Source organism: Ascaphus truei, chromosome 17 (assembly GCF_040206685.1).
Source record: "Ascaphus truei isolate aAscTru1 chromosome 17, aAscTru1.hap1, whole genome shotgun sequence".
Lineage (NCBI taxonomy): Eukaryota > Metazoa > Chordata > Amphibia > Anura > Ascaphidae > Ascaphus > Ascaphus truei.
In genome coordinates, this window is record NC_134499.1 from 12,195,444 (window position 1) to 12,339,622 (window position 144,179).

At 40.4% G+C, this 144,179-nt stretch overlaps 1 protein-coding gene across 7 annotated transcripts; it reads right to left on the minus strand.

Moving 5' to 3' along the window:
• Nucleotides 1-17,079: 17,079 nt before the first annotated feature.
• ATF7IP (activating transcription factor 7 interacting protein) lies at nt 17,080-104,783 on the minus strand. Of its 7 annotated transcripts, XM_075573971.1 has the most exons (16): nt 104,106-104,314; nt 40,964-42,390; nt 39,167-39,256; nt 38,740-38,882; nt 38,300-38,434; nt 37,133-37,198; nt 36,502-36,581; nt 35,262-35,347; nt 34,579-34,734; nt 33,600-34,223; nt 32,925-32,995; nt 24,359-24,425; nt 21,457-21,612; nt 20,018-20,209; nt 19,490-19,593; nt 17,080-19,121 (listed from the first exon to the last, which is right to left on the minus strand). In XM_075573971.1, the coding sequence occupies exons 1-16, from the start codon at nt 104,159-104,161 to the stop codon at nt 18,705-18,707; spliced, it is 3,870 nt and encodes a 1,289-aa protein (XP_075430086.1). In that variant the 5' UTR covers nt 104,162-104,314; the 3' UTR covers nt 17,080-18,704. The 7 variants fall into 7 exon arrangements, with proteins under 7 accessions (XP_075430086.1, XP_075430084.1, XP_075430080.1 ...); XM_075573969.1 differs by lacking the exons at nt 17,080-19,121; nt 19,490-19,593; nt 20,018-20,209; nt 21,457-21,612; nt 24,359-24,425 and adding an exon at nt 29,756-31,800 and having other exon boundaries at nt 33,600-33,996; nt 34,087-34,223; nt 104,106-104,389; XM_075573965.1 differs by lacking the exons at nt 17,080-19,121; nt 19,490-19,593; nt 20,018-20,209; ... (1 more) ...; nt 24,359-24,425; nt 104,106-104,314 and adding exons at nt 29,756-31,800; nt 104,495-104,783.
• Nucleotides 104,784-144,179: the final 39,396 nt, after the last annotated feature.

Genomic DNA, 144,179 nt, shown 5'->3' on the forward strand with positions numbered 1-144,179 from the left:
CTGTAACACATACCCGCTTCCTACCTCTGTAACACATACCCGTTTCCTACCTCTGTAACACATACCCGTTTCCTACCTCTGTAACACATACCCGTTTCCTACCTCTGTAACACATACCCGCTTCCTACCTCTGTAACACATACCCCTTTCCTACCTCTGTAACACATACCCGTTTCCTACCTCTGTAACACATACCCGTTTCCTACCTCTGTAACACATACCCGTTTCCTACCTCTGTAACACATACCCATTTCCTACCTCTGTAACACATACCCGTTTCCAACCTGTATCACATACCCGTTTCCTACCTCTGTAACACATACCCGTTTCCAACCTGTAACACATACCCGTTTCCTACCTCTGTAACACATACCCGTTTCCTACCTCTGCAACATATACCTGTTTCCTACCTCTGTAACACATACCTGTTTCCTACCTCTGTAACACATACCCGTTTCTTACCTCTGTAACACATACCCATTTCCTACCTCTGTAACACATACCCATTTCCTACCTCTGTAACACATACCCATTTCATACCTCTGTAACACCTACCCGTTTCCTACCTCTGTAACACATACCCGTTTTCTACCTCTGTAACACATACCCGTTTCCTACCTCTGTAACACATACCCATTTACTACCTCTGTAACACATACCCATTTTCTACCTCTGTAACACATACCCGTTTCCTACCTCTGTAACGCATACCCGTTTCCTACCTCTGTAACACATACCTGTTTCCTACCTCTGTAACACATACCTGTTTCCTACCTCTGTAACACATACCCGTTTCCTACCTCTGTAACACATACCCGTTTCCTACCTCTGTAACACATACCCGTTTCCTACCTCTGTAACACATACCCGTTTCCTACCTCTGTAACACATACCCGTTTCCTACCTCTGTAACACATACCCGTTTCCAACCTGTAACACATACCCATTTCCTACCTCTGTAACACATACCCGTTACCTACCTGTAACACATACCCGTTTCCTACCTCTGTAACACATACCTGTTTCCTACCTCTGTAACACATACCCGTTTCCAACCTGTATCACATACCCGTTTCCTACCTCTGTAACACATACCCGTTTCCAACCTGTAACACATACCCGTTTCCTACCTCTGTAACACATACCCTTTTCCTACATCTGCAACATATACCTGTTTCCTACCTCTGTAACACATACCTGTTTCCTACCTCTGTAACACATACCCGTTTCTTACCTCTGTAACACATACCCATTTCCTACCTCTGTAACACATACCCATTTCCTACCTCTGTAACACATACCCATTTCTTACCTCTGTAACACCTACCTGTTTCCTACCTCTGTAACACATACCTGTTTTCTACCTCTGTAACACATACCCGTTTCCTACCTCTGTAACACATACCCATTTACTACCTCTGTAACACATACCCATTTTCTACCTCTGTAACACATACCCGTTTCCTACCTCTGTAACACATACCCATTTCCTACCTCTGTAACACATACCTGTTTCCTACCTCTGTAACACATACCTGTTTCCTACCTCTGTAACACATACTCGTTTCCTACCTCTGTAACACATACCCGTTTCCTACCTCTGTAACACATACCCGTTTCCTACCTCTGTAACACATACCCGTTTCCTACCTCTGTAACACATACCCGTTTCCTACCTCTGTAACACATACCCGTTTCCAACCTGTAACACATACCCATTTCCTACCTCTGTAACACATACCCGTTACCTACCTGTAACACATACCCATTTCCTACCTCTGTAACACATACCTGTTTCCTACCTCTGTAACACATACCCGTTTCCTACCTCTGTAACACATACCCGTTTTCTACCTCTGTAACACATACCCGTTTCCTACCTTTGTAACACATACCCGTTTCCTACCTCTGTAACACATACCCATTTTCTACCTCTGTAACACATACCCGTTTCCTACCTCTGTAACACATACCCGTTTCCTACCTCTGTAACACATACCCGTTTCCTACCTCTGTAACACATACCCGTTTCCTACTTCTGTAACACATACCCTTTTCCTACCTTTGTAACACATACCCATTTCCTACCTCTGTAACACATACCCATTTCTTACCTCTGTAATGCATACCCGTTTCCTACCTCTGTAACATATACCCATTACCTACCTCTGTAACACATACCTGTTTCCTACTTCTGTAACATATACCCATTACCTACCTCTGTAACACATACCTGTTTCCTACCTTTGTAACGCATACCCGTTTCCTACCTCTGTAACACATAACCGTTTCCTACCTCTGCAACCCATACCCATTTCCTACCTCTGTAACACATACCCATTTCCTACCTCAGTAACACATACCCATTTCCTACCTTTGTAACACATACGTGTTTCTTACAATTCTCCACCTCGTCACTATTCCCATACCTTCCATCACCATTCCATAACGTCACCTTTTTCTCACATAGCTCAGTGCGCTGTTCCTATCCTGCACACCAATCATCTCTCAGTGCGTCAGCATATTACTTTATCTCTTGTCGCTCAGTAATGTTAACATCACTCTGACTTCCCTCATGAAACACTGAAATGTGTGGTTCTTTTAACAGTTCCACAGTGATACTGGCAGCGAGCAATGTAACCATCCATCTCATTACGCTCTAATATCTGACATTACCTAGAGCCACATAATATTTACTTGGCAGTAAGAAGGGATTGTAATGTGATCTTACTAGACTGTAGACATAACCTCCCTTTTGGCAGGAGTCCAATAAAATCATTGTGTATAGATTCCCATGGTCCCTTTGTAATGGGTACCCATTTTAACAGTGGTTTATGTCCCTTGGGTCTGGGGTTAATCTGCGCACATGCCAAGCATTGGTTTAACACTTGCTCACATGTGGTATTCAAATTGGGACCATAGTATTTACTACTAATTACCTTCTTTAATACATTCTGTGCTTATATATACACCAAAATATCATGATTGTAGATCCCATAACTCTGCTCCAGCTGTGTGGGCACACAATAGCTTCCTTACACAGAGCACTGATCTCAATTACTTGGTCTTTTGGGTAACTTCTGTCCTTCCCCAGCTGCTGCTTTTGGCAAGGAATCTGCTGCAGCATTATCCATGACTTTACCACACAATTGTAACACAATTTTTAACTAATATCCTGTACCCCTAGTAGGTATGTTGTACGCTATGTAGGATGCAAGCACCATTTTTTTTACGACTGCCAAAGTGCAAACATTCTCTTTAATACATGACATTAATTAACGTCTTAACCATTATTATTATTTAATCCTAAATCATGAAGTGCTATAGAGTGATATGATATTTCACATCCACAAATTGGAATGATTTTGTTCACACAGTTTACAGTGAGCTCTCTAAAACAAATAACAGATGACTTGATAAGGGAGCGGGAAGCCCCCCCCCCCCCCCGGCATTAAGCACCAATGCAGTCAATTGCTGAATACTGAATTACAAGACCAGTATAGAAGTTATTTTCCTTCTGATATTAGCCAAATAATTAAATGTGATCACAACCCAAAAAGAATGATACCTTCTTTGTCATTGATAACAACATCTATACTGCAGCACAGTGATTATCCACGCATTCGGTGAAGAATAATTATTAACAAAGCAGCATAAGATTCACATTTCTGCAAGAACAACGACAACTTCATAGGAGTTTTCAGATGAGATCATTTGTTGCTCATAGATCAATACCATTTTGGCTAAGAGCTGAAATGTATTTTTCTCTTGATACAGATCTAGTTTCTTTCCATTAATTTCCTTAATTGCACCCATAACCTGTTTCCATAAGGAACCCCATTGTATCCACACACCCTGAATCATTGGGCAGTATCAGAGGGACCTTACATTCATTAGCCTGTTTCTGGATACAATCCATAATAGATTACATAATCAGATCACCCGTATCCAAAAGAATTGGCAGATTTTGGTACTTACGCAGTCAAAAGCTTTAGGGTGGGTGCCGTCAGGAGGGGAAAACCTGCACACACTGGTACAGGATATCTCCTCCGTCAGGTACCTTTCTGGCTCTGCGGAAACCCTGCACAGGAGCTGCACCATTGCATCCTAGACTTGGAGTGCCTCTTGGATTACTTTAGTCAGCTGTGGACATGGTTATTTCTTCCGGAAGCTGCATCCTGAGATGTTAATCCCTTTCTTTATGCCTTGGTTCTTGTTCCAACATCAGAGTCTAACATCTTCTGCACTGTGTTATCTCTGGATCTTTCCTGATTCTGGTGTTCCGATGGAGACCACTTACTTACAGCTGTCTGGGAAGGACCGGCGAGTCTTTCCTGCAACAGGGTGCAAACACTCAATCCCCCCTGGAAGTAATTGTGGCTCAGATGCTGGACTGGCTGAAAATGGAGATCCTTTCTGCCAGTACTATCCTGGAGGCGTGTATCTTAGCAGTTCCTAATCTTTATTTCATAGAGGCAGAAGCTTCATACAGGCATATAGACTGGCTATAAATGGAAAACTTACAGCATGATTGCTAGTTGGTAATAGTTCTCCTATGTACAAGTCTAGGCAAAGCTTTTATACTGATTTTATTGCAACAGCCAAACTATACATAATCAAATCTAAGAAGAAGAAAAACATGTTTTCGTCCTTTAAAAGTATCTACCAGAAGTCTGGGCGTATTGCATATCTTATTTTCTTTTCTTAGAATGTATTCCGTTTGGATTTGTGACCAAAGACCAATTGTGGCCTAACTCTCACTCAGCTTTTGGATGTTACAGGGGAAGGACTTCAGCCACATATGCAAATGTAAGCTTCATTAGGACAAGATTTCAAAAGGTTACCTGGAGGACAATTGTACCTTGGTTATTATGGGCTAACATGAATTCAAATAAGAATTGTGCATATTATTGATTCTTTACAACCTCTTGCAGTGTCACATACAAGTAGTTGTAATGTGACCACCATCGGACCTCACAGGGCAGTAATAAATATCACACCCCTATGACAAGTTGCAGATAATCCAGTTCACGCGCAAGGTTTCAAAGAAGCCTATTACAATGCATATATTTACAACAGAGAGGATACTCTACACCAGGGGCGGCCAACTCCAGTCCTCAAGGGCCACCAACAGGTAAGGTTTTCAGGATATCTCTGCTTCAGCACAGGTGGGGCTGTCATTATGATTGACTGGAGTTGGGCACCCCTGCTCTACACAATTACAATGCGGGTAAAACTAGTCTGATAATTACAGGGAGACTGTTGCGTTTGTTTTGTACCCTGATTCAATTACAGACACCAGGTTATAAAAACTGCCCATCGCTGGGAGAAAGTGACAGACTCACTTGTAGCAGCCTGCATTCAAAGAAGCTCATATTTAAAGTAGCACTTTTTTAAGTAGTATACAATCTGGAGTTCAACAGGAGTGGAACAAGAAGTGGAGAAAACCTACTAGCCCTGAATCCTGGATTTGAACTGCGCTGGAAAGGAGGACATTATCTATCTCTGACTGCACATCTCAGCACTAAACTATTGCTGCCATGCCACCTTTTCTATTTATATTTGCTCTGACCTCGCTTCTTTTAAAAATACGCACTTCTTTCTACCAGCCTCGTTATGTCTCTAACTCTATTCATATATCTCCATCTCTCCTTCCTTCAACCACTTCTCAGTTCACATGAACTCCTTTCTTACCAGTGCTCTCTAACACCCTACAGCTATATCCCCTGCACCAAAACACACCCCTACAAACCGTGCTCACACATCCTCTTTCTTAACATGCTTCTCCTTGTTTCCTTGGATATCTCTCCCAATTCTTGTCCCTGCCTTATTTCTACTTGCTCTCGTCCTCGCCTCCCACATGCAACTTCTACTCCTTCTGGTGTCAACCCCTCTAACCTCACACCCACCCTGTTACCCTCCCTCCTCTCTCCCTTTCTCCTGTGCCCTTTGGAATGCTCGCTCCCTCTCTAACAAGTTCCTCTCTGTGCATGACTTCTTTCTCTCTCACTCGCTTCTTCTCTTTGCTATAACTGAGACCTGGCTCACTCAGTCTGACTCTGCTTTGGAAGCTGTCCTCTTATGGTGGCCTTTCTTTCTCCCACACTCTACGCCCAAATGGCAGGGGTGGAGGCATGGGGACCCTCTTTTCTCTACCATAACGAACCCTTCCTATTCCTCCATCTCTCTTACACTGTCCATATCTTCTCTCCTCTCCCTGTCCACATGGTGGTCATCTATCACCCACCTACCTCTACTCATCCACCTTCTGTCTTTCTCTCTCACTTTGAATCCTGGCTCTTTTTCTTTCTCTCCTCTGACTCCCCTGTTCTTCTCCTTGGGAACTTCAACAGCCATATTGATGACCCCTCTCTCCCTTGGGCCTCCTGCTTTCTCTCTCTAACCTCTTCTTTTGGCCTGCAACAGTGGACTGCAGCCAGCACCCACAAGGATGGCCACTACCTAGTCCAGGTGCTGTCGCATTTATCCCAGGCCACTTAAAAACAATAATCCACTGATTGAAAATGTGTTTAGGCATTAAATTCACTGCATGTTTAAGACCGTGTGCCGGCCTTTTCTCTACCCTTTTTAAATACAAAACATTTCAGTTTGCAATACTCCCTCTTCCAAAAGATAAAATAACCAATATGGCGGTTACAGCGCCACAGAACCCCCACACAAGCCTCATCCTGCAGAAAATATCAGGAAAACATATTTATACTATCATTCAGAAAGTGTGTTTGTCCGGCTATACAAATCCACACACTTACTCCTAGAGCCACCAAACGTGGCATGCTACCTAATAGTATCAAAAGGAAGAGCGTAGGTGGGTTCCGGTATGTTTGACACGTAGCTTTGGGAAGACCCCGAACAAATGTTCGTGGAAACGTCGTTTTCTTTCTCTCTAGCTCCTCAGTGTGGTGTTCGATTAACTTCAAATTTGGAATGTAGGTACTGTACATATTTGGAGGAGAAAATAATCGGTCCACAAAGTACCGGTTCAATGGATCCAGTTGTAAATCGGTTTTCTTGAATTTGGCTAAATGCCTCACGCTTTGTACTTACGGTTGAACGAAACAAAAGACTGTGAATACAGAGCTTTTATTTCAAAATTGTAGCTTAAGCGCAGCGGTGCGCAAACTGGGGGGGCGCGCCCCCCAGGGTGGTGTGAGATTAACTGCAGGGGGCACAGGGTTTACAGAGGCCCTGTGCGCTTCCCAAAGGAACTTAAATTAAGTGCCGGGGAAGTGGCGAAGGCCTCTGTAACCCTCACTTACCGTGGTTCAGCCGGCATTCTGAGACGCGTCGCCATGGCAAAGCGGCGTCAAATGACGCCGCGGGGTCATGTGAGGTGGCGTTGCTATGGCAACGTGACGTCATGAGGCACAGGCGCCGGGAACCACGGTAAGGAGGAGGGAGGGGGGCGTGCGGAGAACAGGACAGCCAGCAGGGAGGCGCAGGGGGAAAAGATTACGCTACCCTGCTTTAGCGTAATCTTTCTGCGGTATTCTTGCCATTCTGTTATATTCTTGACCTGATAGGATACAATTGGTTAGGATACAGTTAGGGTTAGTTTGTTTTTATTTTAATAGTATCGTTTTTAGATTGGCAATGCTTAGCATGTTTTAGCTAAACTATCGTTAGAAATGGAAAAATAGTAGTTTGAACTCTCTCTACTTTGGACACCCCCTCGCCCCTCTGACTCCCCTCTCGGGTAATCCAGCATAATTCTGCTAGTTTAATATAAACGTAGTGCTCCAAAGCGGATAGCCATTAACAAAAAGATTGTCTTTAAATTGTTAAGCCTCAGGTTTGCCTTTAAATCCATTGTCAACATTAATTTATCTGAGCCCAAGCGGTCTAGCAGCTCATCAACCATGAGCACTGGTGAGACATCAAACCTCGACTTCGTTGACCCTTCAACAAGGCAGTGAAATGATGACGTCCCCTTTCGGATCTACCAAGACTCTATGGTACTACATCTCTCGAGCCATTGCCTCTTCTACACAGAATTGCACTATTGTTGTGCTTTTCTCTTGTTTTATACACCTACCAGTCTCCTGTGCTCCCCACAGGAGATAGTAAGGGCATGACTTAATTTTACTCCTGGTTTGGTGTCAATGGTCTGTTCTTTGACGTACCTGGTATACCTAAGCTTATAAAACACATTGGATTGGGCCACTCGTTTTAGATGGCGTTCCTTCTGCTCCTTGCTCAGCTGATCTGCCAAGGGAACCTGAAGTGAGATAAAAAAAATTACAAGCAGAACTTGCAGTCTCCTGCTCAACAGGGTAAATATAGAAACTTTCCTGTAATGTCCAAGGTTCCAGGTTTAAAGGGTAAATCGTTTTCCCTTTTCTGGTTCTGGTTTGGAAAATATCAATTTATTTCATCCATTATCTTGATGTGATAATCTCATATGGGCCATGCCATTTAGCCAGTTTATGCTCAGTGGTTGGGGGGAGGAGGAGCATTACTTTATCCCCAAGTTGGTACTCACATGGGCTTTGTGGTTATAATGATTTTCCTGGGTTTGAGGAGAATATTTAACATTTTCCTTGCCTGATAACCATAGAGGAGATAAGAGGGTAAAGACCCAATACACACATTCATCCTTAGCCCCCCCTGCAGCCACCATCTTTCAGCATAATATTTAAAGTACGGTTGAGGCTTTCCATCTATCCCATGGTTTCTGGATGGTAGACAGAGGTTTGCACCGACTTCACATTTAATTCTTTTAATACAATTCGCATAAATCTGGCGTGAAGTTTGTACTCTGTTCAATTAGAATCACTTGGGGTGCCCTACTCTGGCAGTTTTCAGAGGAAAAGCTTCTATATACACTGCTTTGCAGAAGTATTCACCCACCACCAATAATGTCACGTTGTTGAATTACAAATAATGCATGCACAGTTTTCACACAACCTTTTTTGATGTAAAGCAGGAGTGGTTAAATTGAACAGTATTATAGGAGGATGTTAAATGTCAGCAAAGGAAATGTACAAAATGAAATGTTATGGTTGCATAAGTATTCAGCCCCTTAAGTCAGTACTTGGTAGAAGCCCCTTTTGCAGCAATTACGGCTATGAATCTTTTTGCATCGGTCTCTACTATTTTTGCCCATTCTTCATATCAAAATGTATCCAGTTCTGATGAGTTTGTTGGGGATTGTCGACGGACGGTAATCTTCATGTCTCACCCTAAATGTTCGATTGGATTCAAGTCAGGACTTTGACTGGGCCACTCAAGAACATTAATTCCCTTGTTCAACCACTCCAGTATGGCTTTGGCTCTCTGCTTCAGGTCCTGCTGAAATGTGAATTTCCTCCCCAGTTTTAGAGACTTGGCTGAATTCAAGCAGGTTTTCCTCAAGGATTCGCCTGTACTTTGTACTTTGCATTCTCTCCTCTATTCTGACAAGCTTCCCAGCCCCTGCTCAAGAGAAGAATCTCCATAACATGATGTTGCTGCTGCTGCTGCCATGCTTGAGAGTTAGGATGGTGTTGACAGGGTGATGTTCAGTGTTGGGCTTACATAACAAAATAGAATGCGCATACACTAAATTGCTTATATTCACTAATCACTTTTTAAGTAATCAATAAGTGATGATTAATACATGTGGAAAGGGGCAGCTGACAGAAGGGTGTTTCTCATCAACCTTTGAACCTGTTGGTCTGGTATAAATGTGTGTGTTATATCTACATATATTTGCATCAAGCTGGCTCAATTGAATACACCACATTAATTTTGAGCGCACACACTATATTAAGCTATACTCTCCATTCTCTAATTTAGGTGTAGTCCTCCAACTACATAGAATTGTGTTGGTATAACTACCACTGTTAGAATAATTATATAGCAGTGGGATATCCTGATTGACAATAGTTATTCCTAGCTTACACTGTTAGTTTGAACTAGGCATACAGTTACCTTCTCCGTTTTAAATTTATTTTAATCACTTTGGTTCACGTTAGTTTTTGCTGCAATAAATATATTTTAATCATTTATTCATAAATAGTAACTTTTAATATAGGCATAGGTGTTCTTTTGTGCGGCTAATAGGGAGCTTTCTTTCTTTTCTTTGTTCATCATTAACCCCATCCCTGCCAGCACCACCTCCGCACCCTTTATTGCAGTTTTTGTTCCGTTATCACACGTCACAATTTATTGGTTCCCCACTTCATTATTGGTGTAGTGCAAGGTACACAACTTGACCTTTTTAGGCCATTCTACCTCCCTTTAGAACACAACAAACAAACCTTAAGCGCAAACTCTCCTCATGTATAGCTTAAAAAAAGTATAAGTGAATGCAATCAATGTAACTCACTCCAAGATGTTGATAGGAGGGGTAAGATCAGAGATACTGATCTAAGTAGGATGGGATAATCAGGAATTCCCCAGGTAGATGAAATAAAGAGGAAATATATAGTACAGTACAGTTTATAAAACAACACAAAGTGAGCAGTGAGCCCAAATACAAACTCACATGCTCCACACGATAAATAATAATTTTTAAAAAAGCATGGTGACCACACTGGGTTTATGGCGTCGGCGCTCTGCTCACAAGCAGCGGATGACGGGCAACTGCAGGCACTCTGCTTTCCCTCGTATCACAGTTCACGCAGACGAATCATACTTCCTGGTTCCCCCGGAGAATGACATCACTGCTTTAGCCAGCCAATGGGAGCGTTCAATCCAACCGGAGCTTCAATAGTGCAGGGAGCAACCAGGTTCTGGATTATCCCCTCCTTAAACCAGTATCTCTGATCTTATCCCTCCTATCAACACCTTGGAGTGAGTTACATTGATTGCATTCACTGTTTATTCACTTACACTTTAAGCTATATATGATGAGAGTTTGCGCTTAAGGTTTGTATGTTTTGTAGTGTTGGGCTTGCGCCAGATGTCACACTGTTGAATTACAAATAATGTATGCAGTTTTCCCAAGCACTACATTATTGATAGGGGGTGAATACTTCTGCAAACTTGCTGTACTTAGTGGCATAACCCACCACTACCAATATAAACCTGTTCCCCAGAGCAGAGGGATCTAGCAGCCCCATCATGTCCACCTCTACCCCTTCATAAAAGATGCAGCAACAAAGGGCAAAGGCACCAATGGCACAGTGTTTTGCCCCTTCCAACATACGCCAACACTCTGGACAAGAACAGCATTAATCTGCATAAAATCCAGTCCAATAAAACTGGACACAGGTACACTGCAATTGTCTCTGCCTAGGTGTTCATCACATGGCAATAAATGGGTTCGGGAAAAAGCAGTAAAAAAACAAACAAAAAAAAAAAAAAAAACACTTTTATTACAAGCACTTGCTTGACAACCTCCCCCGATTGTTAATACTTATCCAAATGGAGTAGTGTCATTCACAAGCTCAAAGTTAGGAAAAACTGAACTTCTATAGTTAAACAGTGGCCTCAATTGTTACATTGGTAATATGATCTTCCCCCGCCATTATATGCAATTTTTACACTGGTAATATGATCTTCCCCCGCCATTATATGCAATTTTTACACTGGTAATATGATCTTCCCCCGCCATTACATGCAATTTTGTTGTTGTTGCAGGGGCAGTGAACTTTTCTCCATCTATGAATAACGAGTCTGGTTTCTTAGAACGTGTTATTTAAGAACACGCCCCCCGCCCCCCCCCTCTGGGAACAAATATGGCAGTGTAAGGGTTGAGGGCCTTACATTAACTGTGTGGGCTCACAGTAGTAACTCCCCTCTCCCATTACATATACAGGGTGATTTGGCAGAAACTAAGCCACACCCACTTTGTCTGGTGACAGTGACATCACACCTAGGATACATAGAAAAAGTGTCCATTATGAATTATACGGTCATAAGAGACCTAAAGTGAAAATATATAGCATGTATAAAATATAGAACACAGTTAAACAAAAGCTGTGTAACATATACTTGTGAGTTATCAACCATGTAAGTGATGTAAAATAAATTGACACCACAGTGCAAAAAATAGTGAAAAACTTCCGAGAGTAACGCCAGCTAAATAGATAAAAAAAGAAGAAAGCACAAAACCCTCATAGTGTAGTATATAAAAAATAAGTTTATGTAAAAAAGATAAATATGCACGTACAGAATAGAAAATTAAATGAGCGTGTAGGTATAAAAACCAGTAAATAACAGTATGCTTCTCTGTCTGTCGCACAAGAGCCACAGTGGTTGCCCGGTCCTCTCTCACTGGCTGATTTATGGCTGCAGGCGCAGCAGTGGTTCGCCACCACCTTCCTATCCCTCCAAGAACCGGAGCAGTCAGGGACAGCCAGATCGGCGTTCCTCCTATCGGAACCCGCTCTATCCAGTAGCTGCAATTTGAAGACACAGCGTGTCTTTACCTCCGTCCATGACTGCACAGGGAAGGAGCTCCGTACGTTAGTGGGCGGCACCACACGATGACGTAATCCGCGTCACAGCCAATCTCAGCACAGATCACGGAAGGGAGACAACACAGTCTCTGCACGGGCACAGCAATGCGGTCTGACAGCGTTAAGACTAAAGCATATAATGTTGAATAAAAGTCCAGACAAGCTCAACAGAGCTACGTAGACCCAATAAATTTATCAGATCACAATATTAAAACTCCAACGCGTTTCGTGACGCAAGGTCACTTCTTCATGAGACGTGTTACTCCCATGATATCTTATATCAGTTGCAAAATATCATGATTGGTTAATTAATAAGTAACAGCTATGTGCATAATTAGCATACATAATCTATAAAAAAAAAATATCACATAGAACATAGTTTACCTAAAATACAATTTTAAACTATAAAGAGTTGTTTCAAATATTAATGAATATATAAAATAAATCAAATATACAAAAATTGTCAAATATAGTTTTTTTTTTTTTTACAAATAAACACAGAAAGGTTCTTGGAGGGATAGGAAGGTGGTGGCGAACCACTGCTGCGTCTGAAGCCATAAATCAGCCAGTGAGAGAGGACCTGGCAACCACTGTGGCTCGTGTGACAGACAGAGAAGCATACTGTTCTTTACTGGTTTTTATACCTACACTCATTTAATTTTCTATTCTGTACATGCATATGTACCTTTTTTTACAAACTTATTTTTTTTAAATATACTACACTATGAGGGTTTTGCACTTTTTTTTTAATCACACCTGATATATACCAGATAGAATGATCTACAATCAGGTTCCTGGAGGGGTAATAGTTGGAGGAGTCTCACTGTATATATTATAGATATGATCCTGTGTGTATAGAAGTTGGTTAAGAAGGATCTGTCCCCATTTATTGTGTTGTAGTTAGGGTTCATTTCCCTTCAGATAGTACCTGTAGAAATGGCCATGTGAACACATGTAACATCAGGAAGCATATTCTCTACAGATGTTTCCAAGAGAGGAATGCCAAAGGTGTAACAGGACCCGCTCAACCAGCTGGTTCATATCAACCTCAAAATCTTCTTAGAAGTGGCAGTTTGACTGCAGAACCGGAACATGGAACCCTTGATAGTGATATCAGAGGCCAGAGCTCCTTAGTGACAGAGAATAACCGCTGTTATGCAGAACAGATACAGGCCAGCTAAAAGTCATTTGTCAGTGGAGAGGGGGATTGGCCCGGTATTAAAGGGATTGCACCCCATATGGCCACCCCCTGACCTCACCAGAGAGGCAAGGGGTTAACTGGACTGCGGTTCAGGGATGTGATTTTTACCTTGCTGCAACATGAAAATGTGTGTTCCCCTGTTCTAGTGTATTATCACCATGTAAGTGTCTGCACCACACACACACTGGGATCCATCCGGGAGGACAAGGGTTAATAGTTAGGAAGTGATTATAGCCCTTTGCAAAATGGTGCCTGAAAAGGCGGGAAAATTAAACAGAGTCCCATAGGTCGCCATTGGAGCTCCATTCATTTCAATGGCGGATCTAGCGGTTTTGGACCTGTTTCCCTCGAAGACCAGCAGGTGGCGTCCAAGAGGAGGAGCGGCGGTTTCCCATTGTAAGTCAATGGGCCCATTGACTTCAATGGAGATTCCTCGACGGCGATCTCCAGGAATAGGTTGGCAGCCGTCCAAACGGCAAAACCGCAAAGAGGAAACATTGTCTAAAAAAGAGCTTTCATCACTGTTAGTTCAAGGTCAACGACAAGTGGCGTGGGAATCTTAGGTTCTAGGGCACCCAGGAATAAAATTATTTTTGCCCCTAGCCCTCCCCACACTTGACCACCATCGGGTCCAAGAATCCAGGACACCCAAAAAGGGTCGCGCCATAGGCTTCAATGGCGGCGAGAGAAGCAGTGCGAGAAAACGGCTAAGTCCAAAACCCTGAAAAGTATAAGCCCATATCTCTGGTTCTGGAGAGACCAGAGGGCCGGGGTTTGGGGTGCCTGCAGTCACTGTTCCGGCTTGACTGCAGGTCCATTCCCGACCCTCTCCGTCCAACCCAACTGAGTATGGAGCACCGTAAAGGTCCGTGAGTTTTTCCCATAAACATCAATGGCGGCAGTTCCCCATTGACCGGCTATGGCGGAGACGTCCCATAGACTTCAATGGCGGCAATGCACCAGTGTAAGTCTATGGCGGCGGTACCCATAGGCGCCAATGGCGGAGGTTCCCCATTGAAAGTCTATGGCGGAGGGGCCCGTTGATTTCAATGGGAAAGAAGTGAAAAACAGATTTATTTTACAGCGGAGAAATTTGTAATAAAGAAATAAACGTTTTAACTTGTATTTGCATATCTCCGGTTCTGTGGGTCGCAGCGGGCTGAAACTTGGCCACTATGGTGAGTCAGTTCCGGCATGAACTGGGTCATTTCGACCCGCTGGGCCCAACAGAACCGGTTATTTTAATATGTCTATATTAAAAACTATACTGTGTTTCAAAGCGGGGACAAAAGCCCGCAAAGATTCCTGCACACTGAGGAAAGCAAATCCAAACAGGTTTGGGGAACCTTCCTTAAAGAGAAGCTTAGTCCTGACCCACATCACACCACACAGGAAAGTGAAGCCATACGGCCAACCCCACATTCAAGGTAGCTTTCTGAGAATTTACATTAGTAGTGTAGCAGTAGGGTAGAGACGTATATTTCCATGTAGGTAGGATTAGCCTGCCCCAGGTTGCACTTTACTACCTCTGCTTTTCAGAGATGTAAAGACACACTCGTCTGGGGACAAATCAAAAGATCTTATGCCCGGGGGTTTAAACGTTTGACAGTTCACAGGTGTACTATCTAGGACTACCGAGCAGGCAAGGGGAAGCAAAGATGGAGCTTTGGCCAGCTTCTAAGAGTATTTCTCCTTCCGTCTGGGAGGAATACTTGTTTAAAGTAGTGACCTTCTAGTGCTGCCCAAGGCTCACCAGTTTCTCCTTTTCGAGGGCTCCCCAAAGTCAGCAGAAGGCCTCAGCAGCCAGATAATCTTTGACCAGCCTTACAGCCACAGCAAGGGTGGATGAAAGATGGCCCTGGATCCCCCAGAGCACGGGGATCCGTCTGGATAAAATGCTCCAATACAATATGCTTCAGCATCTCCTCGTTCTTGCTTTGGGTTGCAACCACATGTGGCAGAAATTAGAAGTCTGACCCCATTGGTGTATTTTTCAGACCAGAACCACAATCTGTAAATCTCTGGAGTTAGGCCCAGATGGTCAAGTATGGCCGCTTTACTTTTAGCTTGCTCTGTCCGATATCTGGGCCTCACCAAATTAGAAGAGCATACTGGTCCTCCGGACACTTGTGCAGTGGCCAACCACCCGAAGGTGTCGAGGAATGCCTCTGGATGGATCATCTGCTGGTCATATTTCCACTAGAAGACAAGTTGAGGGAATTACGACATCCGGACAAGCCTGGGTGGTTTGCAACAGCTGCTGCAGCCGGGTTACTAGATGTTGCAACTTCAACTGCTGCTGTTTTCAAATCTAAATCAACCCTAAATATAAGAACCGACAGAAGTTTAAATTGTGTAAAACACATTCACTGTAGAACAATGTACTGGATATATAGGCTCAAATGTATTATAACGGTCCAAATAGGCCATAAGATCCTAGATGGCTTAGCACTGCTTTGTAAATATGCCCCATAGGACTAAATACCCATTATATTTGGCATGCAAAAAAAATAAAGTGTAATCTTTATGCTCATCTTCATACCTGCAAATTGTGTTAACTTGGCATTAAAATACTAGCTATACAAATAAAGCGCTAACTTGTAAAAATCTGCATTCATCACTGCTAGCAATTCAATTGTGTGAGTGGGGGGGGGGGGGGGAAGAGGGAGGGTACATCACACTTTTACATTGCAGAAAATTAAACCCCTTTGAGACCTGAGAATGTATTGCCTAGGAATGCCTTCAGCTACCAACAGAGTCAACATACAACATGCACCCTACAAATAAACACACAAAAACCACAACATCCGTGTGTTTAAATGCTAATCCTTTGTGACTAAAGTGGCCAGCCGTTGACTAAATGGCCAGCCGTTGACTAAATGGCCAGATGGGCTTCTAAAGTATTAATATATCAAGAAGTCCAACATTGTTTATATTATATATTTGTATATCAAGTTTAAATTGGTTAGTCTTATATAGTCTAGTTCTGCAGGTATCTAGATTATAAAATACACACACAAAGATTGCCCCAATGCAAGTTAGGGTTAGGTGCACAATGAAAGGGCCATTATATTTTGGTGGTATGCATATAAATCGAAGTTTAGTGAATAGAACGTGATCAATTGGCCATTAATTCCTCATTTGTATATGCCACCTTTAAAAATAAAACGTCCATAACATAGCGGTAAAAAGCTTCTCATCGCTGCTTTAATGCTTGCAATATGGCTTTGTCGAATAGGTCAATAAATATTGGTGTTAAATACTGACAACACCAAGTTTTAGCTTTGACATTTAATGTATTCATTAAATGTCAGACATAAAACATTTAGTGTATCTAGGCCATAGTCTCTAGAGCCCATTCATACGCCATTCCCAAGTCCCACATTGTCAGACTGCAGAAAAGGGCAAAAATGGTTATTTATGGAGCTATATTACTTATTGTCCGATATCTTTTCGTACGAAAACCATTTCAGGTAAACGTTTGTAAAAAATTATTTATTATTTACATACATTGTAACAATTTTTCTTGCAAGCACAGAACGTTAACCCTGCTGCCTGCTCAGTTTGCGGAGGTAAGTAGACAGGGGAGCTTACAGGTTCGAACCCAATGGAAGGAAAAGGTTACAACGGCTGAAATGTTGCTTTTTGATTGAGGATGGATACAGGCTCAATCCACTTATCGGCTGCATATTGCAGATTTGCCAACGTTTCACAATAACAAAGTTACTCGTTTTCAAAAGAGGAAAAAAAATGTCAGAACACAGATATACAATGAACCTTGTATTGTACAAGGACAGACTTATTAACACATCATCTCTGTGTTATTTTAGCTAACAAAACTATTCGTTCTATGTTGGCATTGCCAAGGTATGTTTCAAGAGTTAGCAGCTATTTCAGGCCTGGAGAAAACTATACTATTACAAAAATACTTATCCTCGAAGGAAAGTGTGAGGATACACTGTACATATATGAAATAATACATGCATTTATTTCCAAATATATTTGTTTTTCTTATTTATAGGGAGGCACAATCAAGTTGTAAAATTGCCAGGTCTGAAAACATTTTGATTGAGCTTTTCCTTTTTATTTTTAAAAACACGCATACATACATAGTAAGGATATGAACTGTAGGCGGAGAAAACCCTTACACTTGTTACGTGATTGATGTACCAGGCAGGAATAACACAGTTTCCCCAACTCCTGAACTAAACTTTTATTCCACACTTCTCTAGAATGCAATGTGTACCCTCAGAAAATTAAAACGTTCAGGTATTTTTAAGCACATAAAACTATTCCTCTTTGGCGTTGGGATGTTGACAGATTAGAATCCTTCACCATGCATGACTAGAGGACATGTGGTAGAATTAAAAAGGGGGGGTAGGGGGCGGAAATAAAAAGGGCCAAATACTTTCTGAAAATAGTTCCTTTTCAAAGTTAAGGCACCAAAGAAAAGTCACAGAAAAAAAAAAAAAAATACAAAGAATGAAAGGAAGAAAAACAAAAACCAGAAAACCCCTATTTGCATGTTCATTTCACTCAACGCCTCACATCATTTCCTGTCTTTTGAGTCCCCATCCAGTGGGGATCACATAGAGGTTGTGTCTTGGTGTATGAGCTACCCACACAACGACAACACTGGTTCCTCTGTAATACTTGTCCATTTCGCTCTACGAGCTATGGTTAATGCAGATATTAGGCAGAAAACAGAACAGATTCCATCCTTTCCCACTGGATATCACCCAAACCTTTCTCCAATGCCAGAAGGTCGTCCTATGAAAAAGAGTTTTACATCTACGGCGTATGCTCTTCAGGGGACAATGTCCAGCTGTTGGTCTATGCTTCGCTTGACAGTGCACATATTCCAAAGTCATCAGGGTTGACGGAAAAGGGCCTGCTCAATCCACAGCAAACTGGTCCAACTAAAGTTGACAGATTCAAGCCGTCTTGGCAGAACATTGATTGTATTTCAGTTACACTGGACAAGTGGTACACACTAGTCCCAGAATGAAAATCCAGTTTGTTTTAAGTCAAATTCATGCATGTGGTTTAAAATGCTGAAACAGAGGATGAAATGAAAGTCAGTATATGTCCTAGTGTTTCTAACTGCTCTGAGTGGAAATTACGTCTGTGGACTGTGGATCACAAAAGGGTCCGAAACGGCCATAGATGTCCTTTGCTCGCACAGCAAAGTAGTACTTGCTGCCGGATACAAACTGTGTGAGAGTACAGGCCATGGGAAGGGGTAGTGCTTTTACTTCTCCGATCTTCTTCCATTGTGAAGGCGAGATTGCAGCAGGATCCTCGTGATAAGCATAGAGGTGGTAGCTGTCTACATTGGCACAACTGCGATCTACTTCCAACACGCTCCAGGAAAGGACTATTCCATTTTGGCTTTGCACTCTGGCCAGCTTGAGGTGGGGCTTTTGAGGAGCCGAGGTGGTTGCTGCTTCAGGAGGAAGGCGTTGGGGTTGAGGAGCCTCTGGAAGTGGTGCTGGATGAATGGGTCTCGCTTGTTCCTGTGGGAGTAGATAAATTATGGGAGATTAAATCTGGTTTAATCCTAACATTTTTGGAGTTTCTTAAATCCAAAGTTTCAGCAATGTAAACTGTGACCTGGATTGAAACCACTCCAAATAACAAGCTATTGCAAACATGACAGCGGTGTGTGTTCATGGAGGAACTACAGATGGTGATTCTTTGTTTCATCCACCCAGCAAAGGATAAGAACCCAATATCTGTGGAAGCTCAATCTTATTCAATTGTTTAGACACAAGTAAGTCTAAAAGATACAAAGCATTTGGTATTCAGAGCCATGCTCCATAAATCAGACAAACCCCTCCAGCGCAAATGTTCAGGAAAGGATTCAGGAGTAGTCTTCACCTACCTGAGGCGGACGATGATGTACGGTTAGCTGGGGTCCGGCAGAATTTATGGACATGCCATTATTCACCACATATGCAGTGGTTTGAGGCATTCGTACAGTAACACCTAAAAAAAGGACAACATATGAGAATCTCAGTTGACCTGCTGTTGTTTTTTTCATAATCAAAACATACACTGACCCTCACAAATATTCTTACATAACAATGTTATAAAGTAAATGTGAAGAGGGAGTTAGACTAATTGTGAGTGCACAATTTAGAGATAAATGTCAATCTGCCACATTTTCTGTGCAGCATAGACTGTTTAAATGAATATCTGCAGTTACCTTCCAAACGTTGTAGATGACACCTAGTCACACAACATCCAATATACTCATGGATAAATCCAAATAAGGTGAAATGGCAAGAAGCGTTTAAAGAAGGCGTTTTACCAGCACACATTGCAAAATGGGGAATAAAAGTAGGTGATTTTCTGAAGATGACCCTTTGATTTCATGCTGTACACGTTTGATGTACCCTATGGATCTTACCTCCAGTTTGTGGACTGACTTGCCGTAGATTCTGGCCTTGCATAACAGTGTTTCGTACTGGTGTTTGCACTGGGGTAGTGGGGAGGGCTGTTGTAGTGTAAACCAACTGGTGACTGTTTGGAGTTCGAGGTCCTGAAACCCTCGTTGAGGTTTGAGTCCCTGGTCGTTGGGTTATATTAACAGTTGTCTGAGCTGTAATTGGTGACAAGAAAAAGGAGTGTGGATTGTTAGGCTGGCCACTATTCAGGATGCATTGTCCCTTATCCTGCAATCTGAAAAAGCGCTGGTTAACCGTTACTGCACAGAAACGCTCTTGGACTTCAACAGGGCTTTCCGTGCGAGAGCGTCAGATTGGCACTCTCACAGCTTACATAATACAACGGCCAAACATTTGAGATACATACATACATACATACATACATACAATAGGTTTTGTTGCTAGAAATGCAATGCAGTACATGTGAGAATGTGTGTGTGAGAGTGAGAGAGTCAGTGAGAGCATAAGTGTGAGAGGTTCTTTAATTAAAGGGGAAGTAGGCAACTCATTTGGGACTGAGAAGTTGTGTTTTTTATTGGAGGGGGGGGGGCTTGGGGAAAAGAGTGGTGGCACATTCATAGGGAGAAAGTAGGGGACGTGTGTGAGTTTAGGTGCACTGGGACCGGCAGTGTCTTTGCGCGCGCACATGGGCAAAACTAGGAGAGCATTAAAAGTGTTTGGATAGAGGGCAAGCATTCTGCGCGTGTGAGGAGTTGGTGAGGGGGGGCTTGGTGCATGGCCAGGCTTTCACAGTCGCCGGTAGGGCTGTGAAAGCGATGAGCGGATGAGCAGCCTTGACTGTGGGCATGATGTGGCGAAGACAGTATCTGCACGTGCGCACGTTAAGAAGTACGGCGGTGTGTGCGTGCATGAACATGGTATGCTATTGTGCGCATGCCCCATCTCAGCCATTAGGGGCGTGATGGTAGTTGTGCGCATGCGTAGTAAGTGATTCGCTTGAAGGGCTGTATTGCAAATGTGGGGAGGAGACTATTGGGTTGTGCACATGCGCGCCGCAGCCCACAACCTCTTCTTCTGCACATCCGTATAGTGTTAACCTCTGTGCGGCCTGAAATGGTGGTTTTGTGCATATGCGTGATAGGCGCCCATTAGGAGCCTGATGTCACCTGCGTTACGGATTTTCGTTACAAGTTAAGGATTTTTTTCCCATGAAAACTCTGCAAGCGCCAGCAAAGAAGTTTCACGTCAAAAATCCCTGGCATATATGCAAAAATGTTGATAACAAGCGTGCAAGATTAACCTTTCTCGCTGCTGGATTTGACTGTGCAGGGATTGGCAGCCATGGCAGTGACAGCTAACCAGGCTCCAGATACATTAATAGGGCAGTGTAAAAGTTAACCTACCACGTGAAATCACCAATCTAGAACTTGCTGAGCATTACCTGTTGGTAATACATGAATGGTAGCCTGTGAAGGTAGCACTGGGGGCACAGATGTTGACTGTAGAGTGTTTGGCTGTGGGGGCTGCGAGGGGCGATTCATAACTTGGGGCGACTGAACACTCCCTGGTATACCTGCAGAATTGATTCTCCTCGACTCTAAGGAAAGAAATGTACGTTAATGATTCAACTATGTCTGAAGTGGCAGGATAATACAGTACATAAACACAAACCTGATTAGTAAGCCTACAACGTCTTAAGAGTAAACCTACACTTTGTTTACAATTAAGCATATAGCGCTTCCACAATAGAAGCCTCAACCTAAAAGTTAGGAAACTTACTATTTTAGAACAATTGGATGGATCTTTAACCATTAAGTGTAAATGAATGAACCCAATAAAGTTCTAAAGAGCATCTTCTAAAACACCAACTTCTAAATCATTCATTTGCATGAGAATGTAGTCCTCTGCAGAAAAAGGTAAATTTCTGCAAAATATATAGTGAAGCCTAATCACATACAATGTGCCAATTAAAATATTGATGAAGTCTGCAATACCATCTTAAGGGACCTGTGCTCACAAAATATTTTGTTCATACAAAATAAATGCAGGTAAATGCAGTTCTCCTTTGGATACTCTCAGCCAATGTTAAATTCTTACAAAACAAAAGCTGCAACAATCAGATTTAAATGTGACAGAGTGATGCAGCAGAAAAAGGCGCTAAACACTACTAATGATCACTGATAATATAGTGAAATATATAAATAATATAATATTGGTGACTTTAGTGTCTCAATTTGGTGCAAAAATAAAGTGATTATTAAAGGTTGCAACTCCCTGCTCAGACCCTCTGGAGGGGACTGTCTTCACTGGTCCCAGAAGGTCGATATGTATTTTCACAACCCAGAGGGGGAGCATATAGAAGAAAAGCAACAACAAGAAAAACAATCTGAGTGCAGACGGTATAATCAGGTGTATGGTAATTCACTGGATGTCTTGGCTCGTATATGCAGCCTACTCATAGATAGCAGTAGTGTATGGGCAACAACAGTTTACTGGAAATGTGTTCGATCTTCTACACACCGGCACAGATTCACTCCAACCATTCGGATGGTGAAATGTAAGGACAGAGAAAAATACCCATGGTGCAGATCAATGGTAAAATGGTATTACTTTATATAAAGGCTTAATGCGCACTTACAATATAAAAAAATTAAAACAGCATACAGTATATGACTCAAGTGAATGGAGCATAGGTCGGATACTGCCGCAGCTCACCCCACCGCCTCCGTTCTGTGTCTGGTGGATCCCACGACGCTCCGCCATCTGCTACTCAGCCCTCTCAGCTGCATTTGGTAGCTTGGCTTCGTTTGTAGTCTCCAATGCATCACGTCACTTCCGGTAAGTCTTCTGTGATTGACAGCGGCTCGACACCAATCCTCTCTAGCTCTGGGCGGTCCTACTCTACGCGTTTCGCCAATTGTGTATTCGGCTTCATCAGGAGTAATGATGAAGCCGAATACTCTATTGGCGAAACGCGTAGAGGCGCAGATGGCAGAGCGTCGTGGAATCCACCAGACACAGAACGGAGGCAGTGAGGTGAGCTGCGGCAGTATCCGACCTATGCTCCATTCACTTGAGAGTGATATATGCTGTTTTAATTTTTTTATATTGTAAGTGCGCATTAAGCCTTTATATAAAGAAATACCATTTTACCATTTATCTGCACCATGTGTATTTTTCTCTGTCCTTACATTTCACCATCCTAATGATTTCCGGGTTGGAGTGAATCTGTGCCGGTGTGTAGAAGATCGAACACATTTCCAGTAACATGTTGTTGCCCATACACTACTGCTATCTTGTGCGTAGGCTGCATATACGAGCCAAGACATCCAGTGAATTACCATACACCTGATTATACCGTCTGCACTTAGAATGTTTTTTCTTGTTGTTGCTTTTCTTCTATATGCTCCCCCTCTGGGTTGTGACAATACATATTTAAAACCAGAGACAGAACATAAAACACAGACAGAGCTCAGTTTTAGAACATCCAGTGAAACTCATACACGGTACAGTGCCTAAATATATATGTATAAATATCTATTAAGTAAAATGGTCTTTTAGTTTGACATTTTTGGCCAAAATTGTTGTAAGCTCCTGAGCCAACGGCACGGCAGACCACATTTCCAGGGGTCCCTAACGCTAATATAAATTCTTAATAACCTGTGTAATAACAGGAAGAATGATTTATAGTAAATCTGTCAATATTAGTTGCAAAGTTCTAAGTCTGATTGAAGCTTTTATTAACCTGTACATTACCAGGAAAAGCACTCTGTATTAGAGTTGTCACAACCCAACTCTAATACAGAGTGCTTTTCCTGGTAATGTACAGGTTAATAAAAGCTTCAATCAGACTTAGAACTTTGCAACTAATATTGACAGATTTACTATAAATCATTCTTCCTGTTATTACACAGGTTATTAAGAATTTATATTAGCGTTAGGGACCCTTGAAATGTGGTCTGCCATGCCGTTGGCTCAGGGGCTTACAACAATTTTGGCCAAAAATGTCAAACTAAAAGACCATTTTACTTAATAGATATTTATACATATATATTTAGGCACTGTACCGTGTATGAGTTTCACTGGATGTTCTAAAACTGAGCTCTGTCTGTGTTTTATGTTATGTCTCTGGTTTTAAATATATATTGCCATGCTCAGTAGCACTCCTCTGTGACACTCATATGCTTATATATATGTTGTGGTTATTTTGGGGGTTCAATAGGAGCTTGTTAGGTGTCCAGTATGTTTTGTGACAATACAATCAGATTTAAACACACCTCATGTATGGAACGCAATAAAAATCTCCAACCTGTAACATTGCAAAAACATCTGTTGCCACTTACCTTGAGAGGAGCCATCATCTTCATCATCCAATGTAAGGTCAATAACTCCACCTCCAGGCTTTCCACCCTGGGGGAAAAAGAAAAAGAAAAAAACATATTAGTTTGGAAAAGCGATCCCAGTGTAAACAGAAGGGGAAGGAGAACTCCCCAAATACTAGATAACACGCCACAGTCGCAAGAGCTACAGAACTATCAATGTGGATATCTTTTCAGACGCTAAGGATGTAGTGATAAAGTGAGAAGGAACTGGTGAGTTTGGGAACCAGTATGTTTTTTTTGGGGGGGTGGGGAAGGGGAGAAAACAACGGCGACACGAAGGCCAAACACGAGCCATTAAATGTAAGATACCATGTACATGCTTGTGCCTGCAAAATGGCACCCCCTTAGACAACGTTAAGACTGCCCCAGTTTACACACCCTTACTTTAGGGTGCCCCAAAATCATGACCGTGTATATAGAAAATGGTATTGCTCACTTGGTTCTGGAAAACCTAGTTCATTTTTTCTCCCCTTTAATTTCCCTCCCAATGGAAAAAAAAAACAAAACAAAAAAACCCACTGTATTTTTCTAATGTCCATTGTTGGGATTCAATATAAAAACAATTCAAGCTGTTAGAGTGGGCACGATAAACATGATTGGGCAACAAAAACACAGTTGACTTAAATGAGATGCCATTACAGCAAATAAAATGAATTTATGCTGTAAAATTCCCACTCCTACAACATACTGAATTTGATCATACATTGGTGGCCCGACATCTATTCTGTCTGTTACGTTGGTCCATAAGCCAACTGTTCATTTTCTCGGAAACTGCCCGCTACATACAGGAAGAATCGCTCAGATGCCCAGGGGAAGGGTACAAATATCAGTACAAGTGGAATCCCCATGCACGAAGATGGATGAAAGCTAAAACCAAAACATGCAAAGTACAGCTCAACCCCGTTATAACGCGATCCGTTACAATGAGAATTAGCTTATAACGCGATGCAAGCGTGGCTGCCAATTTTCGTATTTATGAATACTTTACAGCACAATTATTGGTGTCTTAAATACTGTATTGTACAATGCATACAATTGTACATTATTTCTAACGCGATCCGCTTATAACGCGATGTGACTCTTTGGACCCCAAGCACAGCATTATAAGGGGCTGTAGCATTATATTCCAATGCAAAGGATTATTCTGAGGTGTCGCTATTGCTCAAGTGAATGGGCTCGACCCGGTTGTGGTTTGTAGATCTAGTCTGTGGATTACCGTTGTGAACTTGATCAAAGAAAAGAAACACATAAATGTTTATTTTCTCTCCTAGAGGTATACGTTTATGAAATGAGAACAAAGGGTTCTGAATCCAGCACAATTACATCAATCCACAAACTCCCCTCCCCCAGAATAACAGAAGTATAAAAATCAGTCTCATCTTACATGCCTGCTAATTTGGTAATACACACACAAAAGAAGCTAAAATACAGTAAAATACTCAAGACGTCCTGGGCGTTCTAGAACTACCAAGAATATTTTGAGATCACAACGCAATTTTTGAAATTTTTACATGGCCGAGTTGATAAAATAACCAAATGGTTAGTTTTTTTTCTTGGTTTCTTTAACTAAAAGTGGTTTACATTCCTCATCACCCAATTGTGACATTTTCCTATATTTTGCAGACTCAAACATCTACATCATTGCGAATTTCGTGAAACTTCGGAACAGCCGCTTTGAACGTTTTAACGCAGTTAAGAATTTAACAGTAAAGTTTATATTGCATGATGATTGTTGTAGTGCTTTAACCGAGTTGGCCTTGGAGGATAGTACATGGCTTTGTGCACTAGTGCTTGGAAATGGGCTTTCAAACAAACGTACTAGTTCTCAGCATAATAAGATCACCCGTGGAAATAAGTTTCACACGCTGGTTTTCTTAAACACCTAATCATAATATACGGATGGTGAAGAAAATAATTTAATTTTAGAGGAAACCATCTCATGGGAGGTCATTAGCAGACAATCCTGGAAACTCTAACAAATATATTTACATAGTTGCATAGTAGATGAGGTTGAAAAAAATACGTCCATTAAGTTCAACCTATGCTAAATTAAGACAGATACTACTATATTTGTACTTCCAGTGTATTTTCCCCCACTCATTAACGATGACCGAGGACATTTATATTTTTGGTTTAATTGCTTTGTCATAACAGTTTTACGCAAGAAAATATATGAAAACGGAGTGCGGAAATGCATTTTTATTCACTTCTTTGAAGCCCAACGTTTTTCCTACTAAAAACCATCTACCTTAATCTACCTAAGTTTTAATGATCTTTAAATATTACTTTAATCGGAATGATCTAAAATCAGGTAAACTGTTCCAGTAATTGCATCATTTGTATGTCAGTCGAGCTAAAGCAGGGGTGGATAAAAATATTAAATAATGTAGGAGCCAGAGTGATGGAGGGTGGGGGCTATCACAGAACTAAACAGGTGTGTCAGTGTATATATAAGAGACACTGCCAGATTCACTGACACAAACGCAGTCACCGCCGTGGCTGGCATTAGTGCTCCCAGTCAGGATTTGCGCTCGCGTTGGTAAAGCATGATTGAGGGCGCTCTTGCCGGTCACGGGTCAGTCAGAAAAATGTAAGCACCTAGGACTTTTCCATTCCTGATCCAAGGCATAACTATATCAGAGAATATTCAAATGCCAGGTGGTGTATATTTCTATAAGTTTTAGAATATATGAAGTTAAAGCGGCACGGTTCATATTTAAGAAATTGTGATATAGTTCAAAAGACATGTTCCAGCCCCAGAAAAAAAACTTTATGACCATAAAGTTTCCTCCGGTGCTATAAGTGGTCTCATAAAATAGCACCGCTTAGTAAATATGGGCCATAATGCAAGTTAACAACTGGAGCAATGTAAGCCCCACCAAAGACTTGCGGAGCGTTACTCCTTTACATTTTGCTGTATTCTCCCGTATTGCCACATCACAGGTTTTCAATAAGGTAATTTTATTTGACTTTCATAAATCCGTCTCTACCGTCTAGGATCAAATACAGACGATGTCAAATATCTACTCCAAATACTCATTGCAATTTCTCAGTGGCCACCGCAGATGTTTGCCAGCAGAAACCGCCTTTGTAGCAGATTAGTAGCATATTTGTAAAATCCATGCAGCACTGAATGTGCACACGCTTTTTTATTTTTCCACTTTAATATACAAAGTTGCATCTAATTACAGTGGTCTTGGCTTCCATAGAGACACAAGTGATCATAAACGCTATCTTGGACTGTGAATCTATGTAATTTAGGACACTTATTTTAGATTGGCAATTTAGAGATTTCTTGGCTTACACGGAATATGAAAGTTATATATTTCTGGGGAAAAGAAGAAGTTTCTTTAATTTTGTTTATTGAGGCACTAGCAAAACAAAAATAAAAACACATGTAATAAATACAATCATGAAAGCATCTAATATATATTTCAATAGAACACACATTTAATGTTTAAGTGCTGTGTATACATGTATATATACATACGTCACATATCCATATAATGGAGGTGTAACACTTCATACCATGCAAGGAACAGTAGTTTGTCGTGTTTTGATCCATCTCTAACTCATAATTAACAGCCTTTAGTTATTTGGGACAACTCATCTCTCCATACTACTAGGAAAGTCAGCAGACGTAATCAAGTTAGGGTCCACAATTTTATACAATATTGATGTATACGATCTAGTAAAGCCGCATGCTAATTGGCGCACACGTAATATGATGAATAACCGCCGATGACCCATGGAATAGGACAGCACCCCATTTCTCTTCATGTACAAAAAATGCTCTCGAAATGTAGACCACATTGTGACATTTTAATATTATACCAAATCTAGTCATACTGCAAGTAAAGGCTTCACTAACCCACAGAATGACCGACACAGAGCCCTGATTACTACCAGTTCTCCAATAATTACAAAGCAGAATGACCGTTACTGTATTCATGTAATAAATGTGGTGCTCGATTTTAGATTGGGCGTTGGTGTAGTTCCAAGGTGGCCAACTCCAGTCCTCAAGGGCCACCAACACGTCTGGTTTTAAGGATATCTGTGCTTCTGCACAGGTGGCTTAATCAGTGGCTCAGTCAATGACTTAATCTGTACTGGAGCAGGGATATACTGAAAATCGGACCTGTTGGTGGCCCCTGACTGGAATTGGCCACTCCTGGTGTAGTTTTTTCTACATTAAACTAATAGCAGTGAAGCTTAATTCTGTAGTATGCCTAAACATGTAGAAACACGAACAAAGATCATCCATTCACTTGTATGACCACAGGAGATAATGCCAAATCATGACAAAGGCATTACTTCCCAAACAGATTTCTACAACTGCCCCAGTGTTTTGAAAGTTGGGGCGCACAGTGCCTATTAACCAAAATATCTCATTTAAAACTGCCGAGTTCTCTATACTGCACTCAAACCAGCCAATTGATTACTAATCTACAGCGACACCCGATTGGGGTTGACTTATAGCAATTTTGGAACACGGTCATAGCTACTATGTGACTATGTAATTTCCATCTTGTGTTTTAGTGACAATATATGAAGGCACTGTGTTACAAGTGTGAGCGTCAGTTTACGATTTGGGGAAGCATCAGACACAGACTTTTCCAATATCACTTATATGCCATTTCCTCGGCCCACTTATATATACACCACGATGGCAATCCATCAGACAGGCTGAATAATGTGGGCGATAGGTCTGTCATTTTAAGCTTTCCTGGAACAAATAAGCTTTGAATTGACAGGATTATGGGCCATCGCAAAGTGGCTCATTTTTCTGGTTTACTTCATCATTGATGGGCCCCATGAGGTACAAGTTTGTGAATATATATTCCTATCTGTTGTCGGTCACAAATGCCATTTTCCTTTTTTCACGTGAAAGGGACCAATATGACAGCAATTCTTTTTGCTCCATCGTTTTGTCCTTTAGTCTACAGTTGAAAAGCATGAAAATCCAAGTCTTACTGCTATAAATTACCAAGTTACCTGGAAGAAATTGCAATAAGGAACTAGTGAGCAACATCATGTTTGCCATGCATGCTTCTACATTGATATATTTTCTAAAGGAAACACATGTAGGCTGTGGTCAATCTCCTCCACCTTTTACCCAATTAGAATTATTTCTTCATCTAAACGGCATATTGCCTGCTAATGTCTTTTACACAACTGTACAAAAAAAAAAAGTTGGTAAGATTAAAGTGCAAATAACAAAACTACAAACCCAACATCCTACATGAGAGCTGGGCACAACTCACTAGAAATAAAGTACCCGATTTTCTTACATATGAGCCGGCAACTTTAATAATTGCCCAGTTTCAGAAATGGACAAATGGACAATTAATTCAAATGTACATTGATCAGAACATTCCTTTAATAGTCATTTTACATTTTTCAAGAAAATAAAGTACAATTCTAAAATCCAACGTTTTCCAGTTGAACAAAGAAACAGAAGCCTTTGACTCTTGCCTAAACACTTCAGTAAACCTTATATTTGTTTTTCACCAAGGTCCTTACTACTTCCTAAACCTTTCTTAAAAATGCAATTGTTTTAACTCCATGATAAACATGGACACTTCTTCAAAGGAAAAATACTTTTACCATCAAGGAATATCCCATAAGAGCAAGTATTCAAGGTTGAATTCAACTATCAGTTTAAAATTTTAGATAAAGTGCTACATCGGTCATACAGATTACATTACAAGCTCCGCTCTGAAAACTATTCAGCTCCATTTCATAGCAAAGAAATCACAGGCTCAAACACCACCACTAGACTATTTAAGACCATATGTTAAAGAACAGCCAAATGTAAAAAATCCATCTTATGGATAAATTATACAGCAGCCTCATAACAATCATCAAGTCATGGGTTCTTGCTTGATTAGGCGGTTGAAGACGGGCTCATTGTAACACCCTTGGAATCGATTGCCAGTGAGAATCACACCTGCCATGTTCTTCGGCAGAATCAATTTAGGAGAGTTGCGTTTGACAAGAATATTTTTTCTGGTGTCTAGTGCCATGTGTACTTGAGGAACTAAAGGCACACAATTGATGCCTAGGTGGCTACTTGCGGGTAGAACAGAATTTTGGGAAAACAAAGTCAATTTCTTTTGATCAAGTGCGATATGGCCAACGGAAGCAAAAGAACAAGACACTGGCTTCTGGACAATTTCATTAGGAAGGGTTTTATATAGGAAATCGGGATTGTTGCCATCCATGTCAGCCCAGGCCCGACAGCGAATCTCTGCAGCTCCCCAGTAATTCTTAATGGCAGACTCTGATCGATGGCCAGTCACAGCCATTATCTCTCGAGGCCCCAGGCCTGCCTCACAAAGAAGCTGGATTGTAGTTGCACGTAGCGAGTGGTTAGTGTACCGTCGAGATAACCTGGCTGCCACACTGATTCTGGGCATCATGGTTCCCAGGTAGTTCACACCCATAGGTTCTCGTTTGAACCAGGTACGTTGTTCTTGCATCTGTTCTGGGGTCAGCTTAATCGGATGCAAGTAGAAGGCTGCTGGCTTAGGTGGAAGCTTGGAGAGATACAGTTTTAAGGAGAAGACAGGGCAGTTGGGATCTCCTGGCATATCATACATTTTACCCATTTTGCGGGGGTTTTCTGCATACGGGCCTTTGCCAGGATACCGGAACATGGCATACTGACGCCCATTCTTATCCTTCTGCACTACAAAAGCATCAGGGGCAAGATCACGTAGGATTTCCCTCCCTCGTTTAGAAAAGTGCAACTGCAGGTCAAACCAGACCTTGTTAACCAATGCCTGAGGATTCTGAAGTCCTAGGATCCCAGACAACTTAATTTTGCGCAAGTCATCAGCAGTAATCGGTGGGTGGTGCTTGGTATCATCTTTTCCTTGCACATGTAACCTCTTTAACACGTTCACAAACACTAGATTAGCACTGGCAAACTCTGTGTCTTTCATCAGGCATATCTGGCGACTATGTGGGGGCCTCCTCAGATGCCGGTTAAGGCCGGCACGCATGGACTTGTAGCTGGCTATACTGTATGTGTTCCCATCATGGTTCCGTATCGTGTAATAGAACTCCTGCAAAATGTCATCAAGTTCACCCACAGAGAGCTCTTCAAATGCAGAGTCCTTGCCATTTTTAGACAACCACTGTCGCAGTAAGTTAGCAGCCCAGCCTGTTTGTTTGTGTGTGTTTTTGATGGTTTTAAAATCTCCTTCCTCTTCTTCCAGATTAAAGAGAGAATTCTCAGGAAAACAAATATTATTTTGTTCATCAACCTCGCTTGGCTGTTTACTCTGTGCCATCTGGTCTTCCCGTTTCATCTGGTGGTCAGTACAACGGGCAAAGGTGATGCCATCAAAAATGCCGGACGGATAAGGTAAATGCTGAACTACCTTTTGTTCGGAAAGCTGTGAAGTGCGGAGTAACATATGATATTTCCAATATAACGCAACAAAAATTAAAAATGCAGGTGGCACTAATTGATTTATACGCATATGAATTGGCGTGCAGAACCAACGTCAAACCCTTTGTAACCATGGGATTACATGCGCTTTTCTCCCTGCAACAGCTCAAAAACTTTGTGCCAACAAGCTTAGTATTTACATGGTCACACCCTTTCCTTACAACAACCCCTTCTACCAATGCCATGTCACGCAAGACAACCATTTAAAATGTGGCACAGTTTGGCCCAAAGGTCTCATGAGCTACTAGAAACTAAAAGGCGATTGCAGCACGTCGTCAATTTAATGTTTTCTTCCTTTCTACCATCGGAGCGGAGCAATGATTTGAAGCAGGGCTATAATCCACAGGTTAATAAGTATGAGATCTTTCAGTTGGATTAAGAAATACAAAAAGCAGCTTTAATTCTTCTGACTACTGCAAAGTGCAATACGATCACCCAAATTAATAATGCACACACTAAACCGGTCAATAAGATAATTAATATTCCTCAATATACTAGAAACATACATTTCCAGCACCATTTGTATGGTGAATAACCCATCCCTAGACAAAAGAAACATTTATGCTTACAAGTAAAAAAAAAAATTAAGAAATTACATTTTTCATCCACAAGAAAATAGAAACAACCATAAAAATAGGGAGAAGGTGGGGGCAAAAGATTTCCAGTTTAAGCGGCCCAGGGTTTACAATCAATTAAAATGCACTAGCACTACTTGTCCTAAAAGCTTTAATATCCATAACAGTCCTAGACATCTTTTGTAGCCACTAAAACTGAATTAGAAACAGCTTTGCTTTAAAATGAAGGTGACATGCAGAGCACGCTTTTCCATGTTGATTCTTAGATACACAGGGTTTTTTTTTTGTTGCATTAGTGGACAATCCACTCTTCCTAAATCTGGTCTAAAAAAAAATAAAGGTTCTCCTTGGAGAAAGTAGCAGGGGACCTCACCTCAAGAATACAAACTACTCATACACTCTAAAGAATCCAATGGACTGCCGCAGAGGTAACATGCGCCTGTGGCTTTTAACCCCAATTGCATTCTATTAAAAAAATAAAGCATGAACCTACCTGAGTGGTGCTCTCAGCTGCCCGTTTGCTTGCTACACTCTCTGCTGTTGGTGTTCGGTTGGTTTGCGGTTCTGCAGGATGGAAGAACGCATTAAGTTTCTTTGCCAGAAGGTATTCATAAATCTGGCTAGATCTATGGTTTTCTTCCAGAGTGCTCAGTGTAATAAAGGTAAAGTGCAGTCAAACCCTACTCTTATCTAACCATTTACATTTTATTATTTCTGTATGTGTGTATTTTTTTTGTCCTGTAAACCCCTTCACTCCCTATTTTTTTATTTCAGTATCCCATTCCCTATATTACAAGTCAAAAATAAACAAAAATTGTTTGGAACAAAACATTTAAAAAAAATGCAGTCAAACCTTGTAAGTAATGCATACCCCCCCACAAAAATGCAACAAATCTAGAAAACTGTAAAATATGACAGGACCGTTACTGGATAGAGCCTTAGTGTCGCGTGACTAACAAATAATGCTTTATACTGTGATATTATAAACCAAAAGAAAAGACAATATAAAGGAATGTATGGTTTAATACGACATTTTAGGGACCAAGGCCGCACGTCCACATCCCTAAATAGATAAAGGCCAACTTGACATTTAAACTAAAAAACACTTATTTTCAACAGAGGACAAACTAGGACATCAAACTAGTTTTTATAAACTAAACCAACGTACCCGGTCTAGGTGCTATAGGCGTTTCAGTTGATGGACTGTTAAAACCAGACAGTGGGACTTTCATCGGTAAGGAATTACGATTGCCTGCTTGCGTGTATATTGCAGAGGTTCCCACTACTGGCAATGAGGACCTGGACGACTGTACAATGGAATGCGTTGTGGTGACCGCCTGTACCGAGAGAGGGGTTCCCATGGAGCCAGAGTTTGCTGGGGAATTGCGCTGAATGCCTGGGCTGGATATTGAGGGGCTGTTCATTGGTTTGGTTGGAGCCAGGGACACTGGTGACGTTTTATTAAGACCACTGACTGCTGCCTGATTTTGTGCTGGGATGAACTCAACACTGCCGGATTGCTGATTGGTGACCAATGTTCCTGTTGTGCCTTGTAGAAGTTGTGACTGGGAAGATAGTGACATTGGGACATGTAAAATGACCGGCAACGACTGAAGAGAGACAGACATTGGCTGGCTACTACTATTGCCAGATACCTGGCTGTTTCCAACTACTGTTGCGGTACTAGGTGCAGGGAGGACAGAAGTCGTCATCACTGAAGCAGAGGTGGCAGGCGGTGACAGCTTGGGCTGGCTGCTTAGGTTTTGTGGAGCTGCAATACTGGTAGCATTAACTGCAAAAACAAATACAGAAAGGATTAAGCTTGATATTTCCATTTTGAAGCAGTTCAGGATCAACATCTACCAAAGAAATGTGATGCATTTTACCTGTATCTATTACATTCTATGACCAATAACAGATAGGGGAGGGGAAAAAATAAAATAAAAAAACACACCACACGTTTGAATTATTAGATTTCTTTTTAGCAATGAAAAAGTATACATTTTGATCAGCTTAAAGTGTGGTTCCAGGAGGAATCTCATAATATTTAGATATAGTATTAGCATTTTACGCTTTTGCAAAAGATTGAACTTTAGACATGTGTTTTTGAACCTGTATATCGGACACATTTACAGGAACATACTCACTTCTCTGCTGAATTAGCTTCCAGTCAGGCGGTGCCCTTCCTTGAAGGGTGTTATTTGCAGGGGACTGGGTGGCTGGTAACTGCGTAGTGTTAGGTGTGCGTAGTGGTACATTGGACGGGGGAGGAAGTGAAGGAACGGGAGAAATTGGAGGTTGACCTGTAATGAAATAAATTTAAAAAAAATCATATTTCATTCATTATGTATACAATGTGACTTCAATGCAACAGTAGCTCAGTGCAAGTCAGAGGTTACACCTATCACCACAACAGCATGAACAGTTGTGCAAATATTCACATACAAACTGACTGCATGCTTGGATTTCTCGTTCTGCAATAGTTTTTTGGAGCGGCGATGCAAGAACTTTTCGCTTTGTTTTTTCCATAACAGACATTATATTATGGCTTCACTTATCCCCAGTCAGATCACTTAACAAAAATACTCATATCCTGAACATATTGCATATTCACGGTTCAGAAACAAGGGTGCCAAAATAGCAGATTCAAGCCGGCTAACTGCCAGCGCGTGTCCAGTTATTACTTAAAACAGAAGTAAAAGCAAAAATCACCAGAGTAGAACTTTACAAAACCGTGAAGCAATTCAATCAACTACTGTGCAAATGAGCAAAATTATCCATGTATACACAAAATGTATCCACTTATTGTACTTAGCATGTACTGCCTTACCAGTAGCAGAGGTTGTGAACGTAGTTGTAACGATGTCTCCCACATTTCGCTTTGACTCCAGCATCTGTCTCACAGTGTTGGCATTTCTACAGAAAAAATGGGAACAGTTAGGAAACCCAGAATTCTGGGCCTAAAGAAATATATGAAAAATCGTGAAAAAAAACCAAGACTGTTGCTCAATTGAGAGGTTTTCACTGTATCAAGAAAATGAAGTAAAGCACTGAGGGTTCCGTGGTATTATGGAAACCTCGGACATTGGGGAAAAGCCATGTATGCATACAGTTCAAAATACCAAATGCCAAACTCTGCTCAATATTATTAAACAGAGGAGGCATGAAAAGGCTGTGAAGCAGTAGTAATGTTGCCGTTTCGTAGCCGTGATATTACTACTCAAATGGTTTCAAGTAGATTTTAGCGGCTGTCTACGCCAGGAGTGGCCAACTCCAGTCCTCAAGGGCAACCAACAGAGCAGGTGTTAAGGATATCTCTGCTTCAGCACAGGTGGCTCAATCAATGGCTCGGTCAGAATGACTGCACCACCTGTGGGGGCCCTTGAGGACTGGAGTTGGCCACTCCTGGTCTAAGCAATAAATGTATAGAAGTTGGTGGTTTCTATGTACGCAAAAGGCACAATACAAAAGATCAGAGACCGTACTTTATAAAGAAAGGATATTAAACTGTGAAATTACAGAAGGAGGTTTAATATGCCATAAAGTCCAATGTTTCGGCAGTCAAATACTGCCTTTCTCAAGGTGAGAGTAAGACCGTGTGCCTGCTTCTTCTTCTTTGTACTGGAACATTTGGGACTACAGGAGCTCCCCAGGACCAGCGCACTGGCAGCTAAGTACCCCACCTCTATTACCATTGATATTGAGTGCGTGTCTCATCCTCTGTCTATAAATTACAGAAGGAACATCTATGTTAAGTAAAGAAATTAGTTTGATTCTCTAAATGACCAGCAGCCACTGGCAAACAAAGCTCTTAATCTTATTGATCAGTTCACATGCTACAGATGACTTATTTTCGGTACCTTGCCACAAATCACAGATCAGGTTTGTTGCTCATGTATTTCAAGGTATTGTGCAAAATATCAATTTTTCATTGAGGAAAGACTGTGTACGATATTACAATATAGAACGGTAAGCTCCTCTTGGCAGAGATGGGGTTGCGTTAACATTGAGCCATGTACAATAGACTGGGGCTGTAAAGAAAATGTAATCGCTAATGATTTCCAGCTCACCTGTACGTCCCAAGGTTACCGTTTGCAGACATTTCATTTGCAGGTTTCCCTGGAGATGCCGGCTGGGTGGTTGTAGTTTGCTTTATTAATGCAAAAATAAAGTTACTGTTAATTTTACAGTTGTACGGCATTAACATGTGCACTCTTTTACGCAAAACATTTCAGACTTAAAAAAAAAAATGTACTTGTTTTTTATGTAAGGGGGAAGATTTTCCATGATGCCATTACCGTCTCATATCAATGCACCAGAATACTCAATTTTCATGAACAATTTGTTAGAAATAAATAAATAAAAATGAAATAAAACAAAAAGGCTCAAAGAACAAAAACAATCGTGTCCATAAAGGACAACAGTTAAACAGCAACAGTGAGCATTGTATATTTCCCAGACTTAAACATGTTATTAATGAATTAGAATAGGTCTGGCTATTACTATACCCAATACGCCATCAATTTATTACATGCGAATGCTCAAGTTCCTCTCAAAGATCAAGCACCAGTCTTTTGCGCATCTCAAGGCCAACATCAAATGAATAGGCATTAAAGAGCGTCAACTGTAAGCACTGTTGCTAGAGGAAAAATTATGCCGATTTTGGAAGCATTTCATTGATTGCTAGTAGGAATTTTTTACCTCTGGTCTTTTCTTTAGGTCTTCCTTGGCTGCTCCAAAGCGTTTTGTCAACCGGGCAATTTTAGCCTAAAGGGAAAAGTAAGAAGTTACCCTTTATTAATAGACTTGATATTCTAAGAGTTACATCGTAGGAGATGAAAAAAAAAAAAAAAAAAAGATATACGTTCAGCATGTGTTACATTTAGATGACATACTCTTTATAGATTTGTATTTACAGTATATTGATCCAGAGGAAGTCAAACAACCCCCATAGAAACATTATCCAATGTCTATTCCCTGATGAAGAAACGTGCCAGTTTCGAAACGCGTAGGATAGTACTGACACCTAGACTCAAGTGATCCGATGAACTGTTACATCCCTACAACGCTGTTTGTTTGATTGGAGACCGGTGAGAGGCTCGAGCGCACGCTACACGGCGTCGCAGTGTAGTGACGTCACCGACAGGCAGACTGAGAAGCAGTGGGACGCAGAGGTCCAGCAAACCACCGCGATTAGACGATCTCCACTCACTGACTCCCTACCACTCACAAGTAGTGAATTAGAACATTGGGACATTTGAACCTGCATCACACTTTACCTAGCAATAGGATTGGTGTTTGAGCAATGGACAGACCATAAAGATCAACAACTGATACCAGTGTGACGACTCTGGATTCGGAAGCAAGTAGCTGGGGATCACCAGATGACATCTTGCTGGAAAGACCTGGTCCTGCTGGTTGGCGCTTGGGTAACAATATCCCTTGACATTGTTTTAATTCTTTCCTGATGTACGCAGATTACTTACTAAATATTGTGTCACTCATATTTTAATTTACTATACCATGAGCGTTGTGCGCTTTTTTTTGTGTTTTTTCTGTCTTGTGGTACTAAGCCTGTGGAAATGGAGTCCTTGAATATTAAATAGATGTATAATTGTTTCATTACTACTGAACTTTTCTCCTTAAGAACTCTTGGGCGCATACCATCATGGCCAGGTGCTTTATTTACCTTCATTTTAATCAAGGTGCCTATGCACTTCTTCAGTTAAAATGTCGGTTCATATTTTTTTCATTATTATTTATTTTAACAGAATGGGAACCAGGGGTGTGTTTTAGGGGGGGGATTTCTACTTTAAGTAGCTGTATAGAATTGCGTGTCACAATGTACTTCAATTAATGGGGTATTACCTGAATTGCATTCAAAACAGTCTCATGTTTTTTACATTCGATCTTCTCCACACGGTTCTTCAGATCAGCTAGGGTCTTGTCAAAGACTGCACACTGCAAGGCACTCAGCTTCTCCTCCAGTAACTCTTGGACCACCTGTAGACACAGATTAACCAATGTATCATTGGAAGAGGAAAAAAACCCAATGCAATTTGCCCACCTGAAGCCTTTATCCATCAATTTTCCCTCTACATAATAACCGTTGGGTAAAATGAATAAATAGTTATAATAACGAAGGAGCAAATTCACTCTAGTCGGGAGCCCATAACCTCTGATGGGAGTTAATCGAGCCGTGATCATATGTTAACTGCCATTCACATTAAGGGCAGATGTGGGATCACGGTAACAGAACTATTATCGGAGGTTAGTAAATCCCGGCAAAAGTCACAAATCTTTACTACCTTTTGCAATTTCTTGTTGAGATCATCTCCTGCTGTAATCTTCAATTGTAACTCTGCTTCATACTCTTCTTCATACCGCCGCCGCTTTGAGTGCTGGCTGTCTAGGTCCTCAGATTTTGAGCGCTTGCGTCGGGGACCCTCGCCTAGAAGGACAAAGATGAAAATATACAAGAAGCTTGGTCAAACACAGGATGGGGGAAAAGGCTGCTCATTTTATAAAATTACCTGAAGATATGAAATGTCGTATAGAATTACAATAACTTGTAGACCATTTGGTTCGGACTACCCTCCCAATATTTCAAATTCCACAAATATTATTTTGAAGACCATTTAAGCCTGACCTCATTCACATTGCTCTTCAGTCTCTTTGCATACAATTTACATTCATTCAATCTAGAAATTGCTGCTGAAAAGTATTACAACGCACTTTTCTCTGCATGTGGTTCCTCTTCATTCTCCTCCTTTTTTTGTTCCTCCTTTTTTTCTGCAGGCTTCTCAAGAATGTCACTGCTTTCACCTAAGAAAATAGGAAGAACATAATTAGCTACCGTACAATTAAACCTTGTAAGTAAACTTCCACCATTCTTGTGATTAACAATGTATGGTAAACCTGGGCCTAAACTGCATGATGAATAGAGTCCATAATTGTGAGTGGTCTATAAAATGTCACATATGTGACACAAAACAAGTGTATTGGATCATATTTTTAAAAAGTGTCTATATAGAGACTAGCTTTACCGAGAACCTCCCAAAAAAGGTCTTTGAAGTTGAAATGAAATTAAGATGTTAAATTAACAGATCACTGTATGCGGTGTAGTTGTGTTTATGAACAATTGAACACTAGAGAATACACTTGTCCATCCATAAGATATATTCAATTTGACTGAATCCTCAAAATGCAAACAAAAAAGGAGAGGGGGAAAAAAAAAAAAAAAGAAGCTACTTCCTGTTTTGATTCACAAACATTCTATTAACTAATATGCCTAGCTTTAGGAACAAATAACAAGAAACAGTTTCAAAATTTAAGCTTAAAATGACACTTAATGCCTCTCTCTATATGCAATTAGTCTGAATATTCTCTAGGTTGCAAAACAGCCAGTTAACAGAAAAGCAGATACTACTTAAAGCTGCAGTTCAGGCAATATCCTGCATGTGTGTTTTTTTTTTTAATAAATCAGTTCTGTAGCAAGAAAAAATACTTTTAGCATTTTCTGTTTTTAAAAAAACAACTTTGAAAGACCAATTTTCTTGTATTCTATTTTAACAAGCATGCTTGTTCCTATAGGAACGATTTACATTCCCCATATTTAAAGATGTCGCCAAACTTTGCCAATCAATAGACGGAGAACGAATTGACCAGCAGCTATGCAGATTTTTTTAGGTAAGTTGAGATTGACCACATAAAACTATTGAAGTAAAAAAAAAAACTAAAAAAAAAAACAAAAAAAAACGGGAGCCTGAACTGCAGCTTTAAGCTAGTAATTGATGAACCACCATTTTACCATCCTCAAAATATGCAGTGGTAAATTATGAACTGCTCAGCGCTCAAATGTATATTTTACACTAAAATGCTGCTTAAAACGCTGAACACAATGCAACAAAAATGCCAATATTGGGGTCCAATATGCACAGGACAAATCTTCACAGAGAAGTTTAAAATTTTTGTTTAAGGTAGAGGAACTAAAACCCCAAACCTCCCATGAAGAAGTGTGTGGTTTTTACTTATGAGGTAGTAAATAGTCTTGTCTATAAATGGAGCTCTTTCCTCCATATTCCTTGTATTTTTTGCATTGATCCACAACCAAGAAAAAAGGACCTTATGAATAGAGTTTAAACTCAGATTATAACAGCAGAAACACCGCCCGATAGCACTTTCATGTACATCTGGAAAACAACTGCATGGTTCTGAAAACTGCCATTAAAAAAAAAAAAAAAAAAAAAAAAACATTCCATCAAGGTGGTGTTTTTGACATAATATACATGAAATGCAAAAAAAAAAAAAAAAAAACCACCTTTCAAAACATAAATCAAAAGACATTATGGAGATTTACAATAAATTATGTTTGCATTTGGTATGACACAGGCTTAATTATCTCACTACTTAAGTAAGCAATACACTGAATAAAGTAGTTTAAACAAATATCAGTGGGAGCATATTTAAATTTTTAAAAAAAATTAAAATAAATAAAAAAAAGGGGGTGGGGGGGGGGGAGAAATCCTTTACCTTGTGGGCTTGATGCCTTTTCTTCCGCTGATGGAGCAACATCACAAGGTTCTTCTTCATCAGAGAGAACTAGAAAGGCTTCACTTGGCAGAGTTTCACTACTCTCTTGTTTGCTTGGAGAACTTAGGCAATGTTCTGTCTTCTCTTCATCAGGACTTGCAGCACTCTCAGAGTGTAAATCAGTTTTGGAAAAGCATTGCATCTCATCCTCCACTGGAGCTAGTTTTTCAAGAATGGGAATAATATCATCTGTCTCCATAGAGTCTGTACTTTCCAAGACCGATCCCGTCTGTAGGTCTGATTTTTCAAAGGTAGTCTCTGGGAGGTCTGATTTCTGCTCTTCATCTTTCTGATTCTGGTCAATCTCCATACTGCTTGATATTGCCTCTTCTCCAGCATCCTGTTCCTCTGAATGCATCTCTAATACTTCCTTTTCTTCTTCTGCACAATCACCCTCTTCTTCCACCATCTCTAGTGTTTCCCCGGTTTCTTGACCAACCATCAAATCATCACTGCCCTGCTTTATAGTTAACTCTTCCTCTGTGTCCTCATCAGCTCCCAGTGTATCTTGTTGTTCATCTTCTTGGTTTACTTTTGTCTCCTTTGGTTGATCTTCCTCCAAAATATCTTCCTCCAAAATATCATCCTTTACATCTCCATCCTCTGCATCTTCCCCTTGTGCATCCAAAGACTCTTCCAGACTATCCACTTCCAGTTCCTTGTCCTCTTGACTCTCTGTTAACATGTCCAAAGTTTCCTGTGCCAACTGTTCCTCATCAGCTTCTTCCTTGTGTTTTTCTTCCTTCACCTCATGAGTACCTTCTAAAACAGTGGAACTTTCTTCCTCCAAAGGCAGTTGACCAGGAACACTTAATTGTGTTTTTTCCTCTGAAGGTTCTGTATCACAAGTTACTTTCTCTTCCTCTAATGTCAACCCATCTGGTGCGCTTTGGTCCACTCTTCCAAACACTGTACTCTTTTCTTCGCACTGTACTCCATCTTTATTGTTTGAGACCTGGACTCTAACCTCGCTAACAGCCACGTTGTCCGTATCCTCTTGACATGCGATACTTTCTGAAGGCTGTTCATCAAGTTTTACTTTCAAGTCTCTAGTTTGGTCAAGGTTTCTGAAATCTTCCTTGATGTCAGAAAGTTTAACAATAGGAACTTCGTGGGAATCAATGCTGACATCTATTATGCCATTTAATTCCTTTTTGTCTGCCATATAGTCTGTATCATTGTGGGGAGAGTTTATGTCCGAATCCCCATTCTCATGATTTCCATTAACTAACTTAAATTCAGTGGGTTTCAGCAGCTCCTCTTTTGCTTTGTGCACTGCTTCCAATTGTTGCCTGTCACTCGCTTTCATCGTTTTGCGGGCTTTGAAGACTTTCTTTTGAGGTTCTTCTGTATTATCCATCTTAAACCTTTATAAGAAACAGGTATATTATTAATAAAAAATCAACCCAATTAGTTTTTCTTTCCCTCTATTAAAATATGCAATTTCACGAAATGCCACGATTCAAGGAAAAAAAGTAGAACTTTTGCCTAGATTAACATTTTTATAAATTAGGCCCAGGTCAAAGTTAAGATGAGTTCCGTGAGCATTTTGATGACCATCATAGTAAAATAGGATAATGCACTAATTTTCCCAGAAAAACCATACTAGCTCACGTATTTATGGGAGAGAAAAAAAATCTGTGCTAAATGTTTTGAAACTGGTATGGACCAAACATGTGAGTTATTTGCCCTACACCAAAACTTCTTACAATTCACAATACAAGGATGTCTTTACAAACCCACTCAATCAATGCCTTTCCACATTTACACACATAGCTTGCGTATACACAATTAAAAAAATAAACGTAATGAAAACAAATACCTATTCAAGCTCTGACTGAGAAGTCAAAACAAAGAAAAATTAGCAAAAAATAAATCTTTCTCTTCGTCCCTATAATTTGTCAGAAAGTCTCTCCATTTTCGGATTTCTGTGTATTTTCCTTGCAAGCTTTTTCACTTCTGGCTTGTTGGATTTTCGCTCTACTAAATTGTCCTTCTTAAAGTAGACAATGCCAACCTTTCTAGCTAAATCTTAGAGCAACAACTTCATTTATATCCTCACCTTGCAGTAAAAGTAAGAGTTTGCTAAACACACTCATGGTTTAATTTGTAGGCATAGGAATCCTGCACTACCATGGATTTTTTTTCTTCTCGTTCCTGGTCTTCCTTTCAAGTTGCATCTCTCACTGAGTGGCCTAATCTATCTTTGGTGCACCAATCATCTCCACTCTTCTGAAGATGCTCAATTAGATCTTTGCACTTCACATCCGCATCCTGAATTCAGCATTTGGGCCCACATTTTAAAAGTTATTTCATACATTTTAACCTTTACAGTGCCAACACATCCCCCATCATGTGATCACTCATGGAGTGGTCACGACATGACCGGAGGCCAAAAACCAAAGTGGAGGGGGCAAGTTCCCATGATGTACCATTGAAGTCATAAAGGCCCTTGTTGCACCAGGTCCTGTGCCATTCCGTGTACACCACAAAGACACTCCAAAAAGCTTAATCCCGAAAAAAAGTTGGTGTTCGGTGAATGCGAGTATGCAATTTAATGAAGTTGGTGGAACTGTACCTTTAAATGTATGGAAATGGTTTTACAAGTACAAATTTGAAAATCAAGCTCTTCATGTTCTCTCCTCAATGGAGTAATGCACATTCAAACAGTGTGCACTTAACTACGTTGATCGTTTTGCTACAGGTCTCAAATTGCTATTCAGATAAAAATTCATCAAGTTTTATACTGCATAAAAATAAATCTGAACAGAGAATTAAAAAACATAGGATTGAAAAGTGGTTGTAAACAAAAAATGTTGAACATGTGCCTTTGACTACACCTCCAAAAGAAAGTAAATACACACTTAAAAAAAATATATATATATATATTTAATGAAAACAATATATTTATCAATTAGGCTTTTAACATTCTATAAATTACTAAAAAAAACAACAACAAAAACAACACAATTAGCTGCTACAAGATTGGTCTCTTAAAGCACAGGATTTACTTCTTGTCCTCCACATTTAGCTGCTTGACTAATAACACCATCAAAATGACATCTGAAGAACACCAAAGGGGGCAGGATTAAGGGGGACCGTTTGCCTGTGGGAAAACAAGGTGCTACTTTCACCAATCTCTTTTGTGATAAAACAAATTGTAAAAAAAAATAAAAAAACTACAGAGCATCCACTTACTGATGAAATGTAACATGTAAAACATTTACATGTACTTACAATGGTTTGACACCTTTTAAAATCAATCACCTTCATTTAACCTATATTACATTTCACTAATAACTCCCTTTGATATTCAAAGTACAGTCCCATCAATATCCAAAAGGACACCCTACAGTACAGGGAAGGAATTTAGCACGGTGTTATGCTCCATTTGCCCAGGTTTTCCTAGCCTTAAAAAAAAAAAAAAAAAAAAACACATCTCCAATAATGGCTTGAAATTAATGTGTACAATACCTGCTCTATACAAGCATATAGAAAATGCATCACATTCTGCAAAGTTAACACTTTCACAACAAGTGGCGCATACAGAGTATACTGCCCCATATTTTTATACTCTAAACTCTGCAGTTAAGTCCAGCTAATAAATACTAGGAATTTTATGGGAAACACCAATAGCATCAAAAGTCCTTCTCAGTGAGACAAGATTGGTTTCTAAACTGAAATACAGAATCTTTTACACTCTAATTTCTATTCTTGAAAACTCATTGTTTTTATGCATTCTTTTAGCCCCACCTAGTTCAGATTACCATTGTGTCAAATCGTCAATCATATTTAAGATCAGCATAAGTAGGCCAAATGGATATTAAAACTCAAAATCATGCAAACAGAACCTATTAAAGACACGCCCACCGCCACAAAACCCGTCTGATTGTACAAACCTTGTAATGCAAATGGCCCTGTGGTATATTGCTCAGATATCATGGCCCACGCTTGTACACAACAGGAAAAATTTCCAGCCATATCCACAAGAGAGCTCCCTGCAGCCACAACTGAACAAGAATGCAGGAGAGAGGCAGACAACGAGAGCAGACAGGAGGAGGACTGCATGCAAAAAAGGGGACTGTTCACATCTGTGCAAGCCAATAACATGCCTCTCAGAGCTTTGCTTTACATCAATAAATCTTGGGAGGATTGAAGGGTTTAGTGAGCCAAGTAGAAATTAGATAATGAATTTTGGTTCAATTAACTTATTTGTAGAATAATGTCAAGTGTTTCCTCAAGAAATGTAAGTGAAATAGAGGTCAGGGGCACAGCTCCAGTGCCCCTTTAAGTTTCAGTAAATGAGAAACATGTTTGATCAACACTATGTACACCCTGATCTGGCACAGACAGCTTCTGGTTGGCCAAAAATGTGCATATTCCTACCTTTGACCTAAACCGCCATTCACAATATTTCCCCTTCTTAAAAATAGAAGGCAACGGAGCAATATCTATGGGTTTTATGGCATCTGCAATTGTGTCAAGCTTAAAACCGATTGGAAGCCCTCCCAAGCAGGGCCCTCCGTACCCATTGCATCGGTTTGTATTAATATCGGCTTACTTTGTATGCAATTACTGTACCACACTGCAGGAAATGTTGGCAGCTTATTAACAGAAATAACAAATATTTGATGCTTCAAGACTTCTAATATATTATTTTGATGCTTATACAGATCTCTAATGTTTAGTGCATACAAATGTTATCAATGTAACCTTTAAACTACTCTTAAAATGTCAGTTTTGAGTTCTGTAGGTTGGCTGCCTTAAAGATTGTTCCAGGAACACAATCAAATAAGATATATAGGTGTATATTTGTTGGTTATTGTCATAACACAATATTGCATGGTGTCATGTAGCATCTTCTGCCCTGTCACCATGTAAATAATCGTTTAACTGGTAGAAAGATACCGGTTTCAGATCTCCTACAATGATCAATATGAAGAGCAGATGTGTTAAAAGAAAAATATAACCCCAATCTGAAAGTATAAAATGTAAGAAAACGGAAAAGGGGGATAAATAAAAAGAAATAGTCACCAGCTTAATAACTTGCCTGAACATGCTCTAGTGCAACATATTACATTACAAAGCAGGGTTATACATTCCCTATGGTATGCATTTAATTACTCACTTTCACAGATTAAAAAAAAATAACAAAACAAACAAAAAAAAAACAAACAAGCAAACTCAGAACCCTCAAACTCTCACAAAAACAAAGTCTAAACTCTAAATGACAAGGCAGGACCATGTGGCTACTCTGTACCCTTCAGCAAATGTGACATTTTTTCAGTCGAGAAAGATCACTTCACTGCAGCCAATAAAGGAGATATTAGCATAAAAGGTATCTGATAGGCTTACAAATGTCTGCTCATATGAGCTGCTCAAAAAGGCAACCAATCAGCAGCCAGACTGTGGAAGCTTGCCCAGCAACAGTACTGTACTGTGGAAATAGGAGTGAATGAGGAGGGCAGATAGAAGGGCTTGTGACGATCATGCAAAGCCTCTAAAGAGTGTTTACATGAAACCCTGGAGCATCTTAAATAACCCTGAATGCAGCCAAGTAAAATAGGAATTTTATTAGCGCTATTTCAAATAAAAATCATGCAACTCACAAACATGGAAAGAACGAATGAATTCACTCATTAAAATCAGGTTCATATGGAAAAGGTAGATTAGAAACAAACTATAATGTAGTCTTGAAAGCATGCAATCACCGCCATCATGAACTTTCATTTTGGTCTATTGAAAGGTATCACAACCTGCAAAGAACATGCACGTTATTAAGTGGACTTCATTCTAGATCGATTCCTAGCCCTTTTTTTCCCCCACGTAGCGCACACTGTGAAGATATTTGTATTTTTTGTGTTTGGGATGAAATGTCCTCTGCTTTTTACTGTCGCAGAGGAAAAATTGGGACTTAAAAAAAATATATATCTTTCGGCAAGTAAATGCTCTTTTAAAGGGATTGTATCTTTAAATACTCTTCCAATAACAATATCTTCAATAAATGGACACATCCAAGCTATATATTTTAGTTGCAGAAAGTGTCTATTTTCCTACCTGATCCCCATGACAAGGTGTGTAAAACTCGTTAACATAATATAAATTAGCGCAAGAGGTAACCACACTAAAGCAGTGTACTCTTTGGAACGTGGCTGCTTGATGTTGTAAGCAGAGATCCTTTCCGTCGATTGAGTCGCTCGCTTCAAATAGGTATCTGGGACCGGATGAACTGCTTCATCTCGTCAACAAACAGGAAGTCAAAAATAAGACCACGTAAAGAAAAATAAAACAGAACACCCTACATAAAATTTACACTAAGCCACCATGCGCTTTAGGTTTGTCTTTGAGCAGTCCTGAAAACAAAGACTCGAGATCATGTGCCAAGGAGTCACTTTTTTTCAGCTGGGTATGTAAAGAAAGATTCAGCCACGTCTAAAGTAACAATTTTACTTATTTGTATCCTGTGAAATTAATGTTTTTTCCCTTCAGATGCGCTCAATTCAAACATACCAGCTACCTGTGGAAAAAAAGGTGTTAGACAGCACCACTCCAATTCTAGCAAAAAAGAATAAAGTAACCGCTATTGGTGCTCGAAGACAACAGGACCTAAAGTTCCTGAAAAGTATCAACAATGAAACCAGAGATCATTACGCGGAGAGTACAACAAACTCCAACAGAGTCCAAAAGAAAGATTAATTTAGATAAAATACATATGATTTTAATGTACACGGGCAAAACAAACGGAGTGGATAGTACAGAAGACAAGCGAGATCTAATGGAGAGTAACTATGCAATGTCGCAGTGTAACCCCTGCAGAAATTGAGCACTACTTAGCTACTCCTGTGGAGACAAAACGATGTGCAAATAAACAAGGGGGGAAGGAAGTGTAAAAAGAACCAAGAGAGTAAACCACTTCCAAACAGGAGATTTACAAAGGGGCACTAAAATGGTAAGGGGGGGGTGCAATGTTTCAGGCTAAAGAAAACCCTATCGGACCGTTCCCACACACCCCTATTGGATCGTGGTACTTCCCTTTTTGCTTAGCTGCAAAAATTCTCAAAACTGTAAACCTTTAAAAAACAAAAAAAAAACAAAAAAAAAGGTCCTCTTGAGGAACATCCAGCAGGTCTGGCCGGCACACCATGTGAAATGTCACTAAGTTTTGCATGATGGAATATATGCCAAAATTCAAGAGTATATTTCCTTTGCTATTAGCCGGGCTCTTAACCTGAGAAGCACATTGAAACGTATTGGAAGGTATCAAACAATTACCAGAAATCGGAGGAAGTAAAAAACCAACAAGATGAAGGTAAATTGGTAAGAAAAAGCACTCTCCCTTCATTGGTCTTAAGATTGACACTCCTAAAAAATATTATATTTAGAATATTGGAACAGAAATATGCACATAAAATAATAAATTGGAGGCATGAGTCCATAATTGGCTAAACAAGTAATATTTTCATGTTCATTCTTTAAAAACAAATTATATCGAGCTCCTCCTTAGCATTGGCAAAATCTGTAACATAGAACCTAGCAAGGACAAACATCAATGCAACCATTGAGGTACAACCAGTAGATGGTGCTTTTACTAAACTCTATAAAACATCTGCAGAGAGATTATTTTTAAGAACAGTCTATTCACCACATTAGTACGAACCTCAAAAACACAACCCTTAACTTCTCCCAGGGCAATTAGAATGTAGAGGGAAATATCGCAATACATTCACATAATGTGAGACAGATGTACCTTTAAACTGGTCTAAGAGGTTCTTTTTAATTTGTTTTTTTAAAGGGGCTAGATCAGGAAAACTTACTTGGCATATAAGGTAATATAGAATATATACATGCGAGTTTCAGTGTGAAACATTGCACTTTGAGCAACTGCAATGCAGTTAGCAGGAGCAAACAGCCGATAGTCCACAGGCCGCGTGGCTTGCAATACACGAGTTGACTCTTACCCAGACACGTTTGTGAAGGACAAATGAAAATATACAATGCAAAAACCTCGGATATTTCTAAAAACAGCACATCTGGCACAAACTGGGAAGCGGCTGTAGGAGCGTGAAATACTATGTTAGCATAATAATGTGAACGTGAGAGACAGGAAAAGGTGAATAGCGATATCCTTGAAATGAAACAGATTTCGAATATGAATAATGAGGAATGGGAAAACTTAGTCACTCAAACACAGCCGTCAGAGCATTGTTCTTATTTTTCGAGTTAAATCTCTCAAATTTTCATATTTTGTATTGAAATTCCCGTCACGTGTTATATATAGTACAGATACTTACTAGTGAAGCATTTAGCATTTAGCATTTCTAGTTTGTTTCCTTTTAAGATGGTAAAATATCAGATAAAAAAAAGTTTATTTAAGGCTTTTATTTTTTTTTTTTTTAAAGAAGGAGAAGGTACAAAAAGCAAAAGGGAGTTGGGATGGGATTAAACATAGCTGCAGTAAATAAATGGGTTACAACATCACGAAAAATAATTTGTACAGGGATAATATACATATGGTTAAACGCTTGGAGATAGTTTTCTGATCTGTACCTATAACAGGTTTTGGCCCTTTAGTCTAATCCAGGGGTGTGCAAACTGGGGGGGCGCGATTTGTCTGGGGGGGCACGTGGCCGGTTGCAGAGGCCCCGCGCTCTTCCACCAGGCATTTAATTAAATGCCGGGGATCGCGTGAGACCCCATCAACACTCCACACAGCCAACTGAATCCCGGTAAGTGACACGTCACCATGGCATCGCGGTGAGGCCAGGTGACAAGACGTCACACGCGTAAAATAACGCTGTGGGTCACGTGACCTGACCCCGCAGCGTCATTTCACGCGGATCCAAGGTAGGGGGTGGCGCAGCTTCAAAAGTTTGCTCTCCCCTGTATATTATAGGGCTTCCTACGAACATAAACCATGTATATACAGGTAGGTCAACCGCAAACTTTTTTAAAGGAAAATAGACAGTGGTCTACATTTATTTATATATTTTAATTAATGGTGTTTCATAAAATGCAAAAGCATTATGTTCCATTAACGGTCTCAAATATGAGAAAGCACAATATAAAGATCGTAACTATGGCCTATAGCTGCTAGGCATTACACCAAGTGCTGCTAGTGAATGTAAAGTGACTTCCTTTGCCAGACAGCATGTTCTGGAATAGCATGCTCCGTAAATCTGGCCATAATGCCTGCAAAATATATTGCTGAAACACAAGACAATGTGTGTGTGTGTGACAATGGGATCCATCTGATCATGTCAAGAGTCAAGGAGGCAACTTTATATGTACAGACCACTTTAAACTCCTGGGACTTTCTTCCAACAGTTGTGATACGTTCATAAATTTGGGTTGTGATGACCACACTAATAAGGATATCACATAACCCAATTATTGCTTTTAGTATACCCATTTTATAGGCAGATCTAGAATGCATCTGCCTAGTCCACAACGATGCTTAGTAAATCGCAAAACTCTACAATCCCCTAAAACCAAACATTGTCTAATTTTGTCATGCATCTTTTAAAATCAGTTGTACAAACAACTTCGTTCCATTGTGTAGTAACATTGCGTGTTTTTTTTTAATCTGTAGAATTACTTTGTTTCTAGTGCCTATGCTGTATATTGTCATGAAAATTACCTCGTATTAAAGCTGCAGTTCAGTCTTTTTTTTTTTTTTTTTAATTCAATAGTTTCATGTGGGCAATCTCTAATTACCTAAAGAACTGTATAGCTGCCAGTCAATTCGTTCTCCATGTATTGATCGGCGAAATTTGGCGACATCTTTAGATATGGGATATGTTTTTCATCTGCTTCAGTCACTCAGTGGAAGCTCATGAATATTCATGAGCACTCCTGCACGGACATGTGCAAGAGGGAGGGCAGGGCTAACAAAGGGGTGTGCCAGGGCTTGTGACAGGACATGAAGGGGCAGTGCCTTAGCAAATGCTTGTTAAAATAGAATACAAGAAAATTGGTCTTTCAAAGTTGTTGTTTTTAAAAACAGAAAATGCTAAAAGTATTTTTTCTTACTGCAGAACTGATTTATTAAAAAAAACACACATGCAGGATATTGACTGAACTGCAGCTTTAAACGAGAGTGACCTACATCCAGAATATTAGTATATACAGAATTCACTTTCTGAACATTCACAAGTATGAGTGATGGTATCATGACCTAGAGGAAATGGCATACAACAATGAATCCCTTGACAAGGAAGGATCAGAAGAGAAATCATGCCAAATTCAAGCTCAGCAGATCATAGGCTACAAAATGACTGGTTCTCATTGGTGCAACCGATTAGTGACCTCATCATGAACCACATTACCTATCCACCAATATCTGTTGGTATACTAGACAAATACTTGCAGCCTGCGCAGAGATTTGGAGGAGACACGTTACAAGACCTTATTCCATATGCTGTGAAACAGCTTCCCCTATTCTGGAGGAGATAGTCATCTCATTCACGTGAATGGAGTACATTTCTTCTCCAGCATTGGGAGGTGGCTTCAAGGCAAATTAAATAAGCCTTATTCACAAATGATCTAGAAGCAACCATGTATAAAAGCCTTTGAGATTATTCCTTTGCACACTGTGGGAATGTCTCATACCGTACCTGCACACGTTTTAAAGCAGCAATCCCCTCTGCTCAGAATTTATATAGTTTGCGTGTTTTTCTTTTATCCTACTTTAAATTAACCGTTTGATTGGGCACTTGTAGGTCAAAATCGCTACAAGTCCATGAAACAGGGGTATATTATTGATGCGTGTCATTCTCCCCGACAGACATTACTAGCCCTGGCATTTTGTCAATATATAGAGGCAAAGTTAAACAAAAATGGAAGTGGAACTCCAGCTCTAAAGTTGTGCTCACTGTCCGCAATATTTTCTGGAATTTCCATCATATTTGTCTAACATCTCTTCCTTTTCCTCCTCTAACCACACACACGATTTAGGCCTGAAAGCTATATTCTAGGTTACAATGGTACTTAATACTAGGCGCTCATAAGCACCTACACAAATCATGAAATACTTTCTACAGCCAGGAGGCGGCGCTGTACTATAGTCCACTGTGGTAATCATATTTAATGACGCCCTCAAATACCCATTTTGGAGAACCGCTGAATTTGTACTGAAGGTGCAAAGCAAAAGAGACCTACAATAAAAACTTCCTCTTTCAGGCCTTGAGTTTTATGAGCAATTCTGACTGACCAAAAGGCACCTCAGGCAAAGCGACCTCCAGAGGATGGGAAAACGAAAATAGAGACAGGAGGAGGGGGGGAAAAAAAAAAAAAGCTTCATCATTTCCTGAAATTAAAAACAAAGTGGTTAGAACATTGATTATCCGTCTCTGATTTTGCTGCAGATCACTGGAATATATAAGAATGTTAGGAGAGGGCTTCAAAAAGCTAGAAAACATACCAGAAATGGAGCCCCCTGCAGCCATGGTGCAATCATAGATCAGCTCTCCCGGCAAACAAACTATACCAGACCAGTCTGATGTCAACTGACTGAGTGTGCAATTTGCATAGTTCCTGCCATTGGATGCTGGGCCTCAGATTATGCAAACCAATCAGGAGACACAGTAGACACCTGACTGCACAGAGGAGGAGGGAATGGGGGAAGTTTGCCCAGCAACAGACAGAAGGCTGGGAAGAAAACCTGTAACGGTCCGAGATCTGACCAGGGTGGGAAAATGGGTGCAGGCTGCAGGCACCGACATGAAGCTGGATAAAGCCAAGAGCATTTCATTGTAATATAGCTGTAAACACAAAGGATATAAGTACTGTGTGCAGAATGTCCTTAACATTAAACAATGCAGACCAGCTTTAAAAAGGCTCAATAAGATCGAAACAAATAGTCTGAGGGCAAGCGACAATTTCCGTTGCCAAAAAGATCCAAAGCATGTTTTAAAGATGCGTGGTCAATCTAGCGGAAAGTGATTATTACAGTATTGTAAATTAATCATTCATATTTCATTAAGGTTGCACATACAGTGATAGGAAAGGGGACTGCAGGAAAGCCAATGCAGAACACTTGAATCTCCTGATTTAGAAGGCCCATTTTCAATCTGTTTGCTTCATTGTCAAATATGCAGGGATTCCTTCCTCAAACACGCTTCAACATGGGAAACCAGAATAATTACATCATACTCCTTCCTGGGGGGAGGGGGGGAGACCAGACCACTTGTGTCATACAAAAAGTGACACCAAAATGGATGCCTGCACACAAAATTATTGCATGAAATAACAGACCAAAGCATCAGAGAATTCAACAACTCTGTAGTGGACAAATAAATCGGTTGGGGTAGACTTTCACTCTAGCTGCATCACGTTTACCAGTTGAGATCTATAAACCTTTCCCTAGAACTCATCACTTTACTGAAATCATCAAAACTCAGTTTACCTCCTTTCTCTGTTCATTTCAGCGCCGCTAAAATACATATTTTATAGTTTTGTAATACTTCAGATTATCCATTTTTCTTTTCTCTGCCATTTGCACATCTCCTTCAGATTAGCGCAATTTCTGTACCATCTGTAAGCAAATTCAATTTTACTGAGTCAGAAGTTTTGATACAGAGATGGGACTCAATCTATGCAAATTGTAAGCTCACCAAGGAAAACTTAGTAAGACGGATCCCAAGGAAGTTTAATAGAATAATACAGCACCAAAGGGTACATTAATAAAGCGGTGCGCAAACTGGGGGGCGCGGCTTTTACAGAGGTCCCGCGCTGAGAGCGCGAGGCCTCTAAATTTACTTAACCGGCTCCAGTCACGTCTCTGACAACACGGTGGCAAATGATGCCCGTTGTCATGACGTTAAATGACGCCGCGGGTCACGTGACGTCACACAACCCGCAGCTTCATTTGACGTAACATTTGAGGTGAGGGGGAGCGCGACGGAGTAGCAGAGCAGGTAGGGGGGCGCACCGCAGGGAGTTTGCGCACCTCTGCATTAATAAATGAATGAGAGCAGAGACTAAAGTATCTTTAGACAAGTTTTCCAAATGAAGATGGTTGTAAAGTTACAGTATACAATTGCTTATCTACCTCACCCCAATTTTGTTAACTTAAATTGATATAGATAGGAGCTTCAGCCTACCATGGAAAGAAAGAACCGTAGCTCAATTCTGGTGCTTCAGACTTTACATGGAACAAATTAGTTTATTTAATTTGTCTTGTATACGGTATATGAAATGATTAGTGCAGAGGTATACAATAACTGCTACGGCTTCGGTTCAGAGAGGATAATAAACTCAAATAAACTCAATGTACTGGAGTAATAGAAATAGAATAAGTACAGTTTAAAAAAAAAATCAGGCATTTGTGACTTGCGTATTGGGGTACCTGTGACCACTGGGCTAACAGTGACCCTAGGTAATCTTCATAAAGTGAAGAAAAGACGCCTTGGAGTTCATCTTCATGTATTGGTCCATTCACAATACCGTAACAATCCACTGAAATACATGGGGTAACTATAACAGTCCAGTACTCCAGACCATGCAGTCAGTATCTGCTTTCCGTCTGCTGTAGAAAGTACGGAATGATCCCAATAGCGCACCACCTTTTTCCCCTCAGTGGGATCATTTCATATTATACAACGCAGCCCTATGAAGTCAGAATAACTTCATAAGTATGTCCAAAAGCATCAAAAGTATCAGGTATTATCAAACCCCATATGGAAGGCAACCATTTGAGACTTCTTAAGTGCCATTCTCCACAGAAAAGCTGAAGACAGCACAGTGGTCCCACTGTCCAATATATCAAAAGGCAACAGATCAGGAGACCCGACAGAGGACACCTTTATCTCACGAAACAAAAATCATAGGCACACAGTAACATTGGGTTTGGCAGAGACCCATTCTGCTCAATCCAGGATATATTTAAAAAAAAAAAAATACACAGAATATCTGAATCAAGGTCATTGTTTGAAAGCCTCATCAGCGCCTCAGACCATGAAGAATATATTTGAGATAATTATTTCCTCAAGCTCCTTATGGAGGCGATGACAGGTAAAAATGGTAAGTGTTGGGGAGAGTGGTCGTTGTAAGGTGTCAAACAGGGACATCAGCGGTCGACATCATGACAATCTCCAGTGCAGAAGAACAGCTGCCGCTATGGACCCTATTAGTTCTGTTTATTGATTTTTTTTTTCCCCTCAGTAAGACAGTCTGTTCATGTTACAAAACATTTATTTTAGATTTTACCCATACTACTCAAGAAATACACACCACACATTAAACAGGATTATTAATGAGATGAATCGATGAATAAGCGGTGAATAGTATGGTTGACATTTTAGTATCAAGGGAAAATGTTTTTCCATCAAACAGAAGAAAAAGTGAGAACAGATTATTCTCCTTACCCAAATCCTTGGAGTAGTAAAAGAATATCAAAATATATTCCTAACAAAAGTAGTATATGGTTTAGGCTCCGGAAGGTTTGGATTTAATCACGAACATAAGCCATGTTTAAAGGTTCAGTTCAAGCGACATTTTTGTTATTGATTTTTTTTTCTGTAATCTGTTTGAAGCAGGGTGTCTCCAGAGCTTCCAATGGGCCAGTGTGACTTAAGCCACCGTTACAAGAACACAAAGTAGCCCAACCGGAGCCGTTATCGGCACATCGCGTTGTGCCACTATTTCGCTTTCTGAATACTTTTAAAATTGTCTCAGGACACTTTGAACATTATGACTATCTCTAACCTTTTTATTAATGCTTTAAGAGCCAAAGCCTCAGAAATTGTGGTACATGTGCACAAATTAGCACACAAGACTAGGTCATTTGGCAAGGTTGCATGCGGACTAGACAGACATCATCCGCATGGTCTCCATTAGAATGTGTACTCTAGGAAGGCACCCTTAGTGCAGGGGTGCTCAACTCACGTCCTCAAGACCTCCCCCACAGGTCAGGTTTTCAGGAAATTACTGCTTCAGCACAGGTGGCTCAATCTTTATCCCGACCTGTGTGGGGGGGGGGGGGGGGGGGGACCTTGAGGACTGAAGCTGGGCACCTTTGCCTTAAGGGAAAGAAATGTCAAACTACAGTAAGTATTTGGTGATGTAAATCACTTTTTTTACAAGTGGCCATTATGGTCTTTTGGCAAAGACTAATTCAGTAACATGTCTACAGGAAGCTTCCAATTACAGTTACGTGTGCGTCTTCCTTTTATACATCTTAGATTGTGGCCAGTATTAAAGAGGAGTTTTACTACAGCAGCAAGTTCACCCGCTTAATGATCTTTAAAACAAACCTCCATGTTTCTGAACTCCCGGAACATACTGTACTTGAAAATCGAGACTGTACTTTCCCTAGTAAAATATCCAAATAAATAAATAAATCAATAAATGCTGGCCATCTTAATTTTACTGTAAAGGAATAAGAATGGCCTGGAGGCACAGACGGCTATGAGAGATCCAGTTCGAGAGCATGCTTCATGTAATCACATTACCTCCAAGTGCCTCAGGCATCAAACTGAAATTATTAATTCAGGGCCTATGTATTCAGCTCTAATTCTAGGTTTACTTCTGAATGCACTAAAAGCACTATTTAAATTAATGGCAACACCCTATGTTTACTTCAAAGTAAATCCTTTCCTTTGTTAACTGCCTTATGTGCCATCAAAGAGGACTGGCGTTTTATGTGGTAGCTGCAGTCCTTCCCTTGCAGTCTCAGTTTAAGCTGCACTCCTCTTGCTAACACGCCTGCTAGGAATAGCCGAGACACAGCAGACAGTTGCTAAGCAACTGCTGGTAGGATTATTTTATTTTCTGGCTTGCTGCCACTATGGAAGAGAAATAGAGCCTAGAGCAGGAAGATAAAAATACTGTTGTATGCACACACAAAAAGAAACATCTAGCAGCGTTTACACCATTTATGGACAAATGCGCCGTTTTCGCCCAGTGTTACCGTTATAGAAGCGTGATTTTAGGTGTCTGAGGACTGGAAATAAAAGGTCCTATAGAAACAAACACTAGTGTGTTCATCGTACAATTTCATCGTACAACGGCTGTAATGTGATCACCGTCCGATACCATGTTCTGAAGAGAGAACGGAGTGAGCTACGGTTTAAAAAAAAAAAAAAGTTAATACCTTTCACTGTAACAGGCTTCCTTCAAAAGTCAATTCCCTAAAAAGAATTTAAAAAAAAAAAAATAATAATAAAAAAAAACTAAGTTCAATTACTTGCATCTTGTAACAAATTATTTTCCTTTCTCCTCCTCCAGTCTGGTGACTTGACACATCTGCTACTTATGTTTGATTAATGATGGTATCATAATTAGGTAATCTAAAATTCAAAAGAAACATTGTACCTTAAGATCTGAGGGTGGACAATCTGTATTGTCATCAATAGAGATTTTATGAAGATTTAAAACCCTCCAAAGCATTAAATCATAGATTTTTTTTTTTAAAAAGTTACAAAATTAAATTCAAATTACTTTTAAAAACAAAGGACACAATTCACCTACATTTTGCCTATTTTAGGTGCCACTGTCATTACTTCACATTGGTGTTAAGAGCCCATTTAGTGTCTCCCAGCACCAGCCTCTACTCAAAGGAAGTTACCAGTATTAAAAAAAACACAACACAGTAGCACTAAATAGTAAATACATGTGGAGCGCTAAGCATGTTGCAAAATCAAATTACGTTACAATCAGCAGCTGCAGTATAAAGTACTACAGTTAGAAGCCATTAGAATTAGATCACTTTAGACCAGAAAAGTAGCCAATGGTTAGAACAGCAGTTTCTGTGCTACACAACTTGTACAAGCTCGATTTCTCTTCAAATAGCCTCAATAATCAGTAGTCCTAATGAAGAACCTGTGAGAGTAGCAAAGTACTGGTGCATTCATGTCTGTTCTGAATAACTGCAATTGGTTGTTGCAAATTTTCACTTTTTTGTTGAAGGGGAATATTTATCAAATACGCCGCTATCCCCCCTAGGCAGAAGCCAGTGGGGCAGATCATGCTTTACACCTTAATACTAGCTAATTTTTGATTCAGCATTTTTTAAATGGCGTAACATTCTAAAATAAATTACTTTAATGATCTTTGCTGGTGAAATTGCAAATGTGTTTTGATTTACACATTGTGTAAAATGTGCGTCAAGAGACTGAACATACAGAGAGACCTGGATACAAAAATAAAGCAGATATTGGTGCAATAAAATTTGCTTTGCTGAATGCCTCACTGTTCATTTACCCTTTGGATGCTCTATAGATGTAACTGGTATATGACATGCCCCTTTAACAGACCAGGCTTGATTTCTAGCAGATGAGGAGCCGGGCCGATGGAAAAGGAAGTGGAGTCAGATAGAGGGTGGTCATCCACCGAAGCCAACATGGCCACAAATCCAGTGGCGCTCGCATGCCATCGGTCTTACAGCAGCATGAAGGTCAACCAAGAAATGCTCAGACCTCAATATTTCCTACTCTTATCCATGTTACTGTATTTCTTATGTTGTCATCCAACCTGTTTAAAAAGCGATATATATTTAAATGGATAACTAATAAAAAAAGTTTAAATTATATTTTTAACCATCCTAGCATGTTAAGCAAAAGTTGAGCAAAACCTGTGATCCCACCTCAAATTAACCATGCGCTTAATAATTGTACACGAAGTGGACATTTAAAAAACAAAACAAAAAAAACAAAGTCAAATTACTGTTTTCCTCCCCCACGGCAATAATCTATTTCAATCTGGGAAAACAGCAGTTAACTGTTTATAAAATAAGATACTAATAAGGCAGAGAGCAAGAAAATTCACTTATTCAACAATCTGAATGGAAATATGAAACAATGCTGCAATATGACACCAAAAGTGTCGGCACAAGTCACTCTGCAATTAGTAGAATAGAGGGGCCCATGGGTAAAACAACTCCGTGTTAAATTACTGAATTAAAGCCACAAAATAATGATCTTTCAGCAGAATACAAAGATGAAGTTGTAATATCAATGCTTTTGGGAACCATGACAGGGAATTTGGTTTAACATTTTAGTCGATAACCAACATCTCCCATATTTGAAACAGTCATTTAGTTCAGTGTGAAAACATTTGTGACCTAAAATTAAACTAAAGATATAAAGAATACTGGAGGAGCAGATTTTTGATAAGGCCCTATATACCAGAGGTGGCCAACTCCAGTCCTCAAGGGACACCAACAGGTCAGGTTTCCAGGATATTCCTGCAACAGCATAGGTGCCTCCATCAGTGGCTCAGTTTGATTGCCCCACCTGTGCTGAAGCACGGATATCCTGAAAACCTAACCTGTTGGTGGCCCCTTGAGGACTGGGGTTGCCGACCCCTGAATAGGACCTTAAAAAAAAAAAAAAAAATCTGGACCTCAAATATTATTTATAGCTTTAGTTAAAACAAACTGAAGTAACATTACATTTTAGAGGTAAAATGTTTGGCAATTGTCAAACTAGACAATATGTTCTTCAGTATTTCAGTTTCAAATTCTACAAAAGAAATGTGTACCATAAGAAGACCATGCAACACATACTGTTACAGAAGCTTAACACTGTAGGTAAATCTGCCTGTTGTAACTCAGTCCTGGAAATGGAAAAGAGCACCTACATTTCTCAGATCTTCCCACTGGCAAATCAACAAGGTCAACAGGAAACAGCTTTTCTATTCATTAAAAATAAATAAAAGGACAGTACACATCCTGATTTATAAATAGCAATAGCGGAAAGATTAAAATGTGCAGTTTTATCTACTTCATTAAAATATGTATGTTTATGGCTTTCTACACAATTATGTTATTTTTTTATTCTGGATTAAGTAAAAATAGCCATGTTAGTTGCGATAGTGCAGAGTAAATGAGTACATCAGTATTGGGAGACCTTTTTTATTTGGACCAACAATTTATATTTTAAGACAAGCTTTCGATGGCTCTCTTCAAAGATCTGCAACCATGCTGACAATGTTTCATCCTAAGACATCTTTCCCAACCTCCCAGCCTGGCAACCGCCAAACCTCAGACAGACGTTAGTCGCCAGAAATCTTCATAAACCCAATGACGCCGGGAATGGTACATAACCGTGCAACACCACACGCTGCAAACTTTGTAAACATATATGCCAAGATCCCACAGCCAATCACAACTATGGAACATTCAATGTTAAGACCATACTACTGCACATCCAGTAATGTGGTGTATGTCTCAATGCAGCAAATGTGACCAAGGAAGCTACATTGGTGAAGCCAGCTAAACACTCCAAAACCAGGACAGACACAATAGCCCCATAAAAAAAAAAGGAAGATACTGCACTCCAGTGGGACACCACTTCTCACAGCCAGATCTTTCCATAAAATGATGTAAACATCTTAATATTTAAAAGCACTCAAGAACGGAAAACATTTTAACTTAAAAGGATCATGCCTTGAGGCACAAAAACCAAGGACTCCATGCCGAAAATGGGGTTTCTTACACACAAAGTAAACTAGGAAAGAAAGAGTTCCTTTACGTGGCACTAGAGAAACACCCTAAATTAAAATAAAAACTTTATTGGTAATAACTAAAATTTTACTGTTTGGACTCGACAAGGACAGAAAACATTTAAAATAAACCGAAGATGTGTGGGCCAAACGTGTGCTGCTGATCTAGCTAGTTGTGAATGTGCTTTTAATATTATAGTATATAAGTAACAACTTGATGCTAGTGATCCGCACAGGTAGTGCCTAGATTGTTCTGAAATGGATATTTGGTTTTATAGCCACTTACTCTCCTATCATTAAATAATTGATGGATACACAAGTTATACTTAAACTTCAGATGAATAAGTGGAACTAATGGCATAGTGTCTGAAAAGTAACCCGTATTGTAAGTAGGAACCCTGTCAGGGACCTCTTACCACTAAACTGTTGAAGAAATGAACTGTTTAGTCGGGTGAGTACCAAGTGTAACACTTCATTAATATTGCAAAGTGGCTACACTCGTACTAAGTAACAATTTCAATATTGACACTTATAACTCTGTTAGTAGCACTATTGAATAGATCCATATAATAAGCATAACTCTAGACGATCAAAGTGCTGTTGCTGCCCACTGCTGCAGTCTACACAGCACTCCAACCAAATGTGCGCCCACACCTCTCAGATGAGCCGGCGTCACTGTGAAAGTGACGTCAGACGTACCCGACGTACGTTTCACCTTCGTGGCTTCATTCCATAGAGCTACCAAACACTGAGTTATAATTTTCAATATTGAAATTGTTACTTAGTACGAGTATAGCCACTTTGCAATATTAATGAAGTGCTACACTTAGTACTCACCAGATTAAACAGTTCATTTCTTCAACAGTTTAGTGGTAAGAGGTCCCTGACAGGGTTCCTACTTACAATACAGGTTACTTTTCAGACACTATCCCATTAGTTCCACTTATTCATCTGAAGTTTAAGTATAACTTATGTATCCATCAATTATTTTATGATAGGACAGTAACTGGCTATAAAACCAAATATCCATTTCAGAACAATCACTAGCATCAAGTTTTTACTTATAAACTATAATATCAAAAGCACATTCACAACTAGCTAGATCAGCAGCACACGTTTGGCCCACACATCTTCGGTTTATTTTAAATGTTTTTATCTGTTTTGTCTGTCCTTGTTGAGTCCAAACAGTATAATTTTAGCTATTACCAATAAAGTTTATTATTTTAATTTAGGGTGTTTCTCTAGTGCCACGTAAAGGGACTCTTTCATTCCTAGTTTACACAGTATATTTACTTCCCTGTGAGCACCACCTTCTTCTGCAGTTGTTTGGGAGAATTATTCACTCTTATGTTGAGCAGGGTTCATTTACGACTCGTACAAGCATAATTTTGTATATCTTTCTTACACATAATCAAAATGTTTTATAATGTTTCTCCCTACCTCTCATTTTCATTCCAAACTCTTCTCACCTGCTGTACACCCCATTCACACTATTGGTGGATCTATGGTCCTACATGCTCTCCAAATATCTCAGTAACCCTTTCATCCATGTATTGTCCCATCTGTCTGTTTATTTACTCTCTGCTATGAATTCTCCACATCTTCCGTCTTAGATTGTTATCTGTTTTTGGTACCCCCTTCACATCTGTGTTAATCTCATGGAATCTTTGTAAATCAGTACTTCTGACCTGAGGGAGAGCGAGAGAGAACTCTCGAAAGCTTGTCTTATAATATGAACGCTTAGTCCAAATAAAAAAGGGCATCACCTAATGCTGATGTACTTATTTACTCTGCACTATTTTTAAATTCTAGATCACTTGAGCATCACCTGCTTGCTAGGTCCGTGAACTAATGGAAGAAAAATCTAAATTGTATGTAAATGTGGTGGTGTGGGAGGGGGGGGGGGGGGGTACTTCAAAGATTGCCTACATTCAGTGTTGAGCTTAGTCAACGGCCCACATTCACTAAAGGGTGCCAAGCTTTACCACACCCTAAAAGAGCAATCCATACACATTGCCATTGTAATAATAATAATAATAAAATATATTTAATTCAACACCATTTTTAATAAGTTTTAATATACTGAGCATCCTTTAATTTCTATAGCAGGTTTTAGCACACCTCCAACAGTGCAAGCTTTTTCAACACCGATTTCTGATCATTTGTTGCCAATATTCCCAGCAGCTTGTGTTGCAAACCGTAACAATAGACAATGTTACCTTTGTAATATAAGACTACATTGTAACTGCTGAGTTACACTGACTTAAGGATTGATTGAAACTGAAAGGCAGCCATTTAGTGAACCCTGGGAAGCAGGATCTTTGCTTATAGATCACGGGGGAACAAATTGATCGGTAGTTTATTTTCAATAAAAGGTAATTAAAGGCATTATATATTAAAACTAAATAGATTTTTTTTTTTTTTTTTAGAGTGCCACTTCGATTGCCTCTAACTTCCATTCAGATAAATGGGAGTTAAGGGGTGCTAAAAGTTTAGCCCCTTGGTGAATTTGCTTTTTATATATAAAAAAAAAAAAAAAACCACACCGTGAACGTAGGAAAACCTTAGAACATAAAACGTAGTCAGTATTGTGATTTAAGTGGGCATAATGTGTCGCATATTACGGACCATGCTACAAAATTTTGTTCAAGTCGCAAAAGTTAAGAGTGCCATTTACATGTGGACCGTAAATTACACCTCCCATTTGACACCTTTTCTTCATGATAGCACTTATTGCAAACTTGGAAAACGGACCAAAATCTACATCAAGTCTTACATTTAAAGCAGATAAAGTTCAATGAAATTACTAGTCTAGGGAGTGTCATTGAGCCAACAGTGCAAGTAGTGACAAGTATCGGCCTCTGAATTTAAAAGGTATTTTGTGCTGTAGAGGGGGAAAAAAATTAAAAAAAAAAAAAAAAAAAATGGGACTTGAATAAGCAAGATGCCAATAGGAGATATATATATATCTATATCTATAGATATATATATATATATAAAGTTAAACCATCCCAGAAAGGCTAGAAAAACAACAAGCGTGCACATTACTTACACAAGGATGTCTTCTTCCTACCCCTTTGTATCTAAAGCCCCCCCGCCTTAAACCTTTCTCACTGACTGCCCGACACCTCTGGAATGCCCTTCCCCTCGATACCCGACTAGTACCCTCTCTATCCACCTTTAAGACCCACCTTAAGACCCACTTGCTTAAAGAAGCATATATGAGTAGCACCGTAGATATTACTAGACACGATACATAAAGCTTGGCCCCTTGCAGAAGTACTTACCAAAAAGCCCTCCTACATATCAATTATATTGTAAGCTCCTCGGAGCAGGAACTTCTCTTCCTAAAATGTTACATTTGTCTGAAGCACTTATTCCCATGACCTGTTATTTATATTATTTGTTATTTATATGATTACCCCGTGTATCACTATTGTGAAGTGCTATGTACATTAATGGTGCTATACAAATAAAGACATACAATACAGTTATTTTACCTAGTTGAAAAATACAAATGCCATCACAAACATTAAGACACTCAGTGATTCCTGTAATAAAGCAGTCTTAACAGTGCATGTTTGAAGCACTAAATGTAACGCATAGCCTTTAGTCAAGGATTTTCCATGCCCAAAGAAAAGTATGACTTCAACACTGTTTATTACAAGACTAGCAATATTTAAAATGAAGAAGTTCCACAAGGACAGTGAGAAAAAGACAAACAACGCCTTGCATCTAGGCCATGCCCAACAGCCAATGGATCCAACACCCCAGTGGATTACAAGCCCCACCCTTCACATGTTTCTGTTACAGCCTCGTGGTTAGATCCCTTCTTCCAACCACTGTATAAAAGGCGTGACTACTACACCCATTTCAAACATTACCCTCAGTGTATTTTAAGTAAACCGTACAGAATGTGCTTAGTTGAGATAATTAATCTATTGCTCGGAAGATTATGTTGCTACATTTTTTTTTTAAACAAGGCAAATTCACACACTTTACATTCATCTGCCTCTTAATGGCTTACATGAAAAGTACAGAGTAATCTCAACCACCATAAAATAAAAGAAACCTCATATGCCAATATATTCTATACAAGGCAGAAATACTACAAGTAATTTTACCAAGACTTGGAGAACATAGCTGAAGAAGCTCCCTTTTCTCTTTTAAAAAGAGCCACACATTTATTCTAATAGAAAGTTTAAACATTGCTAGCCATTCAATTATTAATGTACTCACTTGTCAAACAGAATCTAAACACTAGAGTGTGCTCCTCCAGCAAACATTACAGCAAGCATGCATACAAACAAGTGTGCAATATAAACCAGTGGTCTCTGTTTTAGACACTGTTGTTGGTGTTTGCTGCACTGTACATTATAGAAAAAGCACAATGATTTAAAATTGTAACTAGGTACCACAGGCATGAGAAAATACCTTGCCCAGTGTTACGTGGGACTGTAATTGCCAAGTTCCCACTTCAGGCGAATGTGCGCTAAAATATCCGAGCCATGGCGCATGTCTCAAACAACTCACAAACAACATTATATACACACAAATAAAAACCTAAAGCCAGATTAAAAACTATGAATTTTTTTTAATGATCATTTGCAAAGCGCCAACATATTCTGCAGCACTGTACAATGGGGGTACAGAGATTTGATAATTACATAAACAGCATACAAATATGTATAAGCATTTACAGAAACAAAAAAAGAAGGGGTAGTGAGGGCCCTGCTCATGAGAGCATACCATATTCCTCTAGTACAGAGAAAGGAGAATTCCTTTCCAAAAATAAAACATGGTTTTTATTTACATTTCAGCCCCACTATCTGAGGCATGCAGATAGTCAGACAGAAGCAGGTTTTCCGCAATCCAAATAAAAATAGCTGAAAAAAAGGTTTCCACTGTCACCAGTGGGTGGCGCCGAACAGAGTCAGAATCACTGCTCTATAAAGAAACCCGGGGGGTGGTAAACACAAAATTGTTTCCCACCCATCACCCTCATTACAAAAGTGACTAGGTTTTGTTTCTTTGTGGTTTCAAACAAATAAGAAAAATCTTTATGCTTCGATGCAAAGAAAAAAAGGCTTTTCTTACCTGGCAGAAAGACGCACGTGTGCAATGAGCTTCCTCCTCAGGACAAACCGCAGGCACCAGTCCGAGAAGCCTTAAATATCTAACACTAAATTGCAATCGCTTTTTTTCTACCTACACACAATAGAGAAGTACCGATCTGAAAATTAGTGCTACCTGGTGGTTAAATGTAAATGTTGCAAGGTTGCGGGGTCAAAGAATCTCCACCTTGGCCCATACTATGTGTTGGCGTCAAGGTGTGGTTACTGCATGAGGAGGTGAAAAAAAAACCAAGGGCAACAGCAAGCTACAAGGCAAGCTCTAAAAGAATTACACCAACTGAAGTAGTTACTAGGATCTGAACTCTTTGTACTGCTTTCTGCGCTTGCCAACTAGGAGTACTGCAGGAACTGTGTGCAGTCAGGCACCTCCCACATGTCACACAGCAGCACCAACAGGCAAAACAAGTCTATCACAGAGCAAGGCAGCACATTATCACAGAGAAAGGCAGCACATTATCACTGAGCAGCAGGACCTAGCTAGGTGGCCTTAAGAAAGGATTGTAGTCAGTCTCTAAAAAATCATCTTGCACTTCTTCTTGCTAATCATCTGCTCAATACATATCAGAACCCCCTTTGTTCCAGGCAGCAGAAAAATCCAGGACACATGTTATGTGCTGCCAAGACACAGCCAGACTGCAGTTACAGCAATCTGGCGCCAGTGAAAATTAACATAAAAGCTTCCATGGTTTCAGGACTGAAGTGCAGCAGGATATTGCTGGTTAAACCCTTCCTTTCCTCCCCTCCCCCATCCAACTCAAAAATCAGGCAGCTTCTTGTTCTAGAATGTGCACACTAGTTATTCACTTAGTAATAGCACAGATACATAGCTGCAGTAACTAGGTAACACATTGGCTGTGCTCAGTAAAAATAAGACAAAATGAAGTAAGAATCCTGCACACGCTTTGCAAACCAGGAGCTTCTGTAAACCGTGAACGCCGTTGGTAACTGCACAAATAATTAAAACCAGCAACTCTGCCTAAAAATGCACAATATAGGTAAAAAACACAAACCAGAAAAAATATACAATGTCTGTTTCTTCATTAATTAAAAAAAATTATAATCCATTTTATTTTTGATATTCAAATATAAAAGAAAACTACTCCATGTGAATAAGGCAAAATTTAAATAAAAATTCTATTTGGATTCGATAATGAAAGGTCCTAATAAATCATAACCGACTTGCCGAATGCCTTTAAACTTTGGAATAACACTTCACATTACTGTAGCAGAGTAAAACGAAGAAGCCCAGGCAAGATCTTACAAATCTGCTGTCTTTGTAAGGCCGCGCTTATAAGTTCTTGCTTCGGAGACGCCACGGTTGCTGAAAAAAATTGAATCGACTTCCAGCGATCAAGCCGTCGCTCCGCTCCTACTATAAGCACGTGCGACGTCGCGTCGCCGGAACTATAAGCGCAGCTTAACTGTTGACTGCTTGATGTATTGCGCATTTACATATTTGTATTCCTTGTGTTAGTGAACACTATGTAGAGTAAGTGTGGGTATTGAATACTAATATTTTAGAGTAAACTAAATAATTGATGTTACAATTGTAATCCCTTCCAGATAGTCCAAATTCTTACCATGAACTTCTACAGTATTACACACACAAAAAAAATATTGCACCCAAATTTATTGCTACACAGACTAATTAAAACTAAAATGAAAAGATAACTAAACTGGAAGACTAAATTAGACCATGGAGTCATGAAAATGTAATACCACCACTAAAGGACCACCTGACAATGTGAATAAGTCTAGACCCTCACTTTTGTGTTATATACTAAAGATCTGTTGATTGGCTAACTGAATTGTATATTAAAATATCTTGGGATTTACTTTGCAAGCCTGAATAGAATAAAAGATCACTGTATGCCTGATGGGAGAATATCAAAGAGGTTGAATAAAGTCTCAAACCGTAAAAAAAAAAAAATACATTACACCTAAGCAATTGAATATGTTTCATTCAAGTAACATATACTGTATAGTAACCAAGATCAGTCCAATACAGAAGTGTTTGTGGACTACAGGACAGGTCCAACAGTTTTATCCTCTCAGACTACAGGACAGGTCCAACAGTTTTATCCTCTCAGACTACTAGTAGGAATCACTCAAACCTCCCATTTGTAGCCAATGAGTACACAAACAATAGTATTTAATAAAGAACAAAGTATTTTCATAACCTTACAAAAGAGCAAGATACAACCGATTAGAATGTAATAACTACAACCTCTCTGTAATAGTAACTATATTACAGAACAGACAGTAGTGCTGACAGTGAAAAATTACACAGGCACACATTAAAGTGTTATTTGTGCTGCAGAACTTAGTCATTCATAAAATATAGCAGTTCTTCAGATCAGTCGACACTAAAAAGATTAAGGATCCAACACTTTATTTAAGCAAATCTCAATCTATGAGCACTATAAATGTAGAAAGTCTATAAAATATTGTGCAAGTTGCAGCAGGCATACAGAGGCCTATGTACCAAGATCATGTGTTGCGTGCCAATTTGAATGCTTAAAAGTAATACAAAAAAGCTTTACATAAAAATGTGTGTCGTATGTATAAAGGTAGTGATGGGACTTCAGAATATGATGCATAGTTGGTTTGAAATAGTGTCACGTTGAACACCTTATTGATACAAATTAAAACCGAATTGTGCATTTTATTATTCAGAACTAGTGTTCGTAAATAGTGTAAAATGTATTAATCACAGTGAAAATTATATTTCGTTTAGTTAACCTACTATAACACTGAAACATCCTGTGCAGTATCCAATACATGGCAACTTAATATCGAGTCAACATTATAAACATGCTTAAGGGTTTAACACCAGGTTCAACTTGGCAGACCATTAACGCAGGTTCAATTATATTTTTTAGTGCAGATACAATAATATTTAGCATATACACCATTTACATCACGCATAGATGTGTGTGCGAAAATATTTGACCAAAATCCTCGTTGACACTTAAGGCGCATTGAGAAAAAGAAGGTCATTGCCTAGAATCCGTTAGATTTGAGATGGTCATGCCAATGATCAGTACACAGGCCCCCTGAGCACTGATTCTAGTTAAGAGTATTACATCTGATGCACATCTGTGCCTTCAATGAAACAAAATATGAAACTATTAGAAGAAAATACTTTAGGATGGAATCAATTGTAAGAAACGTATTTGGCAGATGTTTTTCTTTAACCTTTTCTTCAAACACGGTAAATAAAATCACCTTTTTAGCAACCTTACTGCATCTATGAAGGCAAAATAAGCACTTGTTTCTTGAAATGAAAAAGCTTAAACATTAACCACAATTGTCTTAGATTGAAAAGCAATATGCTCACATACTATGGTTACAGTATATAGCAATATGCTCTTCTGCCCAAATCTTTGCCACTAATACATGCATATTTACACTGATAAGTAGTATTGTTTTATTGACCACTAAAATTCAGGGTCTTGTTTTTCAAAAATATTTGCTATCAAAACTAGTTAAGAAAAAAAAAATATTGTATTTAAAAAAAACACAACTTGGGTAGACTTGTGACAGGTACTTCACTATGCTGTAAAACAGTAGTCGTTTCTACTTTCACCCCATCCCCCCACCCCCAAAAAAATAAAACAACTCTTCAAAATGTATCCCGATCTATTGCAGCTGTGCTCTATTCATTAGGACTAGGACGACTCTAGTGCCTGCCAACAATAGACAAACAGTTCTTTTGTGTCTTATGAGGTGACTCATCGGAAAAAGACAGCTCCACCTCCTGCATTCCTCCCGCCCTTCCCCCCATGCTTTTCATTAGCACAAAGCCTTCTTGCAGAGAAAAACACCCTTGCACTGCTGCTCTTACATCAGCTCTTGCTGCATACACACAAGAGCAGTTTTAGAGATGCATCATTGCTGCAGATTTTAAACACCAACAAACAGTAGCTGTTTGTCTGTTTCAAGGTCACACCAAAGGCAGTTGAGATAGCGGACAGTCCTGTGGTATTGCAGCGGATTTCAACTTGATAAACATCCCTGATCCTGTTTCCCCTGAAAGTCCATGCCACAGATTACCAGCTGGTTTGACTCACTATGCCTGGGCTGTAGAACACACCGCCCACATTTCTAGAATGTTCTTAACTAAATGCACAATGCAGCAGTTGCTTTCCTTCCTATCTCTAGTCCTGGGTTAAACCTGGCTAATGCGTGGCTAACTGCTACAAACAAAAGCCATGTACAAAAATGGACTGGGGTGAAAATATCTAAGTGAAATATTAATGCCGCACATAGATGTGTTTGAAGATAAAAAAAAAAAAACAAGGTTACAAACACTGTTCTTAAACCCTTTTTTTTTTGGTGTTTCTTCGTAACAATAAAAGGCTTAATTGTAAATGTTTAAAAATAATTACTTTTTTAAAAGGAAAGATAGCTTGAGAAATCTTATTTTAAGGAAATCGTAAATTTAGAATCGTAAATTTAGATTAACCGAAAGCTGGAATACAATAGCTGTTACTTTAAAGCACTTGTATGCATGTCTTTATTTATATAGCGCCATCAATGCACATAGTGCTTCACAGAAGTAATACATGTGCCAATCACAAGTAGCAAATATAAATAACACATCATTGGAAGAAGTGCTTCAGACAAAAGTAACATTTAGGAAAAGGAGTCCCTGCTCTGAAGAGCTTACAATCTAATTGGTAGGAGGAACATACAGATACCGTTGGAGGGCATACTGATAAGTGCATTTGCAAGGGGCCAAGTTTTATGTATCAGGTGAATAGTGATAGCAACAGAGCTACTCATGCTTCGTTAAGTAGGTGTCTTAAGGTGGGCCTTAAACGTGGATAGAGGGGGTGCTAGTCTGATATTGACGGGGAAGGGCATTCCAGAGGTGTGGGGCAGTCAGTGAGAAAGGTTTTAGGTGGGAGAGGGCGTTGCATACAAAGGGGGTAGAGAGAAGACATCCTTGAGCGGAACGCAAGAGTCAGGATGGTGCATAATGAGAAATTAGGGCTGAGATGTAAGGAGGGGCAGATGAGAAAAGCTTAAAAAAAGTGAGGAGAATTGAATGTGTGATACGGGATTTGATACTAAGCCAGGAGAGGAATTTCAGCAGGGGAGACACCGAAACAGATTTAAGAAAGAGTAGAGTGATTCTGGCAGCAGCGTTTAGAATAGATTGTAGGGGAGACAGGTGAGAGGCAGGAAGGCCGGACGGCAGGAGGTTACAGTATTCAAGACGAGAAAAAGGTGAACATTTTGCAATATTAAAAAATACTAAGCACTATCGCACACAATTAGCATCAACTCTGCTACCAAGCATGTGACTACAATTGAAAAAAAATAAGAGGGGATGATTGTACCAATTGTATACTTCTAGTAACATCCAACAGAGAAAGGCAAAAGATAACCAAAGCATGCTGGAATCACGCAAAAGATAAGAAAACTCTATAATGCGTTTTAAATGGAGGACATAAAAAACAAAAATTACTTTTTGCACTGTCCTGAATGGAATGTTTTGACCCACAAAAATGCCTTTCAAGCCATGTCCTGAACAAAAATGTGCATGGGGCAGGAACTAGAGGTGTAGGGGGTGCAGCAGCCTCCCTGGGTTTATATATTATGGCAGGGGTAGCCAACTCCAGTCCTCAAGACCCCCCAATAAGGTCAGGTATTCAAGATATCCCTGATTCAGCACAGGTGGTGCAGTCAAAGACAGCCACTGATTGAGCCACCTGCGCTGAAGCAGGGATGGCCTGAAAACGTGACGGTGGCCCTTGAGGATTGGGGTTGGCCACCCCTGCATTATGGTAATAAATGCATGTTACGGATTTCATATGTAGAGCGCCCCACCCAAAAATTTTAAAAATTGCTCCGGCACTCCCATGTATGCTGCATTAATCCCAACTAATTCAAGTAAACCTGCTTTGCAGAAAAACATTGGAATGGTTTCTGCTCAGGGCCAATTCTTATTTTTCCTTCAATACAGAGAACAAATGGGAGACTTCAAAAAGTATTAAATACTTTTACAACTAGCAGCTTCACAATATTCTTCTTCCCACCATAAATTAGGATGGTGAATACATACAGGTCATGAATTCAACTGCAATACTGCGGATGGGGCACCATCACAGTTTAAACAAACAAACAAAACGTAAATTCCTATTATACTACAGATGTTCGATACAGAGACATTTTTTCTGATAGAGAAAAAAATTATAATGGTGGGCATCAATCTATGAAAAAGATAAAATTGCGGGAAATAAGTGGTTTTTGTGCTAAGCTCTCAGGAGTGCATGGAAGATTACGTTACTTTGTCCTTGGAAAACAACCACCAAGTGAAACATAGAACATCAGTCTAGAACAGCATTTTTCAACAGGGGTTTTCCTAGGAGCCCTTCGATTCCCCGGGCGTCCCTAAAATGGTTCCCTGCAATTTTCAGCTCACGTGACGATTGTACCAAATACAATGCATCTGATCTTAGACACGCTATTAGAGAGGGTTGGGGTTCCTTACAATGCATCTGATCTCAGACGTGCTATTAGGTCGCATCCATAGTCCGCGCGTGCGAACAAAAGGCTGTATCTCAATGAGGAAGCGTGCGCTATTCCCAAGCAGACAAAATAATTTGATTACTATATCCGTGGCATTAGAGAGGGTTGGGGTTCCTTACAACACATCTGATCTCAGACGCGCTATTAGCGAGAATTGGGGTTCTGCAGAATTTGACAATATAATTATAGGTTCCTTAACAACAATGTTGCAAAACATTCGTTTAGAACTATAAAAATCTTGAAATACCGATGCATTCCACGTAGGAAAATGTATGTCGTCTCCTTTCTTCCCTGAAGTAACAAAACAAGGTTGCATACTTTTGTAGTATTGTTTCTAGAGGTGCCTTTTTTGCCTGCTTTTCCCCTTACAACTGCTGACTATGAACGCCACATAACTGACCAATAGTCTTAAGACAGTCTAGGTCTATATGCAAATCTCTTTGAAAGGCCAAGGCCAGGGTGTAGCGCTCGCCACGTTTAAATACCTTGTTCCTTATGGACATGTTCTATGTGCCGTTGCATGCGCATGGACGGGAGCTGTGCTTGGGAGACAGAAAAAAAAAGAAGATTCTGCGCGATGGCGCGTCAAATGACCAGGTAAGAGCCAATGACATTACAGCAGTCAAACTCCAATCAGATGGAGCGGAGGATGTGACGTCACGTCCCCCTCCCCGCACGCAGTGAGCAGGACACCCAGTCACTCCTGCAGACTGTGCCGTCACGTGAGCGCGCGTCTCTTCACCCTGACCGCAGCCTTAGAAACAGTTTAGGAAGTATGCACCCTATGTAACTATGACAGAGGCATACGGAAAAACAGAACATTTAAATATTGGCTAGGCACATATGTTTCAAGTAGTATAACGGATTCTGAGTAGAATAAACTCAAAAATATGCACAATGCATATTTCCACAAAAACTTTCTACAATTACACATTTTGTATACTGAAAACATTACAATTTGTTGGCTTAATAAAGTTCTTTAAAAAAAAAAAACTAGCGTTTTTAGGAGGGGGGTTAGTTTCAAAACTTATACTACTGGAAATGTTATACGGTTAATTCCATTTTACGAGCTTAATGCAGGGTAACTGGTTTACTGCATCACTTAACGCTACATGTGAACATGGTCCAGAATAGCAAATCTCTTTTCTTATCTACACCAAGAGTCACAGATGCTTGATATACCATTTTTGTCCTCTAGTGAAAAAAAAAAAAAAAACCCTGAGAAAGGTCTACGAGTGCGACAAACGTCAATTCTCATGCAATAAATTTATACTGTTTTTGAAGTCCACGCAAGTGCTTTCCTCAGATTCTACTGATGAACTATTTTAACAGTCGAAGCATAAAGAACATAAAATGGACACCATATTTTAAATGGAGGTACTGTATCTCAGACTTGTAAGAGGACGGTATTACAAATCTAATCTATATGTAACATTATCAGACACTGCATTTTTAGTATTTAATGACTACGTCAAATAATTTTTTTAAAAAAGTTTCAGTATTGCCCAAGCTTAAGATCAAAATTGTTTTATTACAAGGAATGGAGGAGATATCAAGATACAGTGTACACAACACACACGTCTGGAAATAATTGACAGACACAATTTTCATAATTTTGGCTCTGTATGCCACCACAATGGATTTGAAATGAAACAACCGAGATGCAATAGAAGTGCAGACTTTCCGTTTTAATTCAAGGAGTTGAACAAAAATATCGTATGAAACGTTTAGGAATTGAAACCATTTTCATACACAGTCCCCTTATTTCAGGGGTTCAAATGTAATTGGACAAATTAACACAATCATAAATACATTTTTCATTTTTAATACTTTGTCGAGAATCATTTGCAGACAATGACTGCTTGAAGTCTGGAAGGCATTGACATCACCAAACACTGGGTTTCCTCCTTTGTGATGCGTTGCCAGGCCTTTACTGCAGCGGTCTTCAGTTGTTTGTTCGTGAGTCTTTCTGCAACTCATGGGTTGCTTTCCCAGTATGTTTTGGGTCATTGTCCATCTATAAAGTGAAGCACCGTCCAATCAACTTCGTTGAATTTGGCTGAATCTGAGCAGACAATATATCCCTATACACTTCAGAATTCATCCGGCTGCTTCTGTCTTCTGTCACATCAATAAACACTAGTGACCCAGTGCCATTGTAAACCATGCATGCCCATGCCATCACACTGCCTCCGTGTTTTACAGATTATGTGGTATGCTTCGGATCATTAGCTGTTCCAAGCCTTCTCCACACTTTCCTTCCCATCATTCTGGTACAAGTTGACCTTAGTTTCATCTGTCCAAAGAATGCTGTTCCAGAACTGGGCTCGCTTTTTTTTTTAGATATTGTTAGGCCAAGTCTAATCTGGCCTTTCTATTCTTCAGGCTTATGAATGGTTTGCACCTTGTGGTGAACCCTCTGTATTTGCTCTCGTGAAGTCTTCTCTTTATGGTAGACTTGGATAATAATATGCCTACCTCCTGGAGAGTGTTCTTCACTTGGCTGGATGTTGTGAAGGGGTTTTTCTTTACCATGGAAAGGATCCTACGATCATCCACCACTGTTGTCTTCTGTGGACGTCCAGGCCTTTTTGTGTTGCAGAGCTCGCCAGTGCGTTCTTTTTATCTCGGAATGTACCAAACTGTTTATTTGGCCACTCCTAATGTTCCTGCTATCTCGCTGATGGATTTTCTTTTTTTTTTTTGCAGCCCAAGGATGCCCTGTTTCACTTACATTGAGAGCTCCTTTGACCGCATGTTGTGGGTTCACAGCAACAGCAACCCCTTAGCTACGAAACGCGTAGGATTATTCTTTGTTTTAAACTGGTACCTTTTATACCTCCCTTAACTCTGTAAACCACCTTACAAGGTAGTTATCAGGCTATTTTTCTGTGCACCATTCTCAAGTTACACCGCTCGGGTGTATACTGCTGGAGATACGCCTCCCGTGTGACGTCACACGGATGCGCGGACACTGAGGTGAACCGTCACTGCCAGCCGTCGGTAATCTCGACTGGGACGTGAACACCTCTCTGCGTTCCCCTGCTATTGACGCATTGGAAAGCGGTCACAGAGACTTTCCTCAATCACACACAGTGTGTTTTATCGGACTGAGGACTCTTTTCACCAACGTCCCGTGTGTGACCCAGATGACAACGAAGTGCCTGCTATACGCGATCCTCAGACGATCTGGATGCTGGTTACAGGCTGCAGTCACCATGAGAGACCCAGACGACATCTGGAAACTGCAGAAGACTACTTACCAGAGAGATCTCCTTCCATTATCCATCCTGTCAGCTGTGTGGTAAATTAGTGTATTGATACACGTACATGCGAATGTTCTTTTATATTGCTTTACGAAGAATACTTACCCCCCTTTTTTATAATAAACACGTTTTTGATATACTTCACTATTTGCGGTTTGCGCTTTTTTCTTTTCTTTTATCTCTAGTTCGTGGGAGTGCTGAGCCACTCTTTAATTATAGCAGCATACGCCATTTACCTACGGTTTTGTATGGTTTAATATATTTTTCACTTCCACAGTAGGGTTGTGCCTATCATCGTGTGCATAGTCAAATACGATATATAGGGGTTAATAATATTGTTGTTTCACTGTTAGACATTGTCTTTTAACACAAAAAAGTTGTTTTTTGGGTTGCGCACTTATTTCTCTGTGATGATGAACCTGCTATGTATCTCAACTTTGTTCTTTCCGTGTGTCCTCATGGAAATGTTACTCACTCTATCCACTATAAACTCCTGACCAACAACCAACATCACCATACACCCTGGATTACTCAAAAACCTTGCACTATCTACTGAAGGTTAGTGGAGAACTCTGAAAACAGCACACCAACCACCGCTCACTAATGGCAAACATCAAATTTACAACTTGCAAACTACTCAAAATGTCTACTCATACTATTACTCTCTCTAGCAGGCGATATGAACTTAACCCAGGCCCTCCCTTTTCAACTTTGTCCTATACCCCTGTCCTATACCCCTGAGAATACCCCCTTCAAATTCCAAAAAGGTCTATCTTTCGCCCATATAAATATCCGGAGCCTGCTGCCCATACTGCATGGTGTCTTATGCATAAACCCAAAGCCTTCGTTCTCACAGAAACATGGCTAAATGGCTAACCCCTAACCTCTTCTCCCTCCCGCCCCCCCCACCTCCCCTTTTCTAAGCCCGTCTTGGTTGGTGGCATCTGCTGCCCCCCTAAAGCCCCTCTACAGTCCCTGACTGATATCACCCAGTTTCTTGGCTCCATTTCTTCTCTGAATGAAAAAAGGAGTGAGCTGCTACTTCTTGGGCATTTCAACAACAATTGGCTCGACCCTAAAAACCACAAAATCCAGATACAACTCAAGTCACTTGACCCAACGCACCGCATTTCCCAAACCACACGGACAAACTTTAAATCTCACAACCTTCCTTGTTAAACTGGATTTTCTCCTCAAATCAGAATCCAATCCTTTGGCATCCTTCCTGAAATTCAGTGACCATGCAATAGTGTACAAGGAAAATTAAACCACCCAATCAAGCCCTAAAGTTCTCCTCACTAGAACATATAGAAACTAACACACAACAGTTTCTGCCTGACCTTACCAACTGCCCTTGGTACAGAATCGACTTCATTCCCGACCCAGATTCCGTGCTCGACTATTTCCAATCCGAGTTCTTAAAACTCGGATACCCATGCTCCACTACGCAGAATAAGAGTACGGGGTAGGGGGCCCACCTTCCGTGGGTTACAATTGACCTTATAGCACTATCATTTCCGCGATGCCTTGTGGAAAAGCTACAAAGTAACTGGCACTATCAAGGATCTTAATCGCTACAGATGCCTGCAGAATATGTGCACAAGGCAAAAAAAAAGCACAATATTACTCTGACAATCTTAATCAGACTAAATCAAACCCAGCTAACTTCTGGAAGGTTATCAACAATATATTCCAGTCTTCTAGTCATCAACCACCAAGTAATATCACTAAGGAGGATATTACTCTGACAAATCCCACTGACATCGAATGCATTTGCAATGATTACTTTGTGGGTTGTGCTACTAACTTATTAGCGAAACGCAGCCCAAACCACAAACATGAACCTCATTCTGAGAGCACCCTTATAGCCCCACAATTTTCAATTTGTCCCAGTGTCCGAAGAGATTACACAAGCGCTTCTCAAATTAAAACTAAGCAGCCAATGTGGACCTGATTTACTGCAATCTAAGTTCCCAAAACTTTGTGTCCCAGCCATTGCCAAACTAATTGCTTCCATAGTCAACTCTATTCTGTCTGCAGGTCATATCCCCAAGACCTGGAAAACTGCCAAAGTTGTCCCAATCTTCAAAAGTGGGGACAAAAACTCTGTCGCAAACTACAGACCAATCGCTCTTCTCCCAATACTATCCAAAAAATGTGTTCATTCCCAATAAAGCGATTACTATACCAAAACAAATTTCCCTAGCCAATTCCAATCTGGCTTTTGCCCCAAACAATTCACAGTAACTACCCTGCTAAAAGTTTGCTATGGAATCCAGTGTGAAATGGAAAAACTCACTGGTGCAATATTACTAGATTTTGCAAAGGCTTGTGATCATGTTATCTTGCTTAAAAACTCCAGTACTCTGGAATAGGGAAACATGCTTTAAACTGGTTTCATTCCTACCTATTACGTAGATCCCAACATGTGTATCTCGGGCTCTAACTCCAACCCCTTGGATATCACCTGTGGTGTCCCACAAATATCTGTTCTGAGGCCCCTACTCTCCCATAGCCTCTCCGACCTTGAATAAATACTTCTCTGACCAAGGTAGTGTAGAAAGCCAGTGCATCAGAAAAAACAAGTCCTGTTTGGCATAATAAACTGAGGTTTAGGATAAACTCCTTCAATGTAAGCATATAGCATAACAAAGCCCTAATAGGGTTAGGGGACTAGTACCTAATGCCAGCGGCACCATAAATAAATAGTACAAACCAACGTCCCATATATCAGAGAAAAAAGGGGTACAGCGACCCACAAAGTGAACTCACTCAGTTTCTCCTGGAGTATCCAATCTCAGAATCTCCATAGGCGTGCAATCTCCCAGGTGATGGCAGGAACAAGTAGAAAAATAAGGCAGTGCACTGCCCGACGTAACAGAAGGAGGCTCACGGTTTTTAGCAACAAAAAATAGATTTATTACATAAAAAGTGGACAAAAGGGTCCCCCCTAGGCCACAGCAGGGGTCCACCAACTAGTTTCAGGCAAAAATGCCCTTTATCAAGGTGTTGATAAAGGGCATTTTTGCCTGAAACTAGTTGGTGGACCCCTGCTGCGGCCTAGGGGGGATCCTTTTGTCCACTTTTTATGTAATAAATCTATTTTTTGTTGCTAAAAATCGTGAGTCTTCTTCTGTTACTTCGGGCAGTGCACTGCCTTATTTTTCTACTTGTTGTCTATGACCGAGACTTGAAAATTGGATTTCCCAAAACAAACTGGTTTTAAAACACTAACAAGACTAACAATGGCATTTGGGACCACGACTACATTTTTAAAGCTTCCAATGACTGAGCTCCAGATCAGAATCAACACTAATACCAAGCTAACTCCTGTTACTAGTTTTAAATATTTGGGCATATGGTTTCACTCCCATTCGGGATGCACATTGATACCCTGATATCCAAAACTTATGTCAAACTAGGTGTACTTTACAGAAACAAATCCTCATTAAGTCTACTGGCTAGAAAGTATATTGCACAGCAGATGCCAATTATCGACAATGGGGACATAGTATACAGCTGAGCACCCCAAGCACACCTTAGCAAACTTGATGCCCTCTACAATTCAATATGCCGTTTTGTTCTCCAATGCAACTACAACACACCACTGCGAAATGCTTAAAGAACTAGATTGGTCATCATGAGTCTAGTCGCAAAGTTCCTCTTTCCTTTCTTGCCTTTAAATACTTTCTGGGCAAAACTGTTCATTGTCCCAAGGTTCAGCAAAGTATACAGCCGCTGTTCGTACCGTGCACCCAAAAACTGGAACAATCTACCGGAGACTAACAGCCACCACCAGTCTAAGTTCTTTCAAAACTAAAAGCGGTCTCACATTTTAATCTGGTCTGTAACTGTTACACACACCTTAAATAAATAAATTAAATAAATATATATATTATCTCTAACTGAGCATGCAATGTCTTGTATATAATGTATACCCTGTTCACTTGTGGTATGTAACCATGTATTATTTGTCTGTCATCTTAACTCTATGCCCAGGACATACTTGAAAACGAGAGGTAAAATCAATGTATTACTTCGTGGTAAAACATTTTATAAATAAATAGATTTAACTTCCACAGATGGATTCATACATGCAATTATCCACCAATTGATAAATACTGAAAATTCACATATGAAAAAGCTAAACTGCACAATTTGTACAAGAAAAACAGGACAGGGAGTCCAATATTGGTGCAACAGAGAAAATCCAGAGATATAGCCAATCTCATAACATTAGGAACATGCGATTCATAATTTCAAAGCTTGTGTACAACTCCTTCAGAGCACTTGACAATATTGTCATCCCATTTAAAGTTCATAAGCACGTGACTGCCAATCTGGCTTAAATCTTAGAGTGGGATTTATAGAGTAATGGGGGGACACAAAACCAAAGGCTAAGGATCCCCTTTTCCCCAACCACACTCAGATAAAGTCACAGAACAATAAGGGTATTGCAATAAGTATAGTATCAAAGTCCACTCACTGTTGATATGCAGGTATAAGGAGCAGAGAATCCATGTAGGCGTGCGTCCATCTTGATTGACGATCAGGAAAAAAACCCTCTATGGAGGAAAGTGGAGCACAACCCAGAGACAAAACAGCAGGAACCAGCATACCATAGGTTAAAAATTATCAAAATAGGGGGGGAGACACCATAGAACAAACACCAACCACCCACTCTGACGCGTTTCAGGCAAAGCCCTTTGTCAAAGGGCTTTGCCCGAAACGCGTCAGAGTGGGTGGTTGGTGTTTGTTCTATGGTGTCTCCCCCCCTATTTTGATCATTAAAGGAGTTTTTTAACCTATGGTATGCTGGTTCCTGCTGTTTTGTCTCTGGGTTGTGCTCCACTTTCCTCCCTAGAGGTTTTTTTTCCTGCACAATTTGTACCATACACATTTGTAATTGGAGACGTAGAAGCCATGATATACGGTACCTACCTCATATTCCACTCCGTAATTTTGTCTTACATTCTACAGGAATCCATGGAACAAAAAATGTCAAAGCGCATCAATGTTTTTTAAAGTGAATATTGCAAACAACCAAGTGAATGATAAAAACAAAAAACAAAGTAAAGACTAGGGTTTAAACAAATATCGTGTAGTGTATAATAAACCTTGTGTGTAAGTGATGAAATATATAGACACCACAAAATACAAAATGTGATCTTTAAAGTGAACTTCTCTCTGGAATGGAGGGTCTGCTGCTGTACTGAAGGAGACTGGTCAGGATAACACCAGCTAGACAAAAATACAAAGAAGAAAGCAAAAGACCCTCCATGCAGTAAATAAAATATAGAAATTTACAGTGGTGTGAAAAAGTACACCCTCTTTAAATTCCATGGTTTTACATATCAGGACACAATCATCTGTTCCTTAGCAGGTCTTAAAAATTAGGTATATACAACCTCAGCTGAACAACACATTACATATTACTTTTTCAAAGCGTCAGGGGAGCTCGTCTCGAAGTCATAAAATAGAAAAACATATAGTGCAAAAATGTTTAAACAGTGAAAAAAGTGAAATTGATCCAAAATGACTACTCACATTTAAGTAATCAAATCAGACATTCATCCAACTCAAGGGGTGGATGCGCCCTATGTGATAACAGCAGCCACCAATCACAACCTGTAATAAAAGTTTTTTTTGGGTGCAGTTTGTAAGGCTGTGTCTATATGGCGCGGTCTGTGAAATCCGTTTTTTTCACTCATTAATCTTTCCCTAGGGTTTTTTCAATCAACGGTGCTCCCTTCCTCCGTTAACAAACGAGAACACTTATCTGCTGCCGGGATCACAGACCTAGGTGTTGATCACGCAGCAGATAAGTGTTCTCGTTTGTTAACGGAGGAAGGGAGCACCGTTGATTGAGAAAACCCTAGGGAAAGATTAATGAGTGAAAAAAACGGATTTCACAGACCGCGCCATATAGACACAGCCTTACAAACTGTGCACCCAAAAAAACCTTTTATTACAGGTTGTGATTGGTGGCTGCTGTTATCACATAGGGCGCATCCACCCCTTGAGTTGGATGAATGTCTGATTTGATTACTTAAATGTGAGTAGTCATTTTGGATCAATTTCACTTTTTTCACTGTTTAAACATTTTTGCACTATGATGTTTTTCTATTTTATGACTTCGAGACGAGCTCCCCTGACGCTTTGAAAAATCATCCAAGAAAAGGACAAGTGAAACAGTCTTTTTTCAAGGGTTGTAGTTTATTTTGAGGTTATTTTCACTTTATATGCACTTTAATTAGGCACGTGCTCCATCACTGATTTTGTTCTATTTATCACATTGTCACTTTCACAATAGTGGTTATTATTATTATTATAATTTTGGGTTTGTTTGAGCGCTATTGTCATTGTTTTTCTCACACATTACATATTACACCAGGTCATGATTTATTAAAAATAAAGCCAAAATGGAGAAGCCGTGTGTGGAAAAAAAAAAACAAGTATACCTTATGATTCAATAGCTTGTAGAACCCCCTTTAGCAGCAATAACTTGAAGTAATCGTTTTCTGTATGCCTTTATCAGTCTCTCACATTGTTGTGGAGAAATTTTGGCCCACTCTTCTTTACAAAGTTGCGTCAGTTCATTGAGGTTTGTGGGCATTTGTTTATGCACAGCTCTCTTAAGGTCCAGCCACAGCATTTCAATCGGGTTGAGGTCTGGACTTTGACTGGGCCATTGCAACACCTTGATTCTTTTCTTTTTCAGCCATTCTGTTGTAGATTTGCTGGTGTGCTTGGGATCATTGTCCTGTTGCATGACATAATTTCGGCCAAGCTTTAGCTGTCGGACAGATGGCCTCACATTTGACTATAGAATACTTTGGTACACAGAGGAGTTCATGGTTGACTCAATGACTGCAAGGTTCCCAGGTCCTGTGGCTGCAAAACAAGCCCAAATCATAACCCCTCCACCAACGTGCTTGACAGTTGGTATGAGGTGTTTGTGCACATATGCTGTTTGGTTTTCGCCAAACGTGGCGCTGGGCATTATGGCCAAACATCTCCCCTTTGGTCTCGTCTGTCCAAAGGACATTGTTCCAGAAGTCTTGTGGTTTGTTCAGATGCAACTTTGCAAACCTAAGCAGTGCTGCCATGTTGTGCTGCCATGTTTTTTTTTAGAGAGAAGAGGCTTTCTCCTGGCAACCCTTCCAAACAAACCATACTTGTTCAGTCTTTTTCTAATTGTACTGTCATGAACTTTAACATTTAACATGCTAACTGAGGCCTGTAGAGTCTGAAATGTAACGCTTGGGTTTTTTACAATTTCTCTCAGCATTGCACGGTCTGACCTTGGGATAAATTTGCTGGGACGTCCACTCCTGGGAAGATTGGCAACTGCCTTGAATGTTTTCCACTTTTCAATAATCTTTATCACTGTGTAGAATGATGAACTTTAAATAGTTTGGCAATGGCCTTATAACCCTTCCCAGATTTATGGGTAGCAACAATTGCTTCTCTAAGATCATTGCTGATGTCTTTCCTCCTTGGCATTGTGTTAACACACACTTGAATGCTCCAGACCAGCAAACTGATAAAACGTCGACTTTTATACAGGTGGTCACACTTGCTGATGATCAATTAATCAAGGGCATTTGATTAGCAGCACCTGTCTGCTAATTAGCATCTTAATTCCTATGGAAGCAGTAAGGGTGTACCTAGTTTTTCACACATAGCTTCTCCATTTTGGCTTTAGTTTTGTTAAATAAATCATGACACGGTGTAATGTCATGTGTTGATCTGAGGTTGTATTTACCTAATTTTAAGACCTGCTAAGGAACAGATGATTTGTATTAAGTCCTGATATGTAAAACCATAGAATTCAAAGAGGGTGTACTTTCTTTTTCACACAACTGTATATAAAAAAAAGGACATGTATGCACGTACAGAAAGGATAATAAGAATAGGCATGTAGGTATAATAACCAGTATGGACCAGATGCTCCCCATGGCTGCTGCATGGATTCTTTTAAGGCTGATCACTCTTCTTCCCTGAAGTGACCTTGCATCACGAAACGCGTTGGAGTTATATGATGTGTCCTAATATTTACTAGGCTCTCTAGGCTCATTTGAGCTTTTATCTAGACTTTCTAAAATTTGTTACCTCCCCTAATAGCTGCAGATTTGCCGGTTTTCGATTTCATTGCTGTAAATACGGCTGTGAACTGAAGTAGCGTGTGACGGGCTGTGCATCCCTAGACAATTCGACCCAATCGTGTGAGGTAATCCCCCTCCTCCGCAACGATCAGACGGAGCACCGGTGGAGACGAGTGGTGGAGCCCTTCGCTGTGTGAAATGACCTGAGAGTGTCAGAGCCCACCAACCCCCCTTCTTTCTGCGTATGTGCAGACGATGATGCGAGGCGATCTCTGGTGAATAACCAACCACAACCTACCCGAGCTGTTCGGTGGAGATGAACACCCTTGAAGAACCGGACGGAGCATTTGAATGAGAGTGATTAGCTTTTAAAGAATCCGTGCAGCAGCCATCTGGTCCATACTGGTTACTATACCTACATGCCTATTTTTATTATCCTTTCTGTACGTGCATACATTACCTTTTATATAAATTTCTATGTTATTTACTACACTGGGGGTCTTGCGCTCTCTTTGTATTTTTATTCTACAGGAATGTTATTTTATCAAAATAATAAATATGGTCAGAAAGAAATCAGAATGGTAGAAATGCAAATGGTACTACTCGAAAACACAAAGCTGAAATAACTGTAGGGATTCTGAATCCTGCTAGAAATGGTAATATGCATGAGGTAATATAGGTACATATCTTAAAATCAAATGGGAGGCTGGGGAAATTGGCTTATCCAATGTCTTAAAATGTCCAGTGATGGGCTAAGTAGTCTAACCTGTGATTAACTCTTTAAAGTAATTTGAAGCAATACAATTTATGGAAATTAAAATGATAAACAAGCACTCCAGTTACACGCAGATATATTTAATAACAAAAATGTCTTCATGGTCCGTGCAAGGGCTGAAACATCGCCATTTTGTTACTAAATATATGTAAGGCGACATTGGAGTCCCTGTTGAAAATTAGTGTCACCCAGTGATCTTGTACACTGCACCCATGACCAGTGCCACTTATCTGTGTTCTCGCTGAACTAGTCATATTCGTAACAAAGGCAGAAAAATAAACCCTACCCTGAAGTTAACACGTACCGTACGTGCGTACTATATCATGTCAGAAAATGGTAACTTCATCTTTAAATTAAAATACTTGGTTGATGCTTTTAAAATAATCTCGTTTTAATCCGTTTAACAGATTACTTCATTTGTCTTTATGCAGGCCTGCACCTTTAAACAGGCCTAAGTATGGCATAGCGCTCATACTGCTGTTAATTTAGATTTTTGCCATTTTATTTACCTAGCAAATGTAATGCAAAATGCATAGTAAAGTTTCATAGCAAACCCACCCAAAGCCTGTAGTTTGCACTGTAACAGTTATTGAAGTTACTGTCCCGATGCAAATGTTCCCATGGCCTCAGCCAAGAAGACAGGGAAATGGTCAAGCTCAAAAGCACTCTCTACCCTCACAAACATATTGTGTAAGCAGTAATAATGTTGATTCAGATCAACAGTGATGGCACCATATAGGAGCAAAATGTAAAGCTGTGTCTATACTTCATTTTACGGGGTCAGTCTTTCTAGTAGTCAGCATTATCGGATTGGTATCAGAGTAGAGATGGGACATTTACATTCCCTTAAAATCACTCTCCTCTGTAGTCTGCCTTTTCTCATCTATACTGAAAGTCCATTTTTAGATTTGCATGCAAATGATATATTTATATATGCACACTTATACCCTGTGATTGTAGGGGTAGCCAGCCTCACATAAAAGTTGAAGCCTGGCTGCCTGCCCCAATATAGTGTGAAATGGCCACCTCTGAGGCTCATTTGGCCTGAATGTAATGTTTTGTGTAACCCCTTCCAGAAAAGAGCTAATGTCTGGAAAGGGGAAAACTGTATGAATTGGGGAACGAGGACAGTAACATTAAAAAAAAGCACTTTTATTTCCTTTATTAGCATGTTCGCCAGTTAGCAAGCCAGTATGTGATTTGTGTCGCTAGCATTTCTCCGCGTGCAGCCCCAGTAACTCACTTAGCTGGGCAGCAGGCAAAGAAATGCAGGGTCGTGACAAAGGCGGGGGGCGGCTAAGTACCAGGACAAAGGTGAGCAGTGAAGGGCCAATTATCAGGTCCGGGCTCTCAGCGGGGCAGAACCGTTGTTCCTCCGAGACACCACAGCGCCTACCGAGCGGGAGGTATGGGGCTGGCTAAAGGAACCGTTGCCGGGTCTCAGTCCCGTATGCGCAATTCCCATTGGCCAGTTCAAATTTCCCAATCGCCAGCAGCACCCTCCTCAAGGGGCGGTCCAGAGTACCCAAGTCGGCCCCCTCCTCCGATGGGTGCAGCCGGATGAGCCCTCGTCCTCCGATTGGCTGCAGCCTCATGATCCGTGCTCTAATTTGACGGCGGCTCCAGCTCCATGAAAAGTATAGCAACCGAGGTCGATCAGAGAACCAGAACAGTTTGGGAGTCGATCGGCGACACGGCTGGTGGCATTTTCAAAAGTGCTTTGTGTGGAATAGCACGGAGAAGCACTAAGAAGCCTGAGAATGAGCTGTACAGGGCAAGCCTACTGAAGCAGGCCCCTGCACCTAGTTCAGGCTAGATTCTTCTCCCCCAGTTGGTTAGTGTTTCACTGCGATTGTGTATTTTGTGTGTGCCAGAATAAACTTTCGTTTGTTCAACTATTGTGTCCGGGCTAGTGATTCCGGTGGTTTTCATGCAAAAGTTCTGGTCCTCCGTGACATACCCATATAAACACACACAGCCTTTGCAAGCTCAAACAATATCAGTATATATCTATATCTCAACAGGATTGCTACTGGGATAGTGACCTCAAGTATAAAACAAAAGATGAGAATCCCAAGGCTACATCCAATATGATAAATTATTTAGTTCATAACTCTGTTCTCGTAAGTATGGGTCATTTAGTTAAATTATTTGGCCAAAACATTAAGCCTGTAACCACGTCACGGTCTTACCCCAATTATACTCTGACTGTAGTGCGATTGTTTCCACTTATCTGTGCAGTGGAAGAAATACAAAAAACATGTATGTATGTATGTATGTATGTATGTATGTTTTTTTAGTAGGAGGATTTGTAGGCTTTGTATAGTGTGCTTTGATTTAAGACAGAAAAGATGCCTTTCAGGCTCAATCAAGATAAACCACAATTCTCTGGAGATTTCTCGTTTGCTCTATATGTGGTATATTTGCTCTTTGTAAATTAACAAACAGCAATTGAAAAGGGAAAAAGGGAAGTAACTTTGCCAAGAAGTCGCCATGTACTGCAAAAATTATATGTCAATGATAAAGGAAAAAACGATCACAATTAGCAAATAAGGAGTCAAGTTTGGCTAATGGCACGCCACAGTGGTTAAGGAAAAGAGAATGCTAAAATGTGATCGTCTATATCCATGATTTCACTGAAGTGTAAATAAAACCTCTAACCAGTCTGGGACAAACTGTGTGCAAAACACAGAACCCCAGCAAGCTCTTTTGGAACCCAAGCCCCCACAAAATATATGTATACAAGTGTCAAAATGGAGTGCTATTGAGCGTGGCATATGTATACAACAGACAGAGAAGCCCAATGCTACATCCAACATGACAGAAATACACAGTAAAATACTTATATATTCTCTTGAAATAGGGTAATTTAGTTTAACCCTTTGGCCAAAGCGTTGTAAGCTTGCGAGCCACGACAAGGTAGACACCTGTTCGCAAGTCCTAACACTACCAGGTAAAACACTAATATACCTCTATTAGGATTAAAAGTCTCATTTACCTCTATTAGGAGGGAGAAAGACCACAGTGGGTCTATATCCAGCAGAATGAAAGGACCTGCAAACTAGGGAAGTGGGGAGGGGCGGGCTTAACCTGGGAAGGAGGAGCCACTAACCTGAAACAGCTGAGAATAGGTTAAAAAAAACACAGACCCCAGCAAGCTCTTTATATGTTAAAACTGGACTTCTGTTTTTGGGACTTGCAAATGAGCAAAAACACATGCGTCACAACTACCTCACATTTCAGGGATGGTTCTAAAAAGTCAGTCTGTTTCTTTCAGCAATCCTATACAGTCAACCCTATGCTTCATTGCAGAGCCAGCAATTCATTCAGGGACAGTTTTTTAATTTTTAAATGTTTTTTTTTTTTTTTAAAGCTATGCTCTGGAATTTACAGTCTTAGAAAGACATTCTGATGCAACTACAGTATTAGAAACTATGTATATTAATAAGAAATGTCTTGCTATATAGACTGCATCCTCAGAGCAAATGTGCAATTTATCTATTCTGTAGTTGTCAACTCAATCATGTGATACTTAGAAATTAGAATTTAGCCAATCACTGTGGTATTTAATCCCAATTAAATTCTGCCACTCCAAGCATGGTGGACAAAGCATGTAGAAATTGCCCACAGAACCAGGAAACGGGCAGCAGCCGTAACAAACAGAATTGCCACAGAATAGCCAGGATAATCTTTGTACCTTGTTGATAGTTACAGCAGTAATATCAGTTTTATTCCCCCCCCCCCTTTTTTTCCTTTTCACAGGATTGGAACCAGTGGGTTGGAGATGAATCTCACCATTTTCAGCTCCAGGTCCCGCTGGTTTCAGAGCTACTTACTAGTGAAGTTACCGCCTTCCAATCCCCTCCGGGAGAAACTAAATGTCAGTTTCAAATTTCCCACATCACATGGGCCAATTGGAAATCTCAACATCAGGACGTAATGCTGGTACAATTACCAGTAAGTATCTTGGAAACCGGGGAGTCTCCCGAGCTAAAATCAACGGTTATGCTCCGGGGATGCCCTGTATTTAAAAAAAAAAAAAAACACCCAAATGGGGTGCTGGGTAGGGAAAATTGCCGTTTTAACGCTTCTTTTCTCATAATAGCGCTGCTGTAGTATGCAGAGCTGGTCATCCGTTAGCAACAGGCCACAATCCTTCCCTCTCTTCTAGCCAGGCTTCTGTTTCACATATCAAAATGTTCATCTATACCAGCTTTGGGAGAACAATTTTCTTCAAATTAAAGGTAGAGGAAAATGCCAGAATCAAGAATAAATGGGGGAGGTAAACTTGACATAGCAAAGAAATTTGCTGTAACACTGAAGTAAAGACAACAATGTTGAGTACAAGTAAGCTTGTGTACTATATTAATAACTACAGTATCATGTAAGTAAGGGGCAGCCAAAAATTCAAAATACTTATGAGCCAGTCCAAATTTTTATGGGCCAGCATTTTGTTAGGCGTGTGCAGAGAGGGGTGAGGGGTGTCATCCTGGCTAACCTGCCCCACCCATCATTGTGTCACTATGTGTATGTTAGTGTGCAGCTGTGACACACACACCCTTCCTCCCCCAACTTCTTGCTAATGTCTCTTACTGACTGCTACGGTTCACTCGTTAAGCCTGTACACTGCCTCACCCCTGTTGCAGGACACTACCTGCACTTAGAGCCATGTGTGGCAGAAAGGAGTGTGGCTATCAAAGCTCTGCACTAATTGTATGATCCCTTGGTGATGTTATGGCATTATACATAAGGGCTTCAGGGACTTAGTTCAGCTCTGTAAATACTATACCACAGTTTTTCAACCGGGGTTCCTAAGAGCCCTTGGGTTCACAGGACATTCTGAAAAGAAGGTTCCCGGAAATTCACGTCACTTGAAAATTGTACCAAAATACAGAAAAATGTACAATGCATCCGATCCCAGACACCATTAGATAGTGTCGGGGTACCTTACAATTCGTCTGATCTCAGTCACGCTATTAGAGTTGGGGTTCCTCAGAATTTCACAATATAATTATAGGATTCCTGAACAAAAAAAAAATTTAAATGTTAAAACCCACTAATATACTATTGATAAGCAGCAGCCTGGATCACACCCACCAGGAGGCTCCTTGGCGACCAAGATTTTTCCACTCCTTATGCAAGTGCATTTAATAAAAAAAAAAGTCTACAATAAGTCTACTGTACTTCTCTAGGTCAATACTGCTACAAGAAGTCTACTATATTTCCATCAACCATGCTACAAAGTGTAGTCATTCAGTAAGACGGAATATCTTTCAGGACATAAAAATAGCCTGCTACAGAAGCCCTTCACAATTCTATAATGATTTGTTTGCTATATAGCCCTGACAATGTATTCAACGCTGTACATAGACCAATGCGTTCCCAAAGCGCTTCATTCTAATTTTGGTGCCTGAGGCACAGGGAGATAGATTGATTTGCCGAAGGTTAGAAGGGGAGTCGACACCGGGAATCTTACCAGGATTCATCTGCTTCAAAGGCCTTCCCGTGAGTGCTGCTAATAGTACTCCTAATAAATTGCACAATACTAGGTTAGGAAATTATAGACCACCATTTAAAAATAAAAAAAAACACAATTTATAACGATATACATACATAAACGCAACTTGAAATGTAAAACATTTTAAACACTGGATATGGATTTATAGTGAAATTCAGTAGTGTCTCTAAAATATTTTTTTAGCATCTTGCCTACATAGTAAATATATAAGAGAGTCACCTGTTTATTATATTATTTAAAAAAAGCTAGTGGTGTAACTGCAACTGTGGTTTTGTACTACTGCCTTAAATTAGGAAATGTTTGGTAACATAACATGGAAGTGAATTAAGCACAAACATTAAATAGGTATTTACATGGTCCTCACCCCCTAAACAAAAATGTAAAAGCGATGGGAAAAAATAAATAAATAAACCACCATGCCTTTAAATAAAGCTTGTTCCAAATGCTCGTTGCCAAGCCATAGGGCACGGACACAAACGACCAAATGTCTCAGTTTGCAGCAAATCAAGACAGAATGTAGAAAGCATAAAATGATTTATAAAGTAACACTTTTTTTAAATAAGGCGCTAGGCTGTTTTTAGAACTTCCTATTCAATTTTCCCAGGTAAGCCTTCAAAATGTAGCTTTAAGCAAACCAAGTTTAATTGAATTAAACTCCTTTAAAAAAATATATATATATAAAAAAATAAAATAAACAATTCACTCAAAACAAGGATATTGGATAGTCTGTTTTTAGCATTACTTCGCGTGTCCCTATGAAACAGTTAAAATAACCGAACTCATTTGCATAGTCAGTCTAAACTGCAGCAGAAATGTGATGTCAGCCATTTTAGGTGTTCAGCACTGACTTTCACCGGTGTGTGACTAAAATGGCTGCAGTGTAGATTTCAAATCAGCAGGAGCTTAAGAGCCTAGAATACACTGCCCTCCACAGGAACTGCTAAAAAGAACTTGCTAGAACCCACAATATGCAAATCCATCTGTAGCACGAGACATTTATCATATGTGTGTTCACACATGCTTATTGTTTGAAGGAAAGCTGGAGCCAAATTACATGCGCCACTGTCTGCCACAAGAGAATTAATTATACAAAGACCAGGATAAAGACTTGCACTTGGTAATCACCCAGCCCCATGTTTTTAGCAGTATTACAAGCCCGTTATCTGTATTTTAAACTTTTAAAAGCACCTTACTAAACACCAGCCCTTTCCCCCCCACTATTTACAAATGCAACAACCATTTAATAAAATTATTTGATTCCAGGAAAACCAACCAGAATTGTTCCTGTCACAACACCCGGTTCTCTGTAAAGTGGCCAATTTGTTTCAAGATTGGCGTATGGACGTTAAAAACCCCAAAACTCAGGGGCCAAGCCATCTGAAGGACCTTCTGGCTAACTTCTCACCTCACTTCGACAAACAGGAGGGCTTGCTGACAGTTCCCAGAGTCTTTGACATGGTTTGGGGTCAGAGCCTTTAGCAATGCTGCTTCTACCATATAGAACAGGGGTGGCCAACTGCAGTCTTCAAAGGCCACCACCAGGCCAGGAATTGGGGATATCTCTGCTTCAGCACAGGTGGCTTAGTCATGTCTGAGCCACCTGTGCTGAAGCAGGGATATCCCCAATACCCAGCCTGGTGGTGGCCCCTGAAGACTGCAGTTGGCCACCTATGGCTCAGACATATCAGACAGTCACAGATGCCCCTCTCTGGAAAACTTTACAAAATACTTTTTTTTAAATTTATTTTTAAAGGCTCAAGACTTCTATTTACCCAGGCATTTGATTAATCCACTACCACCAACCTGGACATTTATTACTGAACTTTCTATTTTGTGTTTTTTTACATCCTGTGTTCAGGGTCTGTTTTAGATTTAAAATGTTTTACTTTGTATTGGTGAAGTGCTTTGAGTCTGGGAAAAAAGTGCTATATAAAAAGTTATTAAAACAAACTGTATTTACGCTGCACTCCTGATCCGCCACCCAAACTGTGCATTTTTGTAACTTTGCAAGGCTAATTTGTTTCTCTAACGAGTTTGTCACGTGATGCCACTGCACATTAGTTAAGCCGCATTCCATCCTTTGGCACACAAGAACTCTGACAAAAAAAAACAAAGTCAAATATACATTTTAAGTCTTAAATGATGCAGACAAAAGCACAACTTTTCGGGGAAATCCCTTCAGGTGTAAACACATACAGGTGACAAATACAAAGTGAAGGTGAACTTTATATACAGCAATTCCCTCTGAGCTCTGGCCCACTCTTGGTCACATCAAAGTGCAAGTTAATCGGTCACATCAATCTTACTGCTATTATCATTGTGTGATTCGTTATATATAAATAAGGGGCAGAATATGAGCATACCAAAAAGAAAAAAAGAAAAAAAACACCAGTGATTTACAGTCAGTCAGTCTCTTTCTAAGCCAGGATAGAGAGAAGGGAGACTTGCAGAACAACATTCAATGTATTTGCATTATACACTTTAATCAGGTATAATTTCCAAAACAGTCTTTAGTATTGTTAATGCAAAGTTAACACCAATCTTCAAAGGAATTAACCAGAATTTGGATATGCAAGTCAGTACATTTAGTATAACTAACAAAATATTTTTAATCAGTGGTTTAGTCAATTACTTTTGTCTGGTTCTCAGTATTATCCTTATTCCACATCAATATTCCATCCTGGCCATGACCCAGACGAAACGCACATCGGGCAGACGCAAGCACCATTATGACAGGTACAACCAATGGAGAGACTCATGTGGTGCTTGGACGAGACCACCATAGCGCATGCAGGCAGAAGCCGCCAAGGGCGGTTATGCTGCAGAGGGATCGGTTTACACCGCTCTACACTTGCCAGCGTCTTTGTCCGAGTTGGATCTTTTCAGGCAGCTTTATTAAAAAAAAAAAAAAAAAACACAGAGGCACTGCATGTAGAACAGCTACTTTGTCCTTTTTTGAACATCATTAGACTCATGTATGAATTGACTTCTACAATACAGAGACTGTTTTATACACTGCCTGTAAGTTACATATTCATGGACTTTTTCACACCATCTTTTTAAAAAGAACTATATTGTACTGTTTGTTTACTAGAAGTTTATGCTAGCTGTAGTATACAGTTGGAAGTCATGTTTGATCTACCCATCCATTTATTGGTAGCCGGATTACCGCTTTGTACTATTTGGGGACAGTCTACCAAAAATGTCCAGTTATCCTGGTTCCTTCTTTTAGTGACATCTTTAAGAAATTAAATTGGGTGTTAGTATTTTTCTACTTATGAAATTATTATTCTTATTGAGTGCATCTTGTTTCCCCTTCCTTTAAGGGGTTTCTATTTTTCGTATATTCTGTACATTTTATGAGGTAACACTACAGTATTCTATATAATCTTTATAGTAGATATTGGAAAAGATTCGATATCAGTGCTAAAAAAAATCTCCAGTAACAATCATATTCTTGAAAGAGTATATAAAATGCTTCATTCAAAATAAAAACAATGCATACTTCCATGGTTTATGGCAAAGTCTATGTCACACTTAGCAATAGTATACAGGTCAGAAATGCTGCATGTATATTCGGTGTCTGGTTTCTGATTAGGATTGCGTGTGATGGGAATCGGGGACTGCTTAAACAGTCTATAGACCCACATATGTCACTTTCCCTCAGTAGTCCTTCACACACCACATATAGTATACAAACAAATGGCGCAATAGCACAGTGATAATAATGTGTATATAACCCTTATAGTGATTTCATATTTTATAATAAATTATTACACCATGCTTGGAAATAATGCAGCTCCCAAACATGACTCTCCAAGTCCAGAAACAGATGGGTAGCAGAACACGGGGTGCAAATATATCCCAGAACATATAAAATAGAAAAAAAATTAGTGAAATATCGTAAACGATAACAAAAAAAAAAATCTGGAATGTGTGATAATGCACTCACATGCACCAATTGATAATCAGGCGTTGAGGTTAATATGAGTGACCAACGCTTGTAGTGATGTCAGAATTGTATCCAAACACCCATCACAGCATAATAGGTCAACACCAGTTAAGAAAAGGAAGGGAATCCCACATAAAAGACAAGCAATAATAGTGAAGTGTGCTTTATCAAATTAATATCACAAATTAAAACACTTGCATAAGCAGCTGTTGGGAGAACATTCAGACCATCCTGGGTCAGAGGACAACAAGCAGCAGTACTCCTCCGTCGTTCCTGCTCCACGGCTGCCAGAGCAGGTGATGTTACCAAAAAGGGGGAAGATGCCAAAAATTCAGCTGCAGCTCTCCAATACGGACGGCCTACCAATGGTGCAGATGCAATGCAGGCTCCGCCCTACACGTTTCGCCATCTATACCCCTATCTGCTCCTGCCAGGCCTTGCACTTCCTCCTCCGGACCGGGGTTGCCCATCCGGGAAGCAGTGCAGGATCAATAACCATTACCTTTCTCCCCCCCCTGGTGGTGGCGGCATCAGAGAGCCAACACAGAACCCGGTGGAGATCGCGGTGATACGGGCAACTCGGAGGCTGGTGCCATGAACACTCACAGCAAGGACTTACCCCATGCGATGCGGACTGGTCCCGGACCTTCATAGGGGAGGGTGCAAGTTCGGGGGGGGGGGAGGGCGCACTTTCTAGATTCCATTTGCAAAGCTAATATTTACACTGCAAAAAAGGGGGAAATATCACACGGTTCAACAGAGACAGAACATTGTCAAGTGTTATTCTGCATGTCCCATCCAGGCCTCAAGTCTGTTCTAGTCTTAGACTGTGCTCTTTGTTTAACCCTTTCACGGCAACACAAAAATAAAACTACAGTATATGCAATGCAACATGCTGCAGACCCACGGGTAGTGGAAGGCTTAAACTGCTCCTGTTCAGATGCTGGTTCTAGAGTAGTTGTAAAAAGTGAATGAGAGCGCAAAGAAGCGCTATTTGAATGAAATATCCCAATTCCTAATGTGGATACTTAACACAGTAGCGAGTATTTAAAAAAAAATGTTTTTTTTTTTTTTTTTTTTAAATAGCAGTAATACTAAAAGTAGTGATACAGTGAAAAGCGAATAATACAACTGTCTGGGGCCAGATGCTGCTCCTACAGGGAATTTTCCCAACTCCATCCAACAGATGTCAAAAGAAGTGTACATGTGTAGACAGATATTCCACTTGGCAAATCCTGGAAGTCTGTCCCCAAAAAAAAGGGAGCCACGCTCACACCGCATTAAGCGGATCTGCGTTGTAGCAGATTACGCTACAACGGGGTTGAGCTGTATATATTTGCTTTGTGTATGTATTAAGTATGTTTTTTGATATCATGGGCTGCTTTGGTAGTCTGCCCAGTGCCTTCACTATATATCTCTGGCGGGTTGCGTGATTAAGCGTTGTAACGAACGGGACATTTAAAAAAGGGGAAACATAACAAACAGATGCCCCTGAGCGAAATGCGTAGGGCGGAGCCTGCACTGCATCCGCACCATTTGGAGGCCGTCCGGTATTGGAAAGCTGTAGCTGGATTTTTGACATCTTCCCCCATTTTGGTAACATCGCCTGTTCTGACAGCCGTGGAGCAGGAACAACGGAGGAGTGCTTCTGCTTGTTGTCCTCTATGACCCAGGATGGTCTGAATGTTCTCCCAATAGCTGCTTATGCAAGTGCTTTACTTTGTGATATTAATTTGATAAAGCACACTTCACTATTATTGCTTGTCTTATGTGGGACTCCCCTCCTTTTCTCAACTGGTATTGAGCTATTATGCTGTGATGGGTGTTTGGATACAATCCTGACATCACTACAAGAGTTGGTCACTCATATTAACCTCAACGCCTGATTATCAATTGGAGCATTTGAGTGCATTATCACACATTGCAGATTTTTTTGTTATCGTTTACAATATTGCACCGTTTTGTTTTTTCTATTTTGTATGTTCTGGGATATATTTGAGCCCCATGCTCTGTTGCCTACACAACATGTAGTAGCAGATTTCTTCAGGGTTAAGTCAAAAGACTCCCGAAGTCTTGCCAGTGGAAGGTGCTCCCTGCCGCATAGAACTGTGGATTTAAAGATAACAAATTGCGGTGCACATCTAACAAAATTGAAGGGCTGAAAAGCAGAAGGAATTAAGGAAATCAATTTAAAATTGGACACGATGCAAAAACCGAGAACAAAATACCTCCAACTCATTTCGTGCTTTTTGATAAAGCGCTGTTGTAGCACGAAATGCATGGGGGGCGGATTTTATCAGGTGTCCATTAAATTGATTTGTGGTTTCTTCTGCTTTAGAGCACTTCATTTTTGTTAGCTGTGCACCGCCACCCACTATAATCTTTATAGTAACACCGAATTATATTATTTTATTTTAGGGATCCAGTGTGCAGGTCTCTTATGCAGTACAACAATGAATTAGTCCTTTTTTTGACTAAATCATGTTTCATTGGTGCTACAGTTTGACAAGCCTAATCAATTTATTCACTGAAACGCAATACAAACACCAGATACATAGTAAAGATTAGATTGAAATGGTTGTTAGCCACACAGAACAACTCAAGCCTAAGAAACGGAAGATTGAATACTCTGCTAAATCAATCTAGACGTGTATTTTCTATTACTCTATATGTTTCAGAAACGTAAGCGTTCCTATTAAACAATTCATAAATTGAATTGGATGTATTTGTGTAGTAGTGGCAACAACTGCAGCTGCACAAAAGCAATCACAAGATATAAAATTGCCGCAAAACAAGGAAAAACATTTTTATTTTTTTACAAAGATACTTGCTAAGCAAGTAAATACAGGCATACCCCGCATTAACGTACGCAATGGGACCGGAGCATGTATGTAAAGCGAAAATGTACTTAAAGTGAAGCACTCCCTTTTTCTCACTTATCGGTGCATGTACTATACTGCAATCATCATATACGTGCATAACTGATGTAAATAACGCATGTGTAACAGGCTCTATAGTTTCCCCGCTTGCGCACAGTTTCAGTACAGGTAGGGAGCCGGTATTGCTGTTCAGGATGTGCTGACAGGCGCATGGGCGAGCTGCTGTTTGCCTATTGAGCGAGATGTATTTACTCGCGAGTGTACTTAAAGTGAGTGTCCTTAAACTGGGGTATGCCTGTACTCTGTTCGATCAAACAGGTAAATATCCAAGATTATAAAATTAATTTTAGGTTACTACAACATTTTAGGCTTGAACAAATGACTATAATGGGGCACAAAAATAAAAAGTTAGTCCGAGACACCTCTGGGTGAGAAACACTGCCGTAGAGTTTAGAGATTGAGACAATGTGAACTACTTCTCCTGGGGCTGAAGGAGCGTCTCTGAGTAAAGACACAGACTCTGATAACGACACAGAGTATGAAGCAGGGGATCCTGGTTGAATTCCCGGTCTCAGCACCTTATGCATTTGGGCGAGTCACTTTATCTCCCTACCACCAAAAACAGAGAGTGTAAGCTCATCTAGGAAAGGACTGTCTCTGTAACATTCCTATGTGCTGCGTACTGAGCACTATACTGTAATTGTGATGCACTTTGAGTCCCATGGGAGAAAAGCGCTATACAAAATAAAGTTATTACAATGGCACTCTAAAGTGTATTGAAATACTGTGCATGTTTGGTGCCAAATTTAGTCAAAATAAGCACTCACAAATGGCCAAAAGATCACCAATGTGCTGTGTACAAAATGGCTGCTGAGCTCATGAAACCAGACCTGAAACTGTCAGTAGTCGAACTTGGCTGAAGAAAGCAAGTTGTCTATAAACAAAAATACAAAAACCAGTAAGATTGGACATAATGGAAAGTTGTGGGGTAATACCTTGTACTGAAAAATAAAAATTATTTTAAACATTCAAGATTCGAAAACACAGATTAAACATTTTTCTTTTTAGAATACTATTAAGAATAATCATTTCCACAATGAATTATGTAAAGTGACATTAATATAGCAAATGTTAAAAACAAATAGAAAAGCTGTTAAATGGCTAAGTAATTCCACTTTATTGGAAACTAGCGTTGCTCCCCATCATCAAGGTCATCATTCATTACACGGGTAGGAGTCTGAAACTAAAATGCAGAACCAATACAGCTTTTACGAAGGAAAAAATAAATAAATAAAAAAACAGTACATATGCACTGCATGGCAAACAAACGTGAATATTCATCAAATATTAAGGGTATAAACAACGCAAGACTACAGCAGAGCCTTATTATCTTTGGTCACACGTTTATTTTTCTATTATGTATTATGCTCACTTAAAGTTGCAATACACAATTTACATTTTTTGCGGATATAGCCTTTTAAAATAAAACAACTCAGGCAGTTTTCAATTACAGATTTGCTGAGGTTTTCTCCCAAGAAGTGAAGGTTATGATACTGTAATCTTGCGATGTGTTGTATGAATATTTTCACACCTTCAGTCATGTCAACCAGGTGGGATTAACCAATCCAAAAACAAAACCCCTTAAATAGAATGAGCACCAGTCATTTTAGACTAAGCAGAAAGAAAAAAAGAAAAAACCCAACACACCACCCCCTGAATTAAACTGCACAACCTGAAGGAAATAATCCAGTACTGAAAAAAATGTTGACCTTGATTCCATAAAGAAGTTTGTATCTGGAGTGCAGTCTCCATAGAATTCCACAATCAGTTAGAAAATATAAACATTGACCAGATGCAAAGGAATGGTGGTAACGACCATAACAGGGAATTGCTGCCTCAGGAACACACCGCATTTTTTTCCCTCACGGTTGCTGTGTCGCCGTCGCATTCCAAGCCGACTGTCGGCCAAACCCCAAGACCGTTTTACTTCTCTTCTTGCCACGCTTCGGATTTCTTCGTCAGGAGTGAGAACTCTTCCATTATCAGTTTCTTTAAAACGTCCTTGACAACTTTTTTCCATCAAACTTTCTCAAGTTCTTCCGCAGTTTCCAAAAACAAATAAAATGTATTATGCACCGAAGACATGAACTAAACCCACCACTGTATGCCTATGGAAGTCATGGGCCCTACTCAATAAAGTCCAAAAAGAGTGCCTGAAGGCAAATTTAAAAATTACCTTTTTTTTTTTTAGTGAAGACCACTTTAATATATTCAATATTAAAAAAAAAACAGCAAAGAACACGTGAAGACGGGGAAAGTGACTAAAGAGGGGAGTGAGGAAGAGTTCTCATATGCAAATCCAAATGGCCCTTTTGACAATTAATGCACACAATATTTAATAAGATCTGAAGAGTTATGGTCACTACGTCACTTTAGATATGCATGTCAAAGTGTATATACAGTATTTAGTGTTTAGTGTTTAATTGATCTGATCAGTGGTTTTCCACTTTCTAACAACTGCAGAGCCATTTGAATATATGGTCTTTGCAGAATCCCAAGCATCATATGCGGTCTACACAACTCATACCATAAATTATATTACAAACTCTGCACTTGTGTCAGATTAGTAGTGCTATATAAATATCTATATTAAGATAAAAGTCCCAAAAAAGGAAAAAAGGCTGTGCACACTAGCAATATTAATAGGGCTCAACGCATCAAAAATGTTAACAATTTATTAAGCTGTGTGACAACAAGGATGTTGGCAAGTTACTCCGACGCATTTCACGCAACACAGCACTGTCAAATGCTGTGTTGCGCAAAAGGCGTCAAAGTAATGGTTGCCAACATCCTTGATGTCACCCAGCTTAATAAATGGTTTTTAACCTATTTTTGATGTGCGGAGCCCTATTACTATTGCTGCTGTGCACTGCCTTTTTTTTCCCGTTTTGGGACTTCTATCTGCATATCAACTTCCTGGAAGCACACTACAGAGACAAGAAGCCTCTTCATCCTGCATGTAATACCCACACAGGATTTTTCTTCATTTGACTATGATCTTGGACGAAGATGAACTATTATCATTGCTCTAGGGGTACCAACTTATAAGTGGAGAGGAAAACCAGTCAGACCAGCTTTACAGGTAGACTGACCCCATTATCCACTTATTCCCACCTGCATTAGGTTCTCCCTATACCTGGAGCAGAATACTGATAGTTATATACTCACCACAAGATCATTTCTATACAAGTCCATCAAATACTTGTACAAGCATCACCTTTTGTCTCGACTCAACCAATTTATTACATACCCTCACCACCAGTCTCTGAACTTTTTGTTCTATGTTCACTTGTTTTTCCAAGTAAATCTAGATATATACATTAGAATTGATGGACAGAAGTTGTGAATTAGTTATTTTAGAGTCAATACCCCAAGATAAGATTTAAAATATGAAGCAATAAATGTTACTGAAATGTTATCAAACAGCTTAATGTCCGATTCTATAGCTATTTGAAAACACATACTGTCTGTATGAATAGAAACTTCAGCAAAATTCTTCTCCTTAATAGGAACCCAAATTGGGCTGTTGAACTTTATGAACGCAAAGTTAAACATATGCATAAAGTAAGAACTAACTTATATTTTGTGTGTTTTGGGGAAAGATACCTATTTTAACATCGCATAGGCAATTCTTGGTTCAGTTAAATGTTCTATATTCTTCAGAGTCCAAAAAATAGAGTAAATCCTAAATTATGAGCAAATATTTAACTTCAGCGTAATAGCTTATTAAAATAATTTGATTCTATAATAGAAAGCTGTGTTTTTCTTGCATGGGTTCCTCGTCATCTCATGGTAGTTCTGAAAAAGTTGTAGTTTATTGCAGTTCTTGTGATCTGAACTTCACTACAGAAATTCTGTTCTGCTGGATATATTCTGGTTATTACATTGAAATATGTATTAGATATAATGTAATTAAAAAAAAAATGCAATATGTTGATACGCCGACACCAATGTTTTACTCATGTCAAAAGTTTCCAACAGGACTGGTATGAAAGAGGGTAAAGTAGTGCAACTATTAGTATGCTACTAATTATCTTACAATCCAGATATGCATTTAAGAGTTAAGTCATATACAAACCCCCAATTGCTGCCATATTGATCACTGAATATAATATATATTCTGTGTAGCACTGTAGGGAAAGGGTAATGTAACGCAAGGTTCAAAAAAATATTAGTAGATTCTTGAACTCTTCTTTTGATTCATAATTCCACAAAGGCATAAGCCAGACCAGGTTTCTAAGGCAACAACCCAGCATCCTATTCATATGCAAATTAGGTGCATTCACCTGTGTGAATGGACATTGGTTATGCCTAAAACCTGGCATGGGTCAGGGTCCTTGAAGCATCAATTACTATGTGTGTGTGTGTGTGTGTGTGTGTGTGTGTGTGTGTACAATGGTGAAAATGATCCACGCCATGTGACACATTCTGCCATTTGAAAATTGATCATTCAATATGTTTAAGAAGTGGACCAATTTGGGCCCGAATGTTTAACTTAGTGCACTATTTATTTATGTCTTTGTTAGCGCTAAGTAGCTATACGAAACAGATTAAAGACAGGAAAACCAGCGTCGTGATCAGGGATAAACTGTATTTTCAGCTCAAACCGGACAAATGTGCAACTACAGACGGTCCTCGTTTATCCGCCGGAGGCCGTCCCGCAAACCGCCGTCGGATAACGAACGGTCGGATTGCGGGTCCATGTTAATCCATGGTGGCGAGCATCGGATGTGCGGTTGCAACGTCGGATAATGCGTTCAGCGGGCTGCATTACGCAGCATCTGATAAGCCATTTGACGGAAAACGGATCAGATACCAAGGACCACCTGTACACGATTGCATTAAATATCACAATACCAAAACAATGATTGAATATTTAACATACAATAACTAAGAAAAAATATTTTTTTCTGCTCGTTTTTTATACCATACAAGCTACCCAGTTCGAATCCATGGTGGTGTTTCATGAAGACATTTCACAACTTAAAAATTACAGATATCCATACATGCACTAGTCAAGGTTGTGTGCTTACTTGAGCAACGTGTATTGATTTGGAAATTGCAAGTATATTTGCGCCACTATTTTGGTGCTTGCATCGGTGTATAGAGTTTTCAGACAAAATACTTCCCTTTCTCAAACTAAAACACATGTCTTAAGATTGTGTTGATTCTCTTGTGATATCCCAAAATACCCAATTTAGATATAACCGAATAATAAATATAATGAAGGTGTGGAAACCACATACGGAACTTCATTTCAGCTTGTTGCACTCAAAAGGGCTCAATGGGAGATTTTGTGAGATCGTGCCCCGATCAGCACCATCACAGTTCAATAAATAACCTCCAAAGTGCCGAATTGTCTGGGCCATAGAACTAACTTTCATGTTGGTGAAAAATGAAACCTGCTAGTGTAATTCTAAAAATATTTTCAAAAGTTAACTGGAGTATTGCAGGAAAATATAGCCTGACTGGAAAACCAACAAGATTTAGTTTTTGCGCTAAGCTTATGTATTTGAACACGAGTAAATAGAATAATAATAATAACAACAACAACAACAACAACAACAGCATATTCTTGTATAGCGCTGCTAGTTTTACATAGCGCTTTACAGAGACGTTTTACAGGCACAGGTTCCTGCCCTGTGGAGCTAACAATTTATGTTTATGTTGCCTGAGGCACAGGGAGATAAAGTGACTCGCCCAAGGTCACAAGGAGCCGACACCGGGAATTGAACCAGGCTCCCCGGCTTCAAACTCAGTGCCAGTCAGTGCATTTACTCATACATAAAAGTGATCAATGTCTTTGATAACGCTGTATTGACAATGTACATTATGCAAAAATCTGGGATATAAGGCATTGTACACATACGTGACCCCCCCCCAATTTCTGGTGTTGAATACCACATATAATAAAAAAATTAAAAAAAAAAAGAAGGACACAAGTCTATGCCACCAGTTTTACTTTAAAAAGAAATAAAATCTACATCTACAGTGTATGCATCATTTATATTTTTTATTTACCCCTTTTATTTTAGTTGGTCGTGCCAGTTCAACTCCTAAAGAACAAAACAATAAATGTTGTGCTTATTTTCTTCCGGTCTCTTCCATTGAGTCATAAAGCACCAGAGGTATAAAGTACTCAAATATAAAGAATGGCATTACAAAAATGTGTGTGTGATAGATAAAGCTTTGATAACACAATGGCCTAGGCTTCATAAATATCACCAAGTCTTCATGCTCCTTATAGCAAATTAACTTCAATGGGTCCCCTTAAAAAAATATATATAAATATATTTTACCTTACCTGAACGAAGGGTGCCCCCTCAAACCTAGTCCAGGTATCCCCGTTTTTGAGATATTTGTTCTCTTGACAGTTTTGACACGCACAAAAAGATAATCCTCAAATAATCGCCACCAGGTCATGAATATAAAGTCGCAACATCCATAGAGACCGTTAAAATTGGTCGCCGGAGCAAGCCTGACCCCGCGGATAGGTTGTGTCCATCGGGAAAGTAAAGTATTATTGCCCAATGGACAAACCAATTTAGGAGCAGGAACTGGTGGGAGCCAAGGTAAGTGGACCACAGATCAGCTCTGAGGGACTCCCTGGTTCCACTAAATGAGATAAATATAAATATATATATATATTTTTTAAAAATATATATATCTGCTTTAAATTGCACATGATACCATATAGTAAAGCTGCACGTAAATTTTAAAGACCATAAGAGCACAAAGCAAATGTATAGCACTGTTTCATACATGTTCATGTGCTGTCGTCAAACAAGCACCAAGAATGATATAGATCAATAAATATTATTTTAAGAAGGTCAACATGAAAACTAGAAGTAAATTATACATCGTATGTGTAAATCGCTACAAAACGTACATTTATTCACAAGGATCTATCGCAAAACACGGTTATTTGTGACGGTGGGAAAACAACAGATGCGTCCATTTTGAATGCCACTCAAATATAGTGTATATTTTTGTGGAAAATAAAAAGGTCATTGGTTGTTCAAACAGCTACACTTTACTTTTACAAAGAAAGAAATTGACATTTTTGTATTGTTTATTATGGTTTACAACACAAATCAGTGAGCAACTAAAAAAAAAAAAAAAAAAAAAACAACTCCATTTTCACATGGCTCAGCAATCTGATTCCTCGCTACATTTCAGCTTTCTGGCACAGTATGATCAGTAGCATTTATGGCACTACTTTGCAGAATTAAATGCTAAAGAAAACACCACAAGTACCTTAACACAAACCAACTAAATAACTTCAATTGGGTTAAAAGTCTAAGTTTTACATTTTTATTACTTAACACATATACACATTATAAACATATACATATTGTACTTTTTGGTATTACATACAAATATATAAATCAAATACAAATGCCACATACCTGTTTGCAGAGGCCTCAGCACGAGGGACACACAGGTACCACCCCTGCTTAGCCATTCCCCGCCCTCTTTTTATTGCAACTAAACAGTTGTGGCACAAAAATGGCGCCTGGAACTGCCTGCCAGTGCATGCGCCCTGAACCCGAATATGCAAAAAGGAGGGGCTGGCCTTTGGTCACGTGCTTACAGCGGAGCTTGGCCCCTCCCACCCCGTGTGAAAGGGAGAGGGGGGTGGGGGGGAGCAGCGCAGACCTGTTCTCCTCAACTGAGCGGGCGCCATCTTGTTTACAGCGAGTAGGCTGGTAGCTAATGTGTTGGACGATAGCTGCCCCCCCCCCCCTATGTCGCGACATAACTCGACTGCACGTGATGCCAAGCGCTCGGGGAATACCTGTGTCTGGCGAGTTTCCGTAGTGCAGCCGCTTGGGGAAACCTTGTCGCTGACGAAGATCTCCCGCACAGTCACCGCTTCTGCTCCTCTCCTTCTCCCCCTTCGGCGCCCGTGTGTCGCTCCGGCATTCAAACCCCCGAGAAAAAAAAAACCCGTTGGCTCCGCCCCCCTTTCTCTCCCTTAACGTCACGCGCCCCGGCCGTTATGCAAATGAGGTCCATTGGAAGAGCTGCAGATTCGCCCAAGACAGTCACGCCCCGTTTTTTTTCATTTTCACCAATCCGAGGTCAGATTTTATTTACCAGCCGGGCGCGAGGGGTATTCAAATTAACAATAAGAAGAGAAAAAAAAAACAACGGTAGGTTGGCTACGCCCATCACGTGACTTTTGGCAGCTAGCAGTATGAGCAAGAGAGCCATTTAAGGTGGAACTGCACTGTTCTGCTCCCTACTATATCACTATTAACTATGTATTATGTTGTCCTGGATCTAACTAATACTAGTATTACTGTTGTAAAATAATTGGATTCAAATATTTAGTAAGAGCAAAAAAAAAAACACGTAAAAAATTGGCACTAACTTTTCCTGTCAAAAATGTGCGTAAAACGTTTAAATATAAACTGCTAAAATGAAATGGACGATATATATTCAGATATGAACGTTTTGTTTTTTTAGAAATAGTAACTGATTATTTTTGTGTGTGTTATGTCTGCGGTGGAGTCGCACAGAAATAAGTATTTTTCCATTAAAATGATGTTTGTAGGTGTAGAAGCCCCTCCCCGCTCCCCCAAACCTGGCAGATTTCAGGGCTCTCGGTGTTATGTGGGGGGTAGTTTCTTCTCCAAGGAGCTTACAATCGAAAAGGATGTGGTATTGTGGAGAAATGAGAGATACGAGGGAGAGAGTTCATGTTCAAAGACATTATTATTGCTTAATAATTATTATACACAACGCACTACTTTATATTGTCACAATTTATTCTTCACCCAAAGAGCATGCAATCAAATTTCGCCGCGTCAGGCACACAGACCAGTCCTGCCATTTTCAATAAATGTACATTACTTAACGTATGTGTGTATGTGTGTGTATATATATATATATAGATATATCAGTTACATTTTAATTTTCCCCTCAACGTGGAGATAGAGGATCTTCAGAGCAACCAGGCACCTAGTGCAGTCAGAACGGGAGAATTCACGTGGTTAAAATGAGGATTATGGTCATGTGATCGCTACACACGCGGTCACATGGTGAGGCAGGGTCTTAACACAGGTACCATGAGCCATTCAGCCATGGGAGGGTTAATGTGCCGTTTCTGCACAGATCCGTTGGCTTGGGAGGGGGTTTGATCTTCGGCTGCTCCCTTCTGTCTGACGTCACTGTGCGTTCTACAAGAGTTTGCACAGGCAGAGCACCGTCTCTCCCCCTCCCCTTATCTTTATTACCTCTCTGATAAGGACAGGGAGGATAAGGGGAAAGAAAACACTTGATTGATAAACACTCCCTCGTTCAGAGGCGCCCGAAGAAATACACTTTGCAATGAATTTCCAGAGAAGCCAGGTATGGCTTGTGGCATGGTTAGATTAGTTTAAGAAAGCCAAATGTTATTGAGTCAGCTTCAGCTTTGTAGCACTAATTTCAGACTCTTGTTTCGTGACTTCTGGATTTGAGAAAGCCAATTAGATGGTTAAATTGTTCATAAACTGATGGTTTGTTTTTGCCTGGTTGTGTGGGATTGCACTTTTAACCTGGCTGCTCTAGCTAGCTGAACGCTTGTTCTCGCACTGAAAATATATATATCCCATCGGTCCAGCTGGTGTTCAAAATATAAGGGATATAGTGTATGTGCACACTGGCTGTTAGATGGGTAAAGTTGAAGGGCACGAGAGAATAAAAGACATTTGCCCATCCCGTGTTTCTACATTCACTGCCATTGTCCATGCTTGTCATTTCAACGCATCATTGTGGTAAGATGATCAGTGTCACAAAGCGCCACTGATGTTTTGGCTCCAGGGTTCACTGGGTTAATATTTACAGCAACCAAGTGAATCAGGGCCCCTCTCCCCACCACGAACGGGAAAGAGCGCACAGCACAACCATACTGGCACAAAGGTGCACGCAGTTGAAGCATCGGGCTTATCTTCACCTGAAACGTTCCTTGGGTTTGGTAACTGCGCGGACGTTGCGGGAGTTAGAGCTAATAGAGCTGTTTATGGATCCACCCTCCATATTAAAGATACAGCACACTGTGACCTTTCCATCAACCGCCTAACGTCCAAATCTGACATTGACGGATACATCAGGTTGATCATGAGTTGGTTGCTATTCTAAAATGTTACTGTAATGTGAGCTGCATTTACTTAGTTGTAAATGGTTTAAATAAAAATGCTTTATTTTTATTTTTTAAACGGAGTCCATATAGATGATTGCAAGCCAGTTTTACTTATTAGGGTTACTTTCTATTAGTTTTTAACCATCAAATGTAATATTATTTTATTCGCCCAATAAGAACAGCCCTGGCTTCATTGCACCTGTTCTGCAGCTATTTAGACCAATACTGTGGCCTATATTTATTAAGCAGTCTTCTGCTTTAAGGTCTTTAACAACCTTGAAAGAAAGGAAGTCCTTCCAACCTATTGACTTGAATGGGGTGTAAGGTGTCTTCCAGCACCGCAAGATGTCTCATGACAGAAGACTGCTTAGTAAATATGGCCTGGCCAGCTGTTAAACTGGTCCGCAATGGTGTCATTGAAACGTGTCATTGTTTGGAACACGTGTGTTCCTGGGGCGTCCTCATCACTTGTTCCGTTGTCCTCCAAGATAAGACAACCATAACCTCAAATATCTTCAGGAATGGGGGGTTCCCAGATGTAAACCCAAAGCTGTCCGAAATGTATAGATGTAGAATGTGACAGCAGATCAGAACCACGTGGCCCCTGTGGCTGCCCATTTCCCTACCTGCTGTATTAACTCAGATCCTATTTGATCCCTGGCTTTCTCTCATATTTAGTACAGTATAGCTTTATTTATCCCAAGCATGTTTGCATTCCCTTACTGTGTTAGCCCCTACCACCTCTGCTGAGAACCTACTCTAGAAATCTACCACCCTTTCAGTGAAGAAGTACAGGTACTTCCTAACATATCCGCTTAGCTGCCACCCTCCAGCTTCAGAGAATGACCTTGTGTTCTTCTGGGGCTTCTCTCTCTCTTACAGTCGTGTCTCAGATTAGATATAGATTGGGGGGAAAAAACTAGTGCATTTGTTGTAAACAAATAATTTTATCAATGCAGTTGGTTTTCTGCGATCCCTGGGCTTCTCGCGCCCTGCCGGCTCTTGGGTCAAACAGTCATTTTCAAAGGGAAGAAGGGACAGCCCCTCTTCAGCGCTTCTCTCCCATAATACTGCTCCCCTCACTTATGACTAATTGTAATTACTTTACAATGAGAGAACTAAAGAAGAACTCTGTAAATCTGCAGAGATTACATACAGATTGGAACAAACAAACAAACAAACCCTAGAGCATTTGTTGACCATGTAAACAAATATTTAAACATTCTTCACTTTGTTTATTTTAACACTTTATTTCATATTTTTCAGAAACCAATAAAAGAAAGGAATACTTAACAAAAATCTGGGACAGGGTACAGGCCATACACGATAAACAATGATCATAATATAGATTCAAAGTTAATTAAAAGATTGCGAGGGGGGGGGGGTAACGACAGGAACCATACTATGTGGGAGAGGGATCCGTGTAAAGTTATACTTCTACCCGCTCAAGCGTGGTACCAACCCGTGGTGCCAATCTACTATCAATTTTTAAAGGTGGGCTTCTACTCTTCCTCCACCTTGGTTCCCCAAGACCGCAATCCATGGGTTCCAAACCTTAGTAGAGTTTGAACACCACTCTGACCGGTAGTTTAGTCTCTCCATGGCCATCACCTCCTTAACCTTGTTTTTTTTTTATATATAAGTTGTCGATCATTTAATTTGATTTATTATTTTACATATTCAGCACATTTTTGTTTTCGCTAAGATTGGCACATTGATGGGCTGAAGCAGCAGCAGCAGCTTGGTGATAATGTCACATCGCGACCTGAGTATACCTGGAATCCCTGGGTCAGCACTCCCCCTTACCTTGGGCTTCATGTAACCGCTTCCAGACATTTATTGTGCCGGCAAAAATGAAATGAACAGTGCTGCATACACCGTCAGCACTATAAAAGAAAATATTCAATATTATGAGGGCACCGTGTGAGTATTAAATACTGTAGCAAACACAAAGCCTAATGCTAGAGTTCACTCAAAACTCAACTGGTTATGGGGACATTTTGTATTGGTAAAACAATGAAAATACCAGGTCATCTAATGCTCTTCTGTCTGCTATACACTAAGAATATTTCACTTACACTTTTTCCTACTGTTTTTTACTTCACCTCCCTGTCTCTATCTTTATGCCTGTAGTTGTGTATGTATGTATATTTTTATTTATATAGCACCATTACATAGCACTTACCAGCAGTGATACACATGACATAATAATATCACATCATGGGAATAAGCGCTTCAGACATGAAAGTAACATTAGGAAAAGGAGTCCCTGCCCCGAAGAGATTGCAATCTAGGTGGTACGTAGGGAGAATTTACAGAGACAGTAGTAGAGTTTTCTGGTAAGTGCGTCTGCAAGGGGCCACGGTCTGTGCATGAGATGTTTAATATCAGCCACGGAGCTACTTGTATGCTTTGTTAAAGAGGTTTTAAGATGGGTCTTTAATGGTGGATTGAGGGATGCTTGTCGGATATTGAGGGGAAGGACATTCCAGAGGTGTGGGGCAGTGAGTGAGAGGTTTTAGGCGGGAGAGGGCTTTAGATACAAAGGGGGTAGAGAGATGACATGCTTGAGCAGAACGCAAGAGTTGGGTAGGTGTATAGCGAGAAATTAGGGCTGTGGTGTAAGGAGGGGCAGAGGATGGTATAGTGAGATATTAGGGTGAGATGTAAGGAGGGGCAGAGGGGTGTATAGTGAGAGATTAGGATGAGATGTAAATTGGGACAGAGGAGGGTATAGTGAGAGATTAGGGTGAGATGTAAGGAGGGGCAGAGGGGTGTATAGTGAGAGATTAGGATGAGATGTAAATTGGGGCAGAGGAGGGTATAGTGAGAGATTAGGGTGAGATGTAAGGAGGGGCAGAGGGGTGTATAGTGAGAGATTAGGATGAGATGTAAATTGGGGCTGAGGAGGGTATAGCCTTAACAGTGAGGAGAATTTTGTAAGTAATACGGGATTTGATAGGAAGCCAGGAGAGGGATTTCAGCAGGAGGGACACTAGACAGATATAGGAGAGAGTAAAGTGATTCTAGCAGTAGCGTTTAGGATAGATTGTAGGGGAGACAGGTGAGAGGCAGGAAGGCCGGAAAGCAGAAGGTTACAATAGTTAAGACAGGAGAGAATGAGGACCTGCGTTAGAGTTTTAGCAGTAGCGCGACAGAGGAAAGGGCGTATCTTTGCAATGTTTCATACGCAAAATGTTATTGTATGATTGTGCTGTATCTTGAATTACTTGTATGCTTTTATTGCAAAGTACATTAAACAAAGTACGCCTATATTTAACAATGATGGTGTCTTAACTATTATTTACGTGAATATTAAAGCTTCACATGACACAATGACTGAACTGTTTTGTTTAACTATATACAGGCAGTCCTCGTTATCCGACGTTCCGAGTATCGACGAACGCGTTATCCGACGCCGCACAATGCAGTCCCCAGACGCATTGCCCGACACCGAATTCGCGTATACGACGGTCACCGCCTTCGATTAATATTGGACCCGTTTTCCGATGGCCCGTTAACCGATTGCGGTTTGCGGGACGCATTCCATTGGATAACCGAGGACCCACTGTACGGACAACTTTATTAATGGCATGTAGAGCAAGTTGAAAACGATGTAATTCTTAGCTGTTTGTGACCAGTGCAAGAAACTTGTGTATCAATTTATTACGCATGTCTTAGTGTAGGTTTATGCCAGCTCAGATCTGGCAGATTTAGTTTTGCTTATGAAAAAGAAAGATGACACCAAGACGCAGATGTTACCACATTTGATTTCCATGTGTATCGCTTCATGTAACTTGTTCCTTATACCAGGGGTGCTCATCTCCAGTCCTCAAGCCCCCCTCCCCTCCCAACAGGTCAGGTTTTCTGGATATTCCAGCTTCAGCACAGGTGGCTCAATCAGAGGCTCAGGCAAAGACTGATTGAACTGTCTGCCGAAGCCAAGACTGATTGAGCCACCTGTGCTGATGCTGGGATATCCTGAAAACCTGACCTGTTGGGGGAGTTGAGCCTCCCTGGCCTATACCATCCGCATACTGCTTCCTGGAGCAAGGCAAGATGTAGATACATTGATACATGCCTACATGTAATGCAGGCCATCTTTAATGTAGCAATTTTTTAAGTGGCAGGCCGAATGGAGTTTAACAGGAAATTCAACAGGAGTGGAACAAGTGGACAACACAACACTTACTGGCCCTGAATCCTGGATTTGAGCTTCGCTGGAAAGGAGGACTGTAACAGGGACTTATCACTGTTTGAGAGAAACTGCCTCTAAATCCAGCAGTGTACTGGTTAATGGCACACTGGCAATCAACCAGACTCCACCTGGCTGATTAGGGCTCTTAGAAAAAGCCTGATGTGAGAAACAGGAGAGAGATTCCTTAGCTCACATTTGGGCTGACATAAGGAAAAAGAGAACTGCAGAGATTTCCTTAGCCCCACAACTGGGCTGACCTGAGGAAAATCGAATGTCTTGATGCATGCAAAAGGACTGTATGCTGACAGCAAGACAAGGGGACAAGACCTCTATACCTGGACACAGAGTGCCATAGCACACAGGAATGCTGATCCAGGTGAACAGAGAGGCATTCCCCTACAGCAACAACAACAGAAACAAATAAGAGTCAAAAAGGAGTGCTACTGAGCGTGGCGGATGCATAAAACAAAGAACAAAAAAGCCCAATGCCACTTCCAATATGCCAAAAATACACAGTAAAATACTTATATATTCTCTTGAAAAAGGATCATTTAGTTTAACCCTTTGTCCAAAGTGTCGTAAGCCTGTGAGCCACATCAAGGCAGACGCTGCTCACAGGCTAACACTACCAGATAAAATACTAATATACCTATACAAAGATTAAACTAAATGACCCTTTTTCAAGAGAATATAGAAGTATTTTACTGTGTAATTTTGTCATATTGGAAGTGGCATTGGGCTTTTTTGTTCTTTGTTTTATGCATCCGCCACGCTCAGTAGCACTCCTTTTTGACACTTATATACATATATATTTTTGTGGGGGCTCAGGGGTTCCCAAAATTAGCTTCTTGGGGTTCTGTGTGTTGTTTAACGTATTGTCAGCTGGTCTCAGCTGTTGGAGGTTAGTGGCCCCTCCCTCCCAGGTTTCAAGCTCACCCCTCCCCACTGCCCTAGTCAGCAGGTCTCTTTCATTTTACTGGATATGGATCCAATGTTGGTCCTTCTCCCTCCTAATAGAGGTAAATGAGAATTTTATTCCTAGTATAGATGTATTAGTATTTTATCTGGTAGTATTAGGACCTGTGAGCAGGCTCTGTCTTGATGTGGCTCACAGGCTTAAAACGCGTTGGCCAAAGGGTTAAACTAAATGGCACATTTTCAAGAGAATATATAAGTATTTTACTGTGTATTTTTGTCATATTGGACGAAGTCGCCGCAGTGTGACGAAACGCGTAGAGCTGTGACGTCATCGCGTTTGTGTTGGTGTATTTGGAGTCCCTGGCTTCTCTGCGCTCCGGCTGGCGGTAATTTCAAGTGTTAGCAACCATTGTATGAGGGATCAAAGGACGTGCAGGCATTGGATGCCTTTATATCTTGCTGCCAATTCGGGATAGGAGTTCATGGTCAACCTGGGCTGTTTACATCCACTCTGCAAACCTGGGAATCACCCTACCACCGCAGATGACCACAATAGAGATTTCTCTCCCACGAATGGTTCTGTTTAAAATCCTGTAAGTGCACATTCTTATGGGTTGCTGATTTTTTAAATAAATGTACCTTATTTTTTACTCAGTTACGTGCTATGGAGCTTGCGCTTTTGTTTGTTTTTTGTTCATAGATTCCAAAAGTGGTTGGCTATACCACTCCCCTTAAAGCTGCAAAGACGCTCCCTGGATCTTCTATTGGGACTATATTTCTCTCTGGATTTTTTGTTTGATTGGAACATTAAATTTGGATTTTCCTTTTTTTTTCACTATCACATTATGGTTTGTAGATATTATTAGGTTAAATTGTGATCATTTTAATTTATTTTAATATTTTAAATATGTTATTATAATTTATCATTTATTAGGGTTATTTTACATCCTCTTTAGCGCTACTTAATTTTTGTGTTGTCTTTGATATATATGTGTGTGTGTGTGTGTGTGTGTGTGTGTTTAGGATGGTTACCAGCTTAGCTACCCACCCAGTTAGAAAGGGCCGGAGTAAAGGTTTAGTTATTCGCCAAAGTGGAGTAGGCCTTTATTTTGTTTGTTGTTGTATGTTTTGCCTTGTTAAAGGAACAGGCGCAATAAAGCCGGGATTTAATTTCACCCTGATCGGTCTCCATTAAATGTACTTCTGCACACATCTCTTACATATGGTGTCAGAAGTTGGGATGAGAGATGGCCCATGAAGTTCAAAGGGGCCCCAGAAACATCCTGTGATTTTTTTTTTTGTGCTTTTACCTGCGTACAGTTCCTGCAAACTGTCTGAACAACAAAATAAAGAATCATGTGCAGCACTGACCAGAATTAAAGAGATACATATCCAGACATGAAAACTACACTGCACTGAAAGAAAGCCACAAGACCACAGTTCGACTGGGAGGACTGTGACAGAAGGTGACCCACACAAGGGACTGATGCTGTGACCACAGTCTACCCCACCACTTGTGGGGGAAAAACCATGGGATTTTAAAATGGCCGCCGAGCTGAAGTCAAATACAGACTCTGCAAGTATGGGGAAGAAAATGTGTTCCTGGTGTAAATAACCCAGCCACACGGAGCAATGTCCCTTCAGGCCTTATTCAGATGATGAGGATGATCCCTATGTGGCCCCAGAAAAAGGGCTGCAACCAGTGGAATATTTATTTCAACGTGCCAAGGAACAGCAGCAGCAAGCAATGTGCTGTGGTCACAAGGAAGATGCAGAAGTTTTACTTGGCAAGGGCACATCCAGTATCACAGATGAGAAATAATGTGTGCACAGTACTGCTGATGTTTTAGAACCTACCAAAATAAAGAAAAAGAAAAAGTCTACAGAGACGCCTGTGAGAGCTATAAACTCTGCAAGCAAAGTTTGCCCACCTGTAGGACTACCAGCTGGGGTTCCAGCGAATGCAGTGAAAAATAGCGCTTCCCTAGGTCAGGAAGAAAAATATACCTGATAGCCCCAAAATGGAGGACAAGATGTGGCGTTCCTGTAATTAACACAGGTCTCTATGACCCCGAATATTCCTGCCAGCTAACGACACTGCAAGAAAAGCCTGGTGGATACAGTGAAGCTGCTGAAGTTTCAAATAAAGACGGAGACCCCAGTATCCCTGATGGGACAGAGTCGTCCAAAACAAAAAGGCAGAAAAAGATCAGTGGTGCTTCACTTGCCGTGGAAGGAACAGACAGGTCCACAGATCCCGCGGAGAAAAAGGGAGTCCGAGATGACCTGCAGCCTAGAGAAAATGGAGGATTCGTCACTCGGATGACAGAATATCTAGAGGGCTCAAGGCAGAATTCGTGTAACCCAAAGAAGTGTTTTTCAAGTACCAACAGTGAGGAACCCTCAACCGACCATACCAGGGAAGCGGAGCCGGAACCAGTGAGTGACGATCCCTTGACCAGCCCTGAAATGCACTGCAACCTGCCAGGCATTACTATGATCTGCTCTGTAAATGATTGAAACAGGAGATGGAAGCTAATTCCATCCTACAGAGTGATCTGTTCTCAATCGCACATCGCTTACATAGTGACTTAGAGAACCGGATGACTGAAGACAACAAACTTTGCTATTACCGCCATGGATGAAAAGTAGAGCCAATCTGATAGAATGATTGCTAATCTGAAACAGAAGTATGAGGAGGCACTGAAAGAGATTAGTCTCAGCAAGAGGTTCGTAATTGACATAGAGAGGTGGAAGTCTCTCAGAATGAGGTTCATACTCTCCGCATAGAACTGAATGCCTCACACCAGGAGGTCAACAATGTATGGACAGAGGTGGACATGTCGCAGAATGTGGTTCATACTCTCCGCGTAGCACTGGATGCCTCACACCAAGAGATCAGCAGTTGCCACACAGAACTGGAAGTCTCTAAAAAGGAACTTCACAGTCTCACAGAGGAGCTGGACACCTCTCAAAAAGCTATCTACAGTCTTAGTATGGATCTTAAAGTCTCTAAGGCCAGGTCCCCGCTGGCTACTGCAACGCCCGCTGTAGCGGACGCTGCAGGGACAAGAGCCGCACCACAATGGGGCCGGGCCCGCCTCAAGGGGTGGCCGCCATGCTGCACCGACAGAAACTCCTGCTCTCCAAAAAATTGAGATCAGGAGTCGCGACGGAGCGCTTGGCCACACACCCCGGCGGTTCAGCCAATGAGGGCGAACCTGCCGGGTGACGTCACGCCCCCGTCACTCCCCACCCTGTCTTTCCCCCTGCAGCTCACTGCAGACCGGGGAATTTGGCTGCATGCGACGCAAGCCTCGCAGGCGCGTGTACTGCGCAGGCAGCGGGGCCGCACAGCCTTAGAAGCAGCTTCACACCATCTACCTGGAGATAGAAGTCTCACGCTAGGAGACTGGGAGTCTCAAATCAGAAGTGTGTAAATGGAAGGAGGACTACAAGGAGGCCCTGAATATTATAGTGACTAAAAAGAGAAAATACAATGCTGAAAGTAGAAAATTCTGATTTGACTTATTTGACAGGCCACGTCAATGAAAAGAATGAAAAGCTTCATGAGCTAGAAAAAAATGATGAAACTCTTTGAATATGAAAAATTAGAAGCATTGGAGCAATGCATACAAGCAGAGCACCTACTGCAGAACCAACTGCAAGGTCTGCGTACGCACCTACAGATTGCCGAAGAGAAGCAGCGATGTCTGCAGGAAGAAAATCTGCAGGCTGCTAATGAAGTACAAGTGCTGCAGGAACGTCTGATTACCCAGTGTGCCCACGCAAAGCAGCATGGGAAACTGAAGAATACCCTGATCATCAACAAAGCATCGCTGGAGGCCAAGCTTAGAGGCCAGGTTACTCGGTGAAAGAGGGAGCACAAGAAGGTCCAGAAACTGAGGCAAGCAGCTGCGACCTGAGCGAAAAAATCCACAGAACTCCAAAATATAATGAAGAATGTGTTGATGCACACTCAGAGCAAGCTCAAAAACCAGGATTCTCTCGCTGATGAGCTAAACTTCTTAAAAAGGGAGAAAAGCAGCAGAGTAATTTAGAAGTACTACAAAGCTCTTGTCCAAGCAAGTTTGGAAAGAGAAATATATCTGCGCAAACGCTCTGCAGCGCTCACCATACAGACTGCCTACAGAGGCATGAAAACTCGTCGGCTAAATAGCTAGAATAAAGCAGCCTGCCTTCTCCATTCCATATGGGGAATGCAACGTCAAAGAAAGAATTATGAACATTTGAAGCAGTATGTAATCTTACTCCAGTCAAATGTTAGGAAGTGTCTGCAGCAAAGACACTACAAAAAATGAAGGAAGCTGCTGGTGTGATTCAATTCAGATATAGGTTCTACATCACAACCAAGCAAGCTGTGCATTGCTAGAAACGCACCCAATGCCATCTCCGTACTATGATCGGCTTTCCACACAAATCAGGGAAGAAGAACCGAATTATGACAGACGCGCAATACCAATACAGTCATGCTACTGTGTGTGGCCACAGGGCCCAAGCCATATTCATCACAATGAAGATAGCCGGTAGAAAGATACAGTCTTTGGCTAGATTGAGGCAGAACTGTTTCGGTGTTCACACCGCTACACATACAGCACTAGGTAACTACCAAACTGAGACTCAATCTCATGGGACTCAATCAGTACAAATAAAAACTTCACCCAAATTGAACCACCTGTGAATATGGCTACAGAACCCGATGCAAGTGGTCACCCTAAACTCGGGGAAGAAAGGATCGCCCGACGCAGGGGAAAATATGTGACCAAACGGTCAGAAGAAAGACTGTGGGTGGGAAAAGTCCTCCTCGAGCGACTGAAGAGTGCTGAGCTCAAGCACCTTCTTGAGGAGACATTACTGACCTTTAGAAAGGGCTCCAATCCCAGCAGGACTGAGGGTTCTCATTCTCCATCTACTCTCATTTGAGCCGCAGGGATATATCTAGTGAGAGTGGAAGGATGGGCTTTGGCCGTGGTAAGCCCGAGCTTCCCACAAACAGGGGAGGTATGTAACAGGGACTTATCACTGTTTTAGAGAAACTGCCTCTAAATCCAGCAGTGTGCTATTTAATTGCACTGTCAATCAACCAGACTCCACCTGGCTGATTAGGACTCTTAGAAAAATCCTGATGTGAGAAACAGGAGGGAGATTCCTTAGCTCACATTTGCAGCGCTATACAAGAACAAGCAATTATTATTAAAGCTACAGTCCAAGCTGCTGTTTTTATTTATTTTTTTCCCTGTAATGTGTGCATCAATACAATCCACACAATGATAAGTAATTAGCTAAGTTGCCGATTGATCCATTCTCCTCTGATCGATTGGCGAAGATTCTGCTCAGGGGTTCACTAAATGGCTGTTAGCAGAAAAAGACCAAAGATGCAAAGTTATGTGGGGAAGATCATGTGACCAGGCAGTCACTAGATACAATTGGTGCGCTGCTAGAGAGAGGGCTCAAAAAGGTGTGTGCCAGAGCCTGTTTCAGAAGAGGAAGTGGATGTGACTTTGTAAATGGTTGCTATAGAAACAAGAAAATGCTTGTTACATTATAATACATAAAAAATGTAATTCAGAGTTGTTTTTTTTTTTTTTTAATGCTACACGTATTTTCTCATAGTACAGAACTGATTTATTAAAAAAAAAAAAAAAAAGACGTACGATATTGCTTGGTCTGCAGCTTTAAGGAATTGATTAAAACCATATGCTCATAACATAACAGATCTCAAATCAGAATTCATATCGATAATGTTATATGATAGAAGAGATGCAATAAAAGATCTAGAGAAAGGAGTTCAAAAGTTCTATGATAAATGGGAGAACTATTTGGAACTTCTTTCGACAACGCAAAAAACCCCAATTAATAAAGGTGTTTGAGGGATCAAGGTGGTCTCTGTTAAAGCAGATGATAAAGTAGAAGGGGTGTATATACAAGCAATGACATAAGCATATACAAGCAATAAATAAGGGTGCTCCACCAGTCATGAAGGGGTTAAAAAGGGAATTTTAGGTACATTAGTCACAATATGTATTATAATAGATAATGTTATGGTTACTGACAGCAATATGAACACTGCTGTGTCTGTACGTGTACTGTATGATGTAATTTTGTATAATTTAACATATCATTTAATGTTTGGTTAAACATTAGTTAGATATGGAGATATACATATACTTGTTGTTGTATCTGCTTATATGCAAACAGTATATGATGTAACATTTTCGTTATGAAAAATACAGAAAAAATAGTGTACACAAAAACAAAAAGTTTCAGATCATTTTTCAAGTAATGTGCTAATTCACGATACGTTGCTCTGGAGATTTAAAAATGAACACTTTTATCAATTTAATAATGCAGATATTTGCACATGTTGCCAAATATCACCATAATTTGTCAATAATATTCACCGACCATTTTTGCTAAATATTTTATATTTGCAAATGTCCAGAGTTTGTCAAACTCATGAACGTGTGCAAAGGTTTCGCCCATCGGTTTTAATGTGACATTCTGAAATGTTGTAACTTGACACCGTCCCAATAATAACATTGAGTTGAAAGCAGACAGAGCAGAAGAAACTATATTGTGCAATGGGAAGGGATCTATACTTGGGTCGATACTTGGTACAAGCAGGGGTAGATTTCGCACAAGGCCGAGTATCCTAGAGTGGTTGTGGGGCGACAATTTTTTTTGTGAGGAAATGTGTATGTGAGAGTCTTTCCGGAGCAGGTCTCCTCCTGTAGCGTCATGGCGACATCACGTCATATGATGCAGCGACGGCACACAACGCATTGTCATGACAACGTGGCGTCACATGCCACCGTGTTACCATGACAACGTGGCGTCTCATGCCGACGTCACTATGCTAGGGAGGAGGGCTGCCGCCAAGCGTACGGGGGGCAAAAACATAAGTCCACCACTGGGTACAAGGGATATTATGGAAAGAAGGGCTTGGGAGCCTGGTTCAGTGTCTCACACATAAATCCTGATGAAGACATGTGTTGAAACGTTGGTCTCTTCACATATGTAAACAGTAAATACTAAGATTTTGCTAGTATATTTTTGGAGTGCCTGGATATTCATCTTCATCTATTCATCCTACAAGATAATGACAAGGCTGCTTGCTTTCTCTGGAGCATTCAGTAACCTCTCGCTATAGCGTTGTTTTTTGGGTGTGCATGATATGTCTTCCTTTCGCTTTGTCGCACATAGCATCCCCAGGAAACTTGTTTTGGGATATTCACTGTTGGTATTATCCTTTTTAGGTGTATATGTATAATTTTATTTATACAGTATAACGCCACAGTTTACACAGCGCTTCACAAAATTGCAATGCAAGGTAAATAAAGTACACACAACAAGGATAATCGTGACAGGTAAGTACAACATAAGGCAAAGGGAGACCCATCCCTGTATACCTTTCCTTTCTAAAAAGATGTCCACCTTTTTTTAAAGATATCTATTGTATCTGCCATCACAGTGTCCATGGGTAATGAATTTCACATTGTAACTACCCTTACTGTAAAGAACCCTTTCCTTTGTTGCTGGTGAAATCTCCTTTCCTCCAACCTTAAGGGATGACCCCGAGTCCTTTGTGCTGCCCTTGGGATGAATAGTTCTTTTGAAAGCTCTTTGTATTGTCCCTCAACATATTTGTATATAGTTATCATATCCCCTCTTAGACGCCTCTTTTCTAATGTAAATAAATCTAATTTAGCTAGCCTCTCCTCATAAATCAGATTATTCATCCCCTTTATTAATTTGGTGGTTCTTCTCTGCACTCTCTCCAGTTCCATAATATTTTTTTATGAAGTGGTGCCCCAAATTGTACTCCATATTCAAGGTGTGGTCTTACTAATGCATTATTATGTTTACTTCCCTAAGATCTTGTTTGCCTTTGCAGCTACTGCATGACTTTGGGCACTTTTGCTAAGCCTGCTGCCTATAAACACTCCTAAATCCTTCTACATCAAGGATTCACCTAATTGTTCCCAATTTAATTTGTAAGTCGCCTGTTTATTCTTGTTTCCCAAATGGATAACCTTACATTCATTTGCCATTTACCTGCCCAAGTTTCCAGTCTATCCAAGTCCTTCTGGGGAGAAATTGCATCCTGCTCTGATTCTACCACCTTACACAATTTAGTGTCATCAGCAAAGATGGAGACTTTGCTCTCTACGCCAACCTCAAGATCATTAATAAACAAGTTAAAAAGCAGGGGTCCCAGTACCGATCCCTAAGGAACTCCACTTACAACTTTAGGCCAACCTGAAAAAGTTCAATTTATTATAACTCTCTGTTGTCTATCCTTCAACTAGTTTTCTATCCAGGTGCAAATATGTTTACCCAGACCAATTTGCTTTATTTTGTACACTAATCTTGTGTGGAACCGTATCAAAAGCTTTTACAAATTCTAAGTAGACCACATAAACTGCATTACCCTGGTCTAAATTCCTACTTACCACCTCAAAGAAACGAATAAGGTTAGTTTGGCAGGACCTATCCTTCATAAATCAATGCTGACTATTACTAATAATGTTATCTATTCGGTATTCCTGAATATTATCCTGTATTAAACCTTCAAGTAGTTTGCCCACTATTGAAGTCAGGCTTACAGGTCTGTAATTCCCCGGTTGTGATCTAGCTTCCTTTTTTTTAAAAAGGCACCACATCTGCTTTATGCCAATCTTGTGGTACTGAGCCTCCGGAAATGGAGTCCTTGAATATTAAATGTAATGGTGTGGCTATTACTGAACTTTTCTCCTTAAGTATTCTTGGATAGTCCATCTGGGCCAGGTGCCTTATTTACTTAAATTTTATCAAGTCGCCTATGAACTTCTTCCTCAGTTAACCAATCGTTTGTTAATATAGAGGTTGTGGCTTCCTTCTGTGGCACTATTTTTTCAATCGATTCCTCCCTGGTACATACAGAGGCAAATAATTTGTTTAATGCCTCTGCTTTTTCCTTATCTCCAATAATTTGCCTGCCCATCTCACTTTGAAAGGATCCTATATTCTCTTTTCTAACCTTTTTGTTATTCATGTACTTAAAGTCTCACTCCTTTTTTCTGAGTCTTGCTAATTTGGAATTCGTCTTTCGGATTTTTTTGCACCAGCGTTTATTGACTTTAGTGAAATGTCACTGATCGAAACCTGTAGTTTTCCATTAAAATTACATTTTTGGGGGTCCAGAACTCCAAATCGCACTGTTTTTGGTCCTGGAAGGTTGACATCCCAAGGTCAATGTTATTTATATGATTACCATGTGTATTGCTACTGTGAAGCGCTATGTACATTAATGGCGCTATATAAATAAAGACATACAATACAATACAAGGTCAGTGGCATCAACATGAGCCGTTCAGATGGTGTTCGCACACTGCATTATTGCCAGTATTTCACAATAGGTGGGTGACAAACAGGAGGTAGCTGGGAAATGCAGTGATTAAGCATGGATGGGTTCTCCATGCTGCTCTAGTCTTTGTTTGCACAGTGATTATGCAGAAGAGGAGGGTGGGGGAGGGGAGCCATGCAGCTGGCCTCACTTTTCACAAAGGAATGCAGGAAGCAGGGAGCAGCCTAGAAGTGGCTGGGTGAGCGACCAGAAGGTTGCAGCACGCCTGTAACGTGGTATTTGCCACGGTTCCTCAGCTTTAATCTGTATGTACTACTACCACTTAACAATATTTGTGTCACTACTTTTCAGATACCCACAACTGGAGCAATCTATTCAATACAATACTATGGGGCTTATTTTGTAAGGCGCAGGAAAAGCCCTATTACATTCAACGAGTGTATAGCTCTTAAGCCACCACAAGGGCGACCTTAATTAGTACGTAAAACATCACAGTTTTTTTGGGGGGGGGAAATAAATAGAATTTGTTTTCGTTTTTAGAAAGTTTCAATGTGAAACATTTACTTATTTGCATTCGTTAAAAAAAATATATATTTTAATAGGTCTTATAAAATGTATTCTTATCAGGTACTTAGCGTGCTGCATTTTTAGCTGCTTGTCTAATGATGGTATGTATAATTATAATTGATATAGATTTATGTGCATGTATTTATATCTCCTGTTTAGCATATATAAATGTTTGTATATAGTGTATATATATATGTCAGACGAACAGGAAAAGGCAACCATTATTTTAAAAGCTTATCCAAATAATTAAAAAAAAAGGTCAAATACACCCTGAACTGTACAGGATTAAAAAACAATCAACGTTAACGTGGCAGGAAGCGAACGGCTCGTTGAAAAGTCACATCGCTGACGGTACAAACGTAAGAAATTATTTTAAACCGTGCTAGTATTGCACTGAGGATCTAAGGCAGGGCCACCTTAAAAGCTCTCAGTGAATAATGCTGGGAGCACCATAATGGCTTATAATGAGTGCAGCTGGGGAACATATTCTCAGCTCAGATTACAGGCACATCTGCTGCCTCCTCCCCCACTGCCTGCCTGTACCTGCATCACACAATGTACTAGAGCAAAGAAGAGTGGTATGATACCTTGCATTTTACCTACAGATGTATCGGGCATTAATACACCCGGTAACGCCCTCCAAAAAAAACCGTGTACGTTATCTCCCGAACCCTGGCGACGCTGTTAAAGAAACGCGCATGGCGTTCACGGGAGCGGTAACTTCTGCTACGTGTATAGTTGATAAATTACAAGTTTTCGAACCAGACGGGGTTTTTTTTTTCCCCTTCAGTTACCATTAAATTGGAGAAGTGAGACCTCTGATATTAATGTCTCATTGTAAAGAGGAAGGGACTTTTATGTAGAGTGAGATCATTTGCATACAGTGGAGGGTTGATTTAAAAGGGTTTTTGTTTTTTTTGAGATTGCGATTATGAGCCAGAAATGGATGCATGGGTGACATTTTCCACGACGTATTACTGTTATTTTGATATCGAGAAGGGACCTCCCCCGAAGTCACTATTATCTAATACTCCAGAACTGATTTATTTGAAATAAACCATATGTACGATTTCACTTTTTGCTGCTTTAAAGATACATTGGAATAAAGTCTAAAAACAGTAAGGAAACAAATGAAAATAAGCTTGGTTATAGGTTTTAACCCTTTGCCTGTGGCCCACGGCCCCCCTCGGACTCTTTCTGGTTAAGTGATCACTCCGGACATCGATAGAAGCGTCCAACCCTTCCGTGCAGATTTCTCAAGGCGCTCTACCCCTAGAGAACATGATTAGTGCCATGACATAGAGGGGATGTCAAAATGGACACTGTATGTCCAAGGCCCTAAAGGGGGTAAAAAGGTTATCACATCGGGCTCACTTTCACCACAAGTAAAACAAGGGAGAATGAGCGGCTTAGTGAGTAAAGACACTGACTGGCACTGAGTTTGGAGCAGGGGAGCCTAGTTCAATTCCCGGTGTCGGCTCCTTGTGACCTTGGGCAAGTCACTTTATCTCCCTGTGCCTCAGGCACCAAAACATAGATTGTAAGCTCCACAGGGCAGGGACTGTGTCTGCAAAAATGTCTCTGTAAAGCGCTACGTAAAACTAGCAGCACTATACAGGAACAAACAATTATTATTAATTTTTACAGAAACTGCACCTACAAAATCAACAATTCACATTGATTGATTAACAAGTGTATTTTTTTCCTCCTGAGATACAGAGCTCTGAAAAAAAGGTTAGGTCGTAAAAAGGCTGCTAAGGGATTGCTGAAGTAGAAGAGATATTTTAAGAGGCGGAGTCCCTGTCATATTAAGAACATAGCTTATGCATTTCTGGTTGACCGCCAGAAACGTGCAAGTTGTGATACCAGATAATTAGTACGTGTCGTCACACCCCTACTCGCCTATTAATGCTCAGCCCAAGGTTGTCTCATCTTTGCACCTTTTACATCTACAGCTCTCTACCATCTTAACCCTCCCTCACTAATCGTTCCTACCTGCGGAACTCTCTTCCACTCAACATTCGTCGTGCACCTTCAGTGCCGAGCCGGAAATTCACTGCTTAAAAGGAGCAGCTCATAAAAGAGTTGACATTGTTACACTTCTCTGTAAGCCTCCCGACACACAGCACCACTTCGATTGTAAGCTCTTTGAGACAGGCTATCCCTTTGCCTTATGTTCTAATTTAGTGCGTTTGTAGTTTATTACCTTGCATTGTAATTTTGTGGAGCGCTGCGTACACTGCTGACTTTACATAAATAACATTATACATACATAGTATATTTAACAATTTGACAAGGCTATTATTATTAGTATATTTGATTCCTCAGACGACAGAGAAGCCCAATGCTACATCCAACATGACTGAAATACACCGTAAAATACTTATATATTCTCTTGAAAAAGGGTAATTTAGTTTAACCCTTTGGCCAAAGCGTTGTAAACTTGCGAGCCACGACAAGGCAGACACCACCAGATTAAATACTAATATACCTCTATTAGGATTAAAATTCTCATTTACCTCTATTAGGAGAGAGAAAGACCACATTGGATCTATATCCAGCAGAATGAAAGGACCTACTAACTTGGGACTTTTGGCCAAAGGGTTAAACTAAATGACCCTTTTTCAAGAGAATATATAAGTATTTTACTGTGTATTTCTGTCATGTTGGATGTAGCATTGGGCTTCTCTGTCGTCTGTTGTATACATATGTCACGCTCAATAGCACTCCATTTTGACACTTAAATACATACATATATTTTGTGGGGGCTCAGGGGTTCCCAAAAAGAGCTTGCTGGGGTTTTGTGTTCTGTTAACCTATATTTGATTCCTTTAAGACTTAATATTTTCCATGGTGACCATATGCTTTTGGTAGATTATTATATTATTTACCTAATCCATTTTGTCGTAACACTTTGTAGAACCTTAAATGTACAGGCCTCCTCCACTTTCCTTTATTCTTCTGGGAAAGTACATTTTAATGTGTGGTGGATACCTACCCCAGCTTCACATTGCTATGCCAGTACACTGATGAGAACCAAAAGGTTGAAACAGCTGTCTGTGAGTAGGTTTTACTGGCTTTGCACTTCTGTAACCCAGGCTGTGCTGAAAAGCTGTGTAATGTGGCAGGTATACATTTATAGGGATCTATGGTAAAATGCATAAGAAGAGAAAGGTGACACACTGTGCTCATTTGCCATTACCCAGAATCCCTGGCTGCAGTGGAAGCACTGTATGCTAAGCGATAATGCTGAAAAGTAGGTTTGCAGACCAGTCAGATGTGTGAATGTGCTCACGAGATATTTTTATTTGCTGAAAAGTAAATAAAATGTTACCGTTTAGTTAAACCTCTAAATGTGGAAGACACAAGTTATCCAATAATCCCGATCCTATACTCCAGCGGGACATCACTTCCCACAGCCAGATCATTCCATAAATTATTTAAAAATCCAAATCCATAACAGAATGTGCTAATGCACCCAGAACGGAAAACATTTGAACTCAATATAATAATGCTCCTTGACACCCAAAACAAGGGGATTTAAAACTGATTTGGTGTTTTTACACACTATCAAGATTGTTTGTAATGTTTCTCCATACCTCTCTGCTAATTGTACACAGTAATCCCTCCCCCCTCCCTCCGATCCACCCCCCTCCCGCTTGCACACTCGCTCCCACTCACACTGCTGGGGGGTAGTTGGTCCTTCATGCTCTCCACATTTCTTACTATCCCTTTTATCTATGTATTGCCCTATCTGTTTATTAACGATCCCCTCTGGCCATCTCTTCTCTACCTTATCTGCCTCTCGATTGTTATCTTGGATTTTACATCTGGGTTAAACCTATGGAATCTTTTGTCAATCAAAATTGCTGACCCAAGGAAGAGAGAGAACTCCCGAAAGCTTGTCTTATAATATCAATTGTTAGTCCAAATAAAATAGGGTATCACCTAATGCTCAAGTACTAATACTAAAGTATCGCAACTGTACTAGCACGGCTACTGTACTTCTATTTAATCCGATAATCTAGAAAAGTCAGAGACATTAACCGTTACAGTGGCCTAATGATGTACTGGGTACAGCACGAAAACTAGCATGCAACAGAAACCCTTATAATGTACCAGCTATGTCAAAGGCACGTGCTCGTTTTCATGGGGGTGGTTGGGCTAAACTATCAGATAATGCGCCCACCCCGTTTGAAATAGATTGTAAGCTCTTCGGAACAGGGACCCCCTTTCCTAATGTTTCTCTCATGCCTGAAGTGGTTATTCCCATTACGTGTTATATTATTATGTCGCGTGTGTTACTGCTGTGAGGCGCGATGTGCATGGATGGCGCTATATAAATAAAGCTATACATACATGCAGATAGCTGCTTCCGCTTCCATTTCCAGCATATTATTTAAGGATGAGCGGTTTGGGATTCCTCTAAGCACCCCCAAACTTTTCTGGTTCAGATGAAGCTAAATCGCCTCACATATCTCACAGCCTGAGACTAATCTAAACAAAACCTTGTTTTACCGCTGACAGAGGGGGAGACCAGGACAAGTGTCCTAGGTCCCACGATAGAGGTGGTTTAAGCCAGCCGATCCCGGATGTTGTCAGCTGACCAGAAGTCGGGCACAACTTCAGTGATCATCTGAGCCCCTTCCTCTGCTGGACCCATGCTTAATGGTGTGCTACCCTCCAATGTACAGGTGGGACAGGCCGCCAACACCCCAGCAGAGGGATACCATTATCTGACTCTCACCTATCACTCTCTAATATTATGTTATCTTTTCTCTATATTGGCAGGGAGATGCCACCATCTGACCTATCTGCTAGTATACTAGTCAATCAGTGTCACGGGAGACCAGGACTAATACCAGGGATCAACTCGCCAGACAGAAACACAACGTTTATAAAAGGAATTTATTGGAAAGAGAAATATCCACGACTACATATAAACAGACAACACATACCCAACCGGGGAAAACTGGGGATACCCTGCAGATCTAGTTGCAGGGACCTCCTTGCAGAGATTTCCCCTGTCTTTCTTCCCTGCAAAGTCCTCTGGAACAGGACATGGGCCTGGCACGAGCACTGGAGTAGACACAGCAGGTGGAATCCCCACTGGTACATCAAACTGGAGCTGCAGCTAAAAGCCCAAGCTAACCGCTACTGCAACTCCTTCAGCTTACTTCAGTCTCCCTCCCCATCTTTTTATACACTAACCCATAACATGGCAACATTCAGGGCCAGGTGCTGTAAACGTGCCCAGCCCCTGATTGGTGGGTTGAAATTAAACATAACATTAGTAAATTCTACAGGGAAAGTCACATACAGCTTTTGCAACATTTCTCCTGCAACCAAAATTAACCCCTGGTTCCTGAAGTGCTGGAACCAGGCTAAGAAATAGTACATAGATATACATACACATAACATAATACAGGTGTATTACTGACAGGTAGGGGTAATGCAGGGCTTGACCTTTATTAAACGCAGTCACATTTACCCCTATCAGTATCAGGTCAACACCATTAGGTTACCTCAGTTGGGTATTTAGCTTCGTATAGAGATACCACCATCTGACCTGTCTTTACTCGCTACTAGTTTTACCAGTTAAATTAATAGTATTAACCCAACTAAATTATCTCTTGGTGAACTTGGTGGCATCTCTCTGCCAAACTAGTCGATAAAGATATTTTATATTTCATCACAGTTTGTGCTACACGTACAGATGGAGTACCACATTTACTGATATAAATTTGTGGTGTCCAGCATTGTGTTTACTAGAGTTACTGTTTGTTCACCCAAGGAGATAATAGATATTAAGAAAGATTGCACCCTCTTTCAAGCATACAAACAAGAGTACCACATTTCCTGATAATTTGGGGTGACCTAATTCATCAGCATTGTTTACTAGCGTAACTGTTTACCCAGGGTATATATTAGGCATATCAGCATATCAGCTGCTACAACTGTTTCTACTCCATCTTCTTGTGCCAGTCAACAACAAGTTCTCCATTTTAAAAGTAGTGACATTGGGACATCAGGCGAAATCTGGACAGGCTTTGAGGAAACGGCTTCTGAGGCTCCAAGTATAGGGGAGGGCTATTTTGAAGATAAAAGCAGCCATAACATTTGGGACAGTCTTGATACATACTTGGTCAAAAAAGGACTATGTGGAATTCGCTTTTCAGAGTTATTATGCACCATTTAAGCAGTCCACCATCTAATGTGTACTCTGAAAGAATATTTAGTAATGCCGGCAGCATTACTAGTGAGTAACGCAGGATACTATTGGCCAAAAATGTGGAGAAGTTGCTCTTTGATCAAGATTGCACAAAAGAACAACAATTTTGAGGCCTATTCTAGTAGTTTTGATAAGATCACTGCCATGTCGAATGGTTTGGCATGACCTACCTCAAAGTCTGACATTTGTGTTATCACGGTATTCAGAAAGAGTTATCGCAAGTCAGATAACGTTAGGTAGAAAAATGCTATATCGCTCATGTCTTTTTCAGAGTTATGCCCTGGGATCTGCCTGCAGTCTGTAAGAACTGCACAGAGAGAGCTGTATATCCCTGCACAGAGAGAGCTGTATCTCCCTGCACAGAGAGAGCTGTATCTCCCTGCACAGCTCTTACAGGCAATCGCACAGTTTTTAATTTAAAAAAAAAAATTTATGCCGGTATCTCCACAAAGTTTAAATGTCCCGGTCACGTGATGCAGGAGATTTAAACAAAATAGGGAGATATCGCACCCCATACAGGGAGGGGCCTGTACCTTGGGAACCAGGGGGTCCCCGGGGCTGACATGAATGTGGTTCAGCTCTGGAGACCCCCTGCTTCAATACTGTGTTATCAAAATAAAAACAGCTTCATTACCTTAGCGGTCAGTACCTGGTTTGTTAGGGGTAGAGGGGGTGGCTAAAGGGGGCAGTTGCCCCAGGGTTGGTGGTTAGGCCTACCAGGAAGGTTGTGGGAGGGGCTAACCCCTTCACTACCATCTTGAGAAGCCTAACCACCCACTCTGGGGCAACTACCCCTTTCACCCACCCCCTCTACCCCCAATAAACATTCAAATACAATACAACAAACAATACTATCCAATACACCCATTGATTGCCAGTGTGGTTGCCTATGCCCTCAATGGGAGCAAAGATAACCCAATCACAATTAATCAGCATCCTACTACCCACCAACTCTGAGCCCCAACAACCCCCCCTCCCTCCCCGAATACATACATTACAGTAATGGGCAAAACCCCTATTATCTAGATCTGGATAATAGCGCATTTGGCCATCTAAAAATAAAACATTACACAGCCAGTATATAGTAAATTTAAGTTGTACTTACCCTGTCAGAATGAAGGCCACTTTCGTCCTTATTTTCGTACTCCACATCTTCCGTAGGCAGCAATTTTAAAATGAAAAAACTAACTACTGGCCACTAACCCCTTAATTACCTTAACGTTTATAAACCACTATAGTAATTAAGGGGATAACCCCAATCCACTACCCACCTGGGAGGCTTAACCACCCTCTCCAGGGCAACTACCCCCATCCTCCACTCCCTCTACCCCCATCACCACACATACAAATGGGAAAAAGCACTAGTAGCAAAAAATGGCTAATAGCCCGTTTTCCCATTTGTTTTCAAAATAAAATAAATACACAATAAAATAACATTAGCAGAATAGTGCAAAACATTACACAGTAGCCAAAAAAACAATTGATTGTCACTGTCGTAAACCATTCCCACAATATGGTCATGGAATGCCACAATGGCAATAAATGGTAAACCCAAAAAAAAACACCAAATAAAAAACATGACATTTAAATAAAACAAACATTTGCCAAAAAATGCATTGATTGTCACTGTGCTTATCTATACCCTGAAAAGGTCATAGATGAACAGATTGATAGTCGATGGGTATCCTAAAAAAAATACACAATTTAAATAAAATACATTCAATGAACATTCATCCTCCTCATCCAACAGCTGCACCAACTCTTGCCTCACGACGCAATGATCCTCAGCAGCATGATGCTGTTGCAAGAAGTCCATGACCCTCAGCTGCTTGAAGAGGAGGCCCAGTGAGTAGTTCTTCTTTCTTTTCGAGATGTTTATCCGATGGATTCTTGGGGTCAAATGAAACATGACAGACCTTATATAAGGCCTGTGACGTCACATTTGACTGACAAATGGTACATCCACCAATCCGATTTGGTGGATGTACAATGTGATGGCTTTCATTTTTTTTAAGATGTTACGTCATCTTAATGGGAGAGAAGCCAGCCAATCAGGTAGCACATGTTTCCCTCCCTTTAAGATGACATCACTTCAAAACCCCCAAAAAATGGAAGCCATCACATGGTACATCCACCCACTGGTGATGCCTTTCTTTTTTTGGAGTGATGTGACGTCACAAAAAGGGAGGTAAGGCAGCCAATCAGGTAGCATTAATTATTTTTTTGTGCTGAAGTGACATCATCTTAAAGGGAGGGAAACATGTGATGCCTGATTGGCTGGCTTCCCTCCCTTTAAAATGATGTCACATCATTAAAAAAAAATAGAAACTATCACATGGTACTTCTAACGCTGCTACCCAAATCACTTTACTCTCCTCCTCACTTTTAAAGCTTTACATTCTCCTGCCCCTCCTTACATCTCAGCCCTAATTTCTCGCTATGCACCATCCCGACTCTTGCGTTCCGCTCAAGGATGTCTTCCCTCCACCCCTTTTGTATCTAAAGCCCTCTCCTGCCTTAAACCCTTCTCACTGACTGCCCCACACCTCTGGAATGCCCTTCCCCTCAATACCCGACTAGCCCCCTCTCTATCCACCTTTAAGACCCAACTTAAAGCACACCTGCTTAAGGAAGCATATGAGCAGCTCCATGGCTGATACTTTACACCTCATAAATAAACCGTGGCCCCTTGCAGACACACTTACCAGAACACACTACTGTCTCTGTACGTACTTCCTACCTACCAATTAAATTGTTAGCTCTTCGGAGCAGGGACTTTTCCTAAATGTTACTTTTATGTCTGAAGCACTTCTTCCCATTATGGGTTATTTGTTATTTATGATTGTCACGTCTATTACTGCTGTGAAGTGCTATGTATATTAATGGTGCAATATAAATAAAGACATACATACATACTTCCACCAATCGGATGGGTGGATGTACCATTTTACAGTCAAATCTAACGTCACAGGCCTTATATAAGGTCTGTCACGTCTCATTTGACCCCAAGAAGCCGTCGGCTCAACATCTCCTGGACCTGTTGGAGAAGAAAGAAGAGAAGAAAGAAGAACTCACCAGGGGTTCCTCTTCAAGCAACTGAGGATCATGGACTTCTTTGCATCATGGTACAGTACCTAAGATCATTACGTCGTGGGGAAAGAGTTGGTGCCGCTGTTGGATGAGGAGGGTGAATTTTCATCCTGGCAAAAGTAAGAAACACATTGATTGTATTTTATTTGTGTATTTTTTTAAGGATGCCCATTGTCTGGCAATGTGTTTATCTATGCTCCTTTCAGGGTATAGATCTGCCGGTGCCTGTGCCCGCTATACTCTACACTCGTCGGTGTTAACTCACATGTAAGTGAGAGAACTATTTTTTTTTCTGTGTTACAATACATTTTTCTTATACAAGCTTTGCTTCTTTGTTTATTCTTTTCTTGCATACCAAGGTCCCCCCCCCCCCACCAGGGGAACACTGGACTTTGGACCCATTACCCTGGTCCTACAGACTGAGCACGCTTGTGATAAGTATAGTATATTCCAGTGATCAGACTAGTTGAGCATAGTTCTTTTGTATTTTGTGTATTTTTTTTTTTAGGTTGCCCATTTATTGCCTTCAGGTGGCGAGGTCAGAATGTGCGAGTTGCAGCCACGATGTGAATCTCCGAGCTGCCGGAATAGCTCGATTTCTCAAAAAAATGCGTGCGGGAGCATGACCGATCAGGAAGAAGCAGGTTTCGAGAAGTGCTCAAAACTGTGGATAGCTCACTTATCGAAGCTACTAGCATAGGCCCCTAAAAGAGAACTCCAATTCCAGCAGGGATGAGCTTCTCATTTTAAGTGATGATCATGATATTGCTGATCAGGAAGATGACCATGATTAAAATATCTACAAGGAATAGGCCATCTTCGTTGCTGAAAGGTATATCTTTTTTTTTTTAACAATTGGGTTCTGGTTGGGTTCCAAAACACCTGCACCGGTGCCCACACGTAATATTTATTATTTGATGTCTGTATTAGTTCTGCCTCACTTCCATAAATGTAAAATGTAATTTCCTTAATTCTGCACATTCAAGGGGACTGTACATTTATCAGATCCGCAGCAAATGCAGGAAACCTGATTAGCAATTTATGACCCTAAATTCAGATGCTTCATTATCCTCTTCAGTTTGCTATACTGCAATAATCCTGCCGTTGAGTTATTTGGAAACTGTGATATTGTGGCATACGTTGTGTTTTTGAGGGAACAATCTCATGTACAGTAGGAATATATTAAAGGTTATATCACTCTCTTGGTTGCAAAAAAAAGCACAAGGTTAATAAATGTAAATAATCTCATTGCTCTTAAAAAACATGATGCAATTATTTTGTATATTTTTTGCACCAGTTTTGAGACTATAATAAATAACCAAATATACCCCCAAATTTCCCTTCTTGCCAAAAGTGAATGAACTTCTAGGGGAACTTCCTCTCCAGCGTGTTAGTAATATGCAACGTAGCAAGAAAATATAAACATTTTCTGAGGATACAATCGGCAGAGTAAGCAATCAGATCTTTTGGCCTCCTCAGAATGAACTCAACGCGTTTCACAAATTGCTTCGTTGGAAGTAAAAAGCAATTTGCGAAACGCGTTTAGTTCATTCTGAGGAGGCCAAAGGATCCGATTGCTTACTCTGTCGATTGTATCATCAGACATGCTTATATTTTATTGCCACATTGCATATTCCTACCATGCTGGAAAGGAAGTTCCCCTAGAAGTTCACTCACTCTCCCTTCGGCCAAGGCGTGGGAGTTTGCGGTATATTTGGTTACGCTCACAGACCTATGGATAGAGCTTGTTTAAGCCTATAACGAAGCCACGTATTACCCTTTGGGGGAAATGTGAGTGTAAAATTAAAAGTTTCTGTCAAATCCCCTTGATATAATTTTCTCATATTACACTATATATTAAAAAAACAATTCCGTTTTGACTAGGTGGAATATCTGAGTTCACTTCAACAAACAAAGATATATCTCTTCAGGGTTACTGACATGGTCCTGATTGGGTTTTGAGCTGCAACTTGTATTTAACTTTTTTTTAGTGATAACACAATGTATCACTCGTTCACTTTTTTTTAAATGTTTCACTAATGCATGTTGAATAAATAGTGTGTCACTATTAGTGATAAACACTACAGCTTACACAAATCACTTTAATTAGGGGTTGACACAACCCTTGTGCACTGATTATACACATAGTACCACTGGATTTATATTTAATTGGGCATGTGTTTTTCAAATCACAATTGTTGATGTATACATAGAAATCTTGACGTTCAACATTTAGACATATTAATTGACATAAGTGTGTAAGGAATCGGGGAACACGTCCTTTGCGACATGTTCCCTCCTTACCTGTCATCTCTCAGACCTCCGCTCTGGCACCAGCGTGTGCGTGCACCCCAACAGAGCGCGCGCGCACGCGCAGCTCTTTTAGAGTGCCACGGAGCTTAGTTCTGCCCCCTCGGACGCGCCACGCTTCTCTCGCACGCAGCCCGCGCCGTTCTCCAGCTGCGTGGCAAGTACTTGTTTAGCCCACTTGTCTCCTGCAGCCAATCCTTGCCTCCACGGAGGCCGCGCCTCCGCTCCGCCTTCCTTGCTACTGGTTCCTGTGTGCTACAAATACTTTGCAGTTCCTTTCCTACGTTGCTGAGCATAACTTGTAGCCTTGAGCTCCTGCGCCTGTTGTGCCTTGCTCCTTGTCCTGTGTTCTTTTGGATTTTAACTCTTCGTGTACTGACCCGGCTTGACTTTGGAACCCCTCTGGATTTTGATCCCGGCTTACCCTGGACTATGCTGACCTCTCCAACCCAGACCACGGCTATACGGACCTCAACCATTCTAACCTCTCCAACCCCAGACCACGGCTATACGGACTTCCACGATTCTGACCTCTCCAAGCCCAGACCACGGCTAACGGACTTGACTATTCTGACCTCTCCATTCCAAGACCTTGGCAAGTATCGACTAACCCACTCTCTCCAACCCAGACCTGGCTACGTTTGACAATCCGCCTGCCAGGCACGCTTCCGCTGCTGTGGGTACGTGGTTTACTACTTCCCCACCTCAGTACCGGGGTCCTGTCTTGCTCGTGGGCAGCGGAAGCATTACAAAGTGTGAGACTCGCCTAGAGGAGCATTATGTGTGCTATCTGTCAAAGTGGGTTAGAAAGAACTTAGGTCCAGATCCACAAAGTTCCATTAAATCCGGTATTCATAACGTAACGTTACCTAAATCAGGTACGAACGTGATGCTCTCTGAAGTTAACATGTATTCTCAATGCTAAATATATGTAAAAACAGCGACCGTTCTACATCTCATTAGCATAGGGTTACCGTCACGTTATTGTAGCACAACATTGCGATTTGTTCAAACAATGTGAACAAAACAAAAAGGTCCGGGAGCGTGTGGGGAAAAAACAAAGTTCACCCCTTGCATCTGGTGTCTTAGTGGTGCTCTCCGGGCTGGCCTGAAGTTTTGCAGGGCTCTGTGCAGTGGAAGTATGGCCGAGCCTCTTACCTTCTCCAGAGCGCCATCTCCTGCTACATGTTGTCATGGCGACGCGGAGTCATGTGACGTCAAGTTGGCATGTCATCACGTGATTGCAGGCGGAGAAGCCGGAGAGAAGGTTAGAGACAGTTACAGAGGCCCCGAGCTCTACCCCGGCAATCAGTTTAAATGTTGTGGAGAAGAGCGCGGGTCCTCTGTAAGTGCAAGGCTTGGTGCCATGGCACACCATCAAGCCGGATATGGCGTACTCTGTTTTCCCGCAGCAAAATCCCAATGGATCTCCAAATAAAAAGACAAAGTGTACCAGAAGTAAGTATTAAGAACAATATATTTCAGTAACACGTAGCATCTATAACTTACACTAAGCTCCATAGTAGATAGAAATAGAAGTCCAAACAGAGGAAATTCAGCAGGGACCGAGTTCACTAAATCCCCGAACCCACTTGCTGGAACTCACCTGCTGGAACCCACCTGCTGGAACTCATTTGCTGGAACCCACCTGCTGGAACCCACCTGCCGGAACTCACCTGCTGGAACCCACCTGCTGGAACTCATTTGCTGGAACCCACCTGCTGGAACCCACCTGCCGGAACTCACCTGCTGGAACCCACCTGCTGGAACTCAAACTTTCTAGGAGTGTGCAAGCGCACCAATGTAATGACGCAGCCTCGATGCGTTTTCCGCACACAACGTGCTTCATCAGGGGTTAATGTCAGTCTTAGCATTACTCCGATCCAGACCCTAAAATAGAGAGAAAGAGAAGACGAAAATAACACCAGAAAATAACTCTATGTGACTTAAATGATGTCTAATGGTGATGTTACACCCATCCAGACACGGCGATAGCCCTATTTCATGGTCAACGCCAAGCATAGGTATGACCTAACTAATATTACATTAATGGACTTTACTGGACATGCAATGTTATCATAATGCCTGATTTGTCATATTATTATTTCTAATGTTCGCTATAGTTAACACTATGCTCTTAATGGGACAAAACATGGCTTAAAGCTGCAGCTCAAGCAATAGCCTACATGTGTTTTTTGTTTTTAATAAATTAGTTCTGTTCTATGAAAAATACTTTTTACAACCATTTACAAAGTCACATCCCTTTCCTCTTCTGAGACAGGCTCTAACACACCCCCTTTTGCCCTCTCTCTAGCAGTGCACCAATTGTATCTAGTGCCTGCCTGGTCACATGGTCTTCCACACAGAACTTTGGATCTTGGGTCCTCTTCTGCTGCACTGACAGTGATTTAATGAACCCCCAAGTCGAATCATCGCTGATCGATCACAGGAGAACGGATCGACCGGCAACTTAGCTAATCACTTGTCAGTGTGCAGATTGTATTGATGCACAAATTAAAAAATAAATAAAAATAAAATTTAAACGGCAGCTTGAGCTGCTGCTTTAACTGTCAGTATGCTTTGAAGATACATGGTTAATCGCAACGTAACATTAGGTTACGTTAATGTCACGGTAAATAGCTTAATGGAGCTTTGTGCATCTGGACCTTGGTGTTACTGGCTTCCTTAGAAGAATGTAATCACTCTTGAAGTAACTGTTTACTTATTTGTAGCTTGTGAAAATGAATATGTTTTGCTTTTCTCCTGTAACACTGAATTTAAGTGTATCAGCCACTTATGTTTATCTGTACAACTAATAATGGCACCCTATTTACTTTGCAAACAAAAAACAGAGCAGAAAGTACAATTGACCTGCATGTTTGAGGACTGACAAACAGTCTTATCACCAAAAGACATTAGATAAAGATTGTAAAAAAATCCTCCAAAGCTTTTATTCACCATGTAAATGTTATGTTGTCAGTATTAAAAAATAGTATAGAGTTAAAGAGAGCAGCTATAGAAGCAGCTACGAGATGAGTTATAGGGAGCGTTTATAAGACCAGTTTAATAAGAAGTAGGGACATTTCGGGGGAGTTTTTCTGTGCAATATTAGTATGGCCTAATAAACCCCCTCCCAAAAAAACACAAACTATGCTCATTATATATTAATTGGTGCTAAACCTAATATGTAGTGGTACTACAAGAATGAAAAAGAAATAGAAGAAAGAAAGTGCGTGTATGTGTGTGTGTATATATATATATATATATATATATATATATATATATATATATATATATATATATACATATATAATATATATATATCACTCAATCATACCCATAAATTATTCAACATTACTTATAAATAAAGAATATTTATTGCACATAATTCTTTCTCGATAAGTAAAGCATCAAAAATGCATTTAAAGGAATTATTTTTTAAATAACAACCAAAATCCAAAAATCCCAAACCAAAACCAAACCAGAAAATAAATGAAGACAAAATCAACACACATGAAATGTAATATTGTGTAAAATAGCACTGTGTATAACAAATACCTAGGGATTGCTTATTATAAATTCATCATGTGTTTTCTATTACCAGCCGCAGTATAAAAAAAAAAGGAAACAAACAAAATGACATTTTTTTTTTTTAACGATTAAATGTAATAATGCCGACAGTCGGAGAATTATAATGTTATTGTCGAAATATAGTTGATAATAGTTGTAGAATAGTGTCTAGAACATTCTGCAAACTGCAACTGCAAACTGGGACTGAGTTCCTACACATGTAGAATGGACAACAGGTAAGTTGGTAGAATCGTCTTATCCCTTGCTAAAATATTCAGCACTATGGCCAGAATATTTTAATATATGTGTAAATTCAACTAGGCAGGAAAGTGCTCCAAAACCCTTAAATATTCAGTAATCATTAGTATCCCAATAATAGTCTAATGTCTAATGTTGAGGAACCCAACTCACATACATGGATGCAATCACCATCAACACACATTTTGCATCCTCGGCAGAAGTTTCTTGAAGAATACTCCAATGTTCCTTCAATACCTGGCATACAGTAGTTTGTTCCAATGAGTACCATGTGTTGAACCTGATGGACTCCTCAGACTTGGAACGCCATGCAGAATAAATTAGTTCTGCAGATGTGGTGTCTCCAGCTTGCTGATATCCTGCGGAAACGATGGCGTTTTCCTTCTGGAGAAATTACTTTGTCTAAATTTGAAATATATTCTTTATTTAAATGTAATGTTGAATTATTTGGGGGTATTCCTGAATGCTATATTTACCGCTTCTTTAAAAATACAAAAAAACAAAACAATTATTTTAAGCTCCCGAATGGATGGGATTTTGACCCATATTTACCAAGAAGTCTTCTGCAATAAGAAACCTTCAGGTGCTGGAAGATACCTTACACCCTTATCAAATCAATAGGGGGTGTAAGACTATTTAACCTTTGTAGTGCCGGGAGGTGCCAACAGACCCCTGTCACTCCTGTGCCCAGGCGCCATGAAATGGAAGTGTAAGGCCCACCACTTCCATTTCAATCGGGCTGGTTGCCCTGTCGGAGGCGATAGCCCGATCTGGCCCTAGAGAGTTAATGAGTGGCCATGACGTACTATAACTTGTAAGTCATAAGGGCAATCTAAAGGTTAAAGCAGAAATCCAATCAAACGATCTCTTCTTCTCCTTGTTCTTTGTAAAATGGTAACGAGGCCATTACTATAATGTAAGATTAGAAATACAGAAGACCCAGTAAAAAAATAAACAATTTGGGAGGAAATAAATCAGTAAACTTTTACTTAGAGGGTAATTCCATTTTTCAATGAGAAGATTTTTTTTGGTTTTCTTTGCCGGCTATATGGAGTTGGGTCTTTAAATTGTGGGGGTCACTTGAGTTAAATGGAGGTAAAACTGAAGTAAATTAAATCATTATTTGACTCTTTCCAAACCCAAGTGTTAATAAACATGACGCACCCAAATGACTCACAGAAATGATAAACCACGCACATACCACACCCTGTGTTGTTAACCACAGCGGGTGAGACTTTTACTAACAACATGAATCAGAGTTTACAAAGTGAGAAACAGGGTGTGCATCCGTGGGACACACCCAAGTGTGCAAAAGAAATTGTGTGTTTGTCCAAAACCGGTTGGGTCGTGGCTTGGGTAGCAGGGAAAAGAAATGCCCAGCGTGCAGTTCTTGCTCTGATATCTGTGATATTTCAATTAGAATAAAGTAGCCTCTCACCTCCGCTGCTGCTTTCTCCCCCACGACCAAGCTGAGGGGATTCCCTAATCAAAGGGGGTTTCCAGAGAAGTAAAAACAAGAAAGGCGTGGAGTAAGGCAATTGCAAGAAATTATAGAATTTATTATAATAATAAAAAAAGCAGTATGGTAACTCACATGTACAGTATATATTTGTAATCGTGGGTCTCTAGAATTCAAATTGCAGGGGTATAGGAGCCTTCTTTTGGGGACATCCACACTTGGGAAACCACTTCCAGGCTTCTCTCTAGCATTCCATTGCTGCTCTTACACCTCTGCACGACTCTCCTCACTCATATGTTCAATTGGCAGTCGTCAATGTGCAATGACATCACCTATGACCTCTCACTACTACTCTCTTCATCAGGCTCACTATCATACATCAGCTTTGGGTTTTTTAAATAGCCCAATGCAGCATTAGAGTTAACTCTTTAACAGTGATATCATGACATATATAATACAGGCAGTTTAAATGATGATGAAACAGCATCACTCTATTTTGGACAGAATACATAATTACCATATACTATATTATTGTATATACACTACATCTACATGCTTATGTCTAAAAATCTTACATGTTAATTATTACAAATGTATTTTTAATTTAAATTGTAAATATTATTTTCAATTTTATTTTGATATCTTAATAAAAACACTATATATATATATATATATATATATATATATATATATATATATATATATATATATATATATATATTTAATATACATTAAGAATAAAAAAAAGAAAATAGCAACAAAAAATGGAAAATAAAAAAGAGACCTGTGATTATAAATATATACTATACATGTGAGTTACTGTATTGCATTTTTTTATTATATATATTTATTATATATAAATTCTATTTTTTCTTACAGTTGCCTTCTCTGCACCCACCCGACTTCCACCCGACCAGAGGGGGGAGCTGGAGGAGGGAGCACGAGGCACTCCCATCTGCAGCTCCCCCCTCCTCAAGCTCCCCCCTCTATTTGGGCGGAAGTTGGATCCGGGAGCCAACAGGGAGAAGAGGGAGCGCAGGGCCCCCGGACTGGCAGAGAGAGGTGTGTCTGTGTGTGTCTCTGTGTGTCTGTGTTTCTCTGTGTGTATGTGTGTCTGTGTGTCTGTCTCTGTGTGTGTTTTCTGTATGTGTGTGTCTGTCTCTGTGTGTGTCTCTGTGTGTGTGTCTCTGTATGTGTCTGTGTGTTTCTCTGTGTGTATGTGTGTCTGTGTGTCTGTCTCTGTGTGTGTTTTCTGTATGTGTGTGTCTGTCTCTGTGTGTCTCTGTGTGTGTCTCTGTGTATGTGTCTGTGTGTTTCTCTGTGTGTCTGTGTGTCTGTCTCTGTGTGTCTCTGTGTGTGTGTATGTGTGTCTGTGTGTCTGTCTCTGTGTGTGTTTTCTGTATGTGTGTGTCTGTCTGTGTGTGTGTCTCTGTGTGTGTGTGTGTGTTCCTTTGCGAAAGGGGTCTTCCCTTTTCCAGAACAAGCCCCCTCCTATAGTATCGCGTTGCCACGGTGACCGATGTGAAATGACGCCGCGATGTCATGACGCTACAATGCTGTCGGAGGAGGGCCGCTCATCAAGGTAAGTCCCCTTGACATTTTTACAGGGGGACCCCCGCTGCCAGCATGTTGCCTTGGGCCCTGAAACGCCTAAGGCCGGTACCAGGGATACCCTGGCTGCAGTGGAAACATTGTCTGCCGAGTTACAATGCAGAAAGTCAGGGTTGTGCCCCTGCCTGAAACGTGAACGTGCGCATCAGCGGGAGTTTTATTTGCTGAGCGACAACTTCATTGCAAACGGAAATTCCAACTGCTAGAAACATAAGGAAGTCGAATCTTCCCAGTTCTATGACAGTTTAAAGCGGCTTAGACAATTGCCCAGCATCCGATGTTCCAACATTCAAAACATCTATCGTATATGCAACTACAGCACACATCACTGCGAAATACTCAAAGAACTAGATTGGTCATCACTTGAGTCTAGGCGCAAAGTTCATCTTTCCTGTCTTGCCTTCAAATACTTTCTGGTCAAGCTACCCCCTATCTGAACAAGCTCCTCACCTCTACCACATGCAGCACTTATCATCTGAGATCAGACTCCAAAAGACTGTTCATGGTCCCTAGGTTCAGCAAAGTATACGACCGCTCCTCCTCTTACCGTGCACCCCAAAACTGGAACAACCTACTCTCACATCCTCCACCAGTTTAAGTTCTTTCAAAACTAAAGCGGTCTCACATTCGGTCTGTAACTGCTACATACGCCCATAATATATAATATCTCTAACTGTGCATGCAATGTCTTGTATATAATGTATACCCTGTTCATTTATGTAACTGTTTGTAACCATGTATTATTTGTCTTAACTCTGTGCCCAGGACATACTTGGAAATGAGAGGTAACTCTCAATGTATTACTTCCTGGTAAAATATTTGATAAATAAATAAACAATCTATTGGATTCATAGACTTACATGACTAAGGTGTATCATTTCCCCCCCTCTAGCTTTGCAGAGATATGTACCTGCGTCAGAGATCTTATAATCTAATTTTGGTATCTCAGCCTCTGGGGGATTGAATTTCCTGAGGTCTCAAAACAGTAGCCATTAGGATTCAAACAGTATCCTCCCACTTCAGAGATAAAGCCCTCTCCCGCCTAAAACCTCTCTCACTGACTGCCCCACACCTCTGGAATGCCCTTTCCCTCAATATCTGACTAGCGCCCCCTCTATCCACCTTGAAGATCCACCTTATAACACACCACCTTAACGAAGCATACTGTATGGGAGCTCCGTGGCTGATACTATACATCTCATGCACTGCCCTTGGCCCCTTGCAGACACACTTATCAGAAAAACCTTCCTACTGTCTCTGTAAGTTCTCCCTACTCACCACTTAGATTGTAAGCTCTTCAGGGCAGGGACACCTTTTGTTTTGTCTGAAGCGCTTATTCCTATGATGTGTTATATTATTATGTCACATATATTACTGTGACGCGCTGTGTACATGGATGGCGCTATATAAATACAGATATACATTCATAACACAGGTAGCCTTAGAAAACTCCTCCAGCGCTGTTACCAGCTACATGGACAGCGTGAGTTAAAGCAGCTATTCCCCGCCAAAAAGCTTTTTGTGTGTGTTAAAAATCCTGATTTTCTTCATCTCTATCGTCTGAGGTTACCATGGTAACCTTTAGACTGCACTGGGCTCTGGAGAGAGCTCCATTTTAACCTCCCGGACACGTAAAATTTCAATCGTGTATACCTCTTGAACGGAGGAAGGGATTTTACAAATTAAAATAGTGTTGGAAAGGGCGAGAATAGACCGCTTAACGCTAAAAAAATGCAAAAGAAAATAGTGATCAGTGCGGGCTGTTGCTTTAAAAACAGTCAAACAGGATAAAGGGTCATGACCAGAATAAATATATTTATCTGCAGTGGTGAAATAATACAACTTTTAGCTCGTGATAGCAGCTATCTGCGGAAAGAAGGCAGTTGGCAGAAGGAGTGACGGATATGTTGCGACATGACACAGATTATAAGAACTAACGACTTTCATTTCACCATTACACCGCAGCAGGATGAGTAACTGCGACCTTTCACCATTCCACTCGCCGAGCGTTCAGTGTGTAATCCGAGCAGCCGGGGGGATGGGGGATGTATAAATACACACAGGCTTTGCTGGCAATGAGAACAGTAAGAGGTTTGTGCTTTCCTAACCATTTACTGCACCCTACCAACACAAGAAAAGAAACCAACACCCTACCAACACAGCATTAATATATCTGGTATAATTACATTAAACAAAATATATATATATATATCATTGTGACATCCGTCAGTGTGATAATAATATAATAAATGTCACTTGATTTTGCAATTGCTTACCATTTTTGTTCTATGAATATACAGAACCCTAAAAAAGATGTGTTCTGTGATAGCACCTCAATCTCATTTATTTTCGTACATACGCTTCGTGCAGGCGGGGCATTGGTAAGCAACCATGGGGGCCAGGAACTTTATTCATGCAAACAGCGGCTTTATTACCTTGTAGGCACAGTCTCACATTTAATACACATAAGGAGTGTCCTTGGCCTATCCTGTTTATGGGCTTCCCTATCAGCCCCCAAGTCGTCCCGCTAGGAAGGTGCTGAAGCTTTGTAACTACTCTGCTACCTATAGAGTCCCTTTGCTCTGCGGCTGGTGGAGCTCCTTCTGGGCACAGGCTGTCTCTCTGTATATCGCGTGAGTAGGATAAAATCATCTTGTTGGGACTGTACATAAACATGGCACTTTCCCTAACTGTAACATAATCAAAGGGAAACCTTACCCTATCCTAAACATAGGAACTATATATCGTCTTCTCACAGTGAGATCCCTCCTCTTTAACCCCTCCTGGGGCCTGCCTTCCAGAAGCTTCCACACTCTATTTATAGCTTAGCATGATGTCACTGTCTCCAGGCAGAAGGGCGCAGGGCTTAACGTCTGCTGAATCACCCAGCACCATGTGTTAGTGAAGGGGCGTTACTCTGTGTGAGCCCACACAGTTAACCCCTTAAGGCCCTAGTAATCCCAAAGGGGGATTACACTCATCCCTAACACAAATAGATGTTGTCCCCAACATCCTGTAACCATATCATGGATACACTTGAACATAACATGGTATATATCCCAATACATGATGACAATATCATACATTTTTTTTCTTTCAATGTACACCCTAATACAGTAGTAACAGTACTGTGACCATCCTGTCACAGCACTCATTACTTTTCAAATAATACTTGCACAGACTTGCTGGTAACTCTTAGCACCGCAATACTTATACCACATACAAGCTGGGCATATGGCAGTTACCAGCACTGTTTAGAATACACAGGTTCTTACTTATAGCTTCTCTTATAAGTATATAAGCGAGAGAAACCACATTTCTGGGAGACAGGTCAGTGTAAATATGTCGCCTATAGAGTACTTTATTTCCATGACTATATACCGTGTGTGTATATATATATATATATATATATATATATATATATATATATATATATATATATATATATATATATATATAATACTGAGTTAAGTTATGGTGAGTAAAAAAAGTGACAAAAACCCTCCACAGGAAAGCAAATATGCAAATATAGCTGTATGCTCATCTGCATGTCTTAGGCAGGTCTGCAACAGGGTTGCAGACCTGCCTAAGACATGCAGATGAGCATACAGCTATATTTGCATATATATATATATATATATATATATATATATATATATATATATGTAGAGGTATCAGTACCGTGTTAGCCGAGCTTCAATAATCAAAAAATAAATAGATGATACCGTTCTGTGGCTAACGAAATGCTTTTATTTGTGCGAGCTTTCGAGATAC

Coding starts and splice junctions, on each gene's coding strand:
- ATF7IP (XM_075573964.1), bottom strand. CDS start 104,161: ATGGCTAAGCAGGGGTGGTACCTGTGTGTCCCTCGTGCTGAGGCCTCT. Junction 39,257..40,963: donor AAAGGCATCAAGCCCACAAG/GTAAAGGATTTC, acceptor CTATTTTCTTAG/GTGAAAGCAGTGACATTCTT. Junction 38,435..38,739: donor TCAACAAGAAATTGCAAAAG/GTAGTAAAGATT, acceptor CTGTGTCTACAG/GTGGTCCAAGAGTTACTGGA.